Here is a 124,090-nt window from a genome sequence, read left to right on the forward strand (position 1 = left end):
GACAGATACTGCGCCATTTCCTTTCCCCAAAACCAATTATTATTATTATTATTATTATTATTATTATTATTATTATTATTATTATTATTATTATTATTATTATTATTATTATTATTATATTATTTATTATTATTATTATTATTATTATTATTATTATTATTATTATTATTATTATTATTATTATTATTATTATTATTATTATTATTATTATTATTATTATTATATCGTTGGACACCTGAACCGTGCCATAAGGGAACGGACAAAAGAGGGAGTGAAAGAAGAAATGAAGAAAGAGGTGCTGTAGTGGAGGGCTCCGGAATAATTTCGACCACCTGGGGATCTTGAACGCGCACTGACATCGCACTGCCCACGGGAGCCTTAGCGTTTTGCCGCCATAAAAACGCAGCCGCCGCGGTCTAGTTCGAACCCGTGAACTCCGGATCAGTAGTTGAGCGCCCTAACCACTGAGCCACCGCGGCGGGTCTGGTGACATTGAAAAATCTGGTATCATTTAAGTCAGCAAACTCGTAATTTTGCTCTGAAAAGAAAAAAAGAATTCGACTATCTTGCGCAGTAATACTACTGAAATTATGCAATCCACCTCGCAAGATGATGGGATCTCAGTTGATTTGATATGTCTGCATGTGGGTTTTTTCCTTTAACTTGTTAGTCAGAGCAGTTTCTCTATATAAGGAAGTGGTCTTTCAATAAAAACCTGAGTTGTTAGTCTGCTCTCTGTCCCGTGAACTTCTTTCCCTGCTGTGCGGTTGTTCTGCGCTTAAAACTAATTCTAATCAATAATTAGTCTCTCTTAAGCTAACAGCAACTTTAATATACCATGCGCATGCTGAGTGCCTGTGTGCAGATGTGTTTTTGTGAGTGATATTTGCCGGCAACTATACGACAGAAATCACGTAATTTTATTTTCTCCTTTCAGATAACATGCCCTCCCCCCTCAAATAAATGCGAGGTGGCTGCAAGATGTAGTAACGGTCAATGTCCCATGAAATGGCCCAAATGAGTGAATGCAACGGCTGGTGGACCTCACAGAGGATAAGAAAATAAAGCATGAAAGATGCTTATATTCTATTCTTTTGGTAACCTCGTTCAACGTTTTAAACGACAATATTGCATATTGATGAACACTGGAATTCTGGCGGCACTGGTGAAGGTATTTACATAGACACATCATGGGCACAGAGGAATGTGTATATGTATAGTACACAAGTTGAATGTATTCGCCTCGTTTCTAGATAAAGATTTTCAGCATTGCAATGCCCGTTGCACTCATTTGTCTCGCCAGCTGGCACGTCACGGGAAAATTATTAGAATTAGTGCACGAATTCACAGCTTCATGGCGACGACTCAGTCATGGAGTTGGTCATGAGAAAAATAGGTTTATTTTACCTGGCTGCAGGCTTTTACATCGGGAAATAAGCTGGTTCGTACACAGAACCATCCGACCAAAATGAATATGGAATTAGCGGGGAATCGCTATCCATGACAGTATCGTCTGAGCTAAGCTCCGTATACAGGCGCTCATTTTTAGTTTGCTGCCGTATCCAAGGCATCAGAACATCCACACGAGTGAAAACCTTCGGCAGGGATGTGCAGTCGTGGCCGGCTCCGTACGAGACGATGCCCAGTTGGACGAAGCGGCCGTTTTTCACTCTGGTGGCTACTGGTCCTCCAGAGTCTCCCTGGAGGGGGGCAGGAAAGAGCAGATGCCATTTAATGCAAGTTTATCAGCACATACGCTGTAATTCTAGTTGTTTCTGTCTACTTCTGACTCCTAATTTACGCAATGAACACACGCCTCTGAAGTCAAGTTGCACTGCTTTATGATCAAGTTAGCTGGAAATATTTGTAATAACAAATACATATCATATATAATGAATAATGCATTACTAAATATCATATCAACGTGAATAGAGTTTACAGTTGGAAACAAGTGAAATACGGTGGGGTTCTCCAGTACACAACACAATAGCGATAAATGAAGGCTGGCAACAAACTATGTTTTACATTCCTGACGTTACGAGCATGAGTAAGTTCCTGTGTATTTATATTACACTTCATCACTCTTCGTGCTTCAGGTGTAATTTTGGATTAAAAACCAACGGAATTACAGAACTTGACCACTAAATTTCAAATAGATGGTTCTTTTCACTTGTACAGTCTCTTTTGGTGACCGCCTAATGTCCACTATTCTCAGAATTAAATACGTGCGTTCGGCGTAATTACACTAAATTTCGTTGTGTTTTATTATTATTACATTCCAGAAATACGATTGTGGAACATATTCTGCAAAAAAAAGTATACTGCAAGTGTTTCTCTACAGTCAGAAAGGCGAGGTACAAAGCCGCTAAATCAGCTGTGTTTTGTAACCACTCGCTAAGGTGCCTTTCTGAACCATTTAGCAGGTATGAGGACGCACAATGACCACAGTCTTCTGACATAGTTGCTACGGCAGTGGTTCTTTCAAACGCACGATGGGCTTGATGCTTCAACTACGAAACTATTTATTAATCACGATAATTGGAGGACATTTACGTTGTACTTTTCATATTTAAACAACTGCGCATTATAGTGTGAATAAATAAATAACATAACATCTAGCTTCCCCTTTACTGATTACAGCTGAGATGAAGAACGGAAAAATTACGCAGCTCACCAAAAAAAACCATCTCGACACTATTTTGTGCAAACCGTAACTTATCAATTATACAGAAAAAAAATCACAGTAGTTATGAACTTGGTGCTCGCTTTCCAAATGCCGTATTTTCATTTACCCAATACGAAAATTCAGCAATGATGTATTGCAGCATGCCCAGAAACGTAGATATAGTGTCAATGCAATGAATCGCTTCATTTCGACGTTCGTCCTTTCAATGCCATGATGTTAATGCCGCAATTTTATCCCTGGCTCTAGCCGGTGAGAGCTTCCATTTCTATGCTTCACAAAGTCAGATGTAGCTCACAAACAAAATTGTAAGGCACTTAAGACTACTTCCGTGCTTTTAATGCGAAAACATGGTTTTTGTTTTATTTCCTTTTTTATTTTGCTCTTTATTGTTTAATTGTTTCCTATTTCTTTCTAATGACACGTTTAATCATTAGCGTTAAGTTGTAAGGCAACTCGTTTACTAGGCTCACCTTTGCTCGCCAAGATTCAACGCGGTTTTCGGAATATGGTTTACATGTCCGTCTCGCATACTTGGGTTAACCTGGGCTCCATTCCCCGGACCTTCTAAACTTTGATTTTTCTCTGATACCATGGTGACGTCATGTGTGATTTTTGGAACCACATGCGCGGTCAACAATGGCAATGCCGGGTTTCCTTTGCTGATGAGTGATATAATGCTCTCGCATTAAAAAGGTCAGTGCTACTTTGTAGTAAAATATCCTTTCGCATGCATATGCTTGTTTTTTTTTTATTGAATATTTAGCAGGTACGCTCCTTGACGCTTAAAATACTTCTTTCAGCACTACGTAATTTCGCGAATATTCTTTGCTATCAAAAAGCATATTTAAAATATACTCTTCTCTGAAAGACTGAAGTCTACCAACGTGGTATTGTGAAATTCGAAGTGTTGAAATTGCTAGAGGTAATTTGTGCTTGATCGTCGAAGGTAGGCGTTGACTTTGCATTGCATAAAAGAGGTCTGTAAGTGAACAAAAAGTTTAAATATTGTTTCAACAGAATCGAATGCTTGTGGCGACACCTTTATTTTTTGCAACAAAATAGATGCTGTAAATTATACTTACTGCGCAGGTGCCGGTTCCACGCTTGAATGCACAAAGCATTGTGTATGGGCTGAAATGCGGTCCATAAACTTTACACATGCTGCTTGCTTGAACCTTCAGAACCGTGTACTGTAGGTAGTCCATGTCCGAACGTGCTGCATTACAAAAGCAAACACTGTGTTGAAATGACACAAAGCAAGAAAGAGCACTGCCCTGCACTTCCTGAACATGTTCTTGTATTGTTTCAAAGTGTGCAGGGAGTTTTTTAGCCTGAAGCCTTGCAGGTTATTTCTCTATACATTATACTAATTTTACCTCATTACTGTACTAAGTGCCCAATCTTTTTTAAAGTCAACTGAGATAACGGCAAACACTCCTCTATATCTTGATCTCTGTCGTAACTGAGGGAGCAAGAAGGCTGCGGTAGTTAATTCTTGTATTTCTTCTAAATATACCGCCGTATACATATCAAGCCTGGCTGTCTTTTTTTTTTTGAGGCCCTATGCCTTTTTCTTCAGACATCAAAAGGTAACGATATTATTGACACAAGCAAAATAGTCTGCTTATGATGGTATCCCATTTCACTAGCGCATGCTTACGGAGATGGGCCGTTGCAGGAAATTGAAGATATGGTAGACAATAATGTTACTGCATTCTTGCTGCAACAGATCATTACATAAGACATTGAGTTAAGAAAGTCCAGATTAAACTATGAAAATATTTCATGTGTCAGAAAATAGTTATTACATATTTCCAAACAACAATTTATCTCTCTTCGTCGCGAACGATCATAACGGTGGAATGCATATTGTTAACGGCGCAGATGTGAAAACTTAGTGTTTGGGCATGTGCCGGTTATTTTTTGTTGAATTTTTTGGCATCCAGGCGTCTGTTCCCTGGATATGTTCGCAAGTTAAATATATAAAGATGGGCTTCCATTACGCGGGAAAGTAGGCACTTTTTTTTTCGTTTCGGCCGTAATGAGCTGCCGACAGCACTGCTATTTGTTAAGCTACTGGGTATAACTAAGATACTCATTTATCCTGCTTCGATATTTACATGGGTGCAGGAGCTCCTGATGAAGATTAAGTGAAATTTCTGGTGTAAGAAATTTTCAGTAGCACTTTTTCCTGCGTTCTGTCTGGTCTCTTATTTTGCTTCCTTCTGTCCGCAGTTACTGTGATCGAAACTGTCTGCTATAAAAAGTGCAAAGTATTCGCTACACCACCTTCAGATTTTTCACAGAAACAGTGATGGCATTTAACTCAGAAATATTGGCACCATGAATCCCTCACGAGGCACATTATGTTAGCGAATTTTCGAATAACATTAACGTGACAGCAGAGATAAGACAAATTGTTAGCCTGCCGAAAGAAATTTACCCCTGCATAAAGTTTTAGTATAGCGTTCCGAAAACGTTAAACGCGATCTACCCAACATTGGGATGAAATACCCTTTTACAAAGGTCGCCACTGCCGCTAATTTTCCAAAATTTGGTGCGCGCCGTGTATTGCTTCTTTCAGCTAAACCGGAATGCAGTTAATCTCAGGTGGTGTTTCATTTTAAATTTGTTTAGGGTACTTTCAATTTTCGTAAAAAAAAATCCTGATATTATCATCGTCTGCGGTGATGGCGAAGCGAAAAACAAGCCGCTGACGCAGTGATGGCACTAATGGCGCCATCTTGCATCCCCTCCCCTTCCTTTGATGGACCTCCATGGCTTAGTTGCTGCAGACAAAACGAGATGACGCCACCAGCCACATCGGTAGTAAAGCTGTTGTTTTGCGTTGCCGTCGCTCCAGACGACGCGGAATATCCAACTACTGATCGAATCAGACAAGCACCTCAATCTAATGTGCAGTAAAACAGTAACAGCTGGCCAAATGTTAGTTTGGAGTGATATTTGAGGTTTAACAATAGACCGGTTTAGCTGAGAGAAGCATAATACGGCGTGCGTAAAATTGCGGAGCACATTGTATCAGCCTTTGGCAGCCTGTTAATACAGTAACACTTACTACGGCCAGAAAAATTCCAGAACAGTGCCTCAGCAATTAAAATTATGTGAAATAACAATCTTAAACACACAGGCGCCGTCTAGTTAGGGAATGGCTTAGGACGAACCGCTTGAGCAAGAATACGTTCCTTTAGATGACGTGTAATTATCAAAATACTTTTGTAAATGAAAAATAAATTACCGTGTTAAAATATTCAGTTAAAGAAAATGTAACGTGGGGACTCAGAATTAATGTTGAAATTTTGTCAAAATCAAATTTTATCGAATTGTGTCTAAATTTTATCGCATTTTTATCGAAATTTATGTCGTTCTGAGAACGTATATGTTATGTTCGGAGCAGTTTTTAACGGTTGCAGCGCAGAGAGACCCCAAGGCCTGATTGCGCCAAAATCAAGCTGTATCTCAACAACTGGCCTGAATTACAACTTTCAGTTTGTCCTCTCAGCAAGTTAAAACATAGCCGAAGGCAGTAACACCAGAATTTACTTGTAAACGTGTCGACCAGAGCCGCAAAGACTGCCTATTCGGCAGAAAGTAGTGGGGATTGGCCGAGGCTTGCGACGGTTTAGAGACGACATTCACATGCCCCTGAATCTTACCTCTTTTCTGAAGTCCCCATCCAGAAACAACGACATTCCTGTTGACAACGTTCATTATTCCTTTTGGGAGACAAACTTGTCGGGCGTAATTTGAATACTGGAATGGTTTCTTTAGCTGCAGAGAAATATTTTTGCTAGTATTATGAAAGGTAGCCGAATACACTCTGCAATACATTAGTGGCTGCTCTTAAAAAAAAAAAAACTCAATTTGCAGACAATACTATCAAATTCAGGTGAGATAATAACGTGTACCTGAATATATTCGGCGCCGTTAACGTTATATCCGAATCAGGATTAAGAACATATATTTCCGCGTCATAGGGAAAGATTCATGCTTCTGTTGAACCTGAGAATGAGGTAGATTTTTTGGTGTTTATTAATTAGATCATGCAGGTTCCCTACGCCTTGATTAGAATAGAGGGTTTAAGCAATCAGTGGTAAGCAGTCTTCGCGCTGCCAGTAGTTCAGCTTTCTTTTCGTTGAGAGAACTGTGCGGTTTGACAACCTGCCATGACCTGCTCTCATATTGGTCTTCAGTAAGCGCAACTTACATCGAGCTTTGCGAAGAACGCTTAAAATGTTCGTTGGCCATCCGAAATAAATTTGCGAGGAGAATTTAGGTACAGCCAAATGAGGTCGCATTTTCATATTCCTATTTTGATTTGTAAGGCAGCATAACAAAGAAAACAATTGTTGACAACTCGCGAACCGTTCCACTTAGATGTAAAGCATTTGGGCAGCGTAAAACCCGTGCACTAAAACATTCTATCATAACATGTTGAGCTTCAAGTTTTACCACACGAACAATGCCCCTGCCCCTACTTATCATGCACTACGAATGCTAACAAAGAGCTCGTGTCGACTTAGAGATGCAGGCGCTTATTCACAGGGGTCGCGGTTTAACATACCAAAGCGACTCAGCCTATGAACTCCTCGGTGGACGGCTCTGGATATTTTCGAATACCAGGGGCTCTTTAACGTGCACTGACATCGCACAGTACAAATCCCATCGCCACGGCCGGTATCGAACCCGATGCCTGAACAGTTCCCGAGGCTTAATAGCTCGCAGCCTTTCTTTCATATCGCCGACTGAGCCTGCTAGCTTTTCAGCTTTTCAACAAAGTATTCTTTGCAGTTTCTTGCACTGACCAACGAGCAATGTGCTGCATTTGTCGGGACAAAAAGAGCAATTTACGCTAGCATATGTTGCAGAACGTTGCAAAGAGGCACCGGATAGTTTCGCACCTCGTACTTTATTGCCTAATAGTTTAAAAGCTACCAATGGTGGTATTGTGAAAAAAAAAACAATGTCCCAACGAAAATTTTAAAAGTATTAGTATTGCGCTCTAATACAAATTATATTTACGTATCGCAAGAACACAGCCTAAAGATTTGATCTAACAAAATGTACCCGGAAAAACTACGAATATGGTATCTTAAAAAATGAAACCCTCAATAAATTTAGACATTCTATGTAGAAGGACGAATAACTCTGCATATTTTCCCTCCAAGTTCCTGATAAGTAATGCCTGTAAGCGCAGAGCACGGATCTTTATTATCCATTGTGCAGTTTTTGTACATCATAATCATTTACTCGATCAGTTGTTAAAAATCGTCTTTAAGGCACGTAACATTCAATGGTATGTTGGTCCTTGTCGGTATAATATCAGACTGCGAAACGATTTCTTGTAGTAACATATCATCCTTTACAAAAACATCAAGGCTTTTTCACGCTATGAATGAGAGCACGCATCACCCCCCCCCCCCCCCCGAAAAAAAAAGGCACAGATATTACATTCCAAAAGAGAACATCGCCAATGATTGAAATCTGGATCTACACCTGTCCCTCGAGAAACCATTTCTGGTCCTTTATTCCATTGGTGTGTGTTCCGAAACACATGACCCCAGCTTTCTTTATGTAGTCGGCTTCAATAATTTTCCTTTACAATCACTCCTTACCATTGCCGATAGACCTTGCCCCTTAAATGATAGGTTTACACTTGACTATTCTCCATCTTTCGCACTCATTTCAATGGTCTGGCGGGTGCGCTCTTGACTTATTTTCCAACCAGCCCTTATCCTCCGCGCACTCTAGGTGACGTATCCGCTTAAGAACAAAAAATACCCGAACAAGGCACTATACAGCAATATATGGCCCTCACAATAACACAACTAATGTGTTTGCTGCGAAGACACAGCTGCACTATACCACTCAATCAATACTGTAGAGCCAGCTGACTAACATGTAGCATTCTAAGCTCTAGATTACAAGAATGGGACGCCGTCTTAACCAGCTCAAACCTGCAACCTCAGCTTCGTCTGCTGGAGCAGACGAGGTTGCTGCGGAGCCCAATGCACTCCGGGATCAAGAAATGCGTATCTGTCTTCTCAAGATCCTCATCCCTCTAACCCCTCCATTGGAGATCAATAAATTTATGCTTTAATTAATTAATTATTTAAATAAACACAATTTGCGCCCATCTATTCCTGTTGGTGCCTATCGTTTAATCTATGCCTGCTCTGCGCCATTTTTAGTAGCGCACTGCGATACTAATTCCTGCCGGCATATCAAGACTTCCGTCATTTTTTAGAGTTCCGGGCATATCATGCTGTTCTGGTTATGATTGTATGTTTTTAGGTTGCTACGCAGAGAAGGAAGGCTAACGGGTCAAGAATAGCGAAACACCGACGAAAATCATTCGGAGACGAATTTCGTGCTCACTTTTTTTTTGTCCCGCTTTACTTGTCTTGTCAAGAGCGGGGACTGCAAATAAGTTATATCAATCAGCCAATCAAAGCGATCTGGTTTCGGCTGCAACCATTAAACAAATTCAGTGCAGCAAATGGATAAAACCAGCAATACGGCGATGTCGTAGGCCATGGGACTCGTCTTGTACAAGGGATGAGGTAATACGTCCTTGGATTCAACCGTTCGGCCTTGTTTGCGATGAATGGTACCATAGCGCGCTTGAACTCTGATCGCTTTTTTGCGACCTCTGCAGACGCAAAGAAACAAAAGGTGACTCGGGTTAAAATTGGCACCTTACAAACCTTGTTAATAACACTGTGCTTGCTTTGATTAAACAAAATGCGGAGGAGTCCATTGGGTGCTTCAGTGCTGCACCACCGTGAAGAAGGAAACAATTTATATAAAATGGGCAAACAGTCTAGGTTCAATGAAATGGCCGCGGCGACCCATGCAGTGAAATTGCCACAGATAGCTAAAAGGCGCACGTGTGTTTTGGGATGTCAATGTACGTTAAAGACCCCCAGGGGATTGAAATTATTTCGGACCCCTCACCGCAACCCTCTTTCTATCTTGATTCTTTCACTCCTACCGTCCTGTATTCCCTCATCGGGACGTTGAGATACACACGTGCGAAATGAGACATTTAGTGCGCCGATTCCTTTCCTGAAAATAAACTTTAAAAGAGCGATTTCACAAAGCCCACTGCGTATGCGCACGCTAATCGGAAGCAGCTAAGCGGGCATCTCAGCTGTAGTCCTTGGCGACGCCACCGCCTTTGCAGCAGCGCGCTTTCCATCACACTTTGGATTACACTAGATTCGTTCGCAGCATCTTTTCTTCGTTTAATTTGTTACTTTCAGCTGAATGACTAGAAGCATAGCTCGGCGGAGTGTAGGGCCATAGTGCTGATTTCAGAAGCTGCTGCGACGCAGGGAGACGATGACTACAGCGATGACGCTGCGTCTTGATATTCGTAGCCTCATCATCAGGTTGTCATCATCAGGTTGCCATCAAAACGCACTTGCCTGTGATATGGCGAATAAGAATTCTTTTTAATGCGGATACAAGCGTTGTGATGTGTTCAATTGATGTTTGCGTTTCTAGCTATTTCATTTTCGCAGTAGGCTACTTGTTGTGAATACAGACAGTGCTCTCACGGTGTGTCCAGCTGCCTTTCGGACAGGCTTCTAGTACCTGCTTTTCAAATCAAATCAAATCAGTTTATTCAAACTTCCTGAGATGCGTAGGGGCACGGACAAAAAGCCAAAGGTGGCTTGACGAGGTCCGTGCTCCTTACAAGGCGTACAGTGGAAAACGCGGAATGTATGAAATACAGGCAGTGAATTAGCAGAAAACGCAGCTGCCCACAAGGCAGAAAGGTGTACAAAAGAAACGAAAAATGCAGATAATAAAAGGCAAACAAACTTGAGGTTTCCGGATCATGAAAAAATGTAGTGCACAGAAGTGGATAAGCATAAAAAATGCACGGCAAGAAAGTGAAGTGAAGAAAAAGTGAGAACAAAATAACACACATCGCTGTAACTGTGCTTATTTCACAAAAAAAAACAACAAAGAAACTCGCTATATTGCCAGGTACATTTCCTAGTTTAGAGAAACCTTCTGCGTAGATCCCTAAACGATTTTTTCAAGACATCTCGGTTATCTTCACCGGACAGTTCGTTCAGGATAGCTGGCAGACGATATTTCAACATTTGTTTCCCGTTCTTCCCGACCATTCTTCGTTTCCTAGGCTACGCGAAATTGCGTGCACATGTCACAGCATATAGCGGCAAGCAGGTGAAACGGTCTATCTTCTAGGACGTGGACACAGCGAAAACAGCGAGAAACCTTATGTGAAGTGAACAGCGCTCCTAGCAGCGTGAACTCAATGTGCCGCGCCGGCAGGCCCTAGGGCCGATGTACCACAACTCCCAGAATGCATCGCGGAGGCGGTGGCGTAGCGCAACTGCTTGTGAAATCGGTCTATCGTGATAGCGCAAACCAATTGAGAATCACAACAATGAGAAATGGCTCTTCAGTTCAAGGGTCCGTAAGCCATGTACCGGGAGCCTGAAAGACATCAAGAACTTTCAACTTCCTCACACTGTTGTTCCCCAAGCTGCGTCCAAATTTATTGTTCTCGGATTATTTAGATAAGAAAACTAGTGTGAAATTAGTATCAAAGGTAGCGAGCTATGTAATTGTTCAAGGTGAAAATGGCGAACAGTTACAGACTGTCGTCTTCAGTTATGAAGATCAGTCAGTCGAGTTTCACTGTACAATTTCTTTACAAGTCTGGAACGAAGCGGTCAATTTCGGGGCGGGATTGTAGAGTGCAGTGCCAAACTTTCCTTAGCGAGCAAGGTAAAAAAAAAAAACTTTGATATTGGGAATGATTTGCAAACTACCTCAGTTTTCTCCTTTCTGGCCATCGCGATAACTCTTTCGAATGCTAGTAATTGAAGTCAGCTTAAGGATGACGTCAGGTTGAGTGGTTTTTTCAGGTTGAGTGGCTACTTGCAATGTAATAGAGATGCTCGCAATATTATTGCCGGTACTTGACGTCTGTGTGCGTAATGTTCGCTAGCTTTGGTACCGCTAGCTCCACAGATACAGCCGTTCTGCCTGAAAAAAGAACCCGTCCTCCGCATGGCGCCATGCAGAGAGGCCAATGCGCAGATGAAGCCGACAGTTGACCAGATGAACATTGTTATCGGGCTCTTTAAATGCGAAGAGATAAGCGGTGCCACCTAGGTGACAACTGTCTGTCGTCGGCGGCGAGTTCGGACAGCCGTACCAGACAGCGGATGGTGTTTAGAGGGATATTTCCTCTCCCCACCTTTCATCAACTCACCGTTACCCTCTCCTTCATCTCCTCTTGCAGGGCGGAGGAGGGAGACGCAGTACTAAGAATGACTCAGCAAAAATAAACCTAAGAAATAATTGCGATTAATAATGTAGTGGAAATCGAATAAGAAAAGAAGCTGAGTTTCAAGATAATCTGAATAGAAATAGAATAATAATTGCAATGAATTCTTTATTCAAGGAGAATGGAATCAGCATTGTAATCGATTTCAGTATGAAATGGAAATGCTATCGCATTTCTTCCGCATGAATCCAATTGATCGCCCTTGAATTTTTTCTTTTAAAAGTGGCAATAAAATTTCAGTTCTCACGAAGCAGTTTGTCTGGATGATAGTACTGGTCAACCAACCAAAAAATAAATCCGATGCCTCGCCATAGCCGCATCTGCAGAGGGGCGTCGTCAAATGCCAATTGCTCATTGACAAGAAAGTCATCGGCAGCCTTTGACTGAATTTCTAATAAAGTAATGCCAGCTTGTTTTCAAGTTATTTTCTTACAAAGTTGATGTCCACAAGGCATTTTACTCCTCTGCTGTGCTTGTTGGCTGTCTGTACGCGCTTTCAACATCGATGACCTGTTTCACGCAGTGATACGTGAGCCTTTGGTAGTGAGGTTTTTTTTTTTAGCTGAAAACATTATTGTTGTGAAACTATTTTTTTATGCGTAGCCGTTAGTCACTTTAATTCGAAATAATTCTGTGCACAACATCAACAATAGCCAATTTTGACTTTTTGATATTCGCACATCTTTTATTGTTTCGTTGTCATCTTTACTAGATTTTTCCATTTTCAAATTTCTCCTGACTAATAATTTCGCTTTCACTATTTTAGTGTCTATCATTCAGAAGATCATTGATATTAGTGGACGTGCTTGTACCTATAGCATTTTTTATTCACAATATTTGGACGAGAAGGAGGTTTGGTAACAACTAGAAAGTAAATTCCCCAAAAAGGTAGCTGCTTTCCATAAAGCAGCAGACATTTTTTTTATGTAGCACAAGCTGTTAGTCAGTCAAAGCATAGAAACTGTCAGATGATTTGTGCAATAAAACAAGCAACGTTTTGCATTTGTAGAATTTCCGAAACATCCGGAATTTTTGGACGCTCATAAATATTTACCACAACTCTCACTAAGCTGTGTATTATAAAAATAAAATTTGGGAATACTGCCTCATATTTGTAATTGAAATCCACATTGAAAAATAGTAAATTTATTTAGCTTAATTTCGAATGCTACAAGCAACTTTAACTAAGATAAGTAAACGTAATGAAAAGAGATTAGAAAAAATTCCTGTCTTCGCTATTCTAATGTGAGAGGTATACTGTGAAAAAAAAAATCACATGACAATAACGATACTCGGGAATGCGAAATTTGAGCACACCTGTTGAAGAATTGCCAATAGGCAATTGCTGACGAAGCGTGCAGCGGTGAACATGTTTACAGGCTTACAGCTTTTCACGACATTTCTTTCACGAGACAAAATATCCTATTTTAGCGTCCGTGCACAGTTTAGCGGTCCAACCACGGATTTCCTCGACAGCATGAACTGAAGCCAAGCCAAGTCGTTATGAGAACCGCATTAAAAGAGTCGAACAATTCTCACTTTCGAAGATAACTACTGCCATCTTACATCACTACGCAGTGTGCCGCTGTGAGGACGTGACGCCTGGTTATAATGCTGCCGCCGCAGTTCAGAGAAAGTGATGGAGTGAACCACACGGTCAGTCGTACCTGAAAAACAGTGGAGGTGTAGTCGAAAACAACGAAAGTCTGCAGTAAAGTTACGCCGCACTTTATGATCACCAGAGAGAATTCGTTGTTCCCTGTGTTAAAGTTTTTTCTTGTGACGTAAATTAGAAGCTTATCGCAAGACGAAATTATAAGCTCGAACTTTTCCTGCCCTTAGCTTGTTTGATGTCGTCACGCAGGTTTTGTGCATTGTTGAGGTTGATGAGCGACATTCCCCTGCCAGCACTTTAATCATCTGATCAAACAGCGGGTCCCCCGCGATGACTGGATGTTTGCCCATTGTGACTGTTGTGACCGACTGCGAATCACAAGGCCGCCAATCACTTTTCCTGAACTGTAAACAGATAAGCAAAAATAACGTTAAAAATCGGATGTTTTGTTCATGAAGAAGGTGCCCATCAGACATTGGTCGAAGTCTTAGACTTTTTTCTGTCTAATTCGCCTCCAGACCGAACTTATCTCAGCCAACATGCTTTCGCTCCAATCTTACCAACCGTAATTTTCTTAAGTTGTCTTCGAGAATACAAAGGGAAAAATACCCGAGAGAGATACGACAGAAGAAATAAAGACAGACAGCTACAAATCTGAACACTATATTGAAGGCAAACTGAGAAAAATTGCAAACACTCCTGCCGGTAAAAATGACGATTGAAGTGCCTGTTAATGCTGTTTTAAAAACCAGAAAAAAACATCTTTTTATGTGGCAAAAGGCAAAAGCGGACACGACAAAACAGCAAAATAGAAATCAGCACATCAATAACGACAGAACAGAAACGAAACAACTCGGGAAAAGTACAGGACAACGGCACAGCTTACCAGAAAACACCACGGGTGAAAACAGCTCACGTAAAAAGAAAGTATACGCTTACATATAATCGCAGTGACATAACAGCACGCAACAAAATCCTAAAAGATTATTGCACATTGCATATACAAAACAGTCAGAGCACAAGAGTACTCGTGTCTCTCATCGGCACTTTTTACGCCGACCAAATTCTTTCCGATTTACGTTTTGTTTGCATAACCCCAATAAAACGTTATTTATCTCTTTTCCAATGTTATTAACTTCGCAGAATTGATAGCAAACAATGGTAACAAGGAGCCGTATTAAACAAAGAACGGTTTTAAAACACTTCTCGGTTTTCAGCAGAAGTTATAAAACCCTACAAAAAATTTTGAAACTCATACGCTGGTGTCAAGCGAAAGATAAACTCAGTTTCCTCACCATCCAAGGGAACTGCCTGGGCTTTGCTGTCGATCCGTTCACAATTAGCTTGGGCAAACTTGAAACTCCGCAGTCTTCAAAACAAAAACGGTAGTTAATGTGCAGGATTAGCTAACAGTAGTTAGAGTGCAGGACTTGGCATGCGAAAAAAAAATGCGGTTTATAGGAATTGAAACTTGCGAACACTCTGGAGCGCGCGGCGAAAGCAAGGCAGCGACTGACTAGATCCTGCCAATAGAGAACATTGAAAACTGGTTCTTTCAACCACGGTTGCTGTGCGTGTTTCGAGCTGGCACTGGCGGCAGCCAACCGCGGTTGTGTTGCGTCTTGTAATGCGCTGCTGGTGGCAATGGATGTTGCTACACAGGTTCCCCGACTAATGAAGGAGCCTGATGAAAGGCGAGAGCCTGAATGGTACAGATGTTCGTTTGTTGCTTCAATGAGAGAGGTCGGAGAGGGTGACCAAGTGGCGGCAGCGGAGTCGGGAGTTTTAGGGAGTCAGCGATGAGACTGTGACGCTTCCAGACATGGCTATTTGCCAGACAACCCTGCCAAACTTGGTTGCGACTGACTGAAAATATTATAGATCTAGTCTTTCAGAGCAGGTCTTATAGTAAAAGGTGTTTCGTGTTTTGTCAAATTATTTTACAGATCACAAAACAGTATTTGCACTGTTAGAACCTCAACATTGTCAATATCTTTTGCACCTGAAAAATACCGTGGATACGTGTGTGGCCATCCTATATTGTAGACATGTTATGAGTGAGAAACATGACAAATTCACCAAAACCTCTCAACACAGTTCTTCATAGCCGGGCAAAGGCTTCACAGGTGCGGTAAAGGGCTACCGTACATATATCGCATTGACAAACACGGTTAAATATCGTCAATGATTTTTCTCCTTGGTATCAATGAACCTTTAAGGATCGTTTTACCTTATCTAAACATTTCACTGGTTAAAATGCGTCATGAACAGCCGGTCGCAAAGAACGCACGCGAAAATTAAAGCTAGTTTTTCGTCCCGCGAATAAATACGCCGATGGTCATCTTTACTTTTGATTAAAGATTTTCTTTATGTGCGAGAGACGTTATCATTCACTTCAAAAGGCAGGGTCTTAAAGGCGGAGGTTGATTTGTGTACGAGAATATAATTAGATTTCGGTCGCGTCCATATTTATGGGCACCGTGCCTGAAGAGGGTATGTGGCCCTCACTTATTAGTTGAGATATCAGCACAAGAAGTAGCCAGCGGCTTGTCAGATAACATGAATAGCGTTTCGGACACAAAGCTGGGTAAAGTGCAAGACATACCAAAACTCTTCACTTCAACTTCTTGTGCAAGTACCTGAAAAGTATTGAGATGAGACAGTCATCAGTTAAGCAAAACATCCCACCGTGAACAAATGCACAAAATATACTCAGAGGTGTTGAAGGACAATTGTATCCAAGCGTATTAAATATTCTTAGAAGCTGTACGTGAATAAGTGAAGGCATGTCGGTATAGTAAATTCAACAAATGAAAAAGATGCCTTTCTGCGTTATGCCAGTTTGAGTAGTGATGGAACGTTTAATGGCCACTAGCTTTCATATTGGGCTTATATCGGGACGGGAAAACCATGTTATAATGATACTCTGATGATGAATTACTTATCATGGCGCAGGCGAAGCTTAACAAAATATGTTAATGCCTTATGACTTTTTCTCTGAGCAGAATGACGAAAGAAACTCCTTTTTTCTAAGCACATATCTCCAGGGAAGCCAAAAACGATCTTAGGCGCAAGCCACTATCGATTCTCAAAACGGCTGCCACCCGGCTGACGCAACACGTACGTTGGAAAATCTAGGATTTGCCACTTTTTATAATCCTTTTAGCAGAGGGAATTTTTGTAGTACTCCCGGTGCTCTGCGCTACCTGCTAGTTGGCGCAATGAAACCATTAAATAGAGCAGCCTGCAGTCATACAATACTTTACATCAGTCTGCTTACACTGACTACTTCTCTCTTTTAGTTAACCTCTGGTGTGGGGTCTCCAAGATGTAATAGTTTAAAAGGTTGGGCAGGCAACTTACTGCGGTCAGAATACATAGAAGCAGCAGGTTCACTCTAAAGAGAGGTGGGATCATCTTGAGCGAACGTTCTTAGTTTGCGGGTCTGTCTGGAAAAGAAAACGAGAAATAATCACTGCTACGAATCAACAGCGTAAGCGGAGGCCAATAATTGTGCCTATTTTTTAATACTAAATGCTGCTGTCTTTATAGTTTAAGTGCAAAACTATATGAACTCATTTCCCTCTTATGTAGGGTTGACGTTTCTGCAATTCGAAACGTAAAGCTATTCTACATATTGCCAGAAAAATAGAGCTCGAAGTATCTAAAGTATTATTTCCAGAAAAGTACATTAGCGCTACGTTTTTCAGACAAGCAAGCATAAAGACGTGCAACACCAACTAACCTCTCAACGTGTTTGATTATACTTAGGTATAAAAACTGGATTTCTCGCATCGCCATGTTTTCTTTAGTCCTACCGGGTTTCCTAGTTCTGCCACTGGTTTTCTGTTTTTAAGCCATCACACAATGATCGATAAACACCTATTAGCATCTCTCACCGATATTTTTTTTTCTCGGTGGCAGACACGTGCGGTATTTATTTATTCAGTGTTGGAACACTTTGCTCAATACATTAAATATATCTGAAATAATCAGGCGGGCAGTTTCTGTGAATTTTGTAGGATGTTAAATACTTGCCTACGTTGAAGGTTCTCTTACTGAACAACTCTCGTGGCATGTGTAGCCGTCACCTCAGATTTCCCTCAAGTAATCCAGGAAAGGATCGCGGCTTCTTACACTCGCTCTGTGAGGGCCCTTTCGGTAAGAACAATACCGGCGAGAGTGCAAAATGCACCCATAAGACTCTCGCTCGCTGTCAGATCAAAAGTTTGAAAGAGTATTTTGAAGTTTACTGCAAGAGAGAAACCTTTGTACGGCGTGGCATCAACACTTTCGACAGTTTAGAAGAGAACAATCGTACTAAGGTGTAGTTTTGACGAGTTTCGCGCGAGAGACACAGGTTGCTCTAGTCCACGCCGAAAAATTTCATGACACCACAGCTATTGATCTCTTCAGATCCTCCGACGGTATTTCGCAGTGAAGAGCAGAAAATAGATGATGACAAGCGAAAGAAACCCGCCGCGGTGGCTCAGTGGTTAGGGCGCTCGGCTGCAGATCCGGAGTTCCCGGGTTCGATCCCGACCGTGGCGGCTGCGTTTCGATGGAGGCGAAACGCAAAAGGCGACCGTGTGCTGTGCGATGTCAGTGCACGTTAAAGATCCCCTGGTGGTCGAAATTATTCGGGAGCCCTCCACTACGGAACCTTTTTCTTCCTTTCTTCTTTGACTCCCTCCTTTACCCCTTCCCTTACGACGTGGTTCAGGTGTCCAACGATATACGAGACAGATACTGTGCCATTTTATTTCCCCAAAAACTAATTTTTCAAGCGAAAGAAAGGATCAAAGGTGGTACCAATAGAAATAGGAATCTACGAAGGCCTAGGTTGAGTAGCATCACAAATTGCCTTTTCCCCTCCTTGTGCACACAACGTACTAGGCGTCAGATTTAAGTAAACCTCCAAGCTTTAATGCTAGACTTATTCAAACGGAGGGCACTATTATCTGCAGCAGCCGCGCGATCTTACATCTTCGAACTTGGTGAACTATCGTACCGCAATATACCACGTTGGACTTGTTCACCAAACTATCATGTTTATGTAGTTTAAAAGTTGTCTGTTTTGATGTACAAAAAAACCATTGTCTATAAAAGGGTATTAATTCGTATTGCTATGCGGGCCATATTTAAAAAAATATTGTCACGCGCGGGCCAGAAGCCGGAAAATTAAAATAGAAGCAGCGGGTCAATCACAACTGCGTATTTTTTTTTTGGAGGGGGGAGGGTAAATGACAATGTCTGCGAGCGTGTAAAGGTAAAAAGCTACGAAGGTTGTAAATGTTACTAACAATGCTAACCGCACTCTTGGATTCCTTGGAATTAAACTAGGTCATGAGCCTTCTCAAGTACCGCAGCTAGAAAACGTTACTCTTGTGAGGTCCAACTGGAGTAAACATGCGCATTATCGGACTCGCGTAACGATAACCTAATGGCTGCCATCTAATCGACTCAAAAACGTGCAGCCAGATTTATCTTCTCTGCTGACAGTCGCGCGAAAAGCGTGAGTAATCTAAAAGTTATACACGGTTTTACAAGCTTACAAGCGCAGCGCAAAATATCTCAGTCTGCTTGTTTCACAGTCTATCATGCCTTATCACAGTCTATCATGCCTTATCACCTAGCTTTGTCTCGTTAAATCTATCATGCTTGATCACCTAGATCGGCAATCGTCATGCGAATTAACCGGACCTTCAGCCGAATCACCCTTACCATAACCGTTTATCCTCCACATGCGCGAACAACGACCCATTTTAACGCATTTTTTGTAAGAGCTGCCATCGAAGAGAACGATCTGTCCGCAGGCGACATCCTTCACTCTAACACTAGCCCCTTCAAAGCAGCCATTGAGCGACTTTTATGTTAATCATGTCAAGCCCATCCCCTTGTAAAACTCTGCACCCTTGGGGTCTTTTTGGGCGGCTTCGTTTGACGTTTGAACTTAGTGGGCCTAAACTAATTGCAAAACAATACGTGACAATGTGCAGAACGTACAGAATAAATATTCACCCGCTACGACGGCGCTTGAGGCCGCTTGAGAGTTTTATGAAGTAGAGAGCCGTTCGTGCAGCGTAATATACTTACGAATGTTAAGACGGAAACAATCATAAGGAGGTGTGTTTTTGGCGACTTTATTCTGTCAGTTGCTAACTATGGCAGCGCACGCCGCCGAATTCCACACCTGTAGGTATATCACAACTTTCGCGTTCTCATCTGTTCTCACTCACGAAGGTTCATTGTGAGTGGGGAGCTAAAAAAAGCGAACCGTTGTATGCAAGTAAGGCAATGTCAAAGGTGGAAAGAAGTGAATGTAGTGCGCAGGTATAAATACTACCACACCGGAGAAATTCCCTTCGGGAGCTGAAATTATTTTTTTCCTTCCTTTGTGTACAGCGTGTCACGCCGGCGTTTTTCAGTTCATCCTCAGGACACTATTCAGGATTCATTGAAACGGTTCAGTGTTTTCTCGGCAGTAGTTTTTGCCTCTTCTGGCTTAGTCAACGACGTAACACATTTTACCTGTTTAGGAATAACCGACTCCTCAATTCCTCAATCTAGGATAAAATCTTGTCGCCTATAACCAAGAACTTGAGGTCACTTTCTCCACGTAAAAGGCCTTGGAATACCCCCAGTTCTCGCATCTTATTTCAATATTTTTATCCGCTTTTAGTGACATAAGCCCCTTCTCAATTTACAGTCAGGTATAGTGCTATTATTTTTTCGTTTACTGCGAATAATGCTCTCTGGTGGTTTATTTTAAAACATTTAAAATATTCCATCGAAAGCTTTGTGCCGATGTGCATCTGCCCTAAGGGGAACCTGAGATCAACACCATTCAATTATTTATCACCATAAAAACTGTATTGCTGGCTTTCTCTGCGTGTGTTACACTTTCTCCGGCACAAAAGGCGCAGCTATGGACGAGGAAGTTGAATTTAGAACTATACCCGCCACTAGATATATATACTCGCGACTTCGGCACCGAAAAGGACTGGTTGCCGCCGTTCTGTGGTGAATGGCGTTGTGGTGTGGCCTCTGGGATACTCGAACCAAATTTTGGTGTTGCCAGACGCAGTAAAAGCGGCCGATAATGCCCCTCGTTTCTTGTTATTTTTCCTGATATTAGTTATAAAAATGTGGTAGCCTATCAATACAGGCCAAATTCGACTTGCATGGTGTGTCCGTCAACCGTATTATCAAGGGTATCACGAACTGTAGAGGCGGTTAAAATGTGAAGTTCCTTACACCTTCCAAACGATATCAATGCTTGCATAGGCGGGCTTTTTCAACATATTTAGAATGCAGGGAAAAAGTATCTGTAATCAGAGGCACAGGAGGCCTGCTGAAACACCGATAAGTGCAAAAACTAACCCTAACAGCAACACTGATTAAAATTTTTACGTTGATTGCTTTGCATTGGCAGGTAACTAAGTAGTGTTGCGTTCGTGCATTCATTGTTTTGCGTGTGCTGCCGTGTGATCTGGCGTCCTTTGTATCAATAAAACATAATGCAGCTTTCCTTATTTATTTCTTACTTAAAAGCAGATTAGTAAATTTATTTTTTTACCTGAAAGGTAATTGGTTAGATACTAAATGTATGGACCACCGAATCCCCCCGGTGAGATCCTAACCTGTATTTTACTCCCCGTTGCAGGGATGCCAGGCTTCCTTGCTCTGACACGAATGCGCGGTCAGAGCAGCAATACATCCATCCATTTATTTTCTGCTGGCTCTTTTTCCAGCGCAGAGTTGCTGTTCGGCCTGATGACAACGAGCCAGTGTCTCCTTGGTCACTGTCGATAAGGAATTCTTGGTCACTGTCGATAAGGAATTATTGGCATACGCAGGTGTTTAATTAGCAACTTTGCCTACGGATTTTTCTGCAGTAAGGCTACCTTCAGAGCTCTGCTCAGTCACATCAATCTACGTCAAGAGGACCTCGAAGGAAGCGTAATTACAAAAGCACCCAGAGACACAATAGAGGTTACCGCTCATGGACAACTCGGCCTGCAAGCCGTTAGGACAGTGGACCAGCGTCGCATGACTGGCCGAAGCATACGGGATGTCCTCGGTCATACGTTAGACATACAGGTTGTTTCACGTCGTCATTCCAAAAACTCTCAAACTTTGCCGAAACACCAGTTGTTTATATCACATGCCCCAGGATTGCGCCCTTACCAGCCAAGATTTGAAGCTGGAAGTATTTGACATTGAAATTGGTTTTTATGGAAAAGTATGACACATGTATCTGTCTCACATCTCGGTGGGCACCTGAACAACACCGTAAGGGAAGAGATAAGGGAGGGAGTGAAAGAAGACAGGAAGAAAGAGGTGCCGTAGTGGAGGGCTCCGGAATAATTTCGACCACCTGGGGATCTTTAACGTGCACTGACATCGCACAGCACACGGGCACCTCAACTTTAATAATAGTTTCACACTATTAGGTACTTAGAGAGCGCAGATATTATTATTCCTTAGTCAATAACTCAAGACGCTCAAAAAGATACTTTGAAATTGCAGATCTAAAACGGAACCATTAAGGGACACCACAGCACAGTTGAGAGTTCAAACGACCCCAGGAGCATTAAGGTGGATCAAAATTTACGTACGCGATATCCTCATTAATCGATTGTGCGCGAGACAAGGGTCCTGAGCGAGGTTCGGTTATACCGAGTGATATACAAACAGCCAACAGTACAAAGACTCGTTCACGGCGTCAGTCATGCCAAAAATATCTTTATTCCAGTGAACTAAAGCTTCTACATCCATTAGTAGTCATACTCCGGCCCGTAGACCACGTCATCTGACCAAAAGGAATACGGCTCAATTGCGTCATCAGGGTCAATGACTATCTCGTCCAAGCTGATCTCTTCGTAGAGACGCGGACTATTAATTTCCTCTTGGATCCAAGGCATGAGAACATCCACGCGGGTGTAGACATTCGGCTGGGATCCGCAGTTGTTCGCCCCACCCATGGAGACAATGCCGACTTGCACGAAACGGCCGTTGTTCATTGTAGTGGTTAATGGTCCTCCGGAATCCCCCTGCGTGATGAAGGAAAGTGCAGAGATGATTAGCGCCACTTCAAGCGAGCCAGTAATTCGTGTAGATATAAGAAATATCACTGGAACTGCTAAATACAGATATTAAGTAATAATAAATACGATGGTCGATTTGCGTAGTCAGGCCAAATTCGAATTTGGTGCGCTAGCAGTTTCTCTTCGGTTCCGGTGTTGAGATCCAACGTTCACGGATGGCACCTGTTCGGATAGCGGTAATAGGTTAATGTACATACATGCGGAATCGGTCATTCTCCAGATTCATAGAACCGTGGCGGCTGCGTTTTTATGGAGGAAAAACGCTAAGGCGCCCGTGTGACGTGCGATGTCAGTGCACGTTAAAGATCCCCAGGTGGTCGAAATTATTCCGGAGCCCTCCACTACGGCACCTCTTTCTTCCTTTCTTCTTTCACTCCCTCCTTTATCCCTTCCCTTACGGCGCGGTTCAGGTGTCCAGCGATATATGAGACAGATACTGCGCCATTTCCTTTCCCCCAAAACCAATTATTATTATTAGAACCCTGGGAGTTTTTCTATCCCTCCTGGAGCAGTAGAGCCGTGGTCAAGCGTTGCGCCACTGCATTTCTATGGCAGGTGCTGCCATCGGTGGGACTTGGATTGTTTGGGTTGTGTTGCGACCCAGACTGGCCTTCCCGAGCAGCCTCTCATGGTTAAATGAGCTGCCGACTGGCACAGTGGACTGTCTGCTCACCTTCTCACCGAGTGGTGGGCAGGTGAGCACAGAGAAACACACACACAACGGCTGAATGCGTAGATAGGCCACTATGAACCAAATGAATGGTGTCCTGTATCGACATAGATAAACCTTTCTAAAGAAGATAGAGAGTCTCATTTGTAACGCATATTTACTGCCTGTTATTACCTACTCCGTAACTCTATGGGGTTCAACAACAAAGCACAACAAACAGATGTTACTAGTTACGCAGAAACTTGCAGTCTGGTTGATTGCCAATATACGATAACATTCCGATGCATTTTTGTAGTAGTCTTAGCAATACGATATTCTATGTATTGGTGTTTTTCACCCGTTCAAATTATTGCGTTCGCACAAAAGCGCAGTGACAAGAAATAGTGGAGTAATGCTGGAAGCTTTTAATCTTCATCAGTACGCACCAGTGCACAACACACGATGTCGCTTGCCCTGGCTTCTACCCTTCTGCCGGACCCCATATTGTAAACAATCTTTGTCCTAAAACATAGCAGATTACCTTAATATCCTAGCAGAAAACAAATTATGTATGGAAAAAATCTCACGGAGTCAGTTACTGTTCGCCACATGCACTGTGGAATCTATTGTGGTGTCATTGTAGATAACTATGGAAATGTGTGGTGTTTTCTACTGCCCACTTTCTTTTGCTATTTGCGCGATGAGCGTTATATTTATTGTTTTCTCTTTTTTTTAGGTGTACATTATGTTGCACTCAAGGCTGTTGCACGCGAACATGCTGCTGTCAATGTATACCTGGGGCACTGTGTTTGAGCGCCATCTCAGACTTAACTAACCTACAGAGCTAGCGAACTAACAATTGTGGCAAGGCTATTTTATGTAGTAAATAGTGTTAAGACTTAAGCATGAATTTGCACGCTTTCAGGAAAAGAGATATTTCACTCTCAGATTTGAATTTGTCTCACTTAAATAGCTCCACCTACAGCACATCGTATCTTTAGACAGAATGGTTGTTAGAAAGAATAATATAAAGATTCAGTCATCTTCAAAACGCATTAGTTAATCGAAGTATTATCATAAATGTCAAGGTGTTGAAAGAGCCAGGTCATTTTAGTGAAAGCGCACCGCGGGCACATCTTGATGAAGTATAAAAAGAAAACAGGCTCTTTAGGAATCAAACGACCGAAGAATTATTTACGGAAATCTACTGTCGATGGTCACCACCTTTCAGATATAATTACGAAGCAGTTTTGCATTTTTCAGGCTAAAGCATGTACTTACTGTGCAGGGGCCTGTGCCACGTTTGAATGCACAGAGCATTGTGTAGGGGTTGAAGTTCGCTTTGTAACTCTTGCACATGCCGTTCGGTTGAACTTTGAGGGTCGTGTATCGTAGATTGTCAATGGTCGCACGCCCTATGTTGAGGAACAAAACGCAGGGTTGTAGCAGCGCATAGTGATGAAACAGCAACAGCAACAGCATAGTGATGAAACCGACAACAAATGAAAACAACAATTTTAACAATCCTGATATTGTTAAAGTCATTCGGAAGCCTGTAATATTACATTATATGGACAGGTGTCATATAGCTGTTCACTTCGGGCTTCGCTTTCCTCTCTATAATTTTGTCTCCAGTAGCAGACTTTTACAGCAAACACAAATGTAATATTTAGTCCACCTTACATTGTGCTGTAGATGCATTCAAATTTATTAGAAGTAGTCGCTGCGCTCTCGGAGAGCACCTCCTGTAAGAAGACCAGGTGATCGTCTAGGTAGGAATAAACTTTGCCCACTGGAAGGCCAGACAGGTTTTCTTGAATTCTTAAGTCCTTTGCTGAAGGGTACACTTCGCAAAGCACTGGAGGACCTCCCAGTACACTAATTTCCCGAGTCTACGAACGGCCACTAGAGAAGAAAAAAACATGGCCAGAAAATCGAAGCATGAAGTAACCGGCCAAAACCCCTGCAATCAAGCACTATACACATGGGCCCCTAAAGATTTGTTTTTTTGCACGCTGTTTAGCCACACGCACTATGACGGATATATGTGAACTTGGGCCGCTTTCTGCATGTTTTCGTGTTTTCTGAATACAAATTCATTGAATAAGCACCACCCGGTTGGCGGAAAAAAGAACCAAACTCCGGAAACGAATAGCAAGAAGTGAAATGGCGCAGGGGATGTGAGTGCATAGAATACATGCGCTTAATGCTTGACGTTACCTTTGTGGACTCCCCATCCTGAAACTACGGCGTTTTTGGTGACAACCTCCATTATCGTGTCTGGGAGACATACCGGCCGCACTTGAAATGAAAACTTGATCGGCTTTTTTACCTGTGCGAAGAAAATTGTGTATCATTACCAAATGACAAGTGATGAATTCCCGGATACAATCTTGCCGAAAAGCAACCGCATAAACACCATATAAAGTCTGTCTGTTACCGCGCCTAAATATGCATGAATCTCAACAGCAGTGCATGCCGCTTAAATTTAGAATAAGAAATTGAATAGTTCCGACTATGACATACTCGAGTAGTGTAACCTTTGTAGCATAGTTTAAGAATATTTCCTTGGGTTATACACGACGGCTCAATGGCTGCAGGGCGCTTACGATTTGTGTGAAGTTTTAAATATTTACAAATAGGCAACTACAAATTGGCTCCTGCCATTTTAAAAATCGAGGCAGTAAGATTATAGCGGGAATCAGATTTTGTGCTGTCGTGCTGGTTTTTGACTACGTGAAAAATGAAATACCCAATTGACCAGTTTAAGAGACTGTACCTTTTTCTCAGGTATTGCCACTCAGTTTTCACCGCGTACATTCCCCTTTGCCAACAACTAAATTATTTGTTGACTTCTTGAACAAAATTTTTAAAGAAAAAAATTCAACCTAAACAAGTTGCCTAAGATTACCGAAAATTAACCCCAGAAAAAAATGTGGTAGAAAGTTAATGCCCTTAAGCACGTTCCTAAGGCTTGTCTGGATTAAGATCCGAATAAGTGCCCGAGCTGGCCTGTATGTATCGTTTATCTCGCTATAAGACTTCGGTCGGAGTTTCACGTTCTCTCCTCTCTTGTTGCCCTCCCTACCATGCAGGTCTCTGCCGAAACGTTCACGTTCTACGCTGAATACGTCCAAACCTTTTTATCAGTTTTGCAGTTAGAAACTAATGTAATTCCGAACGTCATTCAGCTGCAGCCAGACGTTTCAGGTACTAAAAGAAATTACACGATTGCATTTGAGTCTGTCTAAGAGCAGAAATGCAAAAAATATTGCCTTTTCCTCTCTTTTTCCTTCCTTTTTCATTTTTTTATTTTTTTCTTTTAATATTTCAGTTTTTATGTTTTGCGCTTTTCTATTTCATGTTTTCAGCATTTGTGTTTTTTTTCTATACGTGTGTTCTATTTGCACTTTTAATCTTTCGTCTTTTATTTTATTACATGTCTAAAGCTTACCAACCCTTGATTAATCATCTTTTACATATAATTTCATGTTTCCATACAAATTATGATTGACAGTTCGTGCCGACAACTTCAGTCTACAAACTTGGGTCTACAACTTCCGTCCGCGCCACTCATGAGCCAAGAAAGGATTACGCCTTAAAAGTTTGCTTCCGTGAGGGAAACCTACCGTCAGGACGGCGATGTCATAGGCCAGGGGGCGCGTTTTATACGAAGGATGAACTTTCACCTTCTTGACATCAACCTTCTTGCCTCGTCTGCGATCGATTGAACCGTAGCGGACTTGAACTCTTCCTTTCTTGCCGCCCCTGCATGAAAAAAACGCAAGAAAAAGGCAATATTCTTTGAATAACACTTGCGCCATATTTCATTCCCTCCTTTATCCCTTCCCTTACGGCGCGGTTCAGGTGTCCGCCGATGTATGAGACAGATTCTGCGCCTTTTCCTTTCCCGAAAAACCAATTATCATTATTATTATTATTATTATTATTATTATTATTATTATTATTATTATTATTATTATTATTATTATTATTATTATTATTATTATTATTATTATTAGCGCCATATGGAATGTTTTAACTGGAAAGGAAGAAAACGGCCACGGCGCAGTGGAGGAAGGCTTTCCTCCTTTCTCTGGCCAAGGCGACAAAATAGTGAAGGGTGCTACGTACACGAGACTAAGCTTGGACACCAGTTCTTATTTGCACTTTCTGCCCGTTTTAATAAGGCACAATTTTTTTTTGTAGAATACAGAAGCTCCAGATGAGTCTTCAAAAAAATGGGCGGGGGGGGGGGGGGGGGAGCCGAGGAAGGTGGTGTATGAGAAGTGTAATAAAATATAAGCATTTTTGAGCACATGCAAGGATCTGCAGGCAGTCTTAGGAGACAAAACTGCGCCACGGGTTTCAGCCTTCTCGAGTAGGTTCTCTCGGAATTGTCAAAATTTTTTTCCCACAATTCCGTGAGAAACAGTGCTAAGAAGGTATGAAAAAATACTTTTCGTACTAGGAATTCGAGATGGCTAAAGACAGGCACAAGCTAATGCACACTACCGTAAGCATTTGAACATTTAATTTCCTTGGACGATAACTCCCTAGCACTAGGAAAAAAAGTTTTTCTTTCATTCAATATTGCCTTTCACAAAAGCTGTGAGAGCATTAAACTCAGTATTGTGGAATAGAATTGCGTGCACCTTAATCTTTCGCAGCGATTAACTTGGCGCTTAAGCTGCTGCCCCAGCTTTGTTAATCGGGAGACAAAAAAAAAAAGCGGAAGCGTTCGCCTAGCCCTACTCGCCACGACGCTGTTGCCTATCAAAAAGGAATGTGCTGTTGCTTGTAATTTTCTTTCAAAATTTCAGCTAACTCTGGCCAAAAGATTTTTTGATAGGAAGAAGGTCGAGGGAATTTCCAATAACCTTCTGCAAATTACGAAAAGTATCTCCCGTGCATTATATTAGCAGCGTCTTAATTTTGCACATGATCGAGGTAGCTCTGATTTCAATTGTTTTTTTTTTGGCTTTATTTTTTATTTACAGCCAAGATTTTGTAGATCACGGACACATCAAAACTACCATCACTACGAGTACTCTACCGTCTGTAATGCCGTGGGCGATGCAGGCTACCAGCTTAACTCCTGTAATGCGGCAAGGATGGTTTCGGTAAGTTTTTGCTCGTGGATATAGAGCAGCCACCGTTACCGTTTGTCTCAGTGTATTAATATATCTGCTCGTGGATACGTAGACGTATTTAATCAAAATTAAGCCATTTTTGTGAAGTGAGGGGTCCGCAGATTAGCTTTCATGAGATTCAAAATATTTTATTACTACACGAAAAATAATGCTTAGCACCAGTCCGCGTTGTATTTTATTACTTCGGGCCTTCCCTCATATCACGAATTAGAGCCATTCGGAGCGCTTGTCAGCACTGAATTAGAACAGGCGAATAAAGATTTATCTCATCAGTTATATGAGTGGGGCTTACTTACTTTATTACGCAGTGTGCCGCTGTGAGGATGTGGCGACTGGTTATGATGCTCCCGCCGCAGATGCTTGGAGGGGACCGGGGAAACCGTACTGTCAGTTGCACCTGAAGACCCGCAAAGTGAATAGTAAAACGCATTGCACCAGTACACAGCATTGCAGAACAATGTAAGTGAGCATCTGGCAACTTATTAATTGGAATTTAACGAAATCGAACTCGGAAAAACTATGAACACTATGCCGTGTCAAAAGCGTGAGTTTGTACCGGTCTCCGCTCTTGGCAATGAAAGTTTAACAGTGTGGCTTTCTTACAGCAGTGCGCTTAGAGACCTCGATCTTGTGATGAGTGGACATGATAGATGACCAGGCAATAACGGTTCAAGGAGAAAATAGCCTGTAAAAAGGATAGGCTAACAAAGAGCATACTAGAAAACTGCACGGGTCAAGGCAGTTCGCTGCGAGAACAGGGTGGTCCCAAAACACGACAATGACAAAACATTATTATCATAAAATACCACGGAATTTCTGTACATCGCAATAAAACAATAAAGTGCACAACAGCAAGGCGTCGTAGCGCTAAGAGCGGAGTTTTAGAATTGGCAAAAAAAACAACAACAACGAAGTATTGAAAAAAAAAACAAGTGCCACAAAATGAGGCGGATGGCTTTTACAACCAAATTCAAACCAGGAGCGGCTCTTTACTGTATGCTAGGTGGTTCCGATAGACTCTCACTTCAATATACGACGTTGGAGGTTGCTGAGCATGCAACTGAAAGTCCGCATTCGCTGATGATAAGCCGCAGTTTCGAAGGTATCCAGCATCCTAAAGTCTGGAGTGCACGTTCAAGGTGAAGACAACGGTAGTGGCGTGAAAGTGCATATGAAAACAGCGCATAATTTTTCTCCAGACAAGTTGGGAAGATACGCAACCTTTTCACGCCAGTGCACAAGCTTTCTTTGTGAACGTATTCGCTCCACCTTACAAAAGGCTAACTTAATTCACGGGTTTTTCTTTAACCGCTAAACGCACACATTAAATATGCATTTGCGTACATGTCTGTATAAAGTTCCTCTATGAGTTGCTGGTGGTGGTTGTTTCCAGTCCTGACTTGTATTATAGACAGAAGCCAATATTGTCTCACTTGGCCTATGGCCACTTCACCAGATGCAGCTTGCAATACAAAGTGAGAGCCAGCGCCCATACGGCGAGTGATAGAGGGATATTTATCCTATGGCAGTATTGTCCGAAGTGTCTAGTTGTTTTGTTGGTGTTGCTCGCTGCATCACATTTTTTGTTTGCCTTTTTTTGCCTGCAATGCAACAACCCTAATGCAACTACAAAGCTTAGTGGTTTCCAACTGTTCTATCCATTCAGCAAACTTTGGGCAGGCCCGAACGTGTGCAGTGTTCGAATACTATAGGAACAGAACAAAAATTTCATTTTTTTACGACTCATTAAATACGTTTACCTTCTCGGAATGAATATGTACCGCCTCAAAGTACCGCATCAAAAAGGAAATGCGGCAAAATGGCTGCTGTTAAACACACTTAACAGATGTTGAATATTATGCCCTGACATAGGTAAACAATAACAGTGGCCTAATACATACCATCCATGGGAACTGCCCGGGCCTCGCCGGCGATCCGTTCACGATTAGCTTCGGGGAACTGGAAACTCCGCATTCTATAAAGGAACTCATAAGTGTCCAGAGGTTACTACAAGGCACGCTTGCCGGAATGCGCTTCAGAGAAAATTAAGCTAGAAAAAAATTCTTGACCTCTAAATATGGAGCCGTACTATGCAGCAACTAGATATTTTATGATTTTGTTTGGCAATGACGTCAGTGTTGACGAAAGCAGCCGAAGTTGAAGCAAATGACCAATCATTGGCGCGTCCGTTCTAGTTCTGGCGCAGCCGCTCGCCACCTAACTGCTTCCGCATCCAGTGAAGCCGAACCAATAGGAACGCGTTCCTGAATTTTGTCGCCCAAACACCATCCCGTTTTTTTTTTCCCGGGACCGTATCAGCGACTATAAAGTACTAAAACTGGACGGCTTCATCAGTTCTTTCGACAAGCCAAAGTTGAGAGCCATCTTCAGTCTGTTTTTATTTTTCATGTTGTTCCTTCCTTAATGTGTATTCTGTGTACTCACGTATGAATGAGTGCTTTGGGATGTTTTTCAATGCTTTACTTTGATGATCAAAGTAGAAAGGCGTCTTCAGTCTGTTCTCAGGCTACTCCTTGCTCGATTTCTCCGCTTATGAATGCGTTGCTTGGAATCATGCTTGCTTGTGTTATTTATTGTTGACTTGAAGTTCCCTCGCATACGAACCCACTCCTGTAACAGCCACAAGTTATACTAACAGTGTACTGAAAAAACTAAAAAAAAACTTGTCGCCATGCTTCGTTATTGGTCGGTGGCGGTCCACCTGTGCTGCATGGAAGCGTGGCCAATTTGTTCACTAAGTTGCATCATGGAAATTTTTTTGCAAAACAACGTGACATTATCCCGAAAAGGCTTCGCCAGCGGGCGAAGTCTGTTCATTGGTCACTGACCAAAGAGGGCGGATGCAATAATAAAATGAAAACGGAGTAAATCGTAAGATAATATGGAGTATGAACTCCGCTGTGTAGGAGTAATATGTCGTGAATAAGTTACGGGCCCGAATGTACCGTTTTAAAAATTGTTTGCATATTTCGTGCTATATCATCTGCTGTAATCAATATTTGTTCGTTTGTATTGTGTGTTTAGAGAACAAGATAATCAGCCTTAACTTCTCATTCGAGGAATACGCATCGGATTTAGAAAGCCACTTTCGCTCGCACAATGTAGCCCCTTGAGTAGAAACCTGCGTAAAGAGTCACAAAAATTCTTACCATATTTCTTTGCGGCCCAAAATCCAAATTCTTCTAATTCCTCTTGCGCAAGCAGCTGAAATAATTTAGCGAGAAGTCATTGGTAAGTTACGAAAGACCTGCCTACGTTAGCAATGCGCACAACACTCTACTCGGTACAAAGCAGTGGCGACCAAATATTTTTAATATTTTTTTAATAAATAACTTTCCTATCTCAGTAGAATCTTATACTCGTGCTCATGTTTATTACTGTGTTTATACCAGCACCAGAAGACGAAATTGTTGCATTTAAGAGGTCAGGTGAAGTTGCTGAGACATCTGTCCGAAAGCATAGAAGCGTCACACTGGATTCAGAGATGTAGGGAATGATTACTAGATATTAATAGTGCAGAGGCAGTGTTTTCAAACAGCCGCGTAGTTAGCGTGTTATCTGCGCTAGTTCGGGTCAAAGATTCATTTCTTTTATGTGTTTCAACAAAACAAGCGGGACACCTGGCTAGGCAAAGCTTGTAACAATTCGTAAAGACTTGGGCAGCAGGCGGCTTTGAGGATGGAGCCCCGCACCTCACGCATACACGATGAATGCTCAGGGAAAGGCTAGACTATAAGAATATTTCTTATTAACAGGTACATCAGTTTTGTAATCAAATTTAAATCTTTTCAGTCTATGCAATCTTCATAGTAGACGAATGTCATGGAACACATGTGGTGTTCTAAGCTTCCAATCAGTTTCTTGTCAGGAGCGCATAAAAAGGGAGCCCGTGCATTATCAACAACGTTTTTTGCACACCAATCGTGTTCAAATTGCGTTCACCTATGTATACTTTTTATAACCATTCTTAACTGTGCAATGTCATAGCTGCAATAGTCAAAGAAACTTGAAGGAGCCACTTACCGGTGTGAGAACACATAAAAGCAAGTTCACACCGAAGATTAACGGGACCATCTTGATGTCTCTTAGCTGGAATTGTTCGCTGGAGAGGAAATAGATAAACAGGCGCATCTGCTAATCAAACGTAAGAAAACAAATTGCAAAATATGGTACCGATTCTTTATATTGGCTAAATCGGGAACACTTGCTGCAAGTTATGAATTTTTGGAAGCTCATTGTATTATATTTTCGGGCTGATACTTTCACAATGTGCAATGCTACGTACCGCAAGGAATTCAAATTTTAGGCTTAATGTACAACATACTGGATTCTTCATATGTCCACGTATATTGATTCGCACTGCAATGCCTTGGACAGCCATTATTTTTCCCATCTGATGCTCTGTTGTTTAAGGATGAATAAATGCTTAACTCTTGCTATATAGAACCGGTATTTTTTACGCCATCACAAGCGCTTGCATTCAGGTGTCTCTTGAACGTTTAAATGCCGAAAAATAAATTCCAGATTTTCAGTAAATTTTCAAGGAATGACTTGAGTTTTCATGCAAAAATAAATACCAGAGGGAAGCCTCACTTACTGGAGAATTCTCGTAGCGCTTGCACCCTCCACTACCGGGAGCGACTGAGAAAAACCAGTGATGGGTCGAGCCTATTTATACTTAGTGTGTCTGAACTGCCAAGACAAACACAGTGCCTAAGGTAGTGCAGAACATGCAAGATTTCCACTCGCGAAAGTTGTCAAAAAGTCTTCAGTAACCGTACTGCAATAGGAGTCTTTTTTTTTCGGCGTCACCTGAGCTCTTAACATTATTTGGGAGAGAACAATCATGCGGCGATGTATTTTTGACGAATTGTGTGTGACAGTTACGTCTGTGGTTGTCCACGTGATAAAAATTCGCACCTGCACAAGTTTCCATGAGCTATGATTCAGTGGTGTTCTTCTCCAGTGACGACCCAAAAAAATAACTGCGGAGATATGCAAAAAAATAAGAAATAATGGCTCTACCAGTGGGACACCGCGGCTAGATTGCAGAGGTTCAGACTGATCTGAACAAACCTGTAGTATATTTTCCTCTTAGAGAGCAGGTGTAAGCATGAAATGCATTGCTGGAAAAGAGCACTGCATTCCTTATAGAGTCTGGTATCAATGAGACAATGAACCAACAAGGTGATGACTCGGCCTAGTGGATATGAGTTATGATCCATAGCGCCGCAACAAAACAGGGGACAAACACAAGCGCTAAACTTCCACTAAGGCTTATTGTTATGGATCATAACAATGAACCAAGTAGCCCGCTAATATTTTCTGCCTTAATAGAACTCAGGAACGAAGCGGCAAATGCTCCCTAAATAAGGCCCTACGGCTAATAGCGTCAACGGTCTGTCAGTGACACAGGGGGGGGGGGGGGGGGGGAATCCGACTGTGCGGCTTGCTCGTGTCCCCCCCTGCCACCGGATACGGGCCGGTGTAGTTTCGGCTACTAGGCTTTGTTCCGGTGCAACGCCAGCGGTGGGGATGGGCTGGCCGGGGCCCGTCCTCTGGGGATGCAAAACCCCATGGGAGTGGCAGCGACTCCCGAGCGACTGAGTGGGCCAGTCGCGCACGTGAGGTCCGATGCCTGTGCGGAGGCAGGCCTGGTTTCATAATCAGGTTGGACTCACGGAATTGGGCTCAAAAAGTGCTCTAAAATCAAAAGGACTCTGCACGCGGTGGCGTTCGTGGCTACCGGCTGGCGCGTCGGTTTCTGGCCACGGAGAGGCCAGGTCCGCACGGGGGTTTCCAGCAGAAGGGCTCCTTGGGAGCGATGTCCTCGGGGAAGCAGCCAGGGATGGCTGACCGCGGGGCCGTGAGGCTAGAGCGCGGGACGCCGAGCTAAGGGGGACCTTAGTACGACCGATGCGAAAACCGTCGATGTTGTGGAGTAGCGGTGGAGTAGGCCCGGGTTATCTCACCCTCGGCCAGGTTCTTGGCTTGTGGCCCGGTCAGCCCGGCCCTGAACACTCCCTCCTCAGTAGGTGTGGAGCAAGCAAGGGGAGGAAATAAGTGCAAGGTTGGTTGGTTGGAAGCACAGGTGGGTCCCCGGGAGTCTAATTCCATTGGCTGGATCCACCACACATACTTCCGGAGTCTGAAAAACCGCGAAAAACACTTGACGGTTAGTAGCTGGGCAGCGATTCGCAAGTCCGAACCGGACCCCTGAAAGTCGTGGAGGCGCCCGAGGCAGCTGCCCCGGGTTAGAATTTCCTGTCTCCGAGTCGGAGCTATTGCGTCGTTGGGTGGTCGGGCATCCCGTGAGTGGAGCCGCACCATTGGACAACATCGACGCCCTCCCTGTCCTGGTCAGACAGGAGTCGAGCGATGATAAAATGAGGGTCAATATCTCGCTGTCACGTTGAAAGAGACGAAGAGAAGCGAGTTTGACTGGTCGTGAAACAAACAAAACTATATGATATCCTAGTCGAACTCACGAAGAAGAAATGAGAAATGAACGCGACATGTAATGCGAAGGCGCATTAAGCGTTGGTGCTAAGGAAATGGAGTGAATTCCAAGAAAGGGCAAGTGTAGCACAGGGTGGCAGAAAGCCACGTGGGCGGATGAGATTGGGAATTTTGCGGGCATAAGGTGGCCGCAGCTGGCACAGGACCAGGTTAATTTCAGAGATATGGGATAGGTCTTTGCTCAACAGCAGGCGTAGGTAGGCTGACGCTGATATAAAGCTCTTGTTTTGGCGAGTTGGTTCCTAAAAGTAATATGAAGACGGCGTGACTAACGAGGATAGAAACGACCTATAAACAACAGAACCAGCTCTACTTGCAACTGAGCTTATTTCTCATCAAGCCTGCCTATTTGGGCGACAACCTAGCCGTATCACAGATACATCAAAACTACAGTCTACAGCCATCTCATGGAATCACTGTTGCTGCTGGATGGTAAGGTTAAAAATTAGCTGGTGGTTAAGCCCTGGTTCAAACGGCTGGAAGCGAAAAACACCAAGTCAAGGCTGGCTGCACATCGCCTTGTTTCCTTGGGTTGTGCAGAATGTACTTCCAGGTCAAACCTTTCTTCAACTACTGGTAAGAACGTCGTGTCGCGTTTGGGATGTTTGTTGTTGTCACCCACAGCGACCGCGAGTTCTTTCTCTTGACGGCATCTTCGCTTCATTTCTTCGGTTATTCGTAGCTGCTCGGCGAGAGAGTACAGCAATATGCTCTCCTTCATCTGGCCATTGCAAACGGCGTCTGCCCGCAGGCAGAATGCGGTCGAGCATATATGCCGCTCTCCCCTAGCGGCAGTCGCTTCAACATCGCGACGTCATGTGTCACACCACCTCAGTTATGACGTCAGCCCCTTTACGTCATTGTCATTTACGTATAACCTTGAGCTTGATCTTGACCACGGTCACGGGCCACTAAGTGGCCTACATGACTATGCCCCAAAGTTGCATGGCGACCACCAGGCTTCACGCAGAAATTTGACCTCTAAAGCTCCTCAAGGTTAAACTCCGTGCCACACAGTTTTGACGTCATCCCCTTGACGTCATTATCATTGATGGATAACCGTGACCTTACCCTTGACCTTGACCCTTGTCACGGGCCACTTGGTGGCCTACGTGACTTTGCCCCAAAGTCACTTGGCAACCACCAGGCTTTACGCAGAAGTTTGACCTGTAAAGCTCCTCAAGGTGAAACTGTGTCACACTGACGGCTCGAGCTGGCCAGCGTAGTGAAAAAAATTTTCTCAGGGAATTTCTCTTCATGCCTCGCTTATGGTATTTTGTTTTCTAATCCGATGTACTAAGTCAGCACTGATATCAAGATATGCCGAGATATTCCTCTTGTTTTTAGTTTGTGTGTATCTGTGATACGCCTCGGCTTTCGTATAAAGTAGCAGGCTTGATGCGAAATAAAATCAGTTCCAAGCGGCTCTGGTCCTGTCATTTGTGTGTCTTTCTGTTCCCTTTGGTCCCGTCATCTTCATGTTACTGATGCTGATGATAACAACGCCTCATAGCCGGTTCTAGGCGCAATCGGGTATTTTCCAGATCTTTTGGCTGCAGGAGCTGCAACAGCCTTCGCTTGCTTCTATACTTTGACCGGCAGTGGGCATGGTCTTCCTGGCATTTTCGTGGCTTTAAGAGCCGCCACCATCTGCCACCTCTCTTTGTGCTGCAAAGTGTCGTTGAAGTCTCTCGAGTGCTTTTGGTGTTCAACGTGCAGCTGCCTACATTCGCTTATTGTTCTCTCATTAGGCACCGCCTTAACTACTGCCTCTGGCTGCTTTTCACTGCTTTACTCGCCATAGCGCTCAGCCGCTTTAATTTGGCGTTACCGACAGGTTAGAACACGTAGGCGACATTCTCAAGCTCCTGTGCAGCTGCTGGCGAAAGAGCCAAGCTTCCATATCTTTCGACGCATCAGGCTCCATTGGATGGGCACGGTGGTCCTGCCACTGCCGCCGAGATTTTGGGAGCGCAGAGCAAACGGATCAAAACTGGCAAAGACGATAGTTTCAAATGTAACGTGCGACGTTGTGGCTACGGCCGAGGGGCTAAGGCACAGTGAACCCTATCTTTATTTGTTTAGGCCTGCCCTGGTTTGAATCTTGCTCAAAGATATAGGAGACCAAGTTTGTTTGTTTTTTTGGAACAAAGAATGTGGCCTTAACCGTGTAGAAAAGATGAGGACTGGGTGGACGCTACTTGAAATCGGAATACGTGCCATAGATGAGCAAAACCACTCCCTTGCCCAGACAGCAAACAATCTTTTGCTCATCTGTGGGTGGGACATACTCTAATTTTATGTACGCACGCCCTGTCCTCTTATTTCCTACGTGTTTCTTTTATGCTGCATTTTTGTCCCAATATTATATCTGACCAACTGGGCCCCCAACTTACACTTTTCAGATTTTTTTTCTTCTGATACCATCCGGAAGGAGGCTTCAGTTGTTTCACAGAGGTTAGGCTTCATATTGGACCGTAAGTTGGGCGTTATGTTCGACCTCACATTCATCTTGATGCCAATCCACTCTTGACGGTGTTAGACTTAGACTGAATCTAACGAGAATGAGCGCTGAGAGTTTTTCGTGCTTAAAATCTGTTTTCCTCCTTTGTGCGCAGGTTTCTCACCAGCCTTTTCCGGGCTTCAAAAAGCTGTTCAGAGTTTGCCGGCACGGCTAATACTTTTTGTACAGTAGGCGTGCAACTTCACCTCTTGGAACCTCATTACCAAGGGAAGCGTGGTTGTACCTTTTGCAGAATTTCACATTTCACCGGCTAGCAATAATAAAGATTTAGAATATGCGTCGCTTATAAGGTGTAGCTCCAAGTCGCTTCCTCCATTTAAAGAGCTTTAATATACCTGCACCTTTCACATCTCATTTTCCGCTGGCTCCTCATGCGTTCGCTTCTGGCCTCGTGCGCCCGTTCTCATACTGCTGTCTTGTATTGTTGCAGTAATTTTTCTCTCTTTCATGCCACCCACCTCACACACACTGTCATTAATCCATCGAATGTATAGTTTTATCAAAATTTGTGCTTTACTTAAACCAGCCCTATAATTGTTAGCTACCTATCAGGAACCTGAACTACATGTGTATACAATTAAAACCAAATTAAACAACCTCAACAGCGTGTCCAACTCCTCGCGACTTAGTTCCTAGCATTTTGTGTGGCAAGAAGGCTACTAACGTTACAAAACTGAATAAACTTGGAAAATTTGGCAATACCAGGTTGTGGAGCTAGATCGGTGCGGATCACTGTAGGAATCCTGCGTTCATTCCGGCTGAAAAGAAACGTCGTTAATGCACTCAACAATGTTTTTTTTTTAGTGGAAGAGGTCCAGAGCTATTACTCCTCTTATGGTTTAGTCTTTTGTCCCACGTTGTTTGCAGCTTTTTTTTTTCATGAAGCACAGCCAACTCACCCAACAGTCCATCTAGCTGAATTAAGCCTATCAGTGCATTCCCTGTGCAGTCAGTTTATAAAGAGCACTTGGCCATCCCGTAGTTCCCTCGCGCTACTACTTCATGACTTTGGACGCCGGCACAGTAAGCATCCCCGCTGAGGCTTCCTAGTGTTTAATTGGTTCACTGCTACACACAGATCAAATATGCACGACAGAGGAAGCATATGCGACGAATAAAGATGCAGCGTTAAATATGCCCAGCCCGCTGCGCCTGTCTATGTGCGTTTTTGTCTGGACCGCGCCAGTTAACGTAAATGCCGAGGTCGAAGCTTTAAACATGCGTTTGTGTGAAAGCCTGCAGCCTGTTTTTTTGCCTTTCGTTGAGCATCGCATTCAGGGGCATCGCGTCGTCGGTGTGTCGAGAAAACCAGACAGCCCCCCTGCCACCTAAAGAACGTGACCTTGTGATGTCATTAGAACTTGCTCACCGTGGCAAGTGGTAGCCTGCTGCTCCCCGGATTGTGAGAAAACTGACTACGGTGCAGGTTGGCAGTTAAATTACTCATTTGTCGCGAGAGGTTGCTCGGTGAAACCAGCCTGCGTCTCACCAGACACCACTGGTGGCTGTATTTCAAATAGCCACCTGTCAGGCCACTGGCTCATCGCTTCAACATTGCGACACTGTGCCAGGAGTGGTATGAGGACTCCCCGCTATCTCCGAATGCAAAGCAGGGAATAACCAATTCCGCATATATGGGCATGTAGGCAGAACCTAGGCGACAGAGAAGGAGTGCTTGCGTAGGTGGGTTGTCCAGTGCTGTCGCACTGTACTCTTAAAAGGACACTGAGGAGAAATTGAAGTTGGCTTGTATCGATAGAATAGGAGCTCCTGATCACAAAAACGCCACTCTTCCTGAAAACAAAGCTCTTGTAATGTATAAAATAGCAAGAACCAAAATACAGGTATCGCCGCCACAGGCCAATCTCGCAAGTACAAGCGTGATGACTTCCTTGGGCAAGAGGCGCCACCTTGGAGGAATTTTCCTTACTTCATGGAAGTCACGAATCTCTGTGGCTTGCAAAGGAAGGTTGCGCACAGCACCGGTAGCCAGCCAGAAATCACGGAGTCTGCGTTTACGTCACGATTCATGTCACTCCGTTCTGTGACGTCATAAGAGTTGCCGTGGCGTCATAAGAGTTTCCTGAGTTTGAATCAGAGGGGCGGGAAAAACTTTTTCAACTTAGAATCCAAATTTCTTTGAAATAAATGCATCTTTCGCGCCCGTACAAGCGGCAACAAAGCTATGAAATGGCGAACTGTCAGATTTTGCTAACAAAAAAAAATAGAGTTCTCCTCAGTGTCCCTTTAACGCTATCGCGTCATACCCTGAACGCAGATCTTTATTGTACTCTCAAGTTTTCATTGCACCCTAGACATTTATATACCTCCATTGAGGATATTCAGGATGCTTTCTAAGCAGAAGGTTTGATTTTGGCTTATGAGTGAGCCACCGTGTCTCTGGGGCCCGAACTCTACCACCTCCCTAAACTCATCATGCTTGCAGAGCTTTGCACGACACTGGTGGTAGGGAAGTGTGAAGGAGATGCTCGAGAAGCCAAAGGCAGTCGAGCTACAACACCTGCAAACATTATCAGTATTCCCATCAGTGCTGCAACCAGACAAGTATGGTCGGAGCCAGTACGCGAAGCATGCTTGACTGAACATTGCAAGTCTGAGGAAAAGATTCTCGCAATCGCGTTTGTAGCACTATTTTCTCTTCGTAGAGATTAATATTGCGTTAATTTCGTCCTCGGCGAAATCTCAGTCTATAGGCATGTATAGGGCGTTGCAGCCATTTTTGCCTTCTATTTAGAATTTTTATTCATTAGATTCATTAGTGCACTTATGGAAAATATTACCTGACTTTGCTTCTATTTGCGTGACACTCTCTCCAGACCTATGTATACACTCAACAGGAGAGCTGCTTATTTAAAATCCGCAACGTAGTGGCGCGTCTGTAGGTATAATGAGCATGTTTACTTGCAGTGTACCCAGCAACAGAGTAGAAAGCGGGGGTAGCCATAGACGGTCCGACTTTGAGCGTGGTCATTACAAGTGACATTAAGGACACTGGTCTTATAGCAGAACTGTGTTTATTGAAACCAGTCTCAACGCCGATCAAAAAGAGGATACACGAGGTGCTTCAGTGGGGGTGCAGCCTACTATCTGATGCAAGATCTAAACGCCGGTCAAAAGGAGGATACACAAGGTGCGTCACGTGGGGGTGCAGCCTACTCTACGATGCAAGACCTGAACACCGATCAATAGGGGGATACACGAGGTGCTTCACGTGAGGGTGCAGCCTACTATCTGATGCAAGATCTGAACGCCGGTGAAAAGGAGGATACACAAGGTGCTTCACGTATGGGTACAGCCTACTCTACGATGCAAGATCTGAACGACGATCGAAAGGAGGATACACGAGGTGCTTCACGTGGGGGTGCAGCTTACTCTGATGCAAGATCTGAATGCTGATCAAAAGGAGGATACACAAGGTGCTTCACGTGGGGGTGCAGCCTACTCTACGATGCAAGATCTGAACACTGATCAATAGGGGGATACACGAGGTGCTTCACGTGAGGGTGCAGCATACTATCTGATGCAAGATCTGAACGCCGGTGAAAAGGAGGATACACAAGGTGCTTCACGTATGGGTACAGCCTACTCTACGATGCAAGATCTGAACGACGATCAAAAGGAGGATACACGAGGTGCTTCACGTGGGGGTGCAGCTTACTCTGATGCAAGATCTGAACGCTGGTCAAAAGGAGGATACACAAGGTGCTTCACGTGGGGGTGCAGCCTACTCTCCGACGCAAGATCTGAACGCCGGTCAAAGGGAGGATACACGAGGTGCTTCGCGTGGGGGTGCAGCCTACTTTCCGATGCAAGATCTGAACGCCGGTCAAAGGGAGGATACAGGAGGTGCTTCGCGTGGGGATGCAGCCTACTTTCCGATGCAAGATCTGAACGCCGGTCAAAGGGAGGATACACGAGGTGCTTCGCGTGGGGATGCAGCATACTCTCCGATGCAAGATCTGGACGCCGGTCAAAGGGAGGATATACGAGGTGCTTCGCGTGGGGGTGCAGCCTACTTTTCGATGCAAGATCTGAACGCCGGTCAAAGGGAGGATACACGAGGTGCTTCGCGTGGGGATGCAGCATACTCTCCGATGCAAGATCTGAACGCCGGTCAAAGGGAGGATACACGAGGTGCTTCGCGTGGGGATGCAGCCTACTTTCCGATGCAAGATCTGAACGCCGGTCAAAGGGAGGATACACGAGGTGCTTCGCGTGGGGATGCAGCCTACTTTCCGATGCAAGATCTGAACGCCGGTCAAAGGGAGGATACACGAGGTGCTTCGCGTGGGGATGCAGCATACTCTCCGATGCAAGATCTGAACGCCGGTCAAAGGGAGGATACACGAGGTGCTTCGCGTGGGGATGCAGCCTACTTTCCGATGCAAGATCTGAACGCCGGTCAAAGGGAGGATACACGAGGTTCTTCGCGTGGGGATGCAGCCTAATCTCCGATGCAAGATCTGAACGCCGGTCAAAGGGAGGATATACGAGGTGCTTCGCGTGGGGGTGCACCCTACTCTCCATTGTAAAATGGTCAGGGATCGCAGGTCCATCCCCATCGGTTATTTCGGTGTTGGTCTTTTCGGTAACATAGGCCCCGTGCTTTCCGATGTGCTTTTTTATCCATGGCATGAACACGTCAACGCGAGTAAAGACTTGCGGATGTATGACGCAGCCAGGTTTGGCGACAAACGATGCGATGCCGACTTGGACGTACCTCCCTCTTGGTTGTGGTAGGAATAGCGGCCCTCCGGAGTCAGCCTGGATTTAGGAAAAACATTATTGTTCTGTCTAGTTCTACATTTTCAAGCTCAATGACATTGTCGTAGCTTGTGTGCTCGTAAGATTTTTCTTTTTGGCATAAATACGTTTTATGATTTGGGCGAAAATTTTTTTTGCAACTCTTTCGGGCCTTTCTGAGGCGGTCACCTTCATAAGCGTTCAGTTCGGAGCTCGCCTGGATAAATAATAAATTAAAACCACTCTGTTATAAACGTGCCCAGTAAACCTGGCTCCGTGTAGAGTACGCTGCATATATTGGCCTCGTGTTTATGCGCCGTTAAGTTCCAATGACAACAACATCAGAAACATGAGGTAACACTATCAGACGGTGAGCAGGCATTCATATCACTCTCGTACGTATTTTTTGTATTTCTGCATGCATTTAGCATTTATCTCAACCAATGCACGTGGGTGAAGTGACCTGTTTTGCCCGATGTGTTCTGCATTTTTCATGTGTGCGTTTTAATGCGCTGATTTTTTTGCTGCGTCTCTTTTTGAAAGCCTTCAATATTTAATCAAGACTGAGGTCAAATGCGGCCGTTTGTTACTTGGTGCCACCTAAATTCAAAAGCTTGATTGAAGAAATCTGATGACGTACCGGCATTCCCCGCCACATGTCCTGTACAAGGCTGCTTAAAGATAACGAGATTTATGTGTGTCAATCACTAAAGAAACAGCGAAGTCTGCCCCAGAGGAAACCACAACAGGCGTACTAATGACGTAGTCACCCTCTTTTAGAGGGACGTCTTATGAACATTCTTAAAGATAGGCCCTCATAAGGGTACCCTGCTATAACGTGTCCCGCATAAAGTTCAGTATCTGTGAAAGGCCGCTAAATATTTGGTTTATGTTTACCCCTGTCTTCTGTGTCATCACTTTTCCAAGACCAATTTTCTAGACGCTGAATTGCTCGCAGGCCGCGCAGGTAACGTGCTCGCGTTGGCAAGGCTGGCATATTTCGCTGGTGGGCGTATATTTAGATGTGATCGCTTGTTCAGCGTGTTAATGGCTCTCGCAACATACCCCGGAAACGTCAGCTATTTAGTCATGTCTATGCACTGCGACAGGCAAGCCCTTTGGCACGTGAAAGTTACAACTTAAGCCGCGTACTGAGATAACGAGGCATAAGATATAACGAAGATATCGAGGGCCCCTTCGACATCATTACAATGAGCTTCAACTGTCTCCGCATTGTCAAAATCACCGTGAGGGCCAATATTTTATGCGAATGACGAAGCCACCAGCTGAATCAATGTTTCATATCTCGACAGCTGGTACCACAACTTTCTTTCCATAATGGTGTCTTCTGGAAAGCCTATCCAGCTCAGTATTTCGCCATCTTTCTCTGTGCTCCAGGCGGGAGGAAATAACTGATCATCTTGCCGGATATAGCTGTTCTGTCTGGAGGTCTCTCTTGCTTCAAGAAGTTGCTTGTAAAGATGGGCTTGGCTCGTTCCACATGACTACCAATGAAGGTCGATCGCGACCTCTTTTAGTACCGGGAAAATGAGCTAAAGACGGGGTTAATTGTTTTTTAATTGTCAAAAACTGCACAAATCGCTATGAGCACGATGATGCGGAAAGAAAAAGCTTCTTCTAAATTTAAGTAGATAAGGTACCTTTCGGGCATCTTGAACATTGATTACCATCTTAGTACAGGAGCTATTAAGTTAAAACCCTCCTACGAAGTGCGAAACTCGCAGACATCAATTTCAATGATGAGCGAGGGAAAGGAAAAGAAACGGCAACAGGCTGACTTTTTTCCATTTGAGAGTTCCCCCGATCTCTATTTTTTTTTGCAGTCGGCTGAAAGCAATGATAATATGCGCAAAACATAAAAAAACTCTTTGCTTTGAATACTGCCGTGCTTAAACAATTGTATGCGACTAAAAAGAACAAAGAAACCAGACAACGAAAAAATAGATTATGAAAAGCATTTCCACGCCTATTGACTTGCCCTCTGCAACCTAGCTCAAAATATAAGTAAGGCAGAGAAAGTGACAGAGAATTTACCAATTTAAACTAGAGGAAAAGAATACTGTTCATAATTGAATTCGCGGCTATTTTAGTTAGTTCTCACTCGGTGAAAATCCTCGAGAACTGGATATAAATAAGGTGCGAATTCACGGCAGAAAAAAGACGAAAAAGAGCGTAGGGCTTGCCCAAAGTACTGAAAACGAAGCAAATTTCAAGGTACAATATGGTATAGAAAAGCAAAGGAGTGCCGGTCAAAACGAATTTGAGCCATTTGCTGCACTATAAATGGATGGTAAAGAAGTGAAGTTGGAAAGCTACAACAGTGTTGCATACAAATATACAATTGGGGACAAAACTCTCCAGGACGCATACCCGGGAACAAAAGCGGAGAGCTGCGTTTATTAGAGAGTTGATTAGAGCCAAACTTACGAAAGTGGCAGTCAGACTCACGTGCTCCAATTATATTCTTATATATTATAAGATTATATATTCTTTGGTAGAGGCGTGACGCCTATGAACCTAGATCTCTTTTCCCGAGTCCTGGAGTGTTTTGTCCCCGAAAGTGCACTGAATGAACTCCCTGTACAGCGTGATTAGCACGGTAAATCCTAGATTCATGCCTCTTTGTTAGCAGCAGAGGGCCAAGAAAAGCACAAGGTAATATGAATCTATCGTGGATTCTAACGTTAGCCTTCACATAGCAGCAATTCAAATATCAATAAATAATACGTACATTGCAAACTCCGCTTCCGGGTTTAAATGTGCACAACATTTGGCTCTCAGTCCAGTTTTCGCCATACTCCCTGCACATTTTACCCGGCACAACCTTGACATTTGTATATTGAAGACCTTTTACTGCCGATCCATCTGTGTTGCGGAAAAAAGTGTCCAATTTTATTGCATGGAGTTACGTGAATAACGCATTTTACTTAACACGTTCTGGCATAGCGCAATATAGAAAAGTTTGTGTGAGCTCCGGAAGTAAAATAATTAGTGTCTTTTATTTTCTGCCTAGTCTTGCGGCGCCATCACTTCAAAGAACACTGTAAGCTTCAGATGCTTACACGCCCTTATCTATTCAGTGCAATTTTTGTATAGCATGACATGCTTTTAGACTCCGCTGTCGGCGCACCGCGCGTGACGTCGGCGCCAGAAAACAGGGCGAACATGGCTCCAAGCAGAAGGGAGAACACAGGGGTGAATATAAACGAAAGTTTGCAAACCTTTCCGTCTACCCTCAGGTGACCACGGGCTATTCTGCCGCCGGAACAGCGCATGAGTCTACAACAGTATCTTTGTAGTCCCTTGGTAGGAGAAGCTAGCTCGTTGCGCGATGAAGCTTAAGCTGCGTCATGCAACACGAGTGGCGCATGCGTAGTCCTGGCGACGTGTAAGCGAACCGAGCACCCTCGCGCATTGCGCCGTCTGCGCGCCCGCGGTCTCGTGCGTAACCATGGCGCCATCGTTCGGCGCAGCGCGGAGCCCGCTGAAAACAGAAAGGGCATTGAACTCTGCCACCCTTACGTCTACACTCTACCACGAGAGTATTTTTTTGTTTTTTCTTTCTACAGCCCTACTACTTATGGTTTTCTTTCCCAAATGAGCGTTGGCGGTGGTGTACCTCATCACGTGACCACACCCTGTACGTGGTTCGTGCTTTAAGATCTTCAGCCAGGGGACGCGTCGACCCATGATCTCGTGGCACGCGTACCTCTTCCATGTGATCAGGCCCCAACCCCGTGTATGCAAGCCGGGCCTCCCGCGTGGTGTAGCCTTCGTGTCGCTGCCACCCATTTGTAAAAGCCTCTGAGCCCTTTAATCGCCAAACCCGAACTGTACTCGTCATGAGAGGTTGTAACAATACCGCCAATACCGCTTAACAATACCGCCAATAACAATACCACTTGAACTATGCTATTCGCGCTGTAAATTTGTTTCTAGGTTTTTTTATTCATCAACGCTATGCGAGAATGTTTGCAGGAAAGTACGTGACGTAGTATTACACTTAGTGCTGTCTTTTGTTTTCTTGGTTAACGAGTTGTATATTCACTTCCTGTCCCGTATTTAGGAAGAATAACCCCCAGTGAACCTCCGATAAACGTCAACCCATAGAAACCAACTAAATTACTTTCAGTATTGCATGAGATGAAACGCACGGTTTTGAGTGGCGGTAGGGTAACACAAAATATCTGAGAGTGTCGAGGGTCGTACTTGGCTTCATGTGCCCCCATCCGGCAGCTACGACTTCTTTGCTCAAATCATCCAGCTTCCCTGTTGGCAGACATAGTGGCCGCACGTATTCGGAGTACTGGAAAGGCTCCTTTACCTGAAAGAGAGACGTTCGCTTTTGCATAAAAGGACTCAATACGCAGCATATGTTTCTGCCGTAAGAATGACTGAACACACAGCGCAGGTATATATATCCCTGCGTATTGCGTATATGCATGCATATGCACTGGTTTTCTACAGGCTGCATCAACTCACCTAGACATTACCGAAGAGGTCGTGACTTTGACAGGATGAACCTCCCTCTGGCATCCATGCTGGCATAGACAAGTACACTGCAGCCTTCTTGGACATTACTTTTAATTATGAGGTAAGGGTAGAATATTGTAAGAAACGTTTATGAACATATCGATCGGAATGGTGTAACCTTCCGATGCATGGCGAAATCTTGCTTTTAAAATTGGTCCTTCGCTCGCACAGAGTTGTTAAGACTCCCGTAGAAAACCAATGTGGTGCGTTTTTGCGAATTGCGAGATACATGTAGAATATTGTTAGACACTGTTATGAACATATTAGTGGGAATGATCGAATCTTCCGATGCGTTGCAAAACGTTGCTTTTAAAGTCCACCTTGCGCTCTCCACCAGCAGCTAATGCTGCCATAGAAAACCGTGGGGGGGGGGGGGGGGGGGGGTGTTTTTGAGAATAAATGGCAGAAAACTACAAGCGTCCGAAAACTTATCTCCGAATATATTGATTTCTATGATGTAATCTTATCATGCGCGAAAATGTTGGTTCAACAACAATTTCTCTCAAAAAATGCGCTTGTACAGAGTCAGTAAGTATACAACACGTTGGGTGAATCTATTCCTGAATTGTTCAGGGTGCTAAAAAACGTTGTTCCATCGGTAGACCCCATTGCGTTTCTCAAGGATTTCGTAGGCCTCTGATACAAGTAACTAGCTAACCTTTGCGTAAAATAACATTCCACTGCTCACAACTATTGTAGACGGTATCTTATCCTAGACAGCAAAAAAATGCTGCATTTCAGAACAATATTGCGGAGCAGGAAAGTTAAGCTTGCGAAACAATATGTCGTTGTGTGAAGACTCCACAACTGGAGTCCTTACACCTGGACTGTAGATAATGCCCATATATGCGCAAATCGTCATTCTCTGCTTTACATTCTTGCATAGCTGTAGTCCTCGCACCAGCAGGGGTGTGAGGATTCCCCGCTATGCAACAATGTAAAGCAGAGAATGACCAATTACGCCTATATGGACATTACCTATTAACGTTATCCCGTCATAGCCTTCAGGCGGAGCTGAAGTTTTATTTCGTCAATCTTTGTCTGAAGCTTGGCTGACCTTCAAAACCGAGTCTCGAACAGAAGCCACAGTTCAAACACATGTTCTATCTCAACTAATTCGCGTTTGGCCCAATTACGCTTGGCCATCCGTAATTTGGGGGGGGGGGGGGTGCACGTGTCACCCTAAGTAGACATATTCCTTTGCGACTTCCAGCACCTCGCTACCGATTGTGAAGGGTAACAGAGTGGATACCAAGAGAAGGCAAGTGTAGCAGAAGGTTAGATGGGCAGATGACATTAACAAATTTACGGGGATACGATAGGCGCAGCTGGCAAAGGACAGGGTTAATTGGAGAGACATGGGAGAGGCCTTTGCCCTGCAGTAGGTGCAGTCAGGCTGATGATGATGACGTGTGTTGCTTTTACACAATCAAGTTGTGTCAGCCACGTCTGAATGCTCCTTTGCAATACTGCCAAAGCAGACTGAAATTTATTTTACGGGTGATAAGTTGGTATCCTCTTCCATTTTTTTAAATTGAAATACAAAAAAGAAACAAAAATATTGTGAAGAAATACCAGTAGGATAGCGATGTCGTGTGTCCAAGGCTTCCGCTTGAAATGAAGGTGAGGGAACATCTTCTCTATTTCAACCATTTTAGCTTGTTTGACATCATGGCTGCCGTAGTATACATGACCTCTCGTCGCCATCTCACCCTTGCTGCGTTAACAAAATAAAGGAAAGGTAAATGAATACAACCGCACGTCTTTTTCATGAATCCCACTTCATGAATGCCACTGCATGAATGAAACCTCACACAAATATCCTTGCAATATGAAGGCCTCCTAAACCAGTTGTGGAAAACATCCATAGACGCACATGTAGCTGTTTACAGGCTTGCGCCTTGATCATGTGTAAAGAATGCATGTCTATTTACGAAGCCGTAACGTTTTCCTAGGGAGTGTCTACAGCCTATGGGGACAACGCACCTGATCAAAGTCGAAATTTCCACGAACTCCGTGTGACGTCACGCACACCATGCAGAACACATGTGCAATTTGTACGAAAGATGTAATGAAATCATACTCAGAACATGTGGAAAGCATATCAAATTCTGCATTATACAAATTTCTATATCATATCTCTCACCAGCCATGATTGCCTTGAGATCTCGGGATGAGTGACCGAACGACATATGCACTATCTCTGCCGCCGCGGTCGTATTTCGACGTGGGCGAAACACGTCTTGTGCTCATCGATGTCAGCGAACGTTGAAGAATACCTAGCAGTCTTAATCTATCCGTAGTCCTCACCTACGGAGTAACTCATAGCCTGAGTTGCTTCGGAATGATACAACCCTACAATCCAGTCTCAAAGCTCGATATAGGCCGCTCATATAGAACGTTACAGCAGGGACTAGTTAGGCAGTTAACGCCACTGTTTTCAGTTACAATACGCTACGGCACTATCGTTGGCACAATTCACTAAGAACGAAGTCTAATTTACACTTAATATTAGCAACACACCCATAATTCCTTGAAAAATCGATCCCATATTTTTAACCCAAACAAACTATCACTTCCGGCGAATACTCTAGCCGCGATTAGGTCAATATATGCTTCCCATTTTATGGAAAGCCCTCGCTCGGATGCATCTATTCTACACGTTTTTTAACAACACAATCAATCGGGTTATATTTTCTAAGGTAGGAGAATAAGCTTAAAATGAAAGTTTCGTCAAAAGAACTTACTTATTGGAGAGGCAGTGCGCTGCTGTAAGCACATGACGTTTGGTTATGATGGCGCCTCCGCAGAACAGCTCCAACGCTTCGGTGACGACCATTGATAGGCGAACCTTAAAAAAATTTTAGCAACAGCCACCACTGTTAACGTCAATTTAGTGTTCAGGAAATTTTATTCTGCCAGTGTAAGCGGACATAGCACACATGCGAATTACTGTTATACACAGGGCTTCCTTCAGTTAGCATGATGTGAATGGAGCGCCCAAGGCCGTTTCTGTAACCTTCCAACCGCCATTCAGCACCTTTAAAGAACACAAACTGCAGCCTGTTTCGGAGTCCGAAAAGCCACAAATGCTTTTTCACCTTCAACATACACCAAATGCACACTGATCCTCATCTTTCTATCTTGGCATTATCTTTGGCGGTGTCGTTAATTAAGTAAACATTTTTTATTCATTCGCTTTTCACAAAAAATATGCTATTTTTCTTGTTTAGATGTTTATTAATTGCTCTATTGCTTTATTCCAATGATTTAGTGATTTTTCACTGTAATATGATGTCATAGGATACCGGAAATGCAAAACAGCAAGCATTTCATAACATTCCTTAACATTCATAACATTTGTTAACATTCTTTGCACACGTCTGTGGCACTGGCTGGGAGTGCGCAGTGAGCTCTCAGAAGACCGGCTACCTATTCGGACTTACGACTAGGGAGTGTCGTGAGCTTGCACTAAGGCTGTAGAATGAGTTAATCAATTCACTGCTACTGTTTTTTCTGATGTTGCTAGATTCTGTTAAGAGCACCTCTATCAGATTGAAGCCTTTGTTAGGGCTAGTCGGTGAAGCTAACTAGGTGTAGGTTTCCTAGTCTTCAGCGATTATGAAGCGTGCTGCCGGGGGTAACCATTTTTATCCAGCTTTCACCACTTCGTTACGACGTGAGCAAATTTTAAATCTGAAAAAAAAAAACATCGGCGAGAATTGAATCAGATCATCGGCAACAAAAGTCAGCGAAATATTTGCGACACCCTGTAGTAATAGTTCCCTTTACACCGCACAAAACACTCCTTTCCTGCAGTTTTTGCTGTCGAGGGCTCACTTCAAAGTGAGCCCGACAGCAAAGTCTGCACTTTGCAGTAGAGTTCTGCAAATTTTTGAGCGCAGCGAATCGTTGCTCTCCGTCCTGAGCAACACGCGTTTTTTGAGTTGTCACTCCTTCACACTACTTTAAGTTTACATTGATATCTGCTCAACATTTTCGGTTGCCAAAAAAAAAAAAAAATTCAACGGGAAACAGGCTGTCACAAACAATCACTATTGAGTCGATATGTGAAATGCATTGAGCTGTTGTTTTCGTACCATCCATGGAAACTGCCCAGGTCTTGCAGCCGTTCCATTGACAATGAGATGTGGACTCCCGGAAACTCCGCACTCTTCAAACACCAGAAAAAAGGAAAGAAGACTTTAAGCTAAGGATGACTCAATGATTCTCTGCCACCTAGAAAGAAGATCCGAGAGAGAGTGTGCTGCAATCTGAAACGTCGCCTGAGGTTTCATGCGACTTTCGCATCAAGCAAACATAGGTTTCTATCTATAAAATTAAACATTGACAAACGCCAAGACGATGAGATCAACCCATTGAGACCAGAGACGGATGTGGAACCGAATGAAATTTTTTTAGTATTTCTGAAAATTTAGGGCTGTTAAGGTGACCCGCCGCGGTGGCTCAGTGGTTAGGGCGCTCGACTACTGATCCGGAGTTCCCGGGTTCGAACCCGACCGCGGCGGCTGCGTTTTTATGGAGGAAAAACGCTAAGGCGCCTGTGTGCAGTGCGATGTCAGTGCACGTTAAAGATCCCCAGGTGGTCGAAATTATTCCGGAGCCCTCCACTACGGCACCTCTTTCTTCCTTTCTTCTCTCACTCCCTCCTTTATCCCTTCCCTTACGGCGCGGTTCAGGTGTCCAACGATATATGAGACAGGTACTGCGCCATTTCCTTTCCCCAAAAACCAATTAGTATTATTATTAGGGCTGTTGAGGGACGTGAAACAGGAGTCCGAGTATTTCTGGTACTGCCACCCAACTGAATCACGGACAGGAAAAACGCTTCGGCTACGGGCATGATAAAATCTAGGATATCTTGAAGCCTTCAGTACACAACAAACCCAAATGCACTTTTCTTTTTTGCGCTGTGCACGCTTTCTGAGAGCCTGATCGCTTACATACAATCTGCGACGCTTTTAAACTAATACGTTCGTCTTAATTGCAGGAATCGCAATATTAGCAAATTAGTGTATAATTTAGGGCACTTACCAGAGCTATTCAGTTCGAAATCTTCCGCCATGAGCTGAAAAGTTTAATGAGACTAGTTAGCCTAAAGCACATACAGATTTTTGCACCTGAAATAACGCTTGTCTGAACACATAAAGTGTGATACAGGTGGCCAGTTTTCAAACTATATAAAGAAATAAAGACTGCCTTAACACATGCAGTGTGCTGCGAAAACATCAAAACTGTAGAACGTTTTTGCTGCTTTCATTTGCTTATGATCTTAGCGGGTTTATTTATGCACTTATATAAGTCCGCGATTAGAGCGCAATAAAGATAACTGAATTACTGCGCAGCCAAAAGTACATTGCCAGTTCTGCGTAAATTTGCTACTGCTCTGCACATATTAACCTACTTTTAACGCACCTTGAATGTTTTTTTTCTCCTGTCAAGTATTCATAACGGAATACCTAATTAAATGTATGCTTAGAAGTTTCGTTTTCAAAATGGAGTTTCTGCCAATCTTTTAAACCCCTTACAGCAGATTGTGATGCCAGTACTGAATTTTTTATTGTCAAATCGCACTTGCGTGTTTACGTAGAAGAGTTCGAAATCATTTCGTGACATATTAAAACCATAGCTCTAAATCATGAGAAAAATAGCGTTCAATACTTCACCTACTGGTGTGAGCCCACCTAGCAGCACAGTTGCTGCAAGTAGGAGAAAGATCATCCTGAATTTGTTTTCCTCAGCCCTCAAGACACCTGTACACAAAGAAATGTCAACATTAAAAAATTGTCGTTTTCTGGAGGTAACCTTTTTCTGTACCCCCTTTCACCATTTTTCAACATTGTTATACAAATATTGGTCTTTCTTGACGATGCATATTAATACTGAGTAATAATTCAATTCACATGCGTAACCTGTCCCATGAGATAAAAAGAGTCAGGATAAATGATCCCCTAGGTGTCATGTACAGACACCCACACACCGGAGCCATAAATCGTTGCTGTATAGATGTCTTGATAATTAAGTTTTTAGAACCATTACTCTAAATGAATGCATAAGTATCACCTGACATTCCAAGCACCAACGAAGTGCGAAAGGTTTTCAAGTAATTCCATAACTTTGGTGCATTCCTTTATCGAGTACCTCTCCCACTGGGTCTTCCAAGGGCTGCGGCTAAATATGACAAGAGCAACACCAATACAACAATATTTGGAAGTCAAGTTCGGTAGGTGGCAAAAGAATATTTAGCTGGCGTACCACGTAGGAGATCACTGTGCTAAGCACAAAAACCTGTTGTCCAGCTTATTAATTTTAAGTATCATTCAGTCCTAAATAATTATTCAGAAGTGTGGCTGACCATGCCAGGAAGCCAATGCAAGGAAATATTTCGAAAAACCCAATTTTTCGTAATTGCGAAAACCTACCTGCGCATGCTGAGCGGATTAACGACAGCAGGTTTAAGAACTTAGAATCGTTTCTGCTAAACATGACCCGGAGAACGGCTACTACATTGCAATTTCTTAGCGCGCATACTAATAACGCGTAACCAGCCACTTTATTGAACTCTTGCGCTATGCGGCATTCGATGCTTCACAACGGAGTTTTCAATCTCGAAAGAAAGGCGTATAAAAGGTAGCTTCAAAATGATAGCGCAGTATGGTACAGTAACCTTCAAGAGAAGAAATGTCCTGTAGATTGAACCTCGAAACGTGATTCTGCACTTGACTATTGTGAACAAGAAAATTCAAGCTTTCAAAAGAAGAGTAATTAGTGTAATCTCCGACAATCTTTTACCGCAGTAACTCTTGCCAATGAACCGCAGTGGGGTCCGGATGGTTTTACGGTTCGCCTCGTATGTTGGCTGTTCGGTGTTGTTCACTGTTGTTCAATGAACACAATCATTGCCGGGGTCTAACATTCTATATCTCCGGCATTAAATGCTTAAGAAATTGTCTGAGCTTTCGTGGGTACATAGAAACACCTTATGCCATAGCGCTATTAGCCAACGTTCTTACGTCATTGAAATCTGACGTGCAACTGTTTTCTAAGCATGAACCATTCTACATATACCTAGTTTTCTGAGCAGTGAGTACGGCGTGCATATTTATACGAAGGAACTAAAGTGCGTGAAACAGGCTTCCCTTCCTGTTATCGCTCTCCACTGTACTTAATAATAATAATTGGTTTTTGGGGAAAGGAAATGGCGCAGTATCTGTCTCATATATCGTTGGACACCTGAACCGCGCCGTAAGGGAAGGGATAAGGGAGGGAGTGAAAGAAGAAAGGAAGAAGGAGGTGCCGTAGTGGAGGGCTCCGGAATAATTTCGACCACCTGGGGATCTTTAACGCGCACTGACATCGCACAGCACACGAGCGTCTTAGCGTTTTTCCTCCACTGTACTTCTCCTGGTGTCCTCTTCCTGTCCCTTTATTTTCGCCAGATGCTACTGGGGTGCTCAACATATGAAATAGAAACTGACGCGGCCGGCATCATGTTTTGCTCCCTTTTTGTATTTTTGTAATAATAAACCACTACTGCTACTAAATCTTGTTAAAGCTGGAGAAGTCCTTTTCATATCACTCGCAGAAAATGTGAAATTATTTTCAAATGAGAGTTCACTTACCGAAGAGCTGTCCAAGTCAGGATGCCCTGAGTACCAAGTGGAGTTCTTTCTAGTTTCGCGCGAGACGCAGGGCACAGGTGTCAGTTCCTTTGTAGTCGTCTATAGCGTTTTCAGCTCTCTGTGTGCCGTCTGTCCGCTATTTTTCCCACCACAGCCATCAAACGACCGCATACTGACTCGACAAAAAAGGTGAATTTGTGGAAACAATAGCAAACGGAACAGATCCCGTGATGCCTGTTTTTGCTGGACGCTGCAGCACGGCATAGAAGAACCCATTTGCTTTTAGGACACAACACCAAGTTTATTTTTATTTATTGATTTTGGTTCATCCCCGGCTTCTGCCCAGAGTTTTCAGACGAAAGACTGACGATGCTGTATTCAGATACAACTCAAAACGGAGCGTCAAACGACCCTCGTAGTAGAGTCTTCAAATAATACATCAACCCATGACCATGATGTTTCGGGTCATTCGCGTTATACCTGCTAGAGTGGCACTGTAGGTGGCTAGCAGGGCTGAGGAGGTGGGCGGCCACATCATTACTCTATGGTATAAACGCTATAGGTTAGCGGGATACCTTTTAGGGGTGTTTGCAGCTATCGTCTTGAGTTGTACCTGACCCAGAATCTACACGAGGCGTTCGTCGGTATCTCTGAAAGGTAGTTGTATAAAAGACGTGAGAGGGGGGGGGGGGCTGAGGGATGAGAATATGGTCTGCAAAGCGCCAGGAAGAGATACAGGGGACTCAGCTTTTCGAAGTCTGAGTACTAGCCTCTCAACGAGCTTCTCTGTAGCACGAAAAATTGAGAGACCGTGTTTGTGAGCACAAACATGAGGTACAAAGGTTGCTGCGTGTCCGCTTAGTTCTGAAATTTATTGAGACGCACCAAATGTACAGTATCTAGAAGTACCACGGCTCCAGCCCCGGCAGGTCTGGAGTGAACATGAACGGGCTCAACCGTGCGACTCCGGTCACCAGAGGCGCGTACGACGGAAGGTTCTGATAGGCGCTGCGCACTCCGATCATTTTTTCTATCCAGGGCATGAAGACGTCGATCCGGGTGATGACGTTGCCTATCCGACAGGAAGTTCCCAGATTCGCGGCGATGCCGATTTGCACGTAGCGGCCATCGGTGGACTGAATGGCTCGAGGACCTCCAAAGTAGCCCTGAATGGCGGAAAAAAAAGGATAAAGTTAGGCAGCTTCGCTGCAAATGTCTTACAGGCTTTAGAAAAAACTTCTTCCTGCACAGCGGTCTAATTTACATGCAGGCGAAATTCTAGAGACACGTGTACTGTGCAATGTCAGTGCACGTTAAAGAACCCCAGGTGGTCGGAGTTTACGTAGCCCTTCACTACGGCCTCCCATATAACCTCAGTTGATTTTGGTTGTTAAACCCCCATAAAAACCTTAACTACCTCTTCCTGCAGTAATGATCTTTTATTATAGTAAATTTTTCTCTAAAAATTTACGGTGAGTGCTGTAAGGAGTTAAGTTATTTGCCAAGAATATCTACGGTTCATCCATTTCTTTCTAGTGCATCAATCGAGCATATGCTGCTTTAAATTGTTAATAAGCTCCGTTACCATATCAACAGATGTCAGATATTGAGTCCACACATTGATCGTATAACTACGCCTCAGCTTCTCATTCTTGATGACTTTGTGCCGAAGAGGAATCGAAGCTATGAATCTTGAGCACTGCATAGCTTTCGCAGAGTTCTGATACCGGTTCGTTCGTTTATGCTTATGTTCAACGAAAATAGAGGCAATAATACGACACAAAACGTTAGCAGGGTCGTTTTTCGTTCATTCAGTCTGTGTGGTCTCTGCGAAGTTTAAAAATTATAGGCTTCGCAGAAGTATTCGTCGCCTATCACAACCTGAATGTGACTCGTTAGTTTCAGGTAGCACTAGCAACGCATAGAACCAACCAATCAAAAATATACGAAATAGGTTTACAATCATTATTTACCACTTTGGGAGCGAATTAGGGCCCAAGTGCATGGTTACCTTCGGGAAATAGATTTGATTTACTGTGTTTTTAGCAAACAAGATATTATATTCAGTTTTGATATATAAATTGCGCCCACATCGAGATGATAAAACTCTTTATGGCTCCCTGAAGGGTAATGGCGGTTAACCTGCATTTTGACACTCTTGGTTGCCCCGGCACACTATCCTGACCCAGTTAATGAGATGCTCTCACATAAAATAAAGCAGTTGAATTTCTTCTCGTTCTGGATGAACCTGTTTGCTTTGCAAAAACAGTCATTTCATTCACAATGGCAATGAAATAAACAGGACAAGTAACTGTGATGACCCCCATAATGCGCAGGTCCACACGGGACGGAGAGGCAAAGAGACACCGTATGGCTCAGTTTAAACAAACAGATATATCCAATAATTATACATGATTAAGATTCAGAGGCTGGGGCGTCCGAGCTTACGTGCCGACGACTTCATGGGGGCGATGGAGTGGCTCCGGAGTTGGGCTCGAGCGGTTGCTGGCAGAAGCTGCACGCCGTCGGGCTTCGGCGCTGAAGGCCCTCTTGGCGAACGATGTCGTCCTGAGCGTGCCTCTTCCGTACTGCTTCTCGATTTTTATATCCTCTTCTCCACACTCCCTAGGGTGAGGACGCCCACGCCGGAGGGGAAGGAGGGGGGGCTAGGGCTTTCACTTGGGCGCACAAACATACCACCGCATCGTGGTCTCGCCCCCCTCACGTGTTGAGTCCGCGGGAAAGAAGGTTGTCTTCGAGGTAGCGCATAGCGTCGGCTGTGGTAAGGCGCGCTCTGGCTTGCTGACAGTTCCCGCGGGTCACCGGCCTCCATTCTCCATCCATCAACTGACACTCGCTCCTCAAGGTAAGGCGCGCTCTGGCCCGCTGACAGTTCCCTTGTCCTGGAATGTGCTCGGAAGGGCCGCCCCTGGAACCGCCACGCCAATTGGGGAGGATAAGCCCGTTTCCCCGCGGTGGCGGCGGCGGGTCCGGTTGGGTCCGGTTGGGCTTAAACCCCTTCGTTCTGGTTGTCACTCTCAACGAGCATGGCTGGGTAATTGATGATGCCTGTCATCTGGGTCTCCGTCTACGCCGCGCCGTCGAACGTGGAACCTCGTAGCACACACAAGGAATGTCACACTCGCTCACCCTCCAGAAGAATGTTCTCCGAACATTTGAGTCCACGCAGCTCCCCTTGTCTTTCTGAATCGCCTCGCACAGTGCGTCCGACAAAACACTTTTCGCTGCACTCAACACCACTGCACAACACCATATGCCTCCGCTGTCATAACTGGCGTCTCCAGGGGCAGCACTGATCTTCTTTTACAGATAAACATGAAACTCAGCACCCAAGCCTCTCCTTTCTAGTCCAAACTGGACGAAATAAATTTACCACAGTTACAAAGGAGCTCCCACTTCTAGCACGATCACGGCACAGACAAAAATATAGATAACGAAAGGAAGTAGGGCAGGTTCTGCATGCGCTCCGCATGCTCTCCTGTGAAGGTGTTACTTAATGACAGAAAGGTTTAACTACCAACTCCGATAACTTAACACATAAGCACATAGCAATGTTATGAGCTGTGGCATTACACAATTCTAACCAGTTCACAACTCCGCTCTGTTTACGCCATTAGTCCGACTTAGCTTTCCGATTTCGCAGCGGATATCGGCCTTCATGAGTCATACTAAGTAAGTCTGTGACCCTTTGTCTGCTTTGGGACTCGCGAGGGCTCGTGGCAGGAGCCTCCCCTGGCGTTATCTGCGCGGCAACCTCGCGCGCTTCTTCTTCTAGCAATGCATGAAGTAAATCCGGTGGCATTCCGGCCGTCACCTCTGGCGCCTGCCGAACAAATGCAGGAGAGGGCGTTTCTTGCGAACTATCTGCGCGCTCCGCTTCACTTCTGTGCCCATCAAAATCCGCGCTTTCCCTTTCCTCATTTCGTGAATACTGAACCGGTGCCGACTTGAGGCGATTTGCGTGTATCCTTATCAAGCGCCGGTTCACGTCTCGGACTCTGAAGTTTACCGGAGAAAGCTTCTCGACAACCTCGCACGGTCCTCTCCACTTCGTCTGGAACTTACGAGCTAGCCCAATCTGCCTTTGGCAGTTTTCAATGTACACGCTGTCCCCCACATTAAACGGCGCGTCTCTAGCACTGCGATCGTGCACCTCCTTCCTGCGCTTCGCCGCTTTCTTTAAGGGCTCCTTTGCGATGTCCCTCGCCACTTGCAAGCGCGATTCTAGCTCCACCTTATAGTCGTCCAGTGAAGCGTATGGGACACGACGGGGGCCCTCTGGCACTTCACTAGGCTGGTCCGGGTCTCGGCCGTAGAGAAGAAAGAATGGCGATTCGCCCGTGCTCTCGTGTGCTGCGGAATTGTAGGCAAACATTGCATACGGGAGCCACAAGTCCCAGTCCCGCTGGTCGCGCGAAACAAAATGCGACAGGAACCCGGCCACGGTTTGGTTCAGTCGCTCCACCGCGCCGTTGCAAGCCGGATGGTACGGTGTTGTCTGCTTCTTAGCGATCTTAAGCAGCTCGCAAACTCTCCTCATTAGCTGCGACACGAAGTTCGTTCCCCGATCTGTCAATAGTTGCCTCGGGGGTCCATGTCGGAGCACGATCTGTTCGACAAATGCTCTTGCAACCGTGTCTGCCTTCTGATCTGGGAGTGCTACCGCTTCCGCGTATTTTGAAAGGTGATCGACAAATACTAAAATGTACTTGTTTCCGGAAGTGGTCGTGGGCAATGGGCCCATTATGTCCATACCTGTCCGCTCGAAGGGAGCCGAAACCTCAGGGAACGGCTGAATTGGAGCTGGTCTTCGTCCCTTGGGTGTTTTTCTTTCGATACAGGAATGACACTTCGCACAGTAGTCTCTAACATCCTGTCGCATGCCACTCCAAAAGTACAAACGCTCCACACGCCTGCGTGTCTTCGCTACGCCAAAATGACCGGCGCATGGCGCATCGTGAAACGCGCGAAGAACCCTTTCTGTCCACGACCGAGGTATGACGACTCTCTCCCAAGCGGTTTTCTCTGGTCTTCTTTTCCTGGTTGGCCTCGTGCGCCGACACAGGGTGCCGTCTTTGCCAATGAAATAACCTAGCTGTTCGGGGTGAGACGGTGCGCCCTCTAAGCTTTCGATTATTCGCTTCAGGTCAGGATCTTTGCACTGCTCTGTGCGTAATTCGGCGGGGTCGACTACGGGGACAAACTCATCACTAGCTGCCACGGCAGCTGTGCGGCTGAGTGCATCAGCATTCAGATGCGTCTTTCCTGACTTGTGCTCAACTTCAAAGCAGTATTCCTGCAGGTGTAGATTCCATCTAGCGAGTCGCGAGCTAGGGTCCCTGACACTCATCACCCATTTCAGAGGATGGCACTCTGTGACTAGCTTGAATTTGCGGCCGTAAAGGTAGCATCTGAAGTGCTTTACTGCCCAGACAACGGCGAGGCACTCCCTTTCCGTAGCTCCGTACTTTTGCTCTGTGGGGCTCAGCTGTCGGCGAGCAAAAGCAACGGGATGTTCTTTGCCCTCGATAACCTGAGATAGCACGGCACCAACTGCGAACTCTGACGCATCTGTGGCCATAACGAAGGGCAAATTAAAATCCGGGTGGCGCAACAGCGGTGCACTCATTAGCTTCCTTTTCAGGGCCCCAAAAGCATTCTCCGCGTTTTCGTCCCACCGAAAGGCGACATTTTTGGCTGTTAAGGCGGTGAGCGGCTTAGCGAGCTTGGCGAACTCCTCTATATGCCTTCGGTAGTAACCGATCAGGCCGAGAAACTGCCGGACCTGGCGGACGCTAGTCGGGGATGGAAAATCCGAGACACACCTTAGTTTCTCAGGGTCCGGTCGCACGCCGTCAGCTGAAACAACGTGCCCGAGGTATTTCACCTCGTTTTTGAGGAATTGGCACTTAGAGGGCTTCAGCTTGAGACCCGCTCCTCTTAGTCGCACCAAAACCTGCTCAATATCGCGCAAATGGTTCTCAAAACTGTCACTGTATATGATAATGTCATCCATATACACGAAGCACAGCCTCCCCAGAAGACCTGCCAGGATAACATCAGCGGTTCTCTGCCAGACAGCAGGGCTGTTGGCCAGACCCATCGGCATTCTTTTCCATTCATAGTGCCCTGAGGGCGTGTTGAATGCCGTTTTCTCGGCATCTGCCGGATCCATTGCTATCTGCCAGAATCCCGCCGCCATGTCCACTACCGTGAAGTACCTGGCAGAGCCCACCTGAGAAAGCGTCTCCTGTATATTGGGGATGGGGTATGGATCGATGCGAGTTACGGCATTTAGTTTGCGGTAGTCCACTACCAATCGATACGAGCCATCTGGCTTTTCCACCAATAGTGCTGGTGCTCCCCAGGGTGACTTTGAGTGTTCGACAATGCCGCGATCAATCAGGTCCTGCACCTGCCGCTCCATCTCCTCACGTTGGGAGTAAGGAATCCTGTACGCACGCTGGTAAACGGGCGATGAAGTGCCGGTTTCTATCCTGTGCTTTATAACGCCACAGCAGCCCAAATCCAGGTTGGACGCGGCGAATACCTCCGAGTAGTCGTTCAGCAAACCAGCCAGAGCCTCCCTCTCCCTGGATTTTACGTGAGAAAGATCGAACGACACCTTTGGAGCAGCCGAAGGACTAGCATGCTCTACAGTTGCGAGTACCGTATCGGTGGGCTCACGTTTCTCTATCGCAGAGGTGAAGAAAGCCAATGTTTTGTTCTTGGGAAGGCTCAGTGGCTGCTGGCTACAGTTAACCACCCGTAGGGGCACTCTGTGGGCGTCATTGACTGTCACGAGGCACGCGGCTGCCTTCAGGCCATTGCTGAGAGAGTCGACCGGCTCAAGCACTCCCACGGCGCCGCTCTCTACATCTGAAGGCACAAACGAGTACAAAATGTGCTCCGACCAAGGAAGGACGACCGCCTCATCGACCAGCCTGACGGCAACCCGCGAATATACCTTCTCCAATGATCCCACTGTTTGACGGGTGTCAATATCGGTAATGCGAATCTCAGCCCCTCTCCTGTTCAAAAACGGAACTTTTGATCCGCCCGCATTAACCTCTTCCTCAGAGAATGAGACTACTACCTTCCCTTTTCTCAAAAAATCCTGCCCTAATATACCTGACACTCCGTTTGGCAGAGACACCGTGTCCGGGCATACGTAGCAGGGGTGCTGCAATGCAATTCCGCCAAGAGAGAAGTGTAACCGGTAGAGTCCACTTATGCCAAGAGGATCCCCCGTTATGCCTACAAATTTGGTTGCCATACCACCAGACGCTTCCAACACCTCGCGGTCCCCCTTCCTTCGAAGCGTGTTAAAACTGCTCTCCTTAAGCAATGTCACCTTTGACCCCGTATCTATCAACAATTCCATGTAACAACCATTTAACTTGCAAAGCACAACAGCGCATGCCTCGTCGGCCACACAAACTACCACCACCTCATCATCCACTGCTCCCTCCCCACGCTCCTCAGGCTGGGGAGGACTAACTAGTTTTTTGTCTCGGTATCTGGAGCCCCGCTGTAGGCTTGCTTAGGGTGTGTCTCGCCTGCTTCTCTTTGTGGCTCCCCACGGCGCACGTTTTGGCAGAACCTGGCGATGTGTCCGCGACCCTGGCAAGCGAAGCATACGATTTCTTCGAAATCTCGCATACCGCGCCTGTAGCTTTGTGGCGGTCTCCGGTTTCCAGCGAATGAGCGCTGTTGAGCGCGCGCTTCAACCTGGCGTTCTACCTGCTGAGATAGCAGCTGTTCTAAGCGATCTAATCGCTCTGTCAAGAGAGCAACCTCAGGGTTGAGCACCGCTCTCTCTATGACGCGCACTCTCGCTGCGGCTGTCGTTAACGCCTCATTTCGTTCCTCATCCAATGCGGCCTCCACGGCTTGGTCGAAATTGCTCGGCTTGCGCGAGAGCACGAACCGGCGCACGGGGTCTTGCAGACCAGCCACGAACAAAGCGGTCATTTCCTCTTTAAGAAGATCCTCCGCGTATTTCTTCCTTAGCTGGTCTCCTTCCTCCTCCCTGCTTAACGTATCGCGCGCTAAGCGCTGAAGCCGCGACGCAAACGTTCGCACGTCCTCCCCTACCATCTGTCCGGCGTCACGGAACCTCTGTACCCGCACGTGACGTGGTTCAGTGTCGAAATGCTCAAACGCGAGCTTCTTAAATTCCGCAAATGATTTTGTGGATTTTACTTTTTCGTCTCGCCATGCAAAATCATGAGCAGCTCCTGCCATCGTACACCTCGCCATTCCCAGCATTTGAGCATCGGACCATCCTCCCATTTTCCCAATCTCTTCTAGCATGGAAAAGAAATCGCAGATTGGAACCCCTGTCTTATCTTCCGTAAACGTCGGAATTACGCATCCTAATGCCAGCATGCTTGCTCCGAGCGACGGCTGTGGAGTGGGAGCTCCCTCAGATACATACATTTTTTTTTCTCAAGCCCTCCAGTGCCTCAAGCCTCTCAAATGGGGGTAGAAGTCCCACAATCAGTCCCGTGATTCCCTTTTGATTACAATTTTGAAGTCATGAATGTCACAGCATTCAGAGGACATTTGCTTTTGAGACCCCACTTCTGACACCAGTGTGATGACCCCCATAATGCGCAGGTCCACACGGGACGGAGAGGCAAAGAGACACCGTATGGCTCAGTTTAAACAAACAGATATATTCAATAATTATACATGATTAAGATTCAGAGGCTGGGGCGTCCGAGCTTACGTGCCGACGACTTCATGGGGGCGATGGAGTGGCTCCGGAGTTGGGCTCGAGCGGTTGCTGGCAGAAGCTGCACGCCGTCGGGCTTCGGCGCTGAAGGCCCTCTTGGCGAACGATGTCGTCCTGAGCGTGCCTCTTCCGTACTGCTTCTCGATTTTTATATCCTCTTCTCCACACTCCCTAGGGTGAGGACGCCCACGCCGGAGGGGAAGGAGGGGGGGCTAGGGCTTTCACTTGGGCGCACAAACATACCACCGCATCGTGGTCTCGCCCCCCTCACGTGTTGAGTCCGCGGGAAAGAAGGTTGTCTTCGAGGTAGCGCATAGCGTCGGCTGTGGTAAGGCGCGCTCTGGCTTGCTGACAGTTCCCGCGGGTCACCGGCCTCCATTCTCCATCCATCAACTGACACTCGCTCCTCAAGTTAAGGCGCGCTCTGGCCCGCTGACAGTTCCCTTGTCCTGGAATGTGCTCGGAAGGGCCGCCCCTGGAACCGCCACGCCAATTGGGGAGGATAAGCCCGTTTCCCCGCGGCGGCGGCGGCGGGTCCGGTTGGGTCCGGTTGGGCTTAAACCCCTTCGTTCTGGTTGTCACTCTCAACGAGCATGGCTGGGTAATTGATGATGCCTGTCATCTGGGTCTCCGTCTACGCCGCGCCGTCGAACGTGGAACCTCGTAGCACACACAAGGAATGTCACATAACACAGAAAGACTGCTGGCACGATACGACTACTTTGCCCTTTTCTGTTTTTATGCCTTAATTTATTGCATTATGTTCTGGTGGCGTCTCTTGTTTTTAGCTTCTAAACATTTGTCCCGCAGTTCCGTCCTGAGTTTTACATTTAGGTTTAGATGAAGGACTTATAGCATTCTTTATTTATTTGTTTAACATAACCTCAGGGCCTACAAGCCTTAAAGAGGGTAGTTGTTCTAAAGAAAAACAATAATTACGAAGCAAATCCAAATAACACGCGAATTCGTTTGTGATTTCTAGTTCTACAATATTATCTAAAGCGGTAATAAAATGATCATTATCTCTGATGAAACCAATTTTTTCGGAAAGCAACTTCGGCCTTTCGAAGTCCTTGGCCAAAATAAGTATTTCTTTAATTTTTTTCCTGCTATCCAATCGTACAGCAATGCGTCAGCGTCTTCGAGTTTTAATCACCGGCGTTAGTTCATCCGCTGTTTATCTCAATGGGTTCAGGACATTGAGCTCAAAATTTACTACTATAGACTGGCAGAAGGAAAGGCAACAACCAATTGAAGCTCTCCCAGTGAAAAGATACAGCATGACGAATGCTAGTAGTAGTAGTGTCGACACAAAATACCAGGGCTGCCTGCGAAGGATGTCCTCTGCCTTAATGGTGCTCAAGGCTCATTATGATGCATCCCTAGTAGTACAGTAGGCAAGAGCAGAGGATGTCTTTTCGAGGTCACCTTCAGCAGCAGTGGTTAGAGATGGCTCAGTAGTGGGGGGTGGAGATGTCGTCACCTCCTCCTCGTCTCCACATCCTCATGTCCTCATTTCCACATCGTTGCTCATTTCCTAAAGCTGACCAAGGCCTGACACTTGTCCTCCTTGTGACCGCACAGTGATCAGTGAAAATCAGTCTTGCAGCGCATCAAAGCAAAACCTTATGTTAGCGGTACACCCTTTTTTCTGCTTGTCAAACAATGCCCACGCATATCACAGTGACAACGACTACGCCAGTGACAGGTCTGCCCAACGCAATACATGAATGCAGTGGTCACTGACCCCTGATGAAGCTCGTGCCGTATATATCCTGATCTCTACTTAACCCTTAAGAAAAGAATTCACTTTGTTTTCAGGGCACCTCTCTTGATGGTAATTCTACGTAGCCACAAGAAAGTTGAATATGCAACCTTGAATTTGAACCCCCGCCCTTCAAAGGACACACTTTTTTTTCACGAAAGTTTGGAAGTGCTTTCCTACCCTGCCATATTTGATGCGGATATCTTTGCCGCAGTACATGGTGTCCATTCTGAAGTCGGCACCGAAGACTTTCCTGCATACTTCGTTCCGTTGAAGCGTGAAAAAAAAGGCTTCAAGATAAATGCCGCCAGGGCGACCTGCATTAAAACACAAAAGAACTTATTGTAATTACCGTCACTGAAAAAAAAAAAGACTGCACCAAACCTGGCTTTGCACACCACAGACGTCGACGTTTAACATCGATATACATAGACATTTTTCTTTGGCTTCTGATAATTAGACATCATATTTCAGTACAGGAAAACATCCAGGCTGTCATTATGATTACCCTATTCGGGAAGCGTTCATCATGACGTGTTTAAGCACCATGCAATTGTATATAGCGACAATTACAACCTATTGAACGCCACACGCATTAGACCAACCTTGCCACAAGCCCGCATGGCAAGATTAATTAAATAAGCAAACAATAAAGGCATAGCCAAGAGTGCTCTGGCAGTATCTTTAGAGACGAAATTCATCAATGATAATCTTAAGGCGTTTATTTATATCACTTCATATAGTTTAAAGATACACCCAGAAGTCATGCTTAGGAGAAATCCTGGAGGAATGGCACAGATTGTATTAAAAGATTTCTTTCCCCATTTGGCGCGTACGGAAGAATTATAGCCGCATAAATGTGGGAACATTGCATAGTGCACAACATTTAGTAAGTGCAGTGCGTTTAATATATACGCAATATCTGAAAATTATTTTCCGAAGAATAAATTTTTCTTTCATTCAACCCTTCCATGTAGCGAAAATGACACACCGAAAGGAAGAAATGTGACAAATTTAAACGAATTTCATAGCGCCACTTCGCCTGATTTTGTATACCTCCGGCTTTCCTCTACTTTTTCAGAAAATGCAAATTCCGGACGTATGTGTACAAATTTCAGAACCATTCTTTGAACACTTCAGTGTTGAGATATTTCGTACACATTCAAATAATGATTTTATCACCATGTAGTACTTTGCATGACGACCGAAGATTGGAGTCAAAATTTCGCGAACACACCACCACAACTTTGGCGATTTCGCGTAATTGTTGATACTCAACATCAGTTCAAAACGGCGCTATTTACTTGGATGTAACACTTCACCTAGATTACACTTTCATTTTAGAAGACGCACCATTTTCGATGGGACCCACGACGACAGAACAGCACGATTGCCGAAAAGAACGTGATAAGTGAAGCCCTGGTGGGTCGCGAGATGCGGGAACTCTTAGTTCAAGAAGTCCGTCAGCGCTTGACTTCAAAGTTTCGTGTCCACATCACGGAGCAGAAGGCTTAACAATTTTGTGCACTTAATGGACCGCTTCTATGCCCTCGTTTGCTTAAGTGCTTCATGCGCTAGTGCCATGGGGATAAATTGTCAAGGCACAAAGTTTGCTTTAAAAACACTGTAAGCACAATTACGGCGCCCCTAAAACTGCAGATCTGTGTACGGCATGAACAGCTCTAGTCTACACCTTTCCATTCATATGGAGCATCAGAGGTGGACTGTGTTTTCTACTATGCGCCTCTGAAGTGAGCCCAGCCACTTGGATATATCTGACCACGGGTGTTTTTCACGTTTCATTAAAAATGAGCTAGACACCACGCGTTTTCGCGTCAACGCCTGTTCACTGATTACCAGAAAGGGAAGGGTCCACTATTTTGGCAAGACACATCCAACAGGTGCCCAGCCGATTAGTTAATTATGCTTTTGGGGATTACGTCAAATCATTGATCGCCTGATGAGCCTGGCCAAAATCATGCGCAAGCACAAGCAGACTAATTGAAAAAAACCCAACACAGCTTCATTCTCTTCTGATGGTCCACAAAATGGGAGTTCGGAACAGCACGACTCCAACGCTCGAGCCGGACTCTTATAAGTGCTTCCTGCGTTTCCGGCTTAATGAGCCGCTTGGCTTATTGCCAGTACAGTCAGTCGCCCAACTCTGAGCGGTGATGGTGCAGCCTCGCTTAGGGATTGATTATCCCTTTGACTTTGGTCTTCGCTTTTCTCCTGATTGAGAAGTCACAAACTGATCTAGGTCAACCAAAGTGAGGCACATTTAGGTGGTTCACACCACCATGGCGTGAAGACGTATACACTGCTGGGCTGCATGTCAAGCGTCAGGCTTTGATGTCCGCGTGCTTGTTGTCAGTAAATTAAAATTTCGTAAGTTAAAGGATTGTATCGGGTCTATACAAGCAAAAAAAAAAAAAGAAAATTCAATCCCTCTTTATGGTCTTCACTGTGAGCTGGAACGACTGTGTAGTAGATCTGTTCAGCGGAAATCTCGATGGTCTGCGCCTCTTAAATGAGAAACAGTATTATAAAAACAGCCATATTTCCACAGAAAACAGTAGTGTGCATCACTATGTGTACTGCGACATTAATAATCAAAGACTTGGCATTCATTCTCTTGCGCAGGGATCAAAAGTTCATTGAGCGTATCCACGGCCAGCGAAACGTGTGCCAGGTTCAGATATAATGCTTGTCGGTATTTCAAACTCAAGTTGCAAGGACTGCGCCTGAAACCACGTTCTTCGAGCCCGTAAATCTGCATTTGCAGAGCACAATACCATACTCATCCTTTTTGTGTACGGTGCCAAACATAATTACAGATTACAAAGGCTTACCTGGTACATTAATCGCCCATCGGGGAGCCGCAAACTGCACATCATGAACAACATATGACCGCCGCGGCAGGCATATAGGCTTTACGTCTGGGGTATACTGGAACGGCGCTTTTACCTGCGTAAAGAGCGCGTTTTAGTTGAAGGACGATAACATCCAGACAGTGTTGGTATATAGCCTCGAGGGAATATAAACACAGGGTGGATTGAAGTGAAAAAAAAAACAAGACAGTAATTTTGTTTCTATCGATTTCTTCGCCTCAGCAGGCTTTTTCGTGCACTGCTTGCAAGAGTTAGTGCTGACTGAACTAGCTTCCAGATTGCCGGGCAAAACAGTGAACTGAATAAGGAACCTTTCCAGCATTAATGTCTAGGTTTTTACATGTGATTTTATAAATCCTTTAGAAACTAACACGAGCACTCTTCTTTTGAGTGCGTAGCACCGATATGCGAAAAAATATAGAATAAGACCTCTGCCTAAGACGCCCTGCCTGAGTATTGCAAGTTAATGTAGATCATATTTTCCTAAAATAGACGTAATTACAACTCCATGCTATATTATTTTGCTTAAAACTTACCGCTGCGTGAAGAGTCTTCACCAGAAGGATACGGTTTGCGAAAGCGCGGGAAAAAATTATTTCTGCGCTGTGAGGCAAAACAGTTTTATGAAAAGCAAAAAAGTCTGTCGAGAGATGCGTGCTCTATCCACTCAAGGTAATTCTTCCATCTGGGTATATAGAAAATAAATATTTTCCGAAAACTATTACGTTTTCTTTATAAAAAATAAGTGGCGCAGTAACGTTCTCGCAACCAAACCGTTGTGCATGGCTGTATCTTTCTTCTGCCGCTTTTTTTCTTTTTTTTTCAAAACTTCAGCACTCTTGCACCTGACTATTGCTTCTGCATGCTTGGTCTATCTAATAGTGGTCAACGGGCTTTTTTTCAGCCTATTGCGAGCGACCAGCTAAGCATTGTTGGCCCTTGAAGGTAGGCTAAATACTTCCTCAGCTGCATAATTTTTCGGTGCTCCGCTGTTTATGATGATAAAGCATAAAAGCTTGAAAGGTAAGCCTTTCGCGGTGTCTTATATTTTTTTATTCGCTAATAGATAACATGATTGAAAACTGACAACAAGCTACGAAATATGGCCTAATAGTTGCTCTTATCACACCTCTAGGCAATCTCTGCAATGTCCACTAATTATGGAATTTATAAATGAGAGCCATTGAACACATTGATGCATGTCTTTTAGTTTAGCTTAGTTAATGGGGGTTTAGCGTCCCAAATCGACTCAGGCTACGAGAGACGCCGTAGTGGAGGGCTCCGGAAATTTCGACCACCTGGGATTCTTTAACGTCCGCTGACATCGCACAGTACACGGGCCTCTAGAATTTCGCCTCCATCGAAATTCGACCGCCGCGGCCGGGATCGAACCCGCGTCTTTCGGGCCAGCAGTTAACCACTCAGGCATCGCGGCGGTACATATCTTTAACAAACACAAAAGGACACTAAGGAATGGGCTTTATTCATTCATAGGCTAAGTGAAAGTCACAGTTTTTTGTAGTATTGCACAGCAGTTCCATTTCTGGTAAATGACTGCTGCCTAAGATGCTACTTTCGGCAAGTCTTCCATGACTTGCGGAACTGGTTCATAGCAGTTAAGGTCGCGGTTCCACTGCCGCCATCTTGCGAGTAGTACATATTCTGCCACCAGCCTACGACACTGATCCATGACTGAGAAAGTGTCTTCCCGTCTTGCCCCCGAGCGACCCGAGACTCGTTTTGGTTGAGGTGTTGAGATATGTGTCCGGTTCTTTCTTGACCCGCGATGTGTGAAGGCTTTTCTTTCGTTGCTGCGCCTGCCTTCAGAGGTTACAAATGAACCATGGCAAACCCGGCTGCTTGTCCCCGTCGTGAGTGGGGGGAGGTGTTGGCTGGAGTGGTCCGGCATGCTTTTTTCTCTGCCTGCCCCTTGCTCGGTTTTCCACAACCACACACGGTGGCTGAACTGCGGCTTGCTAGCTTGCCTAATGCGCGTGACACAAATAAAGGACGTGGACCGCCAACTGCAGTCGGGTACAACTCAAGAACAAACCACTATATTCCCCTCAAAAGCAGCCCTCCAGCCAAGCTCGCCGACCGAACAGCTTTCTGCGGCTATGCAAGCAAGGCTAAGCTATAGTGGGAAGAATGCCCTTTTGTCCTTGTCGTCGCGAGTGAGGTTCCTTTATTCGGGCTATGGTTGTAGGCAGCGGCGGGCCGCTGCCTACTTTCAAGTGTCTAGGTGCGTTATGTGGTTTGGGCATCACTCCTTACGTTACACTCGCAGTTTTTTCTAACAAAAGTAAAACAATCGCGAAGAAAAATTAGAAAAGGCTCAAATTACCAGCAGGATGGCGATGCCAATATCACGAACAGAGTGGAAGGCAGTGCGAACCAAGACGGCCTCGACTTCCACTTTCTCTGTCAGGTTCAGGTCGCAGCTGCCGTAGTTAACTTCTATCTTCGCAATTCTTTCGCCCCTGCAAGTGCAAGTGATTACGTAGGTCATCCTGGAGGCTCTGCCGTGCTAATAGGGGCAGTACACCTAAAAAACAACTTCATATTGCTGCAAAGTTCAATGTTGTTTTTCAACATTAGAAGAGAGGAGATCATGATTCTCGAAACCAATGCAAAATGACCAGCTGTGTTTGAAGTGCCACTTTGCACTCAGCGCCTTCTAACCACTGCCACACGCTGCAGAAATGGTGGAACTAGTAAGAGCAGGTGTTGTGCAGTTCGCTTTGCATATTTGTAATGAGGGTGGTAGTGTAGGTGGCGCTTGTGGCTTCAAGCACTTGGTAAGGCTGTTGCATTCGAAGCCACCGACCGGAAGTCAGACAAGAGGGAAGAATGGAATCCACCTGCTTTATAGACAGGTTGGAGGAGGCATGATGGCACTTAGTAGCAAACACCGGATTGAGACTTGGAAAAAAAATGTGGGATCGTTTTGTTCTGCAGGCCTGCAAGATACCGGCCCTCTACGATAACACTAGGGCGTCGAATTTGAACCACAAAAGCGACTGCGCGTGGTGACGTCATGCAGTGCCAGTCTGTGCATGGGCACGGATGCAGAGCACTAGAACCACGTGCTCAGTGCCTACGCACAGAAGTGCTGTGCGGCAAAGTGAGATATAACTTTGCGATATAACAAGTGTGATATAACTTTCAAGGCGTTGCTTCTCTCTTATGAGAGACCGCAGTGGTACAATATGAGCTCTACTCAAGATGTTCTTCTAACACTTTGTAATTTCAATCCTTTTTCATGAAAGAAATGCCGAAAACAGCGGAAGTAGCTCTTGGTATATGAACGATGATCTGCAGCGCTGGGTGAGTGTAATAACACTCATTCCTTTACACATTATATGAGACTCGAGAACAACGCATCGTTGTCCGGGAAGTAAAATTTTCAAATCAGTGGGGTCTTCGAAACACATTTGAGCCAAATTCTTCTCCACGCGAAATTCGGTTCAAGGGAGGCGAATAACATAGCTGTCGTTTGAATTGAACATATAAAAAAAAACTTACGGTATTAGGCACTGTGCAGATGTGAGCACGTGTTTCCTTGTTATAATACTTCCTCCACATCCGTAGCGTGCGTTACCCGTGGAGAAGATTGTCAAGTACACCTGAGGAACAGTGAAGCGAGCACATAGATTATATTTGCGGAAGGGTCTGAAAGAATTACATTTGTGATAAAGTAGTGACAAAAATATGCAGTGTACAAGAATATACAATGAGTGCTGTTATTTTTAATTTCCTAACGCAGTAGAAATCTAAAATACTATTCTTTGGTAAGTTTTGGCCTGATGTCATAATTACTAGCGGCTGTGTTTGGTTTTCACAATGAGAGTGGGCTGGTAACACACTCATGTTACGAATGGCACTTGCCACTAAATACTTCGTCCGAAAAAGGTTTTTTTATGTGTTTATTATTGTAAATAGCGCTACGAGCATACGCTTCTGTTCCTTCTTTTACGGTAGTAGTTTAAGAGGCGGCATTGTAAACCTCTGTTCCTACTGTCAAAGCCAAAAGTTTCAATTCTGTGCAAGTCAGAAATCACCTTATTTTTCCCTCCCTAAAAACGCAAGCAATAGTACCACGGTTAATTTCGCATTTGCGTTCGTGACCACTATAATCTTATTGCTATTACACTCAGTTATAGGAAAAACAAGTGTTTCCACACCCTTCGTTTGAACAGAAAGTTTGCGTCACTAGTTCGCGGCAGTTCTCAGATTTGCAGAATCACCATCATCATCACCAGCCTGACTACACCCACTACTGGGCAGAGGCATCTCTCATGTCTCTCCAATTAACCGTGTCCTCTGCCACCTGCGCCAACCCTATGCCTGCAAACTTCGTAATCTCATCCGCCCATCTAACCTTCTGCGGCCCCCTGATACGCTTGCCTTCTCTTGGAATCCACTCCGTTACCCTTAAGGACCAGCGGTTATCTTGCCTTCGCATTACATGCCCTGACCAAGCCCATTTCTTCATCTTGATGGCGACTAGGCAGTCATTAACCCGCGTTTGTTCCCTCACCCACTCTGCCCGCTTCCTGTGAATATTGAGCACGAATATTCATTTTCGGTATATTTGTCACTAATTATGAAATGCTACCTCGTACTATAAAACGCCGCCTTCGGGCAACCATGGTTGCTTAAAAAAAAACGAGGAGGATGTAAAACATGCATCGTGGATTTCTAGAAGAGTTTTAGTGCCGACAAGGGACACTTGTGGCCGTTGGTGTCGTACCGTCCACGGGAATTCACCCCGATCTGCAGCCCTGTCGCTGATGACTGGCGTTGGAGTACTGGTAGACCCACACTCTTCAAGTAAACAAAAATAGCGTTCACACATTAGTATCGAGAGATCATACATGCGATGGTTTGTTTTAGTGACTGGGCAAACCGGAGAGCGTTGTGGTGCATTTTGTCTCAGTTATTTGTACCTTAGCAAGCAACAAATTTCTTTTTAATCTGAGCTAAAAAGAAAGTTGAGGTTTGAGAAGAACATGATCGCAATAATTATGGTGCGGTATAAAATCGCAATGCGGGGCCGTGTTTTATTTTCAGTCATTTGTGCATGCGAAAAGCGAGAGATCAATTTTTTTCAACCTTGTTTATCGTTCAAATTGAAGTATGAAAAAACGGGATTGCGTATAATATAGTTTTAATATAAAAACCAAAATGCCTCGCCGGCATTTTTTTGTCAGTCATTTAGAGCTGAGCAAACCCAAAATTTTATTTAAATCTAATTTAGCACGAAGATCAACGTCTGGGAATGTGATAGGTTTAGTTCGATTCAACAAAAGTCCGATACGTTGTCAGAATTTTATTTTTAGTCATTTGTACATCCTCGAACACCAAATTTAATTTCATTTGGAGTTATTATGAAAACTAACAACTGCCAAGAACATGGTTGTCATAATTATGGTTTGATATGAAACTTGGGATGAATTGGCGGCGCTTCATTTTTTAGTGATTTCTAAATCCGCAACGCATCAAATTTCCTTTCATTCTCATTTCCTATGAAAGCGGAGGCTTGAGAAGGACATTTGCGACTGTTATGGTTCGATATAAGAATTCGTAAAAGGTGCGGAACGTTCGACTGCATTTAAAGTGACGTCACGCTAGAAAGTGTAAACACAGACAAACGTTCCGAGCATATGTGCCTTTGTTCTTGGTATAGACATTTGTAGGAAGTCTTGTAATTAAAGCAGCAGAAAACTGACGACCAACAGAAAGGCTAAATGCCTGTCATGCACCGTAGACACTTACGCATAGCGATGTTCTTCATGGATAACCAACTAGCCCACACCTGTATCCAAGTGCCATTAAGGCCGCTGAACATCGGCTGGCGGAAAATAACTTAGTGCCTATGCTTTTAAAATTTAGTTTTGTGTACAGTGGTTCCGTCACTGCATCATCTATTTCATATAACCCTATAAAAATTTTGAAATCGAACGCTCTCTAAAATACCTGAAATTAATTTGCCCCCTTTTTCACTACAATCTGGAAGTTCGTCAGTAACATATAAACGAAATATTAACGCGCAGTACTTGCCTGCTCCATTGATTTCAAAAGCTTCCGCCCACAGCTGAAAAAAACGTAATCACGTAATCGATTAGATAAGACGACCGACATTTAGAAAAGTATGTCTTCCGAAGTAAAACTGAACATACGGTTAAAGTTTTACTCAAAAGTGTGCTCTATTCAGCTTGATCAAATACAAAGCACGAAGAAAGTCATATTTTATTTTAATATGTTTTCACATTAATTCTTCAAATTAATCAGGACATTTAGATTACCTTTTAAGGTCTGAATGCACCTATTGGAATGCCTAACCACTTTTATGCGCTATGTTTCTTATATACGTTAGTAATAAGTGAATATAAGCCCTTCTTACAAGGAGAGGTGCGCTAGTTTATTATTCGAGAACAATATTAAAGGACGATCAGACATCAGATCCGACAAGACGAAAGCAGTTGCACTTTCCTTCGACGATTACTCTGCTGTGTTTTCTCAAATGAATGCTTCTACTCTAAGCCGAAGCTTAACACGTGCGACGGAATTTCCCGGCAGAGCGAAGGCGGGTGAAGGTGGTAGGTGGATAATAGGTGGTGGGTCGAGCTTCTGGGAAGGTGAAGGTGGAGTGAAGAGGTGGGCGAAGATGGGTGGGTGGCAGTCCTAGGGACGGTAGGTGCGGAGATGACTGGTAAGTATAGCATCTGGAGCGTGCAGGCTTCACTCGCTGACGCCGCCATTTTCGCATTGTGACGGCTGTAATGCTTACGCAGTAATACAAAGGCAATTATATGCAGCTTCGTGTTGATGTAGCGAAATTGCATAACGTGAAACTCACTAGTGTCAAACTGCATAGGACCAGGTTCACTGCGATGAGCTTGAGTTTCATATTCAGGAGCTCTCTCTCCCTGCCACGAATACCTATAGACGAAAAAAAGGGGGAGCTGGAATTTATTATTCTAATAAACTGTACACGTCTGCTTGATGCATCGGATTTTATTTCGCAGAGCTGGTTATGGTGACAACATTTTATCACAGTATGTTGGAATACACGAGAACTAATGACGCAGCAGTCACGCTAAATGTGACAATCGAAATGGCCTCCTTGCGAATAACGGGGGAGTAACGACAAGGATTAGTCCCCTCGAAAAGTCTAGAGTTTTAAGAAAACGGTTAAAAGCAGATCATGGACCATATAAATGTTTGAAAGGTCGATGTACTCATCGTAGCCCACATCTTATTTGTACAGGCGAAATACAGGTCCTAAATGTCACCAGGGAAAAAGAGTGGAGGCAATCAGATCAGACGCATTTTTAGGAGACAGCTCATACCACCATAATTTGTATCACCATCATATAAAACTGTACTCAACTCAAGGCTCTCACACTCGTAATTGTTGCCTGAGCGATATGTACGTGAAATTAGGATCCTGCACGATTTCCATACCTCAAAAAGGCTTTTGCACTCATTACTGACATCGAACACCTAGCTGGCGCTTATCAAATTAAATTAGTTTAATTTTTCCTTTAAATGGTTTTAATACGAGTCATCTGGGATTCGCTGAGATGGTCACTTTATTGCAAAACTCCAGACATTGCGGATACTTTCATCTACAGGCGAATTATACAGCAAACCGCCAGTAATCTGCAAAACAGCTTCGGCAATCTGACGGTGGCCATTTTTTTACGCTAAAAATAGAAGTGAGCTTTTAAACAGACAAATTTTACAAGAATCTACTTTGGTCATGCTTAAAAATTATGTGCTGAGCAGTAACCAAGCAAGGATGCCTTAAAGGTGCTGAATAAAAAGAGAGCTATCCTGTTTTTATTTTAGCGTGTGCATGCTTTCACGGAAAACGATGGAAGTCGATTTAAATGCATCGTAGCAAATAATGACCAGTCACTTCGTATTTATACAGCTTTTAACTGGAGTTATAGTACAGTTTTTGTTTTTTTAGAGCCACACTACATCAAAAGATAAAATTATATCAAAGAACAAAGCCACCTTTTATTTCTGAACACGTGAAACATCTTATGCCATTCTATATCAAGTCCTTCATCTCAAAACTTTATATGCCGTGTTTGCGAAATTCTTAAACAAGAAAATAAATGTGTACTTCTGTTTAAACACCATCGTTAGAGCAAGTGCTTTTGCTACATTCAGGAGACTCACCTTGTGGGAAGACGTTTAAACCCGACCACCTCCACCACGCCGCTCAGGTGGCAGTGGGATTCTCAGTACTACGAGAGGACCATTTCTTTCCACGGGCCATTTTTATGCTTTTACGACCGTACCAACAGCGATACAAAAGAGGACGCAACAATAATGGGCGCGGCCAGAGAGTAAGCTCTTTATTCGCCACGACAATGAAGCGGCAGGAGGGAGCACTTCTGTTTACCTGTCGTGTCCGCGGACAAGTCCTTGTGCAGCCTGGCACAAGGACTAAGACGTCAAAAAAAAAAGTAACCAAGACAGCTATGGATGGTAATTAGGGCCGCATTATTCTTGGCGAATCGAAAATGACTACGCGATTCTCGGCGCGCAAGGCTCCTGATATTGAGATCGGATTTATTTATCTCTCAGCTCGTGAATAACGAGGCCCATAATGATGCGTTCCGCACATAAAACACCGCAAATGGTGCGGTGGGTATTCCATGAAACAAAAGCGGTTTCCAAGTGGATCCGAAAGGAAAACAGCTAACGAATGGAAGCGCCCCCCACCCCCATTCGAGAACACCCCTGAGGGATTTACGTTCTTGTTTCCGTGGAAAATCCTTTTTTCCTCGACATGATTTCCAACAATGCCCCAGAAGTGAGCATTGATGGAGAAATGTTTGTCTTATTTTGCTTCCTCGGCATTTTGCCGCCGCTCATCAACGCAATTAACTTCATTGTGGCTGCAACCACCTGTGCGAGCATGTGGCCCGTTTCGAAGCATGTAGTTTTGCCCGTTTTTTGTTTTTCTGCGCTAAGTAGCCTCTTAATATGATCGCTCCAGCCCACTGTCAGCGTTTTTTTCCAAAAAGGTCTGTGCCGGTAAACAGAAGAAACTGCCAGAAAATGTTCAAAAATTTTCGGTTTTATATTTCATCCTATTCCAGCTCGGTTTTGGGCATGATTATGATATACCTGATGAATATATTGTGTCTTGATTACTTGATATGATGCATCTAAATTTCCGCTCGCTGTATTCTTTCGCTAATTTTAGGCTCTGGATTTTGGAGCTTGTACGCTGTTGTTGAAGATATATATCAATACACTGTATCATTCTTTGGAAGCTACTGTGTGCTAATCATTTCACATTGAATTTCAACATTCCTTTCACAAAGAAACACTTGCCAGCAACTTAACACAGAGTTAAACATGTATACTTCCCCATGCATTATTTTATTTATTTATTATTTATTTGAACTTACTGCTGGCCTCACATTTGAGGCCGTCGCAGGAGTGGGACATCACATACACTAAAATAACACAGGTCAAGTAAGTGCCAACACAAAGGCGATCGTAGTCCAACAAGGCAATATGCATTATACAAAAGGTAAAACAAAATAGCAAAACAGGAGCAAGTAGCATATTTGAGGACTTCGGCACGGTAGCAAAAATGCAGACAAGTTTTTAAGGAGCAAGAAATGAAACAATAGCTGCTGAAGAATGATACTGTCATGAGAAACGAGCGACATGGTTAAAAAAATATAATAAGCGAGAGTCAGATAAGAAAGTCGGGATGTCATCGTCAGCAAGGAAAAAAGAGTGCAAGAGTTAGCGCACCAGCATCGTAGTCGTTATTGCAAAATAAAGCGTGATATGTTGGCGATGAAATCTTTGAGTGATGCGCAGTTGACAGCATCGCAAGGCAGACTATTCCACTCACGGATCGCTTGTGGGAAGAAAGAGTACCTGAATATATCGTTGTGAAATCTGTACTCGGTTAAGTGCTGTTGGTGTTTTGTTCTGGTAGTGCGCGTGTTTGACTTAACTCGTTTTGAGATTACTTAGACATCACGAAGCGGAGACAAAAATACTTACTAATTACAAAAACACAAAAAACGTTTAAAAATTCGAAAATGCATAAATCTACAAAAGTTTGCAACATGTGCCGGAAAACAAAGGCACATTTGTTAACACATGTTTGTAGTCACTGAGACCGATACTGAAAATTTTGAGATTGTTAGAAAGGAAACAATGAGAACTGAACAAAAGGTGCACATTTAATAAGGCACTCTTTGAAAACATCGCACTACATAAAGTATGTGAGTCCGAAAGAAGAAAGGACTCCCCGCTCCCCTGATGTGCCGCGGGTGGAACATCGAACTACAGTTGAACCTCACTGCGTTGAATGCGAAGCGGCCCCGCCACCTCATTCTTATAGTTCTTGGTTCGTTCTGGTCGCCGGTGACCTTTGCCGAAAATGCCTCATTCCAACAGGCTTGCGTGCCGCGGTGAAGACGAGTGCAAATTAGCTCGCGTTTAGTCTGCAACCGAAGTTTTCGACGCAAGCACCGCGCTTTACGGACACGGCCTTATGAGCACAGGGGCTCCCAGCTGCATGAGTTACCATCCTTCATACTTTAATTCCCGTCAATAAAGTCTTAATCAATCAATCAATCTATCAGAGGTACTCCAACCAATATGTCATCATCAACGATGATCTCCCATATTTTTTCGCGGCCCGTATAGGCTTTATCGCATGAAAAAAGCTTGTAAGGGGGATTAATATCGTAGACGACCGGGAGAGGTCTGTTTAGAATATTAAGCCCCTATTTGTAGCAGCTGAAGCTTATGCTGGCTGCTGTTAAAGAGAGCCCGCAGCATTGATTTCGGCGCAAACACTCGTTCTGGTTCGCGTCCCTGCACGACACAAGAGCACGTTGACAATGCTTTGCCGCACAACGGCACTATCACGAGGAGAATACGTATTCTAGATCGAATGCTAAGGGAAAAACATATTAAAACGACTCAAGAATGCACCGAAAGCAAGAAATCTCATATTATTTCTACTTCCTTTCACATCGCAGGCGATGAATAATAATAATAATAATTGGTTCTGGGGGAAAGGAAATGGCGCAGTATCTGTCTCATATATCGTTGGACACCTGAGCCGCGCCGTAAGGGAAGGGATAAAGGAGGGAGTGAAAGAAGAAAGGAAGAAGAGGTGCCGTAGTGGAGGGCTCCGGAATAATTTCGACCACCTGGGGATCTTTAACGTGCACTGACATCGCACAGCACACGGGCGCCTTAGCGTTTTTCCTCCATAAAAACGCAGCCGCCGCGGTCGGGTTCGAACCCGGGAACTCCGGATCAGTAGTCGAGCGCCCTAACCACTGAGCCACCGCGGCGGGGGACGCAGGCGATGGAGTTAGCGATTGCTTCTTTGTTTGCCGAGATTAGACCACCTGCTAAAAGCTGCGCCAGAGTCCATCCCGACGTTACACTGAAGACGACATAGCGGAGCCATAATATAAAAAAAAATCCCAAGACAACCTGTTCTGGCAGTGGAGCGGGAGCTAACTTCTTACGCACCCGAATACAGTCCCCGTATTCAAATATAGGCTTCCTCTTAAAACACACAATGTTCTCAATATTCGTTATTAAGGCGTATTTCTAAGACAACTGCCAATAACAAACGTTACCAAGTATAGGTAAAAACACTTTTATTTTTAAATTTGCTAGGCACATGTAAGCTCTAATCACGAAATAGCCTGGCAACAAAAATGGAGTATGATGTCCACTACAGCACGCCCTCCTAGGGGCGGGCTATGTTGGCCACCTCTCGGGTAGATTTTGACCGCTAAATAAGCGGAATGCTTACTGGTGCGAACGAGAGCAAATTCCCACCGAAAAGCACAGTAATATGAAGAGGTTTTTAAACGCTGCACCGGAAGTCTTCAGATGTGCAAACAGAAATGATTGAAACCTCGGTTAAAATGCGGAAACGGCTACTTCTTCCCATGTTTTCAAGGGTTATTTGTTTCCGTTGCCAATTGCAAGTATTCCGCATTGTAGTGATCGAAATATACGAAAAGTTTGGGCAAATACTCTGCCCCTGAAAGGGATTGCACTAGACGAAGCCTTTCTTTCTTTTGCCTCGCATATAGGCGAAATCTTTTGTGAAGCGTAGTTACACGAAGCGTTCATGGATGGCGCCAGCTGCCCCAGGGAGAACAGAAGGTAGCCCCGGCGAAAGCAACGCGGCAGGGAGCGGGCGCACAGTCGTGCGAACGAACTATTCGGCGGAATGACACAGTTACGGATGCTCCGCTTTGTAGCCTTCTCTTCAATGCCGGGAAAATCAGTCGGCGAGTGTAGTGTAGACGGATACCGGTTTACCCGACGCCGGCTGCGCACGCACAGTGACCCCGCCTGCACCTGCCCCGTCCGTCGCGCGTGTGTAGGCACGTACAGTGGAACCTCGTTATAACGAAGTTGAAGGGGCCGGGCGATCACTTCGTTATGGCCGTAACTTCCTTATAGTCCGTGTTGACAGAGTTTCCACTGGAAATCGCAATTACTTCGTTATATCCATTATTTCATTACGACCTGTTTCGTTATAACGAGGTTCGACTCTTACCTTCTTTGCCTGCAACCCAGATGTTAGATTTTGCACGCTTCTGGTCGCCGGGAATGCTGACACTAATGAGCCTAACAAAAACCAGAGGCGCGTCGATACTAGTAAACATACCAAGCACGATTTCAATAGCAAGACCATGCGACCACGCCGGGAGAACGGAAACTGTACGAAACGCTAAGGCGCCCGTGTGCTGTCCGAAGTCAGTGCATGTTAAAGATCCCCAGGTGGTCCTAAAATTATTCCGGAGCCCTCCACTACGGCATCTCTTCCTTCCTTTCTTCTTTTACTCTCTCCTTTATCCCTTCCCTTACGGCGCGGTTCAGGTGTCCAACGATATATGAGACAGATACTGCGCCATTTCCTTTCCCCAAAAACCAATTATTAATTATTATCACACCACACGTCCGAGGCGAGCTACATAGAGCGAGGGGGCTAATAATAATAATAATAATTGGTTTTTGGAGGAAAAGAAACCGCACAGTATCTGTCTCATCTATCGGCGGACACCTGAACCGCGCCATAATGGAAGAGATAAAGGAGGGAGTGAAACAAGACAGGAAGAAAGAGGTGCCGTAGTGGAGGGCTCCCGAGTAACGTCGACCACATGGGGATCTTTAACGTGTACTGACATCGTACAGCACACGGGCGCCTTAGCGTTCTGCCTCCATAAAAACGCAGCCGCCGCGGTCGGGTTCGAACCCGGGAACTCATGAACGGGGAAATCCAGCGACCTCGGAAACCTACGAGGTGTAGGACTGTGCGGAAGGGGGGGGGGGGGGGGGGGGGCTGTGCTGCTGCTCTGCGGTGCCTCGTTCAGCGGGCCGTGAGCCTGAGTCTCTTGGAAGATGGCTGCGCTGGCGTGAATATTTTCTCGGCCTGAAGCCGATGGATCACCTTGAGAGACTCACCATGCCGGCCTGCCTAGAGGCGGGAAAAGTTTTCTGTGGTACGCTGCTCGACAAAGCGGTTTGTGCAAGCTTGTTGTGGTGGTCGACTGGGTAGAAGCGTTGGTGGCCGTTGCAAATCAATGTACTGAGGTCGAAGTGATGAGATGGATTGGCCTCGTGTTTGGTACATTCATTTGTACGAAAGTTTCACATCGTCAAAACGAGGTATCGAACGGATTGGTGTGTATAGAAGTTTCCAAGAAAAATCACCATTACTTTGTTGTGAGGCATATTTTTTTATAAGCCATATCGTTATAACGGGGTTTTAGTGTATATTTTTAGCAGTAATAGATCTCATTTTAACGTTGTAATTTACGAGGCCAGCTAATTTGTTACTTAGGTTTAATGCGCTGTAGTTGGGGGAATTTTTCTTCTCTTTTTTTTTGCGTCAAAAGTCAGAACATTTTTCGCAAGATGTCAGTTTTTTATACGGCGAGTTGAGCTAGTTAGTACATATTGAGTGTAAACAGTGTCGGTCCTGTCTGCTTAATCTTTCCCTTGTCTCTGCGCTCTTGTTTACAGTCAAGATGCCAGTTGGAAAGGATGTAAAATTTGGATTTATTGTTTTACAGCCAAGCACTGCAAACACTCGCTCCTTACATAATAATTACCATATGTTGTTACGATTCTTTACGACTTTGGGCTACATGAGTACGGAGCATTTTGAACAAGGCGTAAAATTTGTTAGTAATAATTGGTTTTGGTGGAAAGGAAATCGCGCAGTATCTGTCTCATATATCGTTGGACACCTGAACCGCGCCGTAAGAAAAGGGATAAAGGAGGGAGTGAAAGAAGAAAGGATGAAAGAGGTGCCGTAGTGGAGGGCTCCGGAATAATTTCGACCACCTGGGGATCTTTAACGTGCACTGACATCGCACAGCACATGGGCGCCATAGCATTTTTCCTCCATAAAAAAGCAGCCGCCGCGGTCGGGTTCGAACCCGGGAACTCCGTATTAGTAGCCGAGCGTCCTAACCACTGAGCCACCGTGGCGGGTGCGTAAAATTTGTTCGTTTGTGCTGTAAACGCAAGCTTAATACGCTTGCGTTCCAGTAAGCCAAGGAAATGGACAATAGCAGAGCTTCGTGTGTACAGTGGTAATCTCCGCTAATAATAATAATAATAATAATTGGTTTTGGGGGGAAAGGAAATGGCGCAGTATCTGTCTCATATATCGTTGGACACCTGAACCGCGCCGTAAGGGAAGGGTAATGGAGGGAGTGAAAGAAGAAAGGAAGAGAGAGGTGCCGTAGTGGATGGCTCCGGAATAATCTCGACCACCTGGGGATCTTTAACGTGCACTGACATCGCATAGCACACGGGCGCCTTAGCGTTTTTCCTCCATAAAAACGCAGCCGCCGCGGTCGGGTTCGAACCCGGGAACTCCGGATCAGTAGTCAAGCGCCCTAACCACTGAGCCACCGCGGCGGGGCCAATCTCCGCTACCATGAGCACGGGTTCAGGTGTGTCTCGCGTATACACGTCACCGAGGCGCTCTCACATCGTTCGTTGTACTTATCGGCTAGTATTAAGGAAAATACCATGAATCATGCAATATATTACCGTGGTAGTATCGTTAAGCACGTGCTCCAATGCGCCCGGTAACGATGAACGCAACTTTACAAACGTCTAATACTTTTTAATCACATGCTCAATAAACGCTGTGATATGCACACCGTCCCAAATAAGTGTGATTATAAATCGAAACTTAGCTACTGTTTTTTTTTAATCATGTTCGGAGGGGGGAGACATTCACGAAGGTATGCGTGGTTGAGCAGATTTTCAGTGATACTACCTCTGATATAACGAAGCTTAGTATGCCACTTTTCGCATGCTGCGACTTGAGCGAAACTATTCGGCGTAGTCGGGGACGCAGCAGTGCTTGTTAACGGTTTTGCTTCCGCCGTGGGTGGCAGCAGCTGCCACGTGACCCCACGTCGCGTGCCTTCTCGGCATTCCCCATTATGTGAGTGGGCAAGCATGCGGCCACGGATACACAAAGGGAAATAATAAATAACACCGTCTGGCCTCTAAGTAAATAAATCGAACAATGAAGTTTTTCGTGACTGCAGTTAGCGGGACATTTTTATAATGGAAACTTAGGCGTTGTCATTTTCCTATACACTTCGATTTTGGCACAAACCTCGAGAACGCGTGTGTTCCGAGATATTCGCTCACAAATTTCCAGCTCAATCCACGTAACTGCGCATACAAGACGGTGACGATCGGCGCTAGACGCCTCCCCCCGCGACGCGACGTTTCCTCTGCCAATGGCGAAGAGCGACTCGTGAAGCTGATAATTTTTGCTCTGTCGTGTTCGGCTATTGAAATCAAACAAACGCGCGACACAGCAGGTGCGTCAAACTAGGCAGGAGTTCCGCGTCGACTGTCGCCGCTTTGTATGCGTTTTATGCGAAATCAGTGGAAACTTTGGGCAAGTATCTCGGAACCCTCGAAACGCTAGAAATAAAGTTGTTCTAAGAAAAAAAATCAAAAAATCAAAAAAGAAGAAATCGGTGGAAACTGGGCAAATATCTCGGAACACTCCTGGTGTAGAAAACTTCTACCTTATGGAATTGTGCAGAAATGTGACCGGCTCTGTGCTTTCAATAAAAACATTCAAGCAAGCCGCAAGGTCAAAAGATGTCGCTAGCAGTGTAGTTTAATTAATCAAGTGCCTGATGATGACTATTATCTCACACTCTGTTCCCTGGTCGCATATGCTACGTGCAGAGGTATTCGACGTACCTGTCAGCGTCTAGTTTTGAGAAATTCAGTGTAGACTTTAATTTTGATCACCCTGTATTTCAGAAATGCAGATGTCATCCGACTTTAGCTGATTTCAACCTCGGCACACAAGCTTTCCACTCACGTAGTATTGCCGCAATGGCTCAGTTATGATGCTCGGCTGCTGACCCGAAAAACGCGGGTTCCATACCTGCCGGCCCGGTCGCATTTCGATGGAGGCGAAATGCTAGAAGCAGGCGTGTACTGTGCGATGTCAGTGCACCTTAAATAACCTCGGTTGGTCGAAATACTCCGAGAGGCCTAAACAAAGTTTGTCGCTACTTAACTGCGATTGCGACTTGGACATCTTCAAAACTATCCGCCTCAAGGCACTGGACCCTGGACTGCACCTTCGTCTTCCACGTAACTAAGCACGTCGCGAAGCAACATTGTTATGCCGTTTATGGATCGGTGTTGGTTTTACCAACCACTATGCTTTCCGGATGGGGATGGCCGACAGTCCTGCCTGTGAAAGCTGCGGCTGTGAGGAGACCATCGCTCATCTTCTCTGTGAGTGCCCTGCATTTGCGAGTGCAAGACATACACTGTGTTGTGCCCTGGACCGCCTCGATCCTCGCCCATCAACAGAGCAATAGATACTCGGTCCATGGCCACAGCAGTCGACTGCCCTCAAGGCATACAAGGCACTCTTTGCCTACTTGAGAGCGACTGGATTGAGTGATAAACTGTGACAGCGTTGTGCGTGTGTGTGTGTGTGTGTGTTATGCCTTTTTCCCCTTCTCTCTTCCTCCTTTTAGTCCCCTAATCCCTCTTCCCCAGTGCAGGGTAGCCAACCGGAACCCCTTTCTGGTTAACAACCCTGCCTTTCCCTCCTCCTCTTTATCTATATATCTATCTGGACATCTCCACTCTTCTATAAACGACAAAGAGAAGAAGAATATGCGAAGCTGCCGCAGATATTGCGCAGTCACAATTCTATATCTTTGCTTTCGCAAAGCTGCCACACTAGCATCTCCGTAAAGAGCGCCGCCAGAGGCGCTGCCGTTGAAAAAGTGTTATAACAGCTGCATCGGCGGCCCGAGTGACACTCGCCGTTAGCTGATCGCGTGTTAGCGAATAAACTTTATTTATTCCATTCTGCCGATAGGGGACGCAAGACTGAAGCTCTTCGGAAGCTCCTACGCTCCCCTTACACGTGAAACAAAAAAAAATGTTGTCGACCTGTTCCTACTAGATACTACTAAGATACTAGAAACAATTAACTTCATCGGCAAAGCTTCCTTTAAGTTGACTCTTTTATGAGGGTCGCTGCTAGAAAAGTATCAGAGTGCATCATTTCTCTCCCCCTATGAGACGCGAACAAAAACAAACCCGTTCAAGGCATCTCAGGAGAGCAAAGTGTTTATATTTAAAGTTCTTTTTGCTTGACTATAAATGTCAGAAAAAGACCCTTTAATCGGCGCCGTAGCAACGTACCCATATACACCTGCGCGGGGTGCCCAAAGGCTCCAAGTTCTTTGCGGTAAGTCAGTTATTGCTTTTGAGCGCAAGAAATAAAGTTGTACGAATAAAATTTCAAGATCTCTCCTGGGCAGAGTAACTTCTTCATTGAACAGCTGGCCCGTCAAACCTTTTTGTTACTGCCTCGCCTTTAGACTCTTTCATAGGGGCTTCCTCTGGGTTCATGCCTCAGCTGCGCCATATGGGGCCGAGATGGTGTGAGAAGCGCTAGCGTTCCAGTGTCACCAGGTACGCATCACCTTACACTCGTCACCTTCATCCGAGGGGGACGATAAGTTTTGTTGGGGGGGGGGGGGGGTTGATGCTTCTCGAGGTAACCTTCCCCTTACACGTGCTGTTGACTTTCTTCCTTGATAGCCTGGAAAGCATGTAAAAAATTGCATTCACTGCAGTTTATTGAAATTTCCCTGTCTTCTTTATGCAGAAGCGATGGAACGCGTTCCTGTACAGCAGTAGTGATGTGCTGTTGATGTAGTCATTGCATCATCAGCACTACCATAGTCGGCAGCATATACATTTTCACCGCACAACTTTTTTTCTAATTACCAACAAATAATAGCGGTGAATGTGAGCAGCGTTCTTACTGAAACCTTGCTTTCGTGCAGTTGCCGAATGCAAATAAGCTGAAATCAGAATGGAACAAATTCGTTTAGATGGAAGATTGTAGTTTCGACGCGCCTCGTGAAGCGCTTGGGTCGAGATCTTCAGATTAAAGGTTTCTAGGCTCCGAGTTTATTTTACTAGTAAAAAAATGATCAGAGATTGCTTCCATTGAGACATCAGGCTATGACATACGAAAATATTAGGCAAACTGGAAAGTTGAGCAGCCTTTTATTCCGTGATATGGTCTGAAATGGCCCGGACAACTCTTTCTTCCTACCTTGCTCCCGCTTTTAGTGAAGTTATTTGCTGAACTAAGGGATCACAAGTATTTGACGCTATTTAACAGTAGAACATCATCAGAATTTGCTCAAACATTAGATGTGCAATGCATTTTAATCGTCGTTCACTTTTTTTAGCTGCATACATAAGAGTTAGTTCGCGCGAACGTCTCTGCAGGCTAGTTGGTACATTACTGGGAGAGGTTTTAAGCTCAAACGGACAGCAGAGGATGGAATGAAGTTGAGAGCGCTCTATCTTGTCAACTTCGTTCCTTGCTCTGCTGTACTTCTGCGCTTAAAAGCAATCCCAACAGTTCGGTCATGGTAATCCATGCACTATATAGGGTCGAAAAGCAAAGAAGGAATTACTTTCACCAGGGTGCTAATCTAAAACGCAGTGACGGAGACCGGCATAAGAACCTAGACTCTCTGCTCTAGACGGGAAGCGAGTTCTTATTGCATGTATGTAAAGCATGGGTGGAAGCATTATGAGAAGGAACACCGTTTGTTCGGTTCGTGCTAAGTGAAGAAGCACACTGAACGTTTATTTTTAAGCGGCTTCGATAGATGGGTGCTGCTTCCCGTGGGTTTCAAAGTAAATATAAACTAAAATTAGCTTGATTTTTGTGGGCCAGCTTAATCAGTGTTTTCAAATAGTGCTAATGTGCCAACTACTGGCCGAAGCGGGGCTATAAGCGACTTTTAATTTTTACGAAAGCGGTAGTTGTAGACGTTACTAACAGCTGATCGCGTCTGTTCACCACGCATAGGTAACTGTCAAAGGGGGATTAAGAGTTGAGCAAAGTGCATTTTCTTTCCAGATCTTTCCTTCATCTAGGTATACGAACGAGAGGAGGTAATCGGGCGGAATGAATTCCCTCGTGTCTGTAGTGTGTCTCCTCTTAGCCACGGTGACTACGGTTAGTAATATTTGTCGCCTTGCTGCTATCGCACTTGGTATGGACACTTGCTAGCTTTAGAAAAAACATAACCATTCAATGAACTTCAATAAATTATTTAATAAGCTTACTTATTCGTATATTTTTCCTGTAGCGAACAATTGTAGCAAACATACAAGTAAGAAAGAATTCTTCGGCGTCAAAGCGAAACATTTACCAGTGAAACGGTGCTGACTGGCCGCAAATTTGAACCTTACGCTGTATTATTAAAGCCGGGATAACTTCACACATCTTAAAAACTACCAAGCAAAAGAAAGAGCGCTTAGCTTGCAAGTAGGGGTCCAAAAATTCTGCTGTACAATTACCGTGATAAAAATGATTTTGATACCATTCTTCAACTGCAAAATGTGCTTCATTCATTTCGGAACTAGCACTTCTGGCTGATATGCTAACGGACAGACTTTGTATATTACGTCTAATTGTACAGCGTCAGAAGCCTTGAACATATCTAACCTTATTGCTTCTTTCATCTGCTCAGGAGTGACTGCAGCGTTACAGATTTGGGCCAGTTTTTTTATTACGTATTATTGCGCAGTCAGGATGGTTAAGAATTTTTACTTAGTCCCTGCAAGGGCCGGTTGCTGTCTGGAATGCCTGCGCTGTATTCTTGTATTGTATTATCTTACAGAAATATTCATGTGCACCTGCACCAGGGTCAGCTATATTTAATTTAATGTTGCGTTCTACTGAAGCCGCCTAGAACAACAAGATAGTGCCCTGCTATGCTGATAAGTTGCGCAGCAGTAGCGTGGTATAACAGTGCTCCACAACTCCCGTAGGCTTTTGGAAGTCGCAGTGGCACTGCGTGACTACTCAGCATTACAGGATGTCTACAATGCTGCTAGTTTGCTGCTAAAACAAACGCCAGTTTTCTGCTAAAGCATGACATTTGTTTTGTATGAAATAATGAACTTTGGTCGAATAATGTAGATGTTGAATTTTGTGAGTTATCAACCAGTGACTTGCCTCAAACTGATGCATATGGCTGTTTTTGTACCGCGCAAAGAACGTGGATAAAACACACAACAAAGAGAGTAAAAGCTTTTAACAGTAGGTAACACTCACTGGCAACTTTCATTATCTTCGCTGTTTGTAACTAAGCCTATACTACCTGCTGTTTCAAGGAAATGTTGCGCGTATCTGCATTAAATTTAGAACAGCATCAATCTCAATAAAAAATTTAGCCTCTACATAAATCTTCTTATTGAGGGTGATTTTATGGGTGTCGAGCATAGACCTTTACTTTAAAAGAAAAAGACTTGTGCTTTTCAATATTACCTGGCTTTCCTCAGGCATGTATGAAATGTCATAAGCGTTTACGTGCTATGGCGTAACTGTAAATTTCCTGTTTGCTTTTTCAGCTTAACGGGCAAGATTTCGGCCTTAATGGACCCGGCAAGTAGCGCGCCTTATGAAGCTAAAAATTATTTCTGCGGAAGACTGTATTTGTAAAAGCGCAGTATGCATAAAATGATTTTTCTTTTCTCAGCTCCGCTAGCGTTGGCATCCAATTAACGTTACCAGAAACAAAATGACTGCTCTTTTTTTTTTCGTGGAGGCCAACTGTTTTCCATTTTAAGTCATTCAAAATGAGAAGTGTAACGCTCTCGCAATGAAAAGTTAATTAGCTGATAATACCTCGAAACCAAGGATTCCGAGTGTCAACTTGTGTGAAAGAACGTTTTGCACAAAATTATTTTTATGAAAACATGGCGCTTGAGAGCTGAACCAGCCACTATAATTTGCACTTGTTTCTTATCTTGAGAAACCAATCTAGCGCTCCCTGGAATTACAACGTATGATACCATTTCTTTGATATATTTCAATGCAGAACACTAAAACGGCACTCTTTGAATGCACCCAGAACATATAAATTGAAACTGCGCTTACCTGATCGTAAAAAAAGTCATTGTGACAAATGCGGCTGTTCTCATTTTCAATCTGTGCACATATATTCTTCAAGAATGCGGGATCTCCGGCAGCCTTATGCGAGTGATCAATGGGAGTACTGCAAGAAATGCCCAGTTTCCTTGGATGGTATGTTAGCACCACCTCCGATTAATTTTTTTTTGTTTTCGTCATGCAGAAAATTAAGCTTATGGAATGTAGATGACTAAACCGTGCCCTCCTGTGCATATATCTCGGTCGGTCTGATGCGCGGCCCCAGTCTGATGCCACACAGCACAGGCAGAGCGGTGTTGTGAAGCTTTTGGGAGCCGCAGATCAAATTACGTCATCAAACACTTTGAGGCATATAACAGTATCAAATCCTTCAACTATTACAACTACTACTAATACTGCTTATTACGAGCCTCGTGTACGAGCTGAATCGCGCGAATCTGGAAAAATGTTCAACTTTATTGAGCGTTTTCTTCACGGCCAACTCTCTGTTCAAAACTTCAGCACGCGTGAGAGTCTACAAAAAATATGAATTTTGAAAATTTGATGATGCGTCTCTATTACTGCGCCTCATGACATCGCGTTTTGCAGAAGCACACAGATTCACTTCTATAATACTAAAGATGATGGTGCCGAAAGAGAGAGAGAATGAAAAGGAAACGCAGGGAGGTTAACCAGATGTGAGTCTCCGGTTTGCTACCCTACACTGGGGATGGGGGATAGGGGTTAGAAAGATGACCGAAAGAGACAAAGGAGAGCTATAGTCGCATACAATTCAAGAACCAAGTGGCAGATGGTCCTCGAAGGAGCCTTTCCAGCCAATGGTGTCCTCCGATCTTCCCCCTCGACCGATTCTCCCCTCTTCCCCTTATCTGACCACCTTGGACCGGCTAGCATGAAATCGCAGAGGGTGGCTGATGAAAGGGGAATACCCTCGGTTTAATAGGATTAAGCGCGGCGTCATAAAAATCGCTCGACGCTATTGGTTGGATAGCCTCCTTTGAGACTGTCTGCCTCTTCGTTGTACAGTTGCATCCGACTAAAAAAGATGGCATCGAAGAAGGACAGGAACGTCGAAAGAACTGTGAGACATTTGGGTAACTTAATTCAGAATCAATGGAGACAGCAACTGGGAATGCATAGAAGCTCCAAATGCATCTAGATATTGATAACCCTCCTATGCTACTTAAGTACAACGGAAATTTCGCGATAAGACTTTCTAAAGCAGGTATTGACATTACATGTTGCACCCAGTCTTATGGACTTAGCATTGCAACCCAGACACAGCAGACAATTAACTGCCGCATAAAGTTTCACACAACCAGTATACGTAGAAACCACCATATTGTGGCATGGAAGTGACAACAGGTATGAGCGCCGAGGTAAACGACAGGTTTTTGGACAGGTTCAAACCTGTAATTCCTGAAGTCGTGGCCAGAAACTCTACTAAGGAACTGAGCCGCGGCGGTAGCAACAAAATCTCTTGGCGGCGGTTGGGTTCAGAATGGCCTGTTCTGTTGGCCACGCGTCATTTAACCGCCACCCAGCCTATTCTTCATGGTAACTATCAGATAACGCACAATCAACCTCACTTAGTGACGAAGCATTGCAAAAGAAAAATTGGCTAACGTAAGCAACGGCCCAGTTGAACCGGTGGCTGGGCGACGCGACGGCCACACTATCGCGTTGACGCTATTTATACGCTCTTATTCCTACGCGGCCTTTTCTCATTACGTCTTTCATTCATATTTTATTTTCTTTCTATCGAGAGGGCTAATAAAATGGTACCTGCTGCGCCATCCACGCGTGTTGCTTTTGTTTGGTTTCCTATGTTGTTTCTCCACTTTCCCTCAGAGGATCGATCATTGGCTGAGCTCCCTCTCACAAAGCACTTCGCTATATCTATATATCTGCTTAATAAATCTGTTCCCAAGTAAGAGAATTACACCCTTCAATAGCTTTCGATCATCGCGCTCGGCCGCTTACGGTTTACAAAGTATCAAGAGTCCAGGGTTGTGTTTTCAATGGAATGCTTCACAAACGTGCTTAATTGGATTCTTATAAGTACGTGCGCTGCATTAAAACATTTACGAAGTACCTTTGCACAAACAATACTGTTCGCATCAAGAGTTCCTTCCATTTGTTTTGCCGTCACAAATTATGGCAATGCGCCCCAGTTTCATCTCACGTTCATTATCGTATTTTACTCCACATACGCCGAGATGAAAAGTTTTTTCCAGCACTTATTCACTTTTCAGGCAAAGTTGGAGCTTTACTACAGCTTGCATGCTGCTGATCCTTACACCTGTGGAGCGAGTATCATAACAAGGCGCCATGTCCTCACAGCCGCCCACTGCATGATAGAGTGAGCTACGTTTTAAATACGATCTGCATTTAATACGTATCTGTATATATTCATCACACGGCTGATTCTCACAACTGTCATCCTTGGACCGTACGATCAGGCGTAACGATGTTATAAAGCTGCAATGCCATAACCCGACCACGGCGGCTGCGTTTTTATGGAGGAAAAACGCTAAGGCGCCCGTGTGCTGTGCGATGTCAGTGCACGTTAAAGATCCCCAGGTGGTCGAAATTATTCCGGAGGCCTCCACTACGGCACCTCTTCTTCCTGTCTTCTTTCACTCCCTCCTTTATCCCTTCCTTGACGGCGCGGTTCAGGCGTCCAACGATATATGAGACAGATACTGCGCCATTTCCTTTCCCCCCAATACCAATTATTATTATTATTATTCTGACTTTAATGCGGTTCTACCTTAACGAGGGGCGCAGCTTTCAAATCACGTGCACATCCCCAAAAATTCAGTTTTTTCGAAATAAAAGTATGCACTCGTCATATTCATCGTCATATTCATTTAAAATAATGTCTCGAACTTTATTTAAAAAAATCTTCCCAACAATCAAAGCAGGTGTGTTATGAACCAGTGTGGTCGAAAAGTATGCATTCTTTTTTAACCCTCATGTCTTTGCGGCCGCGCGACCATTGAAAAAACCTCGAATGCCTGGCCACGTTGCTATAGCGTGTGAGCCATGGCGTCGGCATTAGTCCCCCCCCCCCCCCCCCCCCCAAGCCCGCGGTTGCCCCTCCCAATCAGAGAAGTTCCCACAAGAGGAAGTGCAGCAGCGTCTAGTGCTGCGCTCTGCTACAGTCATAAGCTTACGTCTGCTGAGTCATCTCATGATTCGTTGTTTTGGCGTGGACGTTAGCGACCATGCCCCGGCGCTCCTTTAAAAATGAGCACGGAACGGCGCACTGAGGCAGAAGCCGTAACTTGAAGTCCACAGCGGCCTAGAATGGTAACGCCTTTGTGCACGATGCGGCGAGTGATTTTCCCACAGAGGACGTCATCCACGTGCTTGCGAGCATGTCAGGCTCCGGTGGTCCCCAGAAAGCGCAGGTTTTATTGACGCTGCGAACCGCAGTACGGACGCCATGGATGAGCAGCAGAGGGTCCTCGCGGGAGCACCTAACCTAACCTAACCTAACCTAACCTAACCTAAATGACCGGCTACGGGAGCATGTGAAGAATGTATAAAATAACAACATAACCTCAAATCTTGTACGCCGTGTTTCCTCCTGTGTCAGCACGTGTAGGGCTAGACATGAGACAACTAAGATTCTAGGCAGGAGCGCCAATGTAAAAGCTCGGCTTGTTCTGCTGGCCTTCCATATTGAAAGGTTATCTGATCGCTGCGGGAGTGATGCTTCTTTGCAGATGTATACAGCTGAATGTGCTTATCTCAATTCCTTTTTGCCATAATCGAAACGCGGTTGTTTGACTTGTGTGCCTCCACTGTCTTTGCGCATGCTTGTATTTTTGCTTTATATTCCGTGTGTCACACCCCATTAAACAGTTGGCAGTAGCGCTTGTCAGTCGTTCTATGTGTTTCCTCTTAGTTCTTGTCAGTTTTGCGCCCATTTCTTTTATATCGTGCAAAGCCAATTTGTCCGACAACATGCTCTTCTGATACTGCATAACAGCCCGGGTACCAGGCTAAGGGTGGTCACATCTGAACGACACACTTTAGACAGAGCCACTTCTATACTGGACCATAGTCGATCGAATACTAGGCACCAGCGAAGAATACTTCCACCACCCTAACCCTTCCGTGTCCAGAGCCGATCATGCCACGACATGGCGCGAGCTCTAGACAAACTCTCTAACTATTTTCTCTAAAGCCATTTTCCAACGGGAAAAAGGTTATGAGCGCAATTTTGTACCGATAGGTACATTACGGTAGCATTTCGATTATTCAGCGTGGCTTCACCGCCACGCTGTCACGTGGTGCGAAGCAGCTGCCGGCGCCGTGGCTGATCACGTAGTTCGTCACGTGGTTGGTCACGTGACCAAGTTCCACTCGGCCAGCTGTAGCTATCGCGTCACTCCAGGTTTAGCCAAAGCTAAACCACCGTCAATTTTTTTTCGTATATTGTAAAGTTTTGCTGAAGCAAATCAATATACCCTCACATCTATCCTCGACAGTTTAGCATTTTTGGTTATTAACGTTTTCGCTATCGCCAAAAGCGCTCCTCGTTGGTTTTCGATGGCAGTATTACCTGCTCGATGCGAGCGAGGGAAACGCTACAAAAGAAAGATCTTGCTGCGTATTGGAGGGATAAACAATTACCTTCAATATTTGCATAACAGTACCTTACAATATTCAATGAATGTTTCTGTCCAAGAATGCTGGACATGAATCTTTTACCACAAGTAAACCTTCTTCCTCTCAAAATAGACGGGATAGTAATCCTTGAAAGCAATACTTTCAGGTCAGATGGTACTAGCTGGTACAGTGTTGAGCATTCGTAGTAGAATATTCCCCTATAGAGTCACTTGTGAAATATTAGTGAAAGGCCTAGGGCATTTCTGCAAAAAAAGAGCAGCATTTGCTTCATCTGTGCCCTACAGAGGTGTATAGTACCTCATGCATTTTGTGCTTTCACGTTGTTCGCGATTAAAAGCTAAATTAAAGAGCAAGATATTCAGTGACCATAGTTTTGCCGAAATCATGACTCAATATAGTGCCTAAATTTATCCAGAAAGCGCTGTGCCAATGCATGGAGCCGTTCCACCAAAAGCGTTAGCATTGCGCTGAAGAGAATATAGCATTGATCACTGGTCCCGGCAGCGTTACTTTGTTACCCCGGCGATCAACGTAATTTTCTGCGACTCTGCAGGAACGGCAGAAGGGCGGTTAGGACTGATGTTGTGTATGGCCATGCCGATGTGCAAGAAGCCAGCCGGGTCCCGGTATCAAACATGCTGATTCACGAAAGCTACAACGATATCGCCATCCTGCTGGTGCGTATCACATTTCTCCTTCGTGTTTCTGATGCCGCATACTCCAGGTTGCAGAGGCTCAAAAAAAAAAAAGGAACTAACACGTAGACTTTGTTGTAAGAAGAATGTTCTCTTCTGTCGAAAAACTGTAGCCGTCGTGCACACATTTCGCCTTTGCACTGCGGAGTGTTTCGGAAGGAAGTGAAATAAAAGGATAGGTGCTTTATTGATGAGAACATTTAGCATGCTTCAGTAATTGAATTAATTTCCTCAGCAACAGAAACCCCAAGAAGTGCACCCCTCTGGTCAACTTTCTCGAACACTTTAGACAGCATATTGTACTATTGGCTGGAGGGACTAACAAATTTTTGTTAGGCTAAGTTCCTTTTGTTAGGTAATATCACGCTGCGACTCGTTGGGAAAGCTTAAGACAGAATAAGGTGTTTTCATGCTTCGAAAGCATACAAAAACCAAAGGAATTACGTAATTGATATGTTCGGTAATTTTCTAGAATCTTAAGAGCTTTATGAAAAAAAAATTAAGCAACGGTCACGTGGACAATTCTTTAGTGATTGTGGGGTGCTCTCGGAAGGCAAAGATATCGAAACAACAGGCACGCTTATGCGACTGATCAGTTCTTTTTTATTTTTTTAAACGATGTTTGTTGCTCTGGGAATAAAAGGGTAGGTAATCATGGATCCCGAGGATGCATAAGTAAATTAAAGTAATATTCGCTGATTTAATGAAGTCAACAAGTGAATAATGATGTGATCCCTGCGTCCAAGCGGTATATGAATCCGGATTGTTCGGTGAGATACCCGCTGCCGCCAGGTGCCGAATTCTCGTCGGCTTCAGCGCCGGGCAAACCCACAGCAGGCAGTAAATATATGCCATGAGTTCTTTTTAAATTATATATTTTCATGTATTTAATGTTGTTTGTTTTAACAGTAATCTTGTTGTGACCTCACAATGCCATTAGAGACTAATCCAATTAACAGAGCATGACAAAACACAATAGGGCTTCCGATATTCATCGATTCCCTGGTTTTTCTTAGGCTGCTCCCATTTCCGGCTCCCGCCAAATGCGGTCCGAAAATTCAAGGAAGGTATTCGAGAATATCTCAACACCAAGCGCATTGTAGCAGATTTTGTAAAGTAGATTAGTTTCCAACCAAAACAGACCAATTCGTTCGCAGCATGCAGGGGGAAGTAAATAATTAAAGATTCTTAACAATTTTAGCAGATCAGCTGCTTAACGGTGACTATTCAATCTCTGTCGTGTGTCCGCCTAGCCCAACACACACACACACACACACACACACACACACACACACACACACACACACACACACACACACACACACACACACACACACACACACACACACACACACACACACACACACACACACACACACACACACACACACACACACACACACACACACACACACACACACACACACACACACACACACACACACACACACACACACACACACACACACACACACACACACACACACACACACACACACACACACACACACACAGTGATACCAGTATACATGTGACCATCTGAGGATTTTTTTTAATCAGTAAACGATAAAAATAAACCCGGAACAAGGAGCGCTGCAACATTTCATATTCGCCCTGGAAAACATAAAATTCAGTAGTTGCCACTCTTTAGATTACGCTTAAGTTGTGTTAGTGTTCCGTTTCTTTATCTGTTTTTTTTTTTCAAACAATGCCCGTTTTTTTCGTAATGTCTTATTCATTTGAAGCCTCCGCCACTGAAAATCGGTTGTTCTGTCTCCCATTTTCACCCTTTGGAAACCGTTTTTCGAACGTCAATTAGAAACAAATCAATAACTAAATAAATTAGGAGTGCTGCTACATCCTGGCTTCGTCATGAAACCCGAACATATATAGGAAAAAAACTTTCAAAACACGGCGCTTCATTTTGCGCACAAACTGCCGTCTTTTTCAAAAACCAAGCACGCTGCTTCGAATAACGCCTTACGTTAAGTTCACGTTCGCCACGCTTCTGTAAATAGTTTTCCCCTTAATCATACAGGTGGCGCAGCCGTTCCGATTCTCGCCAGCAGTAAGGCCCCTCTGTCTTCAAACAAGAAGAATGGATCTGGTCAACAGAAAAGCCGTTGCGGCCGGCTGGGGCCGCACTCAACAAGGTACGCTGCAGAAATCTGGGCGCAGTTGTACTCGCGTCACACGTGAACTTAGAATGGAAATGAAGCCGATTCTAGGTGAATTTTGCAAAGCGTCGGAGCTCGGGGCGCTACTAAATATGCTTTAGTGCCTGGTGGTGGTAGTGGTTTTATTAAAAATAATAGTAAAAAGGAAGAACAAGATTTTTGTTAGCCCCGGCATCTGCCATCGATACCTAAGCACCTGAGCTGGGGCAGCGGAAATAAAGGATAGCAGGCAGAATGGAGAAATTAAATGAAAGAGGTGAGGGGACAGGAAGAGAGGATAGGGGGAGAAGTAATATGTACGAACTATTTACACAATAAGAAATGTGTCCAGGTTGTGCGCGCGATTAGTTCATTTTAGAGGAGTTAAATCACACACGCGCACAGCACTGTGTTGGCTACGACTGGAGTGGGGCGTCCAGTTGTTAATCGTTCAAGGTAGAACTCGCGGAGCGTTCGGTCACTGCGTGTAACTACCTGACGGAGAACAGACGGTACGTCAAGCCCGTGTGTTCGAGGAATGCACATAGGCTCACCAAAGTTCGCTCACGAGTGCGCGCACTGCCCAGCGGCCACAATAGCGTCTTGATGCAGTCTGGTAGTATGCCTTGCGCCCTATAGGCCGCGAGCATATCGCGACGAGCATCGGCGAACGCGGCAGTGGTTGGTCTGCTGCGATGGAGATTTCCTGGTACATGTACCCATTTAATGACGTCTTGCGTTCGATCCCTCGGACGTACCCTTCGGCGCTCTGCCTCCGCCGCCGATTCCAGTGAGGATTGGGAAGGTGTGTTCTGGAGCAGTCCTAAAATGAGGGTGCTCTATGCTGGCGACTCCTCAATAATTAACTCGTGTGAAGCGTGGATGCCATCGACGCCCGAGTGATTTGCCAGTGCGGGCCACTCTAAACAGCAGAGTAAGAAAGGAGTAAGCTCTCCTCTAGTGCAGTCCCTTTCATAAAAGGGAGAGCGCTAGAAGGCACCTTACTCTCTTTACTCTTTTTTAGGCGTATTTGAGTTTAGAGAGTGTACCCTCTTAGCGCAACGTTTAATTACGATCAAGCGGCGCCGTATAATCGGGTTGCGCTTCAAAGGTTGTTACACAGTATGCAGGTTCCAGTTTACAGGTTTTGAAGAAGTCATTCGTAACGCACTCCTGCATGATGGCAATATACCCGTAGCTGATGGATCCCTTAGGATCAATCTCTGTGGGAGATAAGCGTGGATAGCTGATTCGTTCTGTGCCAGGAAGCTGGTCAGTGTACGCAATGGTGCATATTGATCAACGCGGTTCGTACCTTTGGCTCACTGTTCACAGTTTGTAATCTTTTCCGTACATCTCTGATTACACCACGTAGCTTGAACGATAACTGCGCCGTGCTTAAAGTTTGGTGCTTCTTCATGGCAGCGGCGCATTTTTATAAATCTTGCCTCAGAAAAACATGGAAAGCCTTCCCTTGCAAAAAACTTCTTTAGACAGTCTATAAACTGTCCGTAGACTTTTGTCTATGAAGTCTATAGACTCTCTATAGACTAACCCTAGATAACAGCCTATAGACAATAAAATCATATAGACATTCTATACACAATCTGTATATTTATGGCCTTACACTTCTAGTTAGACAGTCTACAGACTATGACAAAAAGAAATAGCAATAGGAAGGCCATAGAGTCTATAAGAAGCCTACAGACTGTCTAAAGACCCTTTCTATAAGGGTTCAGCGTACAAGACTTGAAGAAACGAGCTCTAGCTCACGAATTGATAATGTGAAACGTGAAGCGGCACTTCAATAAGACATTTTTTTCTAATTTTTAGTTAATTATTCAAAGACTGCTTTTAAAGCCGTCTATATTGCCGTCTATACGGAATATAGTTTTCTTTTCGTTTCTGATGCAGGCAAAACCCCAGGCACGGACGATCTTCAATACACGATTCTGAAGATAGTGTCCAACAACGTTTGTCGATCATATTTTCCCATGAGCTACGATCCCAGGACTATGTTATGTGCCCGATGCCGGTACAGCACAGTCTGTCTCGTAAGATGTATTTTAGTCCTAAATATCTCTTCTGTCCCCGAAGCTGGGGATGGAGGCGAAACGCAAAGGCGCCCGTGTGCTGTGCGATGTCAGTAAACGTTAAAGGTGCCCAGGTGGCCGAAATTCTTCCGGAGCCCTCCACAACGGCGCCTCTTTCTTCCTTTAAACTTTCATTCCCTCCTTTATCCCTTCCCTTACTGCGCGGTTCCCGTGTCCGCCGAGATGTGAGACAGATACTGCGCCATTTCCTTACCCAAAAACCAATTTTCAACTTTTTCAATTTTCACTAAACCTGGAACGGTTGATAATAATAATCATTGGTTTTTGGGGAAAGGAAATGGCGCAGTATCTGTCTCCTATATCGTTGGACACCTGAACCGCACCGTAAGGGAAGGGATAAAGGAGGGAGTTAACGAAGAAAGAGGTGCCGTAGTGGAGGGCTCCGGAATAATTTAGACCTCCTGGGGATCTTTAACGCGCACTGACATCGCACAGCAGAGGGGCGCCTTAGCGTTTTGCTTCCGTAAAAACGCAGCCGCCGCGATCGGGTTTGAAAAAAAAAATCTTACTGAATGACGTGTCGGCTTACACACAGCAGACTTGGTCGAGTTGAAGACAAAATAAGTGCAGTTATTTTAAGTGAGACGCATGATGGGACGCGGATATCATGGCTACATTCATTATAAATTTTCATTGTTGCGCTTGAGCTTGTGCGCTGTCGTTTGAACGATCAATGATTTGACGTGTTTCATTGCTTCCCAAGTGCTCTTGCTTGTGTACAGCTAATATCACTGCGTGCATTTGTCGAGTATTCCACAACTGCCTTCGAAACCGCGCGCAACTTCTTTACTTTGTTGTGATGGCATTCTACTATGCCGACGAAATGAGTTTTACGTCACAGTCATGATTTCAGACATATTTCAGCGATTGCATTATACAGAGCGAAATACCAGGTATCTGGTTCAAAGTTAAGAAAACATAGAAGCTGTGGTTCAAAAGCGAGAGCAGTCTTTGACAGAACAATTTCTATATTTTCGTAAGGCTTCTCATAATAGCAACGTTTTGACAAATGAAGCCCGCGAATATTTTTTACCCCTATATTTCATAAATATCCTTTTTAAAAGAGGCGTTAGAAAGAACTACATATAAAGACGATGCACATGAACTCACAAATGAAGAAACAAGTTATTCAAATCGCCATCCATATTGGTACTCTTCTCGATGTGGCATGGCTACTATAGGACAAACAATTTTGGAATGATGTTTGGGTCACTGGGTGAAGCCAGGTATAGTCAGTGGTCCCTGAAAGGACATTCTATCGGGCTATGAACTCCGCTGCGCCGAAAATGAGAACTGTGAGGGGAGGGGAATCTTGCGACTGTTTCACTGAAAGTGCCAGGGAAAAAAAAGCCGTTAGCGTTCATTCTATCGATTCTCAACTGAACTTCATACTAAAATTGTATAAAGTTTTTTTGGTCTAATCAAGACTTTTTATAAAAATCTTAGAGTCTAAAGAGCTCCATGCACGGCCTTCTAGTTCCATGGATATCTCGCAATATCGAAGCAAAACAAAATGGCATTGTGCAGAGTATAAATTCGTAGTACTGATTTCTTTAGGCATAAGATTTAGGAATAAGCGTAAGCTAGCTAACGGTGTTTTGTCCTTTAATAACGTTCTGTTAAAATGCGATAGTAGAAAGGTGTTGCTCAACGCTTATTTATTGGAAACCAACCCACACCCGGGAAGACCGGCCACTCAAAAACAGTTTGCTGCAAGAACCTAGTTGCAGCGAGCAGAACGCATTTCAAACTGTCCTGAACACCGGGAAAGTGACTTTCAGGCTGTGCGATAAAAAAATTGCCTCAACAAGCATCCAACTGCTCTCATGGCATCTATGGAAAAACGGTTGTTGAAACCAGCACGTACCGCTCCCCTGTCGTCTCCACTCAAAACGCACCTCCAAACCGTACACCTCAGGCATAAGCGAGGGCTGGGCGCGCATTCTGCGCATGTTTATAGTGCGTGTTGCTCGGGTTTCGACGAGAATTAACCTAGACATATGCTGATGAACGTGAGAGATGTTCTTCCCGAAGAAAAGTACCATGGGAGTCTTTTACAGCATCCCATGATCCACCAGCGGCTCCGTGTACTTTGGAGGGACGGTAAAAATTGAGAGCTGTCTAGACAGGATTCTAACGATCTCATAAAGAAAAAGCGCCTGCAGTGTTATCGCCGGAACCTCCGTATTAAAATGCCACATCATCGACTCCCTTACAAAACTTTTTCTAGACAGTCTATAGAGCGTTCATAGACTTCTGCCTATAAAGTCTATAGACGCTCTATAGACAAACCCTAGAGACCAGTCTATAGGCAATACAAATGCTATAGACAGTCTATAGACAATCTCTAGATTTATGGCCATACACTTTTAGTAGACTTCGTCTACAGACAGTCTGTACACTATAGACAAAAAGGAATATTTACAGGAAGGCAATATAGTCTATAAGAAGTCTACAGACGGTCTATAGACCGCTTTTGTAAGGGCTGGGCCAGGGCGCGGGTGCTGGCAACCGAAAGAAAGTTATGGCCTCGCCTTACCTGGGATCAATATTCATAGAATTCACTAGTCGCATCCAAAATCGCGACGACGCAACTCTAAACCCTGTATACCATGTATTTAGCCTCCTATCACTGCTTATAAAATTTTAAGTGCGCACAAGGCTTCCGCACGAGAGTGAGAAATTGTCGTTTTGTTTTTCGTCGCCAGTTTCTGAATTTTCAAGCTGGGATACGACTGCCTCCAGCTACACGAGTTTCTGCACATCTCGTCATACCCATTGGCTCTCCCAATAATGTCACCTATACCAATGAATTTTATGACGATGTGTACGGCAGTATATGAGTACCCCGGAGCGGTCAGAAGGATAATACAAAAAATGTGGACGCATTTTCGATAATATTTATTACGGGCAAATTGCCGTTATGATTTCTATATTCTCGCTAAGATCGACCTGTGCCGCTCTGTTGAGCCACTGCACCTCACTTGTTCGCGAAGGGCTAATTACAGAGCGTGAGAAATAGCTGCATCAAAAGCCAGACTGCTAAAGTAAAACCGCACTAAGTGATGTTTCTTCTACGGTGTTATCTTTTTTTCAGGGCGACTCTGGAGGACCGCTATTCATTAAATCCCAGCATGGTCGATTCGTCCAAGTTGGCATTGCCTCCTTTATCGTCGGTAATATGACGTGCTGCACTTCAAAGGCCAATGTGTTCACCCGTGTAGGAGCCTACACGCCATGGATAAAGGAAGCTATTGCAAAGCTCAGAGCTCACGGGTACTTTACGTAATATTGGTTTGTAAGGAATCAAGATCCTCCAGATGATACTGGATTCTATCAGCCGTAAGGCGCCAGTCCCGCTTTAACGCGCGTTTTACTACTCTGCAATAAACATAGCCTTACTCCTGGCTTCTGTTTATGTCGCTCATGTCCTTCCTTGGAAATACTGGACATTTAAGACAATTTATCCGCTCGAAACAACAGCCCTAATGTTACCAGAGACTGGTTGGCGCTTCGTGATGTGCTCAGACCTTCTAAGGCTCAGTGCTTAAAGGGACGCTGAGGACAACTTCTTGCAGTTATTTATGTAAGTAAAAACTTATTCGATGGCTCTTTCTTGGTAAGTTGACATTCTTACGTCAGCAAGACACGCATTTATCGCCACGAAAATTGAATTTCAAAATTTTCCCGCCAGTAAACCAAAGCTCTTGGTGTCCTAACGAAAACGACGAGTTGCCACTGTTTCGAAGGGATTGGCGGAAAAGCGTAGCCACTTGAATCTGCGCTCTAAATTCCGCGTAGACAAACGTATTTTGCTTGGCAAATCATTCAGTTATGGCGACACCTGCTATCTATAAATGCTAGTTTTTTGGAAAACTTTGCGCAGATTAACACAGGATGGGAGGAAGAAGCACTTACACACAGACGAGCGTCAGTCACAAGCGTGCTCAGGGGACTCTGAAGATATTTGCTGACCAGTGCCTGCCAGCAGTCTCTCTCCGGGATAATGGCCCTGAAAGGGCTCTGGGGTTTGTGTGTTTTCACTGTCAAAAACACATTCAACGTATCTGGCTTGCATTCTTTCACGGCTTTCATTAGCTTATCCATGTTCAGATCGCGCAGCAACGCCACAGCCCCGGCCTTTATCTTCTGTGGTTCCTGCTTACACACTCTCAAGTTCTTCAGCACATCCGTCATGGCCTTCTCAGCGAACATCTGACATGGCATGAAGGTGAAGCCTCCCTCTTTATCAGCTTGCAACAAGGCCAAGTCTGACCCACTCAATAATTCAGCAACGTCACGCAGAATCGCCTTCCCGGTTTGCTTTTCGGAATAGCTGTTGCTGACAACACGAACACCTTCAGCTAGGCAACGCACCCGTTCTTCTTCATCCTTCCCGGCTATGGGGAGCTTGCACTGAAGTTTGCGGTGCCGATTGCAGCGCCATAACACACTGCCTAGCGAGAAGAGCAAACAGTTTTGGGTAGTACTCTTAGTACTTTTCCGCGCCACCTTCAGGCGCTTATTGGCGTGAGCCTCCGCGCTCTGTCGAAGGCGCACGTGCCGTGCGTCAGCTATCTGGGCTACGCCGAGAGGAGCTAGGCAATGAATGCTGTCAGCCAAACGGGGGTATCTAATCGCGCAGAATGTGTTCTCGCGTTTGCAGCGACCCAAGCGGCTGACAAAAGCAGTTTTGAGTCACCGAATGGAACAATTGCAGTGCCACCTTGGGAGCGCAGGTTCCACATTCTGTGCACCGAAGCAAGGACGTCTTGTTTCTCAAGTCGGGTCCATGTGATCTCCATATGTGATCACCCTGGAGCAAACATGGATTAATAACGATTCCGGTCATGTGGTCCCCTAGTGGCAACTGAGAATTTAAAATACCGATTATGAGTTTACCTGCCAGCCAATGGGACTGTGCCATTGGGGTCAAGTGGTCCTACAGTTCCTAATCTGTCGGCCTTAAAGAGGGCTGCATCTGTGACATAATTGAGAAAAGAAGAAGCATAGGCTGAAAGTCGCCCAACGCTATCAGTATTCAAAAAATTCAAGGCGGTACTTTGTTGACATTGAGTTCGGTGAGTCGAAAGCCTTTAGCGCGGTGTTGCTGCTCGTGTAGCTGATGTGTGGTGAAGATGTTGATTCAAAAGTACACAATTGTTCGCTTCGCGAGACTTTCGCCGACGTTCATTAGCGCGCGCACGCTTGGTTGCTGGAGACGCAGGAGAGCGTTTAGGCGTCATCCTTCCAGATCGGCGTTCAGGAGGCGTCTGGCAAGACTGCCTGGGGAGCGTTCCTCTCGAACGATGGTGGCGCCACTCAGTGACTTCACACGCATGTGCAATAGGCTGAAGCGCAGGTGCATTGTCTGCTGGCGCTTTGCGCATGCGCACAGCATAATCGTATACTGAGTTCCCAGTTACGACATACTACACCAAAGTCCACCGCTATTGACGAGGGTGGCGCTGGTGAACACTCTCAAGGTTCGTTTGCACACATGAAACATAGATACCCATGAGAGCAGCTGATTTGACAGCCGTCGCCGTAGCTCAGTTGGTAAGAGCACCGGACGCGATATTCGGAGGTCGTGGTTTCGGATCCTACCAGCGGCATGGCTCTTTTTCTGCTGCTTTATAAGTAACTTTCTTTAAGCGACAGACTAATTGAAGTAATATTCTCGCACTGATTAGCACGACAAATTAAGAAAAAAAGAAACATTCCCCTGTGCCCTTTGGTTTCGGTGACTGTTGGCTTCCTTCATGTGTTTGTCAGACGAGCCCCTCATTTCTTTTTTAGCTTGTATGCTATATATATATATCAGTTCATCAGTTTGATTAACAGCACTAGTGCGACACTTTTATGTGAACATCCCCGCTGGCGAGTCATGATTCTATAAGGGCTTTCACCTTAATATTTAGTAGACTCTTCAGTAGAAAACTTTATTTATTCGCACCGCATGCCCAACATTCAGTAGAATACGGGCTCCAGAGCCGGCGTGTCCGATGAAAAGTAGTACGGTGTCAAAGCGAGGTCGAGCAGATTCCCGCTGGACGGAGGTTTCTTCTGTGCATTCTCCCCTTGGATGGTCCTTAGTATCCAGGGCATGAAGGCGTCCACACGTATGACGACGTCATGTAGTAGACAACCGTACGTAATACTAGAGCCCATGCCAATCAACACGCTGCGGCCATCCTTGCCGTGAATCGTCCAAGGCCCTCCAGAGAATCCCTGAATGGTTGACAAGGACAAGGTGTCAAAGGAGCTCCACTCAAAGTCTTTTGGAGACTATCAAGAGTGTTCGTTATTGAACAGATCATGAGGGCAAGTTGATCCTGGCTTATGTCAATTGTTTACCGCGCTCTAACGACAGAACACTCATCATCATCATCATTAGAACACTACTTAATGAAAAGAAAAATTTTATAAAGCATAAAAGCATCGGAAAAGGTGCCACAAGCGGTTTTCACAAGCAGACTCAAATAGGCGGCATGTCAAACGCGTAGCGCCCTCTCTTAGTGCTCCCAGAACTAGTTCCGCCATGTTGGTTCGGTCGATAAAACGGTCCCGCTACCCGGCCTTTGGTAAAGACGGCAGAGCTTTTTGTATAAGGTGAAATACAGATGCAGTGTTGCGCTAGGCTATGCAGTCTGCGATTATACTAAGGTGTGTATGTGAACCAGACATGCTTTTCAGCTTCTCGCCTACTGCTTTCTACTGTGGACTAACGTTTTATTAATACCAAATGCAACGCGAGGCGTGAATGTGTAAGCGCGCGTCGATCCATTTGGAGCTTCCACTTTTTGCGCCGATTATTCGCAAAGCTTTATACGTGGGTGATTTGTTTTCAGACCACTTCGCGTCTCGTCGGGAGTGTCGCTCGCCTCTAGGAGTCTAAAGTTATCTTCCGGTGTGTGCCACAGCCAGAACTGACCTCTTAGGAGAAGATCCTGCAGAGTACATTTTTTTTACCCTGAATACGAATCTCACAGCTTTACAAATAGTCCATCGCACCGCTACTAAGTGTCGAAATCGCTTTTGACTTCTTTAGTTCCCGCCCTAGATCATATTCGGTATCAACTTTGCAGCAGGTCTCTGGATGGCAATAGTATTTCAACGAAAAGCAGGTCAGGAACTTCAGCAGCATGTTTTATTTTTTTTAAGGCGAATGCTTTTATAGGCTCATGATTCCCCAGCGGGGATGTTCGCAGAAGTGTCACACTATAGCTGTCAAACTGATGACGTCATCGAGATAAGGCACCAAAGCAACTACAACAGTCTGAAACAACCTGGAAGCAGTTGCGCGCAGCCGCGATCAACCGAGACAAGTCTGGTGGCATCGCAAAGAAAATGATCAAGCCGTGTGGCTGATGAGTGAGTGACGTCACTGAGTGGCGCCACCATCGTTCGAGAGGAGCGCTCAACAGGCAATCTTGCCAGACGCCTCCTGAACGCCGATCTGGAAGGATGTCGCCTAAACGCTCTTTGTATTCTTTAATCTACACCTTCACCACACATCAGCGACACAAGCAGCAACGCCGCGCTAAAGCCTTTCGCCTCACCGCAGTCTTGGTCAATGAAGAGCCCCTCTGAATTTTTTGCTCCGCTTTGTATTCTCTAACAGTGTGAACAAGCATTGTATGCCACAAGATTTCTAGTTCTTCTTTTGTGTTCGTGGTTGGAACGGGCGAAATAATTTTTAGAAACGCAAAGATATCACATACCTTGCCAGATTTTGTCGGGTATTGTTTAGCGCAGTACATGATGTCCGTTCTGTAGAGTGGTCCAGATCTCCTCTTGCACACGTCGTTTCGTTCAATCGTTTGAAAAATTGCTACAAGGTATGTCGCACCCTTAGGTCCTGCGTAGTGAGACACGGCATAGTAGTTATTATCAGTGAACTAAGAAAGCAAACGCGCCTAGCCAGTCTTCGACACCTCCCTTACTAAAATTTCTTTAGACATTCTATAAACGGTCTATAGACTTCCTTCTATAAAGTCTATAGACTACCTATAAATAAACACTATACAACAGTCAATAGGCAATACAAATCATATATACAGCTTATAGACAATATGTAGATTTGGGGTCGTACACTTTTAGTAGACTTTTCTTTATAGACAGTCTATAGACTATAAATATATATATATATATATATATATATATATATATATATATATATATATATATATATATATATATATATATATATATATATATATATATATATATATATCTTTATAGACAGTCTATAGACTATAAATATATATATATATATATATATATATATATATATATATATATATATATATATATATATATATATATATATATATATATATATATATATAGTGAGGCAATATATTCTATAAGCAGCCTATGACCGTCTATAGACCATTTTTATAAGAGATAAGACATAGTATTGAATATACATGTAACAAAGAGCTAAACCTAAAACTCTGAGGGGGTAAACAAACTCGGCCCATAGCCAAGGATTGCACAGAAGCAACATGTATAGTGGTGCTTAAGTCGTCCTAAGTGTGTAATGCGACAGCATATTTGTCACAGCTGCTGTCGCAACTTCTGTGTGTGTTTGCGCGAGTCTCTGTGCCATTGTCGATTCATCAACCGCCTTATTCGGATTACAAGCAGCAGCAGAAGGTGTCGACTATGCTGAGACACTACCTACATTTGCAGATACATCGTTTTCTGTTTTTTTACATCGATAATAAATCTAGGTTCCTGCCTAGATAAGTTGTCTTGCCAGGTTGTCATGAAGTCACAAAGCCTCATGGCTTTTCTCGAACAGTCGTTAATTGATGGCCACCTGCCATTGTGGGCAGGTTGCTCACAATTCGGGCGCGAGTTGCCACCTGCCTCGGTAGGCAGGTTTTCAGGACGTAACAATTTCGCGTGACTGCTTTCGAGCAATCAGCAAATTTGTGACACCACGTACCAACGGGGCTTTTGTGTGGCAACTGTAATGATTCTACATTAATATTTGGCATAAATGAAGTCTTAAATCGGAAAACGTTGTAGCTAAATTTCTTAACACCTACACTGACTGCGGGCTATATACAGCACACGGATAGTAAATGCAGAGTGGCTTCAGATGATGCACATGGCGCGGGCGGAAGGCGGCAGCAAGAATGACTATGACCATGAAATACCTGTTTAACTTCAGGGAGCAATTGCTCCCTGCACAGTACATTGCATTTGAAACCTTGACGATTTAGGAGTGGGGTGACGATCCGGCCTTTATCGTTGTTTGCAAAATTGCTATTTTTCTACAGGTTCGACTAAGAATCAATGGTTTCCTTCGTCACTTGTAAAATAAACATGACAACATGAGTAAACACTTGATACACAAAGGGCAAAAACTTCCAGCAGAGCACCTGACCGCCACTGTTTCCCCGCAAATATTCAAGCCAAACACTTCAGCACGCTAGGTAAAGCAGTCCTCGGGTAGGCAGCACAACAACCTTGAAGGACGTTCAGCCCAACATGGGATAACCGTGTATGCCATATGTGGTACAGTTATGGAGTCGAACCCTTGACCCCTGGCCTTGACCCATGACCTTTAATTGACCTTGACCTTTGACCTTTCTGATTGTGTGACTTTTGGGTTCACCTTTGACCTTAAGAACATCCGATGAGGTAGTGTGAAGCCACGTGTGTAACCTTGTATGCAGAAGCTTTTCGCTGATTTCCAGGGTTATCCAAGTTAAGCAAATGCCAACTTTAGTTTTCAAGGCCGTTACTTAGCTGACCCCGCAATGAAGTATACTTCAGGCATGGCGATTTATCGTGTGAAACTTCCTAATTGTTAAATTGGTTTGAAAACAGACAACGGTGTACTAGACGTGCTCGTTTCGAAAGCGGTGCGAAAGATGCTAGCGAGTGAAGATTACTCTTTTCAGTTTCGCAGCTGCTTCGGAATGAACTGAAGAACTTTAGAGGGCTGAAACCAGAGGCTAGAACCTACAAGTCGCCCTAATAATTTCACTGCAGTCAGGAGTGGACATGAAAGGCCAGTTCACTTAAAGGGGCTGTGAAGGGGGCTCTAATAAAGTTGTGACATACCTGGGATATTGAAGCACGCCGCTCCAAGAATAGTGTCTAGCAAGGATTTTTTCAATCCGCTTGGTAGAACCTAAGTTATCTGTAGTTAAAATTTGAATTTCAGTGCCTTCGCGCCTTTCCCTCTCCTCTCGTCACTTTTTGCACGCTGGAAGGCAGGCGCTCCTTCGCCGACCTCCTCTGGGAGCGGAGCTTGCCGACCCGCCGGAGCTAAGCGGCTTATTGGCCGCGGCCACGGTAGCTGCCTGACGTCTGAAAGAATCTAACCAATGGCCACCTCTCTCCTTGTCTACGCAGATGCGGGGGACGGAGGAGGGCGCGAGCATGAAAAAGTCACCGGGAAGGGCTCGCCAACTTTGACGCGTGATTGTGGGTCGTCTGCTGCGTGTAGAAGAGTATTATTTGGCTCTGGTTTTCATGGCAACGCAGTGCAGTGATTAAGTGAGTTAATGTGCTCTCCTCGGAAGGCGTTTCAGAGCCCCTTTAACACTCATTAGACAGATCAAGACCATGGGACGTACCTGACGTATATGAGGACCACAGGGGAGCAGCTACACGTGCCCCGGTATATTCATGAGTTCCCTCTGGCAGCTTTACGTGCTGAACATCAATGCTGAACTGGAATGGTTGTTTTACCTGGATAAAGAGCGGAGGAGGAGGAGGAAAAGTTTTAATGTTCATCTTATGTCTGACCACACCGGATAAAGGGTGGCGTTTTAAGTGCGTTACCAGTAGATGCCCCGCTATCGAAAAAGGCGTTCATAGGGGAGTGGGTTCCAAGACAAGACAAGCGTAGTAGGGGGCGGCAGAAGGTTAAGTGGGCGGATGAGATTAAGAAGTTTGCAGGCATAGGATGGGCGCAGCTGGCAAAGGACAAGGTTAATTGGAGAGACATGGGAGAGGCCTTTGTCCTCCATTGGGCGTAGTCAGGCTAGTGATGATTATAATTGTGATTATGATGATGATGATGCCTAGGAGTAACTCGGGCAACTCGAAGGAGCGTGGTGCGAGCTCCAGCCAGCCGAAAGATTTATGACGAAGATGAAAGAAGCACATGAAGACATATACTAATATAAATCCTGTCGAATTCAGCTATATATTTACAAATTCGCATGATCCGTACTCCGCCTTATGCGGTGAAGAGGCTGACTTATACCATATGATATGGGCATGCCAGAAAAACCCAGCTATACCACGATTCAATAACTCAACAACTGAGCACTGGGAGGCGCTGTCCAGCACACATTCGGAGGATCAGCTTTCGATGGTGAACCGGGTAAGAGCGGCGGCAAAAGCCAATGGGCTCCTGGAATGAGGGCCCACCCAACCATTCTATGCATTAAACGCTTTTCATTCTCTCTCTTTCTAAGACCGGGCTTCCTCGTTCTATTCCGGTTCTTCTCTCCTTTGGAGCAAGCGCCAGCGTATATGTCCTAGAACCAGTGTGCGATTATATCTGCATAGTTTCATCACTGAGTCAGGGACACTCCTTTGTTAGTTATAATTTTCAGAAGTATTTTCTTTAGCAGAAAATTGAAACTTGTCTGCCTTAAACGAGTCAATGTTTCACAACTGTTTGGATGTGCAACGCACCCTGGCCAATCCTCCGCTGTTGGTATGTGCCACTCCAAGAGAGGACAACAACAACAATCGAGAAGCACGGTTGCGTGCACATGCAGAAGACAGTAAGAAGGGGTGAAGGATGAAGTCGCCAGGGGAACATGCACTGTTGGAAACGGTACATCGGGGATGAAGCCTGTCCTTCGGCAGATTCCGAAGCATTTGAGTCGGGCTGTGTCCTCACGCAATTTGAGCTCGTCAGTAAATTAGGAGAAATAAAAGCAGGTCATTGGGATTCCTTTAAAAAATAACATTCTTTAATTCAGCGCGAATAAAAGCAAACTGAGAATAAAATGGCAAAATTTGAAGTATAGCGAAACAGCACTCGAAAAACAGGTCAGCGACTAGAAGAAATATAGACCCAAGATTCTCGTCTATAATCATGCACCAATTGGCCCGCTCCTTTGCCCCAGCGCCCCTTACCCCATCGATGACCTTCCGATGGGGCTCTCAGGAAGATGCAGTGCCCAGCTCATGTACAGGGGTGGTCGGAAGGGCCCAGGCCACAGGGCCTGCTTTTGGGCAGTATATTCGTGCAGTTCCTATGCCCCCGAAAGTCTGAATCTCAGTACAGGGTAGGAGAAGTATCCTTCTCACCTCTGAAAACCTTGATAGCTTTACAGACATCTTAAGTGTCAGGATACAGTGCTGAAAAGTAGACCCTATGGCCTGGGAACTTTTGACCACCCCCGTACCAAATGTTCCACGCCGGCAGTTGAGCTGGATGTTTGCCACCTTTTGTGGACGTGACGAGGAACGCAGGACTCAAGAGCATGACCATAACTGGAAGTTGTACTTAAGGCTACGAGGGAGGAACACCTTTTACTGCGGCCAACGGACAACGCTAAGAGCCGGAACATGCTGAATTTTCTGGAAGAGAACAGCTTCCGCGACTTACTTTAGCCTATCGACAGCCTCTATGTGTGCCACGTGGCAGACCTTGGTGTAAAAACAAAAGGAGGGCAATGCGGGCTGCTTAACTTCAAGACCAGAAGCGAGCAAAAACGAGGACTCCTTGAACGAAATTCCCGGTCCAGTTGTTTGGGAGATACTACAAAGCGTTTCACCTTTGCAGAAGTGCTTTTCATGAGTACGCCCGTGCTACACTGCCAGATGGGCAGCCAGTTTTTTAATACGACTTTTTGTTGGTATCATCAGCGCTGGCAACAGCTCGCCGCCGAACGTAGTTGATATTTTGGAAAACACAAAAATACACTCATCACCACTTCAGGAAAGAAAACACGCCGTTTCAAAACCAGCACGAGTGCCTTGATTTTACATAGCCTTCGACGAAACGAGAGTTTACGCAATGTCCCCCCCCCCCCTCCCCCATGGCTTTCCCACAAACCCTTTGTTATATTGTTTATGTTTCACCCGAAGACTTACTGCATCTTTTTAAGACAATTTTGCTCTCGCCCTAATTTCACACTTGGAACGGGTTTCTCTCCAGCTGATCAATGAAAGCAGTAAAAAATAAATAAATGACAAGTGGGAAATGGAAGATGTCACCCGCAGGATCGCAACGCCGTATTCCGATGATGATCCAGGATGGACATAAAGTTTTTCCGCATCCACTTTCTTTGTGTTAGCCAGCAAATTGCTTCCGTAGCTGACTTGAATCCTTTTTACCGGCAGTCCCCTGTATGAAATAAAATCAGGGACGAGCGCACCTGTCAGGTGTTGTTTTCGGTGCCATGTACTGCGGACGAATGCTAGCTTTGGTTATACTTTCGTGCGTTCCAGAACGCGGGCGTAAGCAATCAGTTTGGAACGTCTCTTCTATCAATTGTGCTTTCTTTTCTACACAGTATGGTTGGAAATGTCGGGCCACAGGAGACTGGGCATACCGCTCACAAAACAATACAAAATCACAGCGAATCGGGTTCCATCGCGTGCATGGTATCCGGTATCCAGCGCGTGCGCTAAACTAGGATAGTGGCGTAATCTTCCACGCCTTTAGGAACGCACCTTCTGCCGCTGTAGTGAAAACCATGAACCCCAGATGACACTACACATTCTATAAACTATATAAGAGACTCAACGAGCCATAGCTGCCGAATTTTCTAAGAGGCGCACAACGCACTCATTGGAATTAGAAACCTTTCCATTAGACGTTTCGGATGGTGCACAACAATGCATGCCTAATAACCCGCTTGAGGGTAATGAAATTGAAACCTTGCGCCTTAATATAATAATTGGTTTTTTGGGGGAAAGGAAATGGCGCAGTATGTCTCATATATATTTGGACACCCGAACCGCGCCGTAAGAGAAGGGATAAAGGAGGGAGTGAAAGAAGAAAGGAAGAGAGAGGTGCCGTAGTGGAGGGCTCCGGAATAATTTCGACCACCTGGGGATCTTTAACGTGCACTGACATCGCACAGCACACGGGCGCCTTAGCGTTTTGCCTCCATAAAAACGCAGCCGCCGCGGTCGGGTTCGAACCCGGAAACTCCGGATCAGTAGTCGAGCGCCCTAACCACTGAGCCACCGCGGCGGGGGCGCCTTAATAGGAGGGCTGCTTTTTGGTACGCAGGTTTATTTTTTCCTATAAGACATTAATGTTCGGGCTGCGAAGTGTTAAAAGCATGCTGCATTGTAATGACAAAGTGATTCAACTCGGTCCTGTAAACTCCAGGGAGCAATATTCACGTAAATTTTCTCAGCTGGCATGCCGTACGAGATGCTAGTTATACAGTCTTGAGCTTTTGTTGTGCGTAGGCACTACCAATTTTAGCATGAATCCTGGTAAGTATTTTTGGCAAGGGCGAAAGTTTCATCCGCGAAATATGCTCTGCCACCTTGGATATAGGGGCGTGACAAGACTACTTAAGTGCTTTCGGGTATCTTTTTTTCTCTACATATCTTGAGAGTTTAATTGTAGGAAATAAACAATGTATTAAACAGGAACGTGCTATCGCGTACCAAGCAAGAGCCTGTATTGCGTACTGAATTTATTTAGGCCATGAATATCGAGCCATGGGCAGTTTTGTGCAAAAACTCATAATGCAAAAACGCTACCCATTTTGGATTCCTGGCGGCATAAATATTGCTGAAAAGTAGACAGCTAAAATGAGGCTTTAATTTTTTCGCCATAATAATTGAGCGAACTAAACCTACTCACCTGTTTACTATGCATCTTGAAGTTGTCAGGACGTGGAATTTCGTTATAATGCTTCCTCCACAGCCGAATGTGCCCCCGTTTGCTTCGACAGTGAGGTAAACCTCGCAAAAAGTAGAATAAAAGAGAACATTATTTTCCAGTTCTCTCAGCACTACCAAATAAAAGAGTGAAGAGCGACTCAATCAGAATAGGCGAAAATTTTTTGGGAAAAACCTTCCATAGTTACACCGCATAAAGAAGGTGCTGTTTTTCCATCATGGTTTAACATCTTACGGAGCACATTATGGTATTTGCGCTACATACAAACGTTTCTAGAATCTTGGACGGCAATGAAATAATTTAGCATATTGCATGCAGTAATCGGTAATGAAAGAAACTGCGGTGTCCAAACCACTTTCTTAGACCTTCTGCCCACCAGTGCACGCCAAATGACACACATGTGCCCGACTCGTTAAGGAAAAAAAAATTGAAACCTCAGTCTGGGACCTCATCTCGAACTCATATGCGACGAAATGAATTCTTGAATAAACTGAACATGTCCAACAATCTCGTTCAAAAATATTGAAATTAGAAAATTGTAAGAACCCGCTGTGCGATGTCAGTGCACGTTAAACATCCCCAGGTGGTCGAAATTATTCCGGAGCCCTCCACTACAGCACCTCTTCTTCCTTTTTCTTTCACTCCCTCCTTTATCCCTTCCCTTACGGCGCGGTTCAGGTGTCCAACGATATATGAGACAGATACTGCGCCATTTCCTTTCCCCAAAAACCAATTATTATTATTATTAAAATTGTAAAACGCTGTTATAAAAATATTGGCAGTAACGGCCCTCTCTTTTTACATGCAGCAAAATATTTCCTTTAATGTGTTTCCATCGATCGCATCGAACACTAAAGCCTACCATAGAAAACCAATGAGGAAAAAAGCTTTTGACGACGGCAAAAACGTTAACAGAAAAAATTAGACAATCTCATCGGTTGATCTGCAGATATACTGATTTTTATAGTGATATCTAACACTGTACGAAAAACTTGCATTCATCAATGGTTTCCCGCTCAAAAATGATTTTGTCCAGAATTGTTGGATATGAGATTTTTCTGCGGTCATAAAAAACAGGTTCTCGCTAAATTAGTCTTTCGTTTTTGAGAGGTGTCCCCAGGCGTTCGAGTGGCCATATGAAAAATACTGGTGGTCGTGACCAACTTGGTGACGAACGCCACACGTCAAAATATTTTTGTTGACAAGTATAACAATGGGGCCAACTACGTCAGCACGCTATGAAAATTTTTATACTTGGAAAAAACACCTGGCCGCGAATAACTTCACACGCACAAAATACATAAGGAGCAATAGAGAGGCGCCACTATTTTGTGTGTGAATTTATTTGCGCCAACGATGTCTTTTTCATGTTTCAAAATGCTAAATCCACTAGCCCGGCAATATGCCTTACTGAGCTATCAAAATATCTGCTTAAAAAGGGATAAATTATCTTTGCGGAAAATAATGCACCAAGCGAATTCTCCTTTATCTTAATCGGCAGTCTGTAAGTAAGAAGAAGAATAGGAATCGTCTTAACTGCTTCATGTGGCAGTAAACCTGAGGGCATCGTCATCATCATTGCCTTCCCCCGAGGTCACAACAAGAACATTCCAGTTCTGCGTGTTTATCATCTGTGCGTGGAAATTCATAGCTGTAAGTAGGTGTTCCGTGCTCTTCATAGTAGGTTAGGTTAGGTTAGGTTAGGATGTTTTGTGCTTTTTAGCATCTCTTTCACCTCCTAACTTATCTCTCATCCTGCCGCAAGAAAAACAAATGTTTTTAGTCTGTGTATCGCACGCGGGGGAATGTGAAGAGATTTGCCGTACCACCCATGGATATTCGCCCCGGTGAGCAGGCCTGTCCTTTCCCACTGGCTTTAGAGCAGCGTAAGGTTCGAATCCTGCCAGGGGGGGGGGGGGGGGGGGGGGAGGGGGGGAATAGGGAAATGGAAATACCCGTCTAGAGATTACAAATCCACTTTGGCTGGACATCACAATGTAGCGCCATTCTTCAGTAGCGAATTTGTCTGAAAAAACGGTAGCGCGATCAAAACATCAATCGGACAAGAGGGGACGACCACAAGCGTTTATGGTTGTCCCTTTTTATTTCTTTCGCATTTTGTTTGCACTAAGCACTTCCCAAGCGAAGTGCACCTGCTAGCCAAACTGAATTTGTATTGAAGTACAGCGTAGCCAAGTGCGCGTCTCTCACTTTTGGGATATTTTCGCTTTTAACTGAGACGTAACTACAGAATGCGATGAAATGCCGTGCGAACGGGCTAATAGCAACAGCTGACCTTCCTGCGAGCTGCAACCTGTAAAATGCTGCTACGATATAGTTAAATGTGGCTAGCGGTCCCACCAGTTAATGTTTTAAAAGTATAGAAAGACAAAGCGCTTTATAAAACGTTCAAAAACCCCGACGTAGCTTTAAAACATTGGCATCATGCGACCCGACCTTGCAGCATTTAAAATTAAATTTTTTTTGTCCACATTGTCTGAATAAACTACCAACACTCTCTCCGGCAACGTATTTAACATCAACTAGAGATCTGCAGACCTTTGATAATAGTGGAGGGCTCCGGAATAATTTCGACCACCTGGGGATCTTTAACGTGCAATGTCAGTGCACGTTAAGGATCCCCAGGTGGTCGAAATTATTCCGGAGCCCTCCACTACCTCACCTCTTTCTTCCTTTCTTCTTTCACTCCCTCCATTATCCCTTCCTTTACGGCGCGGTTCAGTTGTCCAACGATATATGAGACAGATACTGCGCCATTTCATTTCCCCCCTAAAGACCAATTATTATCAATCTTTGATAAATACCTTTGTGACTAACATAACAGTTCTTAACTTAAATGGACTGTGTCTGGTTTACCGGGCGTGTTGTATACAGAGAGCAGGAAGGTGGGTTTCTTGAAAACACAAAGCAGAGGGTAAAATCCTTCATTGGGAGCCTCAGTGCGCTAGCCGACGTTTCGGCAATAGGAGAGACGCTTGTTAACTTTGTTTCGTTATACTGAATTCATGGCACGCGGGTTAGCGCAAAAGCAAGACGACGCGTAAAGAACAGATTCATACACCATAGAGCCTGTGGTGTGTGTACCAGTTCTTCGTTCGTGGTCTTGGTTTGCGCTAAGCCTTTTTTCATGGATCATTAATGAAGATTTACTGAACTTTCCACCGGTGCTTTACTATTTAAGTGCTAATTCAATAACCGCGACTTTATTAAGTCAAGAAGTATCATGTTCTAGAAGTAAAATTCTAAGAGGTGCAGTTTCGTGGGAATTACTTCAAGAAAAGTAGTGGCGGAAATACTGTAATTTTTGCCCTACGAGCCGGTAAAAAAAAAAAATAATCTCTACACGACTGCCTGATAACCCTTTTTTCCTGTTTTTTTTTGAAAATTTGGAGAACAAATTGCACATTGTGGTCTTTTAAACTTTATTAGTCATTTGAAAATTTTCTTTTCATACTGTGCAAGACTCATATTCGGATATTCGTTATAGAAACCTGCAATACTTGCCGATGTCAACGTAGTCCAACTCTTGAGCTCTCAGCTGAAAACAGAGATTGCGCGGCGCTCTTTAGAATTAGTCATACACTTTTAAATATCATTCTGCACAGGGACAACAACGTTAAGTGGTGAACGTACTGATCAAAGCAGTAGTGGGCCACATTCACCGTTAAAAGTCTAACAGAGTGGATAGCAAAGAACACGATTTCTAAAGGTGAAGCTTATTTTTAAAAACGGTTTGAAGTCCAAAGTGCCTGCATAATTCTTGGCAGCTCGCAGCCAGCTGAGACAGCCATAAATAATAAGTCTATTCGTTACCGCTGATTAGGCTGTTTAGGGTGCTTTGCAAGAGCATAAACTCATTACTATGTCATGTCTTTAAATAAACAACGAGCGCCATAAGTGCACGATCGATTTCCCTTCATCTCACGAAACTTCAAGAAATCGAAGAAATGTACTGCTGAATACCCCACCCCTCATGTAATACCCCTTCAATGGGGCCGTTGACGTCCTAATAAATGAATAAATAAATAAATAAATAAATAAATGATAAATTAAATACTCACTGTTGTCAAGATTCCTAGGAGTAGGTTCGCTCCAAATAGCAAGAATGTCATAGTCATTGCAGTTTTTTAATACCTGCAGGGTGCATGAAGAGAGTTACGAGGACAAATCTGCAGGCGAAAGTGTTTCCGCTCAAGTGATCTGTTTGCCTTTCTCACACTACTATGTCGCAATACAACGTACCAGTGGTAGCAGCACAAGTAGTAAAAAAACATTCATTTCTAAAAATGTGCTTGAACGTGGCCTTTACTCTGGCGTCCCTCGTCTTGGACCACGTATGTGATCGCTTCGACCTCTGCGCGCTCAACTCTCCATTGCTGGTCAGAGGCCGTGGCGTCGATCAGCCACCCCTCCCATGATGTGAGCGTAGAATTTGCTGTGGGTGGAACTTTTGGCTACAACTATGTAGTGTGCAGTCTGTAGAGGCATCACGCGGAAGATGTCGCACTAATCGTGTCTGGTTTCGCTCGCTGCTTGCGGTTAGAATCGCCTTCAAACCATTTTTATTGGGAAAATAGAACTACAGAGGTTCCCCGTTTATAGTTTTGTGAGCACTATGATCACTCAGCTTTTGACTTTGCGGGGAAGCACGGCTTTTTTCAGCACCTCTTTCTCGTTGTCTATAAAAACGTAGCCCTTGCAAAAATCATTTAGACAGCCTATAAACTTGTGTCTGTAAATGCTATGAACTTTTTATAGACAAGTCTTATAGACTTTTCTCTATGCAATACAAATGATACGGGCAGTCTATAAACAACCTATAGATTTATGGCCATCAGATTTCAGTTCACTTTTGTCTTGTCTTTAGACAGTCCGTATAGTCTCAATATATTAAAGGAAATATCTCTACAATGAGGATAGAGTTTATAATAAGTCAGCACACAGTATACAGACCATTTTTGTAATAGAAATCCGCACAAGCTAGCACATCTTGGGACGTTAACAAAGAAAAAACAAAAATAATCTCACTTTTTGGAGACGTGCCCAGACCCGGTCACCTTTTTCACGTCGTCGGCACTGCTACGTGATTCTGAAAAGATCCGTACGAATACCTGAAAGTACGTAGCATTATTTATACCCGAGCCACCAAACCTACCACACCGTGAAAACAATGAAGCAGCTGCTAACAGAGGTCAAAAAGCCGCATATCAAATCATTATGTCTTCTTGTCTGTTCGACAAAAAATAGTCTTTAATAATTTACAAGAATATTAATAATAATAATAAAGCCTTTAGTTTTCAGTCAGTCGATGAAAGAGTGGTGAGAAAAGGCTGGCAAGCCAGCTGGACATGATATTTAGTGCGGTATACCTTCAACCACAACCACGGAGAACTCCTTCAACGTGTTGGAAAGGACGACCTCATTCATAGGAAGATATCGGTTTAGTGACACGTCGCTTACGTATATAACGCACCTGTACTGGACCGGTTAGCTCATGAGGTGTTAGTCGCACCCAGGAATAAAAACCAAGAAACAAAGAAAAATACAAAGCAAAATACTATTCATAAGACTATTGATAAAGATAAGGAGAGACTCGAGACAAAGGAGTGTCCAGAGTCCGAAAACAACTTGTGGGGATTTCTTCCGTGTCACCACAATGTCTCCTTCTTGATAGATTAGATTTCCTCCAATTCCTTGGAGCTTAGCATTCTTTCAAATAAAAAAAAGATGCGAACTCTCTATTCTTTCTGTACGTTAGGAACTGGAAGTATTTAGGGTAAATATATTATAGCTGTGATTAACTATATTTTACGTTGTCCAGCAGCGCTAGCACAGACGGGCGTGCAAACGACAGTTTTTTTTTTCGCCTCCTCGTAAAATAATCGAACAATAAAGTTATTACTCATTAGCATCGTCCCATGGGCAGCGAAACAGCTTCGAAGGAAATCCATACATTTTTCACAGAAAACTCGGAGCTAAAAAAAAAACGGTTTCCCTGGTTCGTGAACCGAATCTGAGACCAGGTTTCAGGTCAAGTCTGGAGGCCATGGGGGTCATGGGACGGGGTCGTTGCATCCTATCCATTGCAGTGGAAATTTACCGTCCAGATGCTTGGCGGCACGTCCAAAAGAGTGTGCTGCCGCCCCATCGTGCTGGTACCATGCTTCCCTTAGCACTTTGAGCTTCAGGCCTCTAATCAAGCCTTCCACTGCTCCTCCCAGTATTTCTTCGCAGTACTTTCTCTCGGTCGGAATCTGTTCATAAATGTAGGAGCCGATGATTGGGTTGTTAAAAATGCAGCACCAAATGTCGACTGCCCACATGTCTTTAAACTGCATGTGCTTTTGTTAAGCGCAACAGCACAATGTGTGTATGCATGTCCATAACTCTCGACATTTATTCGGTTTGTGTTCTTTGGTTGAACCATTATCATAATTTTAGTCTATAATAGATGTGTACCTGTCACCTTTTGAGAATATAGAGTTCAGTGCTGGTCTGTTCGCCACCTACGCCAAGAAAGGGGGCAGGAGCCTCGTCAAGCTACTATGCCTGTAGCTTTTTGCTCCTGCCACTAGTATTTTCTTTCATCCTCCAGGTTGTAGGAGAAAGATGGCCCTTAATAAAGATTTGATTTGATTTGCTAGTGTTTGTACGCTCGAAGCTAGTGAGGGTCCGCGTCAGCCCAGTAATGGACATTGAGCAGCTTCTCACTTGCGACAGGACTGTGCTTCAGCTCTAAAGATCACCTTCTGCGAAAAGCCAGGATCTCTAACTGAATCAGGACACATCTACAGGAATCCTGCCTTCGTCATATATCTGGCGCATTCAGCTGCTGGTGCAGTCACATGAAAAGTATGCATGCAGTGCTTGACAGGAGCACTCCACAGTGACGTGATGTTTGCATTGGCACACTGGGCTATTTGTCGAATGCTAGCTCCTGGCTTCGCTGTTACGAATGCAAGCACGCTGATTTAGAACTATTCACTCAGAACATAAACTTTAGGGCTCTTCGTTGACGCCGCTGAACCTAAAGAAAAAATTGGTTGACAATCCTCCTAAACCATGTCTCTGCTGGCAGCCGGCGCCACCGGTGCGTGGAAGTGTTGAACTGCTCTGTCAGACGCTTGTTCTTCTCCATCATTACGACAATAACGATGACGTCATTAGCGCTGTCGCCGATCAAGCAAGGACGGCCCCTACTTCTGTGTGCGTTAAGACGTTTGGTTCGGCTAGTTGGCAGTGGCTTACACGTTCTTGTTATGTCTCCATTCATTTTAGCATGAGTGTTTAACGTGAAACGAAGTTTCCCCGCTGTGAGCTTAACTGCCGATCAAGCAGGTCAGGTGGTAGTGGTGCACGTGTAAAAAGACCGTAAAATCATTTTATGCGCGTTCATTGGTTGGATCGTAAATTGCTGGGCTAGTTGGTTCATAATGTTGTCAGGGTCCTGCGTCTGTGTTCCGCTGGTTCCACCCTGACATCATTGGTTGGAATTCGGAGCAATAGTAGCACAAAAAACAGACACACAAAAACGTCGAGAAAGACAGAACAAACGCTGCGTTGACTTGAGACGGTGAAGGTGACGACTCACAAACAAAAAGAATCGTAATGTTTTGCAAGGTGGTTTAACAAAACTTGTACTCGTGAAAGACGATGTACACATTTTGGAAGAGATAATAGTGCAAATAAAACACACTACCTGCGTGTCCCCTAGTGTCTCGGCCTTTTTGTGTACCTTTTTTGTAGTATTATTTCTTGCAAAATCAGTGCACCATTTTTCCCGAACATAAGTTTTGTTAAACTGCCTTACTAAATGTGAAGGTTCTTTTGTTTGTGAATCGACAACTTCATCGTCTCAAATGAACGTAGCTCTTGTTCTGTGTGTTTAACGGCCTATTCGTGGATGTCTTTTTTTTTTGTATTATTTTTTATCAAAGGCTATGCACCATCTTGTCCGCATACAAGTTATGGTTGAACTACCATTTTTTGCATGTTGATGAAACTCTGATCGATATAGAAGGAGACGTAATATGAAGAAAATCTGTCCGCATCGTTTGTATGATGTGGTCCATTTTGTGTGTGTTCCATTTCCTCTTCCTCTTAACTCTTAACTGGTCCGACGCTTTTGAGGCACACAACAAGAACTTGGTTCAAAGTTCCCAATGCTTTATTCATTCTCACGTTTTCTGTTTGTTAGAGACGTGAAGAACTTACCGAAAGAACCAATGACCTCCCAGATTTCGTTTGTCATTCAGATCTTTCACTGATTTCCCTTGTCCGAATTCAATTGTCCTTTCTCCTGCGGCTCCCACGTCACGAAGAACAAGCGCTTTCCCGCAAAAAAAGAAAAGCAACCTGAAGCATTCGGCCCATTTGTTCTCATGATAATAGATCTGCGCCATTTCGTCCCATTTGACCATTGTTTATCGCTATTTGTCGTCTTCGACATTTCGGTCGAGCGAGGGTGACAGTCGTGAGGGGGGGGGGGGGGGGTGCAGGTGTTTCGCCAGACATTTCTAGAATCCCGAGAAAGACTGGACGATGGCACGGATGTTTCTCACTCTAGTGAGCCACTTTTTATGCGAAGTATGAGTAGGTATCCGTACGTGTGCCTAGCTGTGAGCGGAAAAGAGAGTGTGAGCGGATAAGGTGACACGGAAGGAGCTTACTTACCCTCGCTAAACTTTGTGCAGAATGAAAAGGCTCTGACTGCTGATCCGGAAGAGGGATGCGCGGCGAAGTGTCGTAACTCGTGACTCTTATAAATGCCGTGACTGCTAAACCATCCCACGCAGGTCTTTCTCGGCTCGCCCCCTTTTCTCGCCTGAAAACAGGCCTCCGCTGCTCAGGTCTAGGGGGATTTGCAAGGCTTCCCTTCTCTATTATGCTCCTACCTCTACTCTACCCTCGGCCCGCCCCGGTGTCCTGCACTGTGGCGGCCGCCCTATAATTTTACACATGATATGAACCTTCCAAGCCACTCCCATACTGTCTCCCATCTCTCATCTCACCCTTACAATCTGAGAAGAGTGTCTATGCGACCCCACAACTACCGGCCAGCAGTTGCTGGTGGAGGCACTCATCGAGACACACTTCACGGCTCAAGTCGTAAGACTGGCAACAGCACAGACAGGTAGAAGCGTCCTCAGTAACCTCAATATTGAGTGCTCCCTCAACATTTCTACTAAACAAACCATCCCAAGCACCTGGAGATGATGCTTTAGGGCTACTCCCCTTACAAATAACATGCACCCGACGTACCACCAGGCACGAATACAAGCAAGGGCAATGGGAATTCAGACACACTACGGCATCCAAGAAGGCGTATTCTACAGCGATGCAGCGGGTCCTGAAGGCGTACTACCCACAGTGGCGGTTGTCCACAAAGGGCACACGCTCGATGGACTTACAGCAGTCAAGCATGACACAACAGCAGAAGAGGTGGCAATAACTCTAGCGGGCACACATCCGGACTCAAGATACGTACTCACAGACTCAAAAATTTTATACCAAAACTGCATTAAGGGTAGGATAGCGCCGCTTGCGTCCTTGGTCCTCCTAACCTTGACGAGTCTACGCTGACGTCAAGAGTTGATTGTGGATACCTGGTCACCAGGGGATACAGGGGAACTAATTGGCACACAACTCAGCCCGGGCTTTTCTTCCCGGGGCTCCGACAGATATACCTCGGAATTGGACCAGTTCAATCCACTCACAGCATACAACGAGATACCCCAACACGTCAGATCACAGCGGCAGATGTATCCCCCACCTGCCAAAACACCGAACAGTCATGGAGGTTTACCACCGTAGACTACAGACTGAGCCATTCTGCAGCCCTTATGTATTACATGCCATAAATACAGATTCGATCGTATCAAAATGCAGATTTTGCGGAGAGAAGGCAGACCTGTATCATATAGTTTGGGCCTGGCGAAAAATTAGTCATTATAATTATAAATCGGCCAACGCTGTAGGGGGTGCGAGGCGACACTGTCTAGCTCGGAAGAAGGACATCAACGTCATCTTATCGAACGAGT

General features: G+C 44.6%; 6 protein-coding genes across 8 annotated transcripts; 1 reads left to right on the forward strand and 5 right to left on the reverse strand.

Moving 5' to 3' along the window:
* Positions 1-1,377: 1,377 nt before the first annotated feature.
* LOC144104525 (chymotrypsinogen B-like) lies at positions 1,378-17,800 on the reverse strand. The gene is made up of 9 exons (XM_077637605.1): positions 17,692-17,800; positions 17,017-17,102; positions 16,259-16,292; positions 14,949-15,022; positions 13,605-13,705; positions 9,215-9,356; positions 6,361-6,475; positions 3,769-3,902; positions 1,378-1,700 (listed from the first exon to the last, which is right to left on the reverse strand). Exons 2-9 carry the CDS (start codon positions 17,068-17,070, stop codon positions 1,422-1,424), a joined length of 933 nt encoding a protein of 310 aa, XP_077493731.1. The 5' UTR covers positions 17,071-17,102; positions 17,692-17,800; the 3' UTR covers positions 1,378-1,421.
* Positions 17,801-22,385: 4,585 nt separating this feature from the next.
* On the reverse strand, positions 22,386-32,684 carry LOC144104523 (chymotrypsin-2-like). The gene is made up of 8 exons (XM_077637604.1): positions 32,610-32,684; positions 31,736-31,790; positions 30,467-30,540; positions 28,862-28,962; positions 27,042-27,180; positions 25,633-25,744; positions 24,694-24,827; positions 22,386-22,709 (listed from the first exon to the last, which is right to left on the reverse strand). Exons 1-8 carry the CDS (start codon positions 32,658-32,660, stop codon positions 22,434-22,436), a joined length of 942 nt encoding a protein of 313 aa, XP_077493730.1. The 5' UTR covers positions 32,661-32,684; the 3' UTR covers positions 22,386-22,433.
* Positions 32,685-41,173: 8,489 nt separating this feature from the next.
* On the reverse strand, positions 41,174-52,716 carry LOC144104522 (uncharacterized). 3 transcript variants are annotated; one of them, XM_077637601.1, is made up of 8 exons: positions 52,639-52,716; positions 52,003-52,036; positions 51,048-51,121; positions 49,695-49,798; positions 48,523-48,664; positions 46,624-46,738; positions 45,146-45,279; positions 41,174-42,414 (listed from the first exon to the last, which is right to left on the reverse strand). In XM_077637601.1, the coding sequence occupies exons 1-8, from the start codon at positions 52,687-52,689 to the stop codon at positions 41,305-41,307; spliced, it is 1,764 nt and encodes a 587-aa protein (XP_077493727.1). In that variant the 5' UTR covers positions 52,690-52,716; the 3' UTR covers positions 41,174-41,304. The 3 variants fall into 3 exon arrangements, with proteins under 3 accessions (XP_077493727.1, XP_077493728.1, XP_077493729.1); XM_077637602.1 differs by having other exon boundaries at positions 52,635-52,663; XM_077637603.1 differs by lacking the exons at positions 51,048-51,121; positions 52,639-52,716 and having other exon boundaries at positions 52,003-52,017.
* Positions 52,717-55,437: 2,721 nt separating this feature from the next.
* Positions 55,438-76,289, reverse strand: LOC144104526 (proclotting enzyme-like). Its single transcript, XM_077637606.1, has 9 exons — positions 76,204-76,289; positions 74,870-74,952; positions 74,071-74,104; positions 72,761-72,834; positions 71,533-71,633; positions 70,352-70,487; positions 67,969-68,083; positions 65,297-65,433; positions 55,438-55,756 (listed from the first exon to the last, which is right to left on the reverse strand). The coding sequence occupies exons 2-9, from the start codon at positions 74,918-74,920 to the stop codon at positions 55,490-55,492; spliced, it is 915 nt and encodes a 304-aa protein (XP_077493732.1). The 5' UTR covers positions 74,921-74,952; positions 76,204-76,289; the 3' UTR covers positions 55,438-55,489.
* A 13,322-nt stretch (positions 76,290-89,611) lies between these two features.
* LOC144103713 (chymotrypsinogen B-like) lies at positions 89,612-102,458 on the forward strand. Its single transcript, XM_077636371.1, has 6 exons — positions 89,612-89,695; positions 91,816-91,922; positions 94,758-94,881; positions 96,938-97,052; positions 98,970-99,109; positions 102,267-102,458. Exons 1-6 carry the CDS (start codon positions 89,645-89,647, stop codon positions 102,456-102,458), a joined length of 729 nt encoding a protein of 242 aa, XP_077492497.1. The 5' UTR covers positions 89,612-89,644.
* A 2,637-nt stretch (positions 102,459-105,095) lies between these two features.
* Positions 105,096-118,162, reverse strand: LOC144104532 (chymotrypsinogen B-like). The gene is made up of 8 exons (XM_077637612.1): positions 118,112-118,162; positions 117,555-117,588; positions 115,856-115,929; positions 113,991-114,091; positions 112,379-112,508; positions 109,771-109,885; positions 106,894-107,030; positions 105,096-105,400 (listed from the first exon to the last, which is right to left on the reverse strand). Exons 1-8 carry the CDS (start codon positions 118,160-118,162, stop codon positions 105,140-105,142), a joined length of 903 nt encoding a protein of 300 aa, XP_077493738.1. The 3' UTR covers positions 105,096-105,139.
* Between the last annotated feature and the right edge of the window lie 5,928 nt (positions 118,163-124,090).

Source organism: Amblyomma americanum, chromosome 9, assembly GCF_052857255.1.
Source record: "Amblyomma americanum isolate KBUSLIRL-KWMA chromosome 9, ASM5285725v1, whole genome shotgun sequence".
NCBI lineage: Eukaryota > Metazoa > Arthropoda > Arachnida > Ixodida > Ixodidae > Amblyomma > Amblyomma americanum.

Excerpts from the sequence above, each read along its gene's own strand:
- LOC144104525 (XM_077637605.1), bottom strand. The coding sequence starts at position 17,070 with ATGATCCCACCTCTCTTTAGAGTGAACCTGCTGCTTCTATGTATTCTG. Across the intron at positions 6,476-9,214 it reads ACGACATCGCCGTATTGCTG|CTAAAGAAACCATTCCAGTA; the intron begins GTTTTATCCATT and ends ATTTCTCTGCAG. Across the intron at positions 1,701-3,768 it reads GTGGAACCGGCACCTGCGCA|GGAGACTCTGGAGGACCAGT; the intron begins GTAAGTATAATT and ends GCCCCCCTCCAG.
- LOC144104523 (XM_077637604.1), bottom strand. The coding sequence starts at position 32,660 with ATGGTCCCGTTAATCTTCGGTGTGAACTTGCTTTTATGTGTTCTCACA. Across the intron at positions 24,828-25,632 it reads AGGATGGGGAGTCCACAAAG|GGCGTGCGACCATTGACAAT; the intron begins GTAACGTCAAGC and ends TCCTCAACATAG. Across the intron at positions 22,710-24,693 it reads GTGGCACAGGCCCCTGCACA|GGGGATTCCGGAGGACCATT; the intron begins GTAAGTACATGC and ends TTCATCACGCAG.
- LOC144104522 (XM_077637601.1), bottom strand. The coding sequence starts at position 52,689 with ATGATCTTTCTCCTACTTGCAGCAACTGTGCTGCTAGGTGGGCTCACA. Across the intron at positions 49,799-51,047 it reads CTGGGCAGTTTCCATGGATG|GTTCGCCTATCAATGGTCGT; the intron begins GTACGAAAACAA and ends AATTTTTTTAAG. Across the intron at positions 46,739-48,522 it reads ACGACATCGCTATCCTACTG|GTAAAGGAGCCTTTCCAGTA; the intron begins GTATTTCTTCAC and ends TCTCTCTTTCAG.
- LOC144104526 (XM_077637606.1), bottom strand. The coding sequence starts at position 74,920 with ATGAAACTCAAGCTCATCGCAGTGAACCTGGTCCTATGCAGTTTGACA. Across the intron at positions 72,835-74,070 it reads TTTTGAAATCAATGGAGCAG|AGTGTGGGTCTACCAGTACT; the intron begins GCAAGTACTGCG and ends GTTTACTTGAAG. Across the intron at positions 55,757-65,296 it reads TCCGCATCAAATATGGCAGG|GGCTACTTTGGAGGTCCTCG; the intron begins GTAGGAAAGCAC and ends TCCGCCATTCAG.
- LOC144103713 (XM_077636371.1), top strand. The coding sequence starts at position 89,645 with ATGCGAGTGATCAATGGGAGTACTGCAAGAAATGCCCAGTTTCCTTGG. Across the intron at positions 94,882-96,937 it reads ACGATATCGCCATCCTGCTG|GTGGCGCAGCCGTTCCGATT; the intron begins GTGCGTATCACA and ends TTAATCATACAG. Across the intron at positions 97,053-98,969 it reads CTGGGGCCGCACTCAACAAG|GCAAAACCCCAGGCACGGAC; the intron begins GTACGCTGCAGA and ends TTTCTGATGCAG.
- LOC144104532 (XM_077637612.1), bottom strand. The coding sequence starts at position 118,162 with ATGACATTCTTGCTATTTGGAGCGAACCTACTCCTAGGAATCTTGACA. Across the intron at positions 117,589-118,111 it reads TCCTAGGAATCTTGACAACA|CTGAGAGCTCAAGAGTTGGA; the intron begins GTGAGTATTTAA and ends CTCTGTTTTCAG. Across the intron at positions 115,930-117,554 it reads GTTGGACTACGTTGACATCG|GATTCGAACCTTACGCTGCT; the intron begins GCAAGTATTGCA and ends CCCCCCTGGCAG.